Source organism: Phoenix dactylifera, chromosome 9, assembly GCF_051530095.1.
Source record: "Phoenix dactylifera cultivar Ajwa chromosome 9, Ajwa_hap1_PhDact_Kaust_v1.1, whole genome shotgun sequence".
NCBI classification, from domain to species: Eukaryota; Viridiplantae; Streptophyta; class Magnoliopsida; order Arecales; family Arecaceae; genus Phoenix; species Phoenix dactylifera.
In genome coordinates this window covers 2,752,556-2,881,418 of record NC_143198.1, presented here as the reverse complement: position 1 = coordinate 2,881,418, position 128,863 = coordinate 2,752,556, and the positions used below count along the sequence as shown (strand labels likewise).

Below are 128,863 nucleotides of genomic sequence, written 5' to 3'. Positions count from 1 at the left end.
TAGTTGCACTCTTATTTGACTAGCATGAGACGCCATTAAAACTATAACCAATAATAACAAGGAATTAGGCCTTATATTTTAATCCATGCTCAAAGAATGAGAGACTCTCGAAAAGAGTCATCTGTTTCTTCTCCCCTCCATCATTTTTTTTTATAATTCTATTTGTTGCACTCATATTCGAGTAGTATAAGTCACCATTAAAACTATAACTAATAATAACAAGGAATTAGGCCTTATTTTAATCCATACTCAAAGAATGAGACACTCTCAAGAAGAGTCATCTGTTTCTTCTCCTCTCCGTAACTTTTTTTCTAATTTTATTAGTTGCACTCATATTCGGCCATTTTGAGTCACCGTTAAAACAATAACTAATAATAACAAGGAATTAGGCCTTATATTCTAATCCAAACTCAAAGGACGCATGAGAGACTCTCTGAAAGAGCCATCCGTTTCTTCTCCTCTGCGTCATTTTCTTTTTCTAATTTTACTAGTTGCACTGATGCACGTCCAGTGCAAGTCTCCGTTATATTTAAAAAAAAAAACAGTGCACTAATCATAATGTAACAATTTATGTGAATTTTTTTTGTTTAAAAAAGAAAAACGAAGACCAGTTCTTGCGGTGATACACGGACCGGAGTTAAAATTTTTTTGAAAGATTCAATCGCTGGAGTACCCAAAAGTTCACTGCATCAATAAAATCTTATCTTATTCCCCTGGTATGCACACCAACCAAGACCAGGGGCGAAAAGAAAACTCCTCACGGTAAACTTTCGATTTAGCGTTGTAATTTTGACTAAGTTTTAGATATTCCAAAACCCTACTTTGTCCGTAGAAAAAAAACCAAGAAGGATAGAAAAAGGAAAGCCAAGTGCCACAAAAATCCGATCTTTAAGGCATAAAAAGGGAGAAAGGCCCCAGAAACCAAACCAAATCCCAGAAAACCCAACAGATAGCAGCGATTTCCATGCAAGTTAGGGTTTTTTTTTTGACAGGAAGATGAGATTTTTACCACGTCCGTTAGGGAAAGAGAGCGCTCGGGGAATTAAGAAATGAGAGGGCTTTGTGTGAGATCGAAGCGACAAACGGGGCGAGCTGTCGGAAAACCTAACGCCCAATAATAATTAAAGAAAAAGCGAATATAGGAGAGAAATTAAGCATGGGCGGCGTGGGGGATGGGAAAAAGCAACCAAATCGGCCCTTTTTTTGATCGAAACGGACACTGCAAGAAGAATACTAGAGAAGATCGAAGCAAAAGGGGAAAAGAGAGAGAAGAGGATGATACCCTTCGCTTTCAAACCTGTGATGGAGCTCAGATTAGGGTTAGGGTTAGGGTTCAGACCGTGTGAAAGGGAGTGGTGGAATAGCGGGTTCTGTTTTATCTCAACGGTAAAAAAGAATTAATGACGTTATGCTTTATTTGTGATTCTATGGGAAGGGATTAAAGGTGCATTTGGTTCTCAGCTAGACTGAAAGAGAAATCCAAATGCCTCCAACACATTTAATTTGTCATCGAAATTGAACTCTTGATCGAAATATGAATTAAATTTAGAGAATTGCAACATTTTAATTTCTTCCAGCATATCGAAATGGAAACAGCTATCAGAATATGAGCCATTCATTCTCATTTCTATTTCATAGTCCAATTCATTCGTACCAAATATATCTTAAATAATTTAAACATGTGCTAGATTTACTATGAGGGATGAGTTCTTCTGATCCCCTTTTGTGCACCCTGTATGTCAACCATTTAATCTAGCACAAGGAGGTGGTGAAGATGGACAATGCTGGTCTCCACCCAATCTCTCACAAAGACACTTGCAACCTTGAGAATTCCTGTGCTTAGGAGTGCACAAGGCTACGTGTTAATGTGGTAGGTTGTGATATCTCTAGAATGAGTCAATTATCACATGCAATTAATCAACAGCCTCATGAGCATATATTTGTATACAAAGTTGCACTACACAACATGGTATCTTTAGTTAATCAGCTCGGAGGTATTCTCGAGTAGACTATATCTGCTGGTAGACTTGGCCATTGGTCTAATTTCATATTGATTGAGATAAAACATTGAGTCGAGCTTACTTTAGTTTTTACTGCTTAGCTCGAAATCAATGGCGAAGAGAAATCTAAGATTTTAGAGTAACATGAATTAATATGTATAATTTTCTTTATCAAACTGCTTGATGATAGCCTGTGCGGTGTCGAATTAAAGTTTCTATATTGAGGGGTATTGTGAAAGTTGCATTAATAAGTAACGTTAATTTATTTGTGAGATTCATAGAAACCTCACCTAGCCATGCAAATGATATGAAACTCGACATTAATCATGTAACATTCTCATGAGAAATTTATGTCTATTCTTCATCATTTCATCAAGATGGTAGAATTGAAGTTAAGCACCATTTCACACTCACTTTTCCATATGTTTGTTTTGTTTAGCCACCTACCATTAATTGATGGAGCCCACTTGATCGAACAAGTGGATAATTTAACAAATAATTTAACAAACATTGGACCCAATCTAAATTTCAGGTCAGGTCTAGTTTTTGTGCTTTTCAATCCAATTTGACCTAATCTGACCTATGTATCATTTGGATTTATTTTGGATCAACCAAAATCGAACACAACCCGATCTGAACTGACTCCAAAACTCAAATCATATCAATCTCCTTTTCCTTCAAACTAGATATCTCTTCTAATTCATTGAATGAACTCTAATTTAAATTAATTTCTCTATTTCTTCTCAAGAACTACATCTTCTCTTCTCTATTTTCACTCAATCATAATTAAACATTTATATTTTATTATTTATTTTGGTGAATTATTATTTATAAATTATAATGCCCTCAAGTATATCAAGATATATTAAAATTTATATTCTGTAAACTTAAAAAGAATCAATTACTTGGATATAATTAAAGTTTTTGAATGGAAATTCGAGCTTCAGTTGATTTCTTTAGTTTTATTTAAAAATTTGTAATGATTTTATAATTCATTATTAATTATTATATTTTAGATATAAAATGTTATCTAGATACTTGACTCAAACTGCAAACTCAACCTGATCCTCCCAATCCGAATATTTTAGGTTGGGTCTGGGTCATTATTGACTTCAATCCAATCCAAATGTTTCACTGGATCTACAATTCATTCTATGGACTTGACCTGACCCAATTAGCTAATGGGTTAGGTTCAGTCCAAAATCATGACCTGAATATAAAATTTAGTTGGGTCAAGTTGGGATCATGTATATCCTGTTCCGACCCAACCCATTTACACTCCTGTATAGAACCACTTGTGTCTATTTTTTTCTACATGGTGGTTCCTTAGGTCATATTCAATTGTCAAGAATAGAGATTAGGTACGGGAAAAAAAAAACTTCCCTGGAAAATCCATTTTCGATTAGGAATAATTAGTTTGTTTCATATATTTGAATAAATTTAGGTAAATCAGAAATTGAAAACAGTGCCTGGAAGGTAAGAAAATAAGCTTTTGCTGAAACACCACTAAACCCCTTTCAATCCCAACCACCAATAATGCCATTGCTGTTTGCATGGATATTTCTTGAATTAGTCGTGAATAATTTTCTAAATAAAATATAAATCTGTAAATTTTTGAATAACTCCATACTAATTTAATTATTTTATTAAACCGTATATCCAAGAAAAAAAAAATCATAAATGATTCCAGAATCAACTAAACTTGCTAAGTGGGCAGGCCTCAGCTCCGCCAGCAGCTCGAGCAACGCTATGGTAGCTCAGAAAAAATATTCATGAAAGCCCTCAGCTGTCTTGCACCATTCAGTTGGCCTAATTATATGGCACAACTCCCAGCTACTCTCAAGACTTGGGAGCTTGGGGGCTATGAAACCTTCTGTCTGAAGGAAGGGTAAAGAAAAAAAATCCTTGGTGCCTCATAAAAAAATGGCGTGCCCACCTCTCTCAGACAATGAAAAAAGAGTGCTACACTTATCTGGACAGACTGCATCTAATTCCTTGTGGGGTGCCGATATATATAACCACAGCTTTATGCCCCAAGGTATCAGTTGCTGTTTGCATTTTGTCATCTTCAGAGCTAATGACCTCAAAACAATTCTGTGCTGATCCGAAATATGAACCCTTCCTGCTCCACCAACTGATGTCGTCTTTAATCTCGATGTTCTCGCAATGTTAACAGAGATGATTCAGCCTGCTGCCAGTGTCCTTTACATCATCACAACAATTTGGAGGCACCGATTAGCTGTAGTCACGTTACTCTTCATGTCAATTGTCAGGGTCATGAGAGGTCAGTGGGATCCTGGCAACACCAATTGGATTCTGTGAGATAAAATGATACCATTATCTTAGGAAATTAAAAATCATAAGGTCCATGATATCCATGGAAGAGTTATTGTTGTATCATAGAATCGACCACAGCATCCCCAAGGCACAATTAACACATTTCATTTGACATCACAGAAATCACATTCCTATTGACGAGATTGACAAGCAACCATACCATGCTGAAGCTATGATACTTGCAACGACAGCATAGATCGCATGTAACCAAAACCTGGTAGGTTATGGTGCATGAGAGGGCTAACCTAGCGATCCAAGATACAACAGCCGGTATACAGAAGAGAGAACAAAAAAAAGCACTCAGTCCTATTGAATGTTTGGCAAGCAGGCATTTGCTCCCTTTTACGGGTTCTAGAATATGAGACCATCATACTATTCAGCACACCTGATTTAATTTAGCAACAGAGCTGCAAACATACCATCAATATCCACAGACAGCACGAAAACACTGCAAAAAATTGATTTCCATTACTTTGAAGCTGGAGCACAAGCTGAATGGTCCTGCTACCACCATAGAAAAAAAAAAGAAGCTACGATAAAGGGGACAGCGACCAACAAGTGCCCCAGTTTAATGAGACCCTAACTACAACTAAACTTCCTTGTTACTGCTATGGATGCAATTGAACAATTTCTCACCCCAGCCCTCCCCTCTCCCTATAATCCTATAATGTACAGTAATGCTGCATCAGTTTTAATTACACCCGTAATCTGGTAACCCTGCCACCATTGCTCTTTTGGTTGCTAAAGTTAAGCCTTCGCGGCCCTCCTGTCCAGTCCTCGTCGTCATCATCATCGTCATCCTCACCATCTTCACCTTTACCGCGCGCAGCTTTTCCGCTTCTTGAACTTCTTGGAGTAGGGTGTTTCCTCTTGACATTAGCTGTGTAAGTTGCATAGTCTATAGTATCTTCCCTAAGCAACCTCTTGAATTCCTGCATTACAATATCATATTATGAATTAGTGCAATCTGGAACTTTGCATTGTGAAGGGCACGGGAAAATGCGGAACAGGGTAATAGGTTTAAACCTAACAAGCAGTTGATAACTGGGCTATGGTCAGAAAGTGGTCATGTGAATTACAACACAAACTGTTTTCAGCCAAGTGATACTCTATAGTTATATAACTAATAAGCCAATATAATGGAAGAAAGTTTACTTTAATGTGAGACTGATGACTGACCGAATTGTTGATAGATCTTTTTCCAATTAAATCAGGTTTTTAACATGAGATAAGAAAAACAACAATCAAATGTCCAGAAGTTCCAAGGACTTCACGTGTAAAATGTCAGATTTATATTAGTGCAGCAATACAGGATGTCATTTTAGAAATCTAAAATTTCAATAGCAAACCTGATATTTTTCAACCATATCTTGATAAGAAGCAGGCAAACTGATTGGAGCATCATGGATGCTGAAGGGAATATTTTGCTTAGATATTGTCTCTCCAGGCTTTGGATGTTCCTTCAGAGAAAATGCCTAATGCGGAAACGAATGGAGATTTTTCATTAATTGGTTTGAGATAATTGAATGGGCATGATCTACAGCAACAAAGGCAAGAAATGACTACTAAGTTAAGAAAAGAACAAACCTGGCACCGGGCATCATTTAAACCATACACAATTTTTAAATGTCTTTTCAGCTTTAGGAGGAGTTGCAGAGCTATTGCATCATGGCAATCAGCCTGAAAAGCAAACGGAATGTCAATAACCAGTAGAACTAATTTGTACATGAGACTAAGATGGCATTGTAGTAGCACCACTACATGATAAAAATAGAAACTCTATGACTTTGATAAGAAACAGAACAATATCAAATTGTATATGGAAAATATTAAAGCAACATAAGAACAAAAGATTCAACATAAATTGCCATTGACAGGAAAGACAGGATAGCAAAATGTACAGTGAATTCTCATCCTGCTTCAATGATAGAAAATTTACAAAAGAAAACAGAAATAATCTATTCATGATTATCCTGCTTCAGCATCCGCACAACTGTTATCTGACTGAAGAGAAAAAGAAAATTTTATTACCTGAAACTTTTGTAGGTCTTCTTTTGAAATACCACATGTATTGTTAGATATACTTTCAGGAGTCACTGTCATGATGTGCTTGGATAAATGATGCACTCCAGGTTCGGCTTCCACCTTTTGATTTTCACTAGGGAACTTCACAGAATCCCGCTGCTGTGAGAAGGAACTCCACGTTTTCATATTTGCCTCAAGAGACCCAGCTCGGACTTGTATTACTCGATTGATATCATAAATCAAATAAAGAGGCTCATCAGGGCAAGTAAATGGGAGAGATGCAAGAATTTCCGTGCAATATCTACAAAAAGCAGATAGCATTTTCAATTCAAATGCTTATTGAATTATAATCTAGCATAAGAATGATAATTTTTTGGATACTTACAGAAGAAAGCTAACTGATGAATAATTCCAACCAGCAGACTCAAATTTCCGCACTATTGAGTGCATAAATTTGTTCCTTGAAACACGATTTCCTCGAATAAGCCTGTATATTCGAGATATTCCTGGCCTGACAAATGCTATGGGATTTCCATCAGATTTTCCTCTTGCATTTCCTGATACTGTATTATGGTTGCTTGCAATTGATTGGACAAACTTATATGACATCTGGAGCCCATCTCCCAAACGGCTTTCAAAGAAAGAAGGATACCTGCAAAAATACAGATATTACTTAACCTATACCATCCCAACGTGTAAAAATATTAGAAAGGCAACACGTCTAATTAGATTTCCATACTTTTCATTCATGTTCATGAGCAAGAGATGGGCCAACTTTGAATTCACCTCCAGTGGATCAGTTTCTAGTGCTACAAGATATGGAACGCATGTAATTGGATGAACCAGACCTTGACGTAGTACAATTTCTACAATCTGCAAAATAGAACAAAAAAAAAATCAAATGGAAAAACAGTGCATAGCCAAAAAAAAAAAAAAGAAGACGACAACCTATGGGCAAGGCACAAAGCAAAAAAAAAACAGCACACAGCATACAATAGATTTCTTATGGGAAAAAAGCAGTAAGAGTAGAAAAACCAGTAAGAGTAGAAAAGTCAGGTTCTTGCCTTTAGTGCAGATTGACGAACTTGATCATTCACATCCAAGCATGTTTCCAAAATACTATTCCAATACAACTGAACTATTCCCCCACAAATGTTAGTGTCACCTGCACCCGCAGCCTCAGGCACTCTGTTTGCAGCGTCTTCTGAATATTTAGTTGCAGTCTTATTGACAGAGTTGGTAGTCAGCTGGCTTTCCGCATCCAGAAGATATTCATATAGGTTTTGCAAAGCTTGCATCTGCTAAAAATGATAGATTATAATGGACAGATAAAAGGGATACATAACTAAAAAAAACAAAATACAAGAACCTTTAGTCGAGAATCAGCGCCTGAAGATAATGAGGTCTCTAATATTTTCCCAATATCCTTTTCCAACATGTACTCAGGCCTAGCAATCAGAATGTAACCTAATGCCTACAAAAGATAATGTAGCATAAATCAAATGCTTGAGACTGTAACTACAACTTCATTAATAAAATCTGGGGGAAAATGCTCACCTGTAAAGCCCGGACCTTCAAGCCAAAATCCTCCGCAAGCAGATATTTTTTCACCAACGAGAGACTCTTAACAATATGAAGACATTGGTTATCAGATGTAACCATTAGTTCATTGCCATACCTAAGGAGAAGCCCAAGACAAAAAAGAGAACGCCCCAATAACTGAACATTAAAGAGAAATCACACTTTGTCAGGTAATAGAATCATTAACTAAATTGCAGATACATTGGCAATGATTAGAGAGAAAGAGAAAGAGATGTGAAGCAGAAACCAAGTTGATGTACTCCAACGGTAAAAGCCAAGGACAAATATTAACCAAGTTGTATGGGCAGAGTGCCAAGGCCAAAGTACAATAATTATTGTTACCCAATTATAATGCACAGTTAAAGGGTCAAAACAACAGGATGTGTTCGGATTTTTGAATGATTAAAGTTCTGATTAGCTTTAAAGAAAAACAAGAACTAAATATCTAATTATCTCTAAAAGTAAATATCAGAGAACACTTACCTAAATCACCCATGCTACTCATTTAAAAAATTAGGTATGCACAAAAAATGGTAAATGACACAACAATCTACTTCCATAAGCTGTGACATCATGCAAGCATTAAATATCTTAGCATCAACAACTGTAAAAAGTGAAAGCACTTAAATGACTTGCTGCTAGAATAATATTATCTGCAAGTTGATTTTAACATGTATGAGATATGATAGCTTTACGCATGACAAATAGCAATAATAACAAGAAACTGTGGTAATTATTTAATGTGGCTTCCACAGAGATGTGAGATACCAACCAACAAATTCTAGTAGTAGGCCTTGTGCATGACAAGGCCAGAAAACTTGTAATGTTGAGTGCATGCATTTTTAGTCAGCAGCAAATGGACCAAACATGAGTCACACAAGATGACAAAATAGATAAATACATATATAATAAAGAAAAGCTGGAAAATTTAGTAAATAAAATTACAAATTATCTGTTGAATGTATTAAACCAGTAACTAAGATGAACATATACTGACTAAAAAGGAGAGCAAAAAGACATAGATACGGATATTAACAAATGGCTTCTTGCTTAGATCTATAATGCAAGGGATGTTAGTTAGGATAATCTACCAGGATAGGGCACTGATATCAAACAAGTATTGGCATGGTAACACCAATATGGATAAAGATTCTTTTACAATTTCCCTGGATTCCTCCAACTAAGAGGTCCTAATTTTGTCGGAAAGAATCTAGAATCTAGAATACATTAACCATACCACAAATAACTAGAGACCTTGTATTCTTTTGCTGCTTCCAACCCCACAAAATAGGCAATGCACATTTAAAAAACAGTTATTAACATAAAACATTAGAAAACATAGTTACTGGACATAAAGGTCTCGACTCTAAATTCAAATTCACATCGATCAACTACCTCTAAAAGACATACTTCTTTTATGCGCTGTCATTTTGCAGCATAATCACTAATATATGTTACAAAATAATGTCTGAAATCTCACATGATCGCCACTATCTGTAAGTAAAATCACTAAATTCTTTCCTTTTAGAAGAAAGTGGGTGGGTGGGGGGGGCTCAAAAACTATGGCACATCATAATAGCATCTAAGAATAAAACCGATACACAATGTACAAGCGGTACAATGATTTTTCAAGGACATATTCCACCCCAAAAAAGCCTAAAAATACATCGAAATTAATGGTAAGATCATACATGCATGAATCTGTAGTAGATGCATGATGCATGCATTCCCTATTCCATAAACCAATGAAAAGAACTACTAGGATTAAGATCTTTGGTTATTGTTATCTTCAGTGCCATCGCATTTTACAATTTAAATGAACATTTTTCCTAAAAAAATTACACAACGATGTCTCTGGAACTGTCATGACCTACCAAACAAATTAGAGAGAGAGAAAGAGAGAGATCAAAACAAATGAAAAGATATAACGATCCAATCTTATTTAGAAGACAAGGTAAAACTTTAGATATGCAAGCAGATGTAGTACATGTATCATCAAAATCCCGACCAACAATATGATCATGTTACAGAGGAAAATTAGTTTTCTGTCCAGCAATGTTGCAAGACTGGCATTAAGAGGGTAAGACCCAAAGAGACAAGTAATAGAAATCCTATTTAACACGCAATGGGAAACATCCCTACTTCACAATATACAGGCAAAGTAAAGATGACTACCTGTTTATTATCAAAATTTGGACCATGCAGATGTTTGGAAAAAATCTGAATCAGATGCTCAACTAAACTTGTTCCTTTGCCAGCTATTTTACTAAGTGAACAAAGGCACCTGGATGAAAATAGAAATATCAGCTTTCAATAGTAATTAACAGCCCAGAGGCAGCATTTAGTGAGAAAAGAAGAAAGGGAAAAAGCATGCATACGGACTAAGAATTTAAAAACAAAAAAACAAAAAAAAATACTGATGTAATGATGCAACAACATAAATCACATGAGCAACTATCCATAGAGGACCACAGAAACCAAAATAGCAAAATTGTCGAGAAAGCGACGTGGGGAATGGGAAATGGACACATTTAGCTACCAAGAACAAAAAAGAAAAAAGGGAAGAAAAAACATATCAGCTTATTCTGATATTTGCATGCTTGGATCCTGATGAGCATAATTAAATCAAAATGCTGAGTCCGAATGTATAACTAATATATCTTCATCAAGTAAAACAAATTTGACACACTATTTCAAATTCAAGATCATACAATCTCAAAGGCTACTTTTTTATTATAAAAAGATGTGATTGATCCATCTCAATGACAAAATGGGTTTCATGCTGTACAGTCATCCAAATACAACTAACGTGCCCAACCTAACTTTCCTACAAACCCAAGCTTCCCAATTATCAACTCTTGCTCCTTCATCGAGTTTATGAAAAGATATGCCCGGATTAGAGTTGCCAGATTATAAACCACAGATGCTAACAGAAATTAAATGAAATCCACAAAACAACATGATTCAAGGGTTTTTAATAACTTAAACAAGTTTGGACATATATAAGGTTACCTATATAGTAGCCACATTTTCATACTCCTAAAAATAATGGTTTTCAGGCTCAAATAGGGTAGTGAAGTTAGTTTTCTTTTAAGATAAAGAAGTTCTGAAAATTAAAGAACTTCAAAGGCAAACCATTTAATAAGGATTTTCTTTCTCCAACATTTTGTTAAAAAAAAATTGGATGCAGTTTCAAGGGTACAATTCTTATACCTATCAAGAAATTTTGGTCTTATAGAGAAACTGTTTTAGGGACTACAGTCAGAATTCCTGATAGCTTGCAACTATAGATATTTATAAAGTTTTTCAGTCGAACTCCATCGTCTATTTTATCAGCTTATACTTCATAATGCATGCTTGACTCATAAGGTCTTACAAACCATAGTAGGATCGGACAGCTGGTGTATGTAAATTGAGCGATTCAAAAATTAATATCAATAAGCAGCATAAGATAAATAACCAGACAGATATAACATTTAAAACAGCAACGGTCAAGAAATCAATGCAAAGGACATATATTGATAACTGCAAAGTTGTCATACAGCATTAAGCCGTATACAATTGATAGCCCAGCACCACATACTTTGGACTCTTGAAGTTAGACAGGAAAACTGAACAACGAAAAATGCTGTACCATCATCGAACATGGAGAAAGAAAGAGCAACCAAAATGGGCTTAGAACTGATCAACAAAGTCAACAACGCAGAGAAAAAACTTTATGCATTATTGACATGGGGGAACCTTCAGCTTGTATAGTTTTCCATGACATAGCTACATCATGCTGAATAAAGTTGTGCAAATATATTGCTGCATGCATTAGCTCCTTTTTTAAGATGCCATAATCAAATCAATCCAAATGAACTTATTAGTTATCTAAACAACCAGTCAGTAAGACATAAATGTATATAACTATTAAGCGAATTGGTATTTGAAGGATAAACAGATGTCTCGATATATAACCATATATAATAATAAATGACTACAAAAGAGAAAATCAGACATAAGTTGTACCACTACTGAACTTGACCTAATCTGCAGTAAGTGAATATCATGGACAGGTTATGCACAAAGTTTTTGTATGAAAGCTTACAAAACCAAAGATAGTTTCCATGCCAATGGTGGTTTCGAATTTTGCAATAAACAACTTTCATATCCCAAGTATAAGAGAGAGAGAGAGAGAGAGAGAGGAAAAAATAGAAATATCTAGGTGAAAAGCAAAGTATTATTCACAAATTTGGAAATTCAAACAGAAGATAGTGAGGAAGATAAGATACTTGATACAAGCATGCACGACTGTCAGGAATGAATGACGAACAATCATGTGTTTCAGATCCTGTTCAAGTTCCTCGATAACACTTTGTGTCGGCTTTCGGAGCAATGGAAGTACAGCATCAATCACAAATATTATACTCTCAAGCAACTGAGCAATTGATTTATTATCCACCTACACATGAGAATGAGAGGTCAACTGAAATTTCAGTGCAGATAAAGTTAATCAGTATTCATTTTCTCCTCAAGTGATTGTAAACATTTGTATTACCAAAAGAATATCATGAGATTAAATATCCATTACCATAAAAGAAAATGCAGTTAAGAAAGTAAGCATGCATGTGCATTCAAATTATGCGTGATTATTGATACTTGTCTTTCTGTTGTATGACTATGGAACAATTGTGGAATCCAAAACAACTTAATAAAAATTCTTGAGTGCAATTTTATATCAAATATATAATGAACTACAAGAACATGGGTGCATTGTCACAATGTAAATCTCAGCCTCAGTTGTTGCAAGCTCCAAATCCAGAAAAAAAAGGCAAGGCTTTGTTGAGGCGGCACAACTTGAAATCCTGTTGGAGAACCTCTGCCTATTCTTCTGCTATCTTCCTTTCTGCACCTCTACATGCTAATCTCCTAAACCTACTTGTTTGTGCAGCACATTGCATTAATTCTGTCCTCTCATTCATCCTCCCTCTCAAATGGTTGAGAAAAGAAGCTAATTAAACTGCTTGGACATCCAATCCTCCTCCATAAGTTTTCTTCTTAGTCCTCTTCCAACTATCTCTTTACTTTTGTCTCACATTGTTTTCGTCCACCCTTCTAGACCCCCTGCTCTTATTTCTCCTAATCTGCCTCATCAATGCTTCAATGATAACCTCTCATTTCCCTTGCAGTTTTTACTTGAGAACATTATTCCCTCAACCTGAACAACTTGTATATCAGGTGCTTAGTTGATATAATCATTCTTGATTTCTAACTAATCATTCATGGCCTCTCTTAAAAAGCATTAGAAAATGCAGTGCTCTATTGCCAAACATGGGCAACAAGGGCAGCATAAATTTTGAGGTCAGAAAAAAGTGCTGCTGATATAAAGATGTGTCATTCAAATTGTAAATTCATATCAATTTTCAATGGACGCTTAACAAACATTCATGAGCATTTTCATTATATAATGTTGGTAATCACAATAAGTTGCTTTCAGGGCTCTCAAAGTCAATAAAATCTAAAACTGATTACCAATAAACCTCTGTGATAGTCACATTGATTGACCCTGAGAAGATCAACAAGTACAACTGTAATTACCTGGTTCTTTAGGTATGGTTGCAGAGTGACAACAAACTGAGATGGATCTGTAGCCGGTGCACAGAGGGTCGGATCTACAACACAAAATGCATGCAAAGCAAGCACATATGGAAGTGCACGGACCTCTGTTTCATCATTTGTTCCCTCTTCTACCTAAAAATATGCAAGATGTTAAAAATGAATAAAGTGATGCAGTCTATATAGGAGGAATTTGACTGCTGATCTGGCCAGGAACCTCTACCTGCAAGATTCTTTCTAATAAACGTTTGCATATTAATTCACAACGTTTACGTACAGACGCCAGAGAAAATGCATTAATCCCAGTAGCTTTAGCTGATTGTGGAAGAAAATCAAGTGCTAAGTTGCGCTTTATAATTGTGACAAGAAGATGATGATTAGGCATCTTCCTCAACATATCAACAATCTGCTCGGTCTTTTTTGCCACTTCCATAGGTACAGAGCTACCATCAGCTACTAAGTGTTTCTGACTTCCAGATGGTTCTTCAAACCAGAACTCGTAAAATGTCTTGCATACTAGGTCCTGTTAATAATCAATAGCAAGCACAAATACATAGTGAAATGAATTATCACGTACATGTAATGATAATAAAAACAAATTAAAAGGGGGTGGGGGACTATTGGCAAATGTGTGACAGTGTGAATGAATGCATCAGCAAGGCATAGTGCACCATCCATCGCTCAGTTAACTAGACCAACATTGTTACTCTATATAATTGATATGATGCCTGGCTTGTTTCGGACATGCTGGATCTAAACCAAACAGGCAGCCTAAGAGTCTAGCTCATCAAGCAGGCATAATGCCAACCAGATCTATTTACTTTCTCAAAATTGAACCAGACCTGCCCCATTAGTAAGTGGGAGTGATCTGGGCCCCAAGCCAAGGACATGCCCAATTAGACAAGTCTACGACCCTACATATGAAGATCATAGTGTATAAATTCTAAAACTAAACACAGAAAAGTAACCCAACATAAGTGAAAGTAATCAGACTTCGTTTGCATCCAGCATGATCTCAGACCCAACTCCCAAGCAAAACTATGTGCTTAAAAGCTTCATGTCAAGCCCAAACACAAGGGAGGCATAGAGCTCTAAACAGTATTGAGCAATTGGTAATTGCCTATTATTGGGTCCAAGTAACAGGTTTAAGCTCCATCAGAATTGCAAATCAGATTCAGATCTAAAACATCAAATCATACCTAGAGTCTATAAGCCTGAGACCTTAGTAGCCGTATATGGTACCTAGTATCCTAGAGTTTAAGCTCAATTCTGGTCGGATCCAAGCATGGAATAACCGTTTTCTTTACAAATGAATTCAAAATAAGTAGCTGTACATGGTACCTGGTATCCTAGAGTCTATAAGCCCAAGACGTTAGTAACAGGAATCTTATATATTTGAAGACTCAAGACCATAGAATTACCATCCTGTCTGTTAATCTTCCCAGGCAATCCTCCTCATCTTACAACACAGTTGGTGCATGAAACTTGGAAGAATATACTAGCATCTCAGGGTATAATCAGCATCACATTTGGGCACACTAAATGAGCATATCTACAACAATTTCTTTTTCATATTTTATTATATTTATATTCTTTTTTCTCCTTCACGTATACGATCAGGTTGACTGATTTCTCCACATAACTTCCAGGCTTCCTACAATTTTTAGCATGATTAAGTTCAGATCACTGGAGGATCTGAAACAAAACTTGTCTGTTTATATCCACATATAAGACATCATAGGTGAGAATAAGACAACTTAGTTCTAGCTAGAACAGATCAGTGCAATTTCTTTCTTCCTGCTTTCCTTGGGTGAACAAGTGACAAGAAAAATAAGAGATGCAGCATACAAGCTTCCGTGTGTGTGTGTGTGTGTGTGTGTGTGTGTGTGTGTGTGTGTGTGTGTTTCGAAAAAGAGAGGTGATTGCAGAAATCTTTCAGGCCTTACATTTAGTTTCATGTTCGAGTTTGAAAGAGAGGTAGCTCAGAATATGGAAGGACTCTACTCAACCCTTAACAAAAGCCATGACTGGCATGTTTATTTGCTATATAATGCATGTGATAAGATGACTAAAATACCCTTTAGTTGTTAGTTCCATATGAGATTAAATGGTACGTGCAAACTTCTCACAGGTTGCAAGTGAGAACCTTATAAAAGTGCAAGCGGTCTACTGAAATATTTAACTGAACTATAATTCATAAGTGGCACCCCACATTTTCATAGAAAATTAAAAGAGGATGAAGCAACTTCTTCCTTGCCCTGACACACAAGTTAAATTAACACACAAGTTAAATTAACGACTAAATCATAGCAGATTTTTATATGTTCCGAGCCATGATGCCTGAACTTCCAAAACCATTAACCTTAGCTAACTTAGCATGACACTCCTACAAATCCGCCATTTTAAACCAACAACTCACAATGGCAAAAACATAGATTTTCTTTTCCTCCTCTCCTCTCCACAAGTTCACAACATTTGCAACTTATTCAACTAAGAATAATACCTAAGCTGGATAAAAATAATATTTTATACAATTAAACTTTGACATGGAGCTCAACAAGCCAAATCTACCAATTTTTCGGGAAGGCAACATGAAACCTGCAACAGCCCATTTGTAATTCCAGTTCATTCGTCCCTAAAACATTAGGTATACATAGAGCTACTTATCCACAGTTGCTAAGTGCTCAATAACTTGCACTTGCTACCCTAAAACATTAGGTATACATATAGCTCCATATCCACAGTTGCTAAGTGCTCAATAACTTACACTTGCTTCCTATAATCACTCAACTCAGAAACATAGTTATCCTATTCAGAAGTAACAAATTTGCAGAATTTTCAACCACATCATTGTCAAGCCACTGATGAAGTTTAATTTGATATCATATGAGCGTGTCGGTACCGAGCACCGTACCGGTTCTCCTGCGGCACGAGTCGCTACGGGCCGTGCCGGGCTTGTACCGACAGAGGAAAGAGCATGGTACCGTAGGAAAGAAGAAAAGAGAGAGAAAAGGGGGAGAGAGGGAGGGTGGTAGATGCCGGCGGAGGGTCGGTGGAGGCCATTCGAAACAAAGGAACCGGCCACGGCTTCGCCTCCCGCGGCCTCTGCCGGCCATCCGCCCTCTCCCTCCCCCACTCACTCTCTCTTTCCTTCTCCTTCTCCAGCTCCGGCAACAGATTTCGTTTCCGTTGCCGGAACCGTACCAATGAACCACCAGTACAGCTCGGAACCACCCAGTTCGGGACGGTTCCGCCAACCCTAGTTAAAAGTAAAAAATTGGATCCGAGCTTACTTTTGATAGATCAGAGTCATCAGACCCTTGAATCCACAAGACAAGAAGAGCAACAGAGTAATTTCTCCTAACGCATTTTGACAACGCCAAATGACATAACAAGTTATTCAACATTGATGTCTCTCTCTCTTTCTCTCTCTTCCCTTTTCTGAAAATAAAGGTGCCAACACTTCCAATCATTTCAAAGAAATGATTAACACTTGAGGAAATGCTTCCTAAGATTCAAACAAAGAAACTCATACATTTGGGGGAGCACAACCACTAGGCTATAGCCCAGTTTACTATCACTCTTGTCTCTTAGACCTACCAAATGAAATTTCTAAGACTCCAAATAGAAAACTATTACCCTTACCTACCTTCACTTGTCACATTTGACTCTTCATATACTTAAGATTGCTGACTAGACTTGAACATCCACTAAGCTACCAGACTATACCTCAAGGATTTCAAGGGTTTCAAGCGTTTTTGGTCCCTTTTTCAGCCCATCACTGAATTAAGTGACCAAGAATATCAAGGTTGGGTCAAGCAGGTTAAATTGTGTCAATTAAAAGTAGGTCCATGCAGTTACCGATTAGACAGGCCAGGCTAGGTCAGGTCATGAGGTGGGCCATGTGTGGACAGGGGTTGAATGGTTCCAACACAATTTGGGTCAGGTCAGGTCAAGGTTTCACATGTTGCTATCCCAACACGACTGAACCAAAATCCAACCCAATCTCAACCCACTGCCACACTAGGAAAAACATCTGGTAGTTTTCATTAGAAATGAGGTCTTCAGTTTAGTTTCAGCAACATGTCAAAAACAACAAACAAATATTCACTTAACTACTTCAAGTTGATCTACATGATAGAAATCGTCTGATGATCATCAGATAGATCATTGCCCATAACCACAACATTGCACTCCTCGTGCATCCTTTTGAATATATGAAATTGGAAAAATGGATAGACAAAACAGTGGACTTCTTCACCAGGAATAGGGATCCTACATGTGGTGTCAACAACTAATACACATTTTTAACTTCTTTTCATTTATGCACTGATGTTCCTTGTGAGCCTCCAATCTTGGGCATCTCTTTATTTTCTAGTTGAGTTTATTTGTTGCACTCTTTGCTTTTGATAAAAATATCAACCATCAATCAGAAAAAAAGGCAAGAACCTAGTAAATCACTTGAACAGCCCTCCTATCATCAGAAACTCATAATTCTTTATACAACAGAAATAGCAGCTCCCTCATGCAAACCTCTCTACGTAAAGTCGAACAGGCCCTCAAGAAACCATAATTTGATATAATCCAGCATAGCTAGCATGGAGAACGAATAGTACCCAAACAAAACCAAATTATAACTTAACTACCACAAAGACTAGAAAGATAAATATAATATATAGTTGAAATAATAAAGTGAAAATATTTACTTTAGATAGGGAATTTTAGAAAAACCAAATTTGACTAATACAGACAATTCTTTGGATCAGCTCAACAAGGTGAACAAAACAGAGGATGTCAACAGACTTTCTCTTTATCAGATGTGAGGGAAAACAGGGACCATTAGCAAACCCCAAAATTCCAATTCTTCCATCAGGTTTTATTAAAAGGATCATGTAATCTATTATTGAACTACTATGCAAAATTCAATTTACGATGATAATCAACTTACCTGTATGCTAGATTCTTCATCACTAACACGAGAAATGATCTCAATAAAAGCGTGTGTTGCGTCTGAGAAGTTAGAGTTAGAAGTACATAGATCACGAATAATTTTAATGGAACGTTTGCGTACACTCACTCCCATATCCTTTATCCGTTCAGCAACCTTTTCAAAGTACTGTCAAACAGAAATAGCATTCAACTTTTAGAGAAAATATCTATAGAAGTACAAGAATGCATCAGCATAATTTAACCTACCTTCAAACCAACATCAGGATGAGAGGCAATATGCCTACCCACAAGTTCTAGAGCAGCTTCACGAACAGAGATTGCTGAGTCACAAAACCTTCCTTCAACAGCGCATTGGACACGTTTATCACAAAGAACCTCAGGATCAGCTTCAACTATGGCACTAACCTGAACATGGGGGCAGGAGGGGGAATGCAAAAATCAACAATGAATGATAGAGAAATTAGGATCAGAATTATATGCTCTATGAAGGCAACTGAATGCTCACTGCACGTAAGGCCTTTGCTCTCAATACTGGAGAGTTCTCCCTCAAGCTTGCCTGACAATGATAATTTCTTTTAACACTTGACGTAGATGTTACCTCCAGAAACAAAAGGACACAGAAAACAGCAAAATATTTACCAAAAGAAGAGAGAGAATTTTATCAAATCCTCTAGAAAAGGAATTGTTTTGACCCAATGCTAAGCAAATCTTTTTAGCCCAATCTCTTGACAACAATAAAGTATTCCCAGAATCCCGCAAAATCTCCTTCAATTTCAATCTAGCAAGATAGTAATTCATCCTTTCCTGAGCAAGAGGATCATCCTTGTACCACAAGCAAAGATAGAACCTGCACATGGTTCTCCAATTAAAGTCTCAGTAAATTTTAAAGAAATCGAAATAATAAGATTAAAGAAAAAATGTCGAGATAACAAACCAGCGAGCAAACAAATTTGCATCATCTTGTGGACCAGTTTCCTGAAGATAATTCAAAAGAATTTGTTGCACAACTTCCAGCCTGGTAGTCGATTCAGAATCTCCAGGAGCATTGCTTGCAGTACCTGTTTTTCTTTTACCATTATCTTTGCTCTGTAACTTGCAGTGTGATTGTAAAACAACAAGCTGCTTTTTGCAAAGACAGATATGGCAAGACCAATCCCGGAGTAAAATTTCTTGTCCAGTGACTCCCATGCAATCTGCATGAAAGCATCTCTGACAAACATGACAAACAATGTTCACACCTCTCCCATTTAGACAAACAGAACATACATCCTTCATATCATTGGGAACATCACTTTTTCCATCAACCAATTCTTTTAAGATCCAAAACCTATTGCCGCTGCAAATGACAGCATCATGTTTCAGTCTTGCTGCAATCATTCCCAAAAGGTCAATAGCCATGCACCGTGCCGCAATATCTTTCGATTTCAACCCAGCATTCTGGAGCAGCAATACACAAAGAACCTGCATACATCACACCATTAACAGAGTAATAATTGTGGACTCTGTTACATTGTGACCAAGAATCATCACCTCAAGTATTGGAGCAGAAGCAGGATATTCCGGTAAGTTCAAGGTTGTCAGCAGATCCATGACAAGGTTTTCTAAAATCGCCTTCGACTCGGAGACATCCTGCACTTTAGCATTAGTAAAACGCTGAAGAACACTAGTCCAGAAAAGGCAACATGCCTCTGTTGCAGTTTCATGACATTTTGTTGGGTAACTCGCATCAATTGAGGAATCTACAATGTTATTCCAATTTGATGTTGTCTTCAAGCTTTCAGGGAGGTTTGCACTGAATTGTACCAACTGAATCAACAAGGCTGTTATCATTTGAATCTGCTTCTGCTCCTCATCTGGTAGATGGTAGGCTCGAACGGCACGCTTGGAACATTGCAACTTCCGTAGAAGCTGAAGTGTTTCATCTATCAAGAAACTCCTATGTTGTGGGTATGAAGCAAACACCTGTACTCAGGAGCAAATATGGTAAGCAATAAAATCATAAAGATGCTAACAAAATAATGGCAGAATAGACATTACCCCACAAATCAAGTTTATAGACTTCAATTGCAGGAGCTGTATATTATCCACCAAGAAAGTTGAAAAGCTTGTTTTGACTAACTGTAGGATGCAACTATCTGATAGGCGTACTACCGAAAGAAGATCCTTAAGAAATGCTAAAATTGAGCAAAGTTTCTGAACCACTGAATAAACTGCTGCAGGAATCCTGACATGAAAAAGATATGCAACTGTGCGTGACATACCTGATTGTATATTTGATATAACCAAAACATGCACAGAAAGTAAAATTAAGTGACAAATAATCAGGAGGTGAAATTGTACTTGTTCCCCACAGACTTCTTCACATTAACACTCCGAATATTACGCCGTCTTTTGCCTACTGAACTGTTATCAATGTCATCATGTTCATTCTCATCACCTTAATTAAAATAAACTTACATTAGATACCAGCAAGGTAAAAGCAAAGTTTCCATATTTAAATACAAAAGAAAACTCTTTCAAACTAGTGCTAGCCTTGCTAGGCAAATGGAAATGCACAGGTCACTAGTATAATCCGGTCATATATGTTAGCTGCACTTTGCAAAGGAAGAGAAGCTTTCAAACAGGCCTCAAAGCGGCAATATGGCCGTTTAAATTAGAGCAGACAGCTTGATATAGAAACCATGAAGCAAAGTTAAGATCCCCTTATGATCAAGCATGGTTTCAAGTGCCAGCCAGCACGTACAATGTTGGCCAGTACTGCCACCTGGAACAGGTTGGCATGGCACCTATGAAATATTTTTCTAAAAAAAAAAACTAAAAGAGCTTTTTAATTCCTTTTCTTTTTGTTTTGGTACAGAATGGCACTTATGCTGACTTGCAAACCCTGTGCCACTGGCACTCAAATACTTGGGTTCAAGCTGTTTGCTTGAAACTCCATATAGCACCTCGCCTGTTTTGAAGCCCTAATGAAAATACACTTCTATTATCTGTGAGTAAATCATAACCATGCATCATCTATTAAAAAAAACAGTTAGCATCAAGAAAACAAACAAACATGTAAATATGACAATTCAATATCCTGGGAATTTACCACCAAGTGCACCATTTTCATTTGGTTTTTGAAGGCTACGGAATGATGGATTAAATGCAGCCATGCTGTCCATGATCTGATGCCTTGAGAAATCAATAATTCGTTCAATAACCTGATATGTTGAAACACAAATCAGAATTAGAATGCCTCCCAAACTACTTCAGTAATTTCATTGGGCCATCATCATCTAAATACATAAATGAATAGCAGGCATAAATACAGGAACATCGCACTCATCTAATAAACCAAAGAGCAGAGAAATCAAAGGGTAAGCACGAACTTCTTCTTTGTATAGCTGCTTTGGCATATCTTGATGAGTCATAATCGCTAGAGCCGCATAGGTGGACTCCAGTGCACATAGGACCAACTGTTCTGCATCTATATCTGGCTGGAACAGCACAGATGCATCAGAGAGAGAATAAGAACCATATATTCAGCTAAAATTATCGAGCACAAAGTCAGAGCCATAACATAGAGGAGGCTAGAACTGAAACAGTGGATTTCAACAACATAATCAATGGCGAAAGACAACACTAGAAGTGTCGAGAGCATCAACATCCCTCTTTCAACAAAAGGCAGTAACTGACACAATTTTGGAGAACTAAAGGACCTAACAAAACAGATGTTTGTTTCGATTGAACAAACAAAAAATTACAGCCACTCACTTCGAGTCAGCATGTGATATAAACTCCGACAATAAGACTTACAATGATTTCAATAAGAAAGCAAATTATTCCTTGCCAAGAATATCTTCTTGCATAATTCAATAACTCAAATGGCCAATTCCACTTTCATCAACAGTATGATATCATTAAAAAATGACATCATCTGCATGGCATCCTTTATTACAGACCAACCATACTATAACTGTGGCTGCAAGTGGCATTACATGGCCACAGATGGAATGATATACAAATACGAAGCATTGCAGCTTCAAATTCGCATGATAGTCTGACATGCATGACTACTGATCTCCAAATCCACATCTGGACCATATCCCAAGTGTTCCCTATCTCAATCAAGCACATGCAATAGACATACTCCATCCATCCATCAAGTGTTTCCATATTTAGCTATCCTTCATAGCAGAAAACTTCTACCCGATATGTCACACATGCTAAACTCTAAGGAAAATTGTTCCCACACTTTCTTTCTAAGAGCTTCCTATTTTGAAGTATTTCTGAAAGAATTGCTTCCCTACACCTGCATTTTACATCTCGGTACCTGGTCCCATACCATTACCTTACCAATATGGTATGCTCCCATACCCTTTTCAGCACATGGTAAAGGTGTTAAGTAAGAACAACGCCTATATAATATATTGGAACATTACCATATCAAGGCCCTATAGCGTACTGACTCCCCACAAGTGCAGTATGGTAAGCCTGATATGAAGTGATGCGGTCCAATATGCAAAACCTTGACCCAAACACACTCCACTTCAGGTAACTATAGACCAACCATGTGCATCACACATGCTTGTTTGTTCTCTAAGATACCTCATATCAACAACCGCAAGACAACATCATCTTGCAAGCTTCATCTTCTTACTCTTTTAATTATGATTTCAGGAAACTGACAAATTACATATATATATATATATATATATATATTCCCAATTGATGATGGGAAGTAAACAAAATAGTAGTTGCACATTATATGCTTTATGCGTCTTTACGGGAACATGCATTAAACTATACTAAAGGTCTAACTATATCTAGTTAGGTACATGCATGTATACATTCATGTGAATATAGACACACTCATTCCCTCTATAGGTGGCTGGGCATTAAGTGTGCTTAACAAACACTTCCTTCCAATGCTTCATCCTCCCATTTTTGCACAATCCTAGTTTTAGTCTTTATTAGTTCCTTTTCTCTCTTTCCCTATGTTTGGTTGGGGTCATGAGAGGGAGGATGGATGGGGTTGGAATGATGGATGGCCCCCATCCATCACTTGGTTCAAAAAGTCTTAGGAAGGATGGGCGAAAAGGAGGAATTGCCCATCCATCCCGGCCCACCAATTTGCATCCTCCCAAATTGAGAGGATGCAAGAAAGGATGGAGCATGTGAGGGTGTATTTCTATGTTGACAAAATTATCCCTTATTAATTTTTTTAACAAAACTCTAACACTTCTTCACTCTTTTTTAGCAAAGATTAGTACAAATGTCATACAAATATCATTCATCCTTCCTTTCATTCCTCATATACTAAACAGAGGAGGGAATCATTCCCACCCATCCTTCCACACTTCACCAAGCACACGGGAAGATGGATGGAAGATATATCCATCCTCTCCCTCATCCATCTTTCCTCTCTTATTTAGGTATTTGTTATAAATATAGTACTGATTGGGTGATGTATACTTTATGAGGCTTCTGGGAACCAAATTAAATGTATGCATATGACTGGTGCCCATGTGAATGAATGTGCATAGACATGACTAGTTATTTACTATATGGGGGTAGGCATCCAACAGCGAAGCATTGCTGCTTTCAAGAATTAGCCCAGACCCATAAAGGATAAAGCCAAAAGGCTAGATTTCACTCTTTCGAGATTTCGAGATCGAATCATAGCTTATAGTTTTGTATTAGGAAGAGATGACTGAAACAGGAATATAAAAAAGAATTAGGAAAGAAAGCTCATTAGGTCAAAACGTCGTGAGGGTATAGTTCCTCACTCGATCCACCTCCATCCACTTTGCTTTATGAAGATTTTGTCCCTTCAGGCCGAAGGGACCTTTCCTTACATTTTCGGCTCGAGTTCCAGTTTCAGAAAAATGGGATTCATTCTTCAAAGCCGGATAATCAGTAGTATTCCTCTCGCTAGCTATCCTGAGTAAGAGGGGGCCAGTCTGGCATGGAAATCTGGAAGGCAAGGACTTAGCATGTTTGGCTTTATTGAGGCATATGTGGTATGTCCGAAGACTATGAAGAAGCCCTTTCTACCCTATCGAGACAAGAATAACACTCTCATCTTTCCTACCGGGGAATTCATAGATACTACTACAACCAAAACACAAGCTGAAAAACCCTAATCAATGATCTTCTCACATCCAATGTGATTCTGCACAAAGCAGGGCCCCTCACCTAAACATGTGATTTACAATATGGATTTTCTAGAGCTAATGTGATTTCATCATAAAGATACCTCAAGTTGTTTTTATCTCATAAATTTATTGAAAATGTATAATAAAGAAACCTTACTGAAGCTGGACAGCATGTTCATAAAAATATGCAAGGGAAAATGAGATAAATTATATGTCAATCCCCATTTATTAATTTTATATTCCAATCCATGCAGCCGCAATAACAATTAAAAATTTATTATCCTATAACCTGATACAACAAGCTGGCTGCATAAACAGTCCTTTTAAAGTTGTTGCAAATCTGCTAGGTAAACATGAGGGGTCTATCAATAAAGAAAGTAATCATAAATTACCAAAAACTGAAAACCATAGAAATAGGAGGGATTTGCAGTTCTTGCAGTCATGATTTAAGATATAAATTTATAGCTTTATGACAGCGATGGCCCAAAACAACTCTAGGTGGTTATAGCATTATATTGGATCCCTATCTGGCCTACCCGAAAAATCGAGGAAAAATAAGTTTTACAAAAATAATTATTTATGTAGGAATAAAAAGAAATATAGATAAAGAAGAAACTTATGTATAAACAAATAAAGTAATGGGGAATCAACAAAGTAATATTTAATTGATTTATTTCCCATTAAGTTGGTATAGGCATATATAAGAAATATAAAAGGGGATTCCAGTAAGGATAGGTACTTACTTAAAGTTTTATTGAAGGATACATGAGAAGGAAGGTAAGATCTAGAGAACCGTAGAATACCTTAGAATAACATTAAAGACAGCCTAAATTTGAATACTTGGCAAATGAGGATCTATAAAGTGAACCTCGAATTGTTAAGACAAGCTTGATGGTTATGTCTATTATTTTGCATAAATAAATATGATAAGTGATCCAACAAAACGAGCATCAGAAAGTAGGTAAGTGGGAGGAAGGAAAACTAAGCAGGAACATAGGATTAGGAAGAGATTATTGTTATCCATGGGAAGATGTAGGTGGCATGGGGATGGTGTGAAAGGTGGAGAGAGAGGCGGTTGTCAAGATAGTTTGGGGGAAAAGAGAAAGACAAAAGGAGAGTGAAGTTACATATAGAGTTTGAAAGAGAGTTAAACGGAAAAAAAAAAAGATCTGGAAAAGAGTAAAAAAAACGAGACACTACCTGAAATACGATGGTGGACCCAGATCGGGCCATGCCCCCTCACTCACCCAAAAACAAAAAGAATCCAAATCTAAATTTTCTACCTCAGCACCCTCTCATACATACATACGCACATATATCTACATTGATGCACTTTCAAGTGTCTGTTACAATACATGCTGCTATTTGTTTCCATATCAATTTTTGTTTGATCCATTCTGTTTAAATATTTTTTGACCAACCTGGTCTCCAGTCCATTGCAAACATTCAATATTCATCCCTATAAGAAAAGATAAATATGATTTAAACAATTTGGACAAAATATACATTTAACAACTCATCTTTTGATAATCTGGAGAAATTTAGATAACATTTATTTTGTTTTATTTGGACAAGAAAACTAAGAGCTTCTTTACGAATATATTTTGACTCAATAAACTCATAATCCTGCCAACAACCTAATAGTTAATTGGATGGATGGCATATACAGACTTGAGCAAGAAGCCAGCAACTTCCTTAGGAAAGACATGATTTATAATATCCATCAAACCAACCTAAAGAATTTCAATAATATCATGAATTAAAACAGATTGAAAAATGGGACAAAAAAAGCAACAGAAATTTTCTTTGTCCACAAACAAATGCTGTTCTTCTTCCCATTTAGGGGTTCATAATTTTATATCAGTATTTTCTTTTAAAATGTTTTCTTATAATGATAAAAGGAATATTTATTTGTACTCTTTTTACTATTACTGTTGTTTGAGATGTGAATTATGAATAGTTGAAACTAGAGTCCATTCTCTTATCCATTTCATTCGTACTATTTGTTGATTTTTATGGGGTGAATTTTCAATTTGCATCCCCTTTTCAGAGCAAAAAGCTTCTTCAGGTTTTTAATAGCAGAATCTGCTTCATTACAATAAATATTTTAATCATTGATTTCACATAACTGAAGAATAACTCCAATAATAACTTTTAAGTTTTTCTAATTCTTTGTAACTACAACTCTTTACAACAAAAGAAAAATATTAAAATATATGTGAAAGATTTTAAATAAAATTTAAAAAAATAAAAGAAGTGAAGAAAGGAGGAAAATGACTTAAAAGGCTGTTGTTAACTAGAACAAGATTATACATGTAATATATGAACAAGATCTCAGACATATGAAGTATATGCATCTGCATTTTTTATATCAGCCGCAAGCAACAATCATTAAGCAACTGCTGAAAGCAAAAAGAGTTTTCCTTGGCAAAAATGACAAAAAAAATGCTCCACAAATAAAATGAGACTTGTATATTGCAAATAATACTTACATTTTCGTTCCCATCAATTGACAAACCTTGAGCACACTGAATCTGTCGATCTAGAACATCTATAAGTCTCACAAGAATATCAAGAGGAATCAAATGCAAGACTTTCTTAGAACAAAAAGACAACATTTCATTTACAAGCAGCTTAACATCAGCCAAAGGAAGAGATGATCCCTCTGCTCCTTCTATATCATCAGGAACTTCTACTCTCCCGCAGAAGTCTTCCACCATCTCACAGAAGCTTGAGATGATATCTAAATTTGAGGTTCACAAATGTTACACCAGCACAAGATTAGCAGATGGTAACAGCGGAAATCAAAGAAAACATAGCAAACCTTGAGGGTGAGGGAGATCTGGCCCTGATGATGAAGGAGCAGAATCACTTTCTTTCTTTTTAATTCTTGGTTTTCTTGAACCAGCAGGAGTTGGTATCTCCTGCAATTCCTATCATGGTGGAGATTAAAGCTAACGAAGTTACAAAATAAGATAACCAACATATAATATAAATAAACTCACATGAACCATATTCTTGGCGGAATGGTTGTTAATGGCACTACAATGGTCCCTTTGTACTTGAACAATATTGAGTACATTCTGTTCAAAAGGTTTATGTTCTAACACTTGATTATTACAAGTCTGCTCCTGAAGAGAACCTGAGAAACTTAAACAGCAGAATGTAACATAAGCAAGAGGTTCATTAAAGTTCAAGGTATTAAAATGTGATACTTTGTGCAGCTTAACAATAGAAATAGCTACTAGATATTATTAAGCAAGATAGACAACCAAAATCTGGAAGTATGAGGTTATAATAATCAACAAGTTATAAACTGTAAAATATCTAAACATTCTAGGGTAGAAAGAATTTACAAGGTCACCAACTATATAAAAGATACATAACTTGAGTTTCAACAACAATTAAAAATACCTTAAAGCTAAACACCACACAAACACAAAAAAAATGAAAAAAAACATTAACTTTCCATACGCTCACTTTTTGGTGAAGCAATGACAAGGTTTCAAGACATCGACCAAGACCAGTCACAAATGTATTTACATGCTAACAAGAAGTATATCCATGAGGCATAGTACAGAAATTTGGAGGATGCAGTGATGCTATGAAGCTTCCATTATTCAATCCTCCTAATAAAGAACCAAAGGTTCTACATTATTTCCAAAAGAATTCAGTCATGGATTATATTTGGGAAGTCAAACTTTTCTTAAAGTTGGCATTTTAATTATACTCTAAATAAAAAAATAACATTACATTAGTCATTAAGATACATCCATACCATTAGATACAATGGCAGATTAATTTCATAGCAACCTTCAAATTTTAGTTCACAACACTTATCATGGGTTGTAGGCAGCAAATTTGGGGAATTAAAATGGGCATAGTTTTCTAATGATGGATTCCACAACAATCCAAATATTCAAGGTGGATTCCTCAAGCCTAACATCCATATGTACATTCAATTTCACAGTCAATTGGGAAGGTGGCGTTGGAGAGAGAGCAAAAACGATAAGGAACTATAATATAAGCGTGCATTGACTGTTACAACCTCAGATATCAACAAACTGACAATGATTTACCTCGAACAGAGTGCTCGAATGCTTCCGGGTTGTACTTGAGGACTTCCCGGTAGAACCTCGAATACTCCCCCGGGTTGTGAGGAACAGTCCTAGCATTTGCTTTTAGATTTCTATAATAAAACTTCAGATTAGATATGGAAGTAAACACGGATACAAGTCTAGATTAGCATAAACTAAATAAAAAATTCATATTTTGCCCAAACGAGTCGTAACAACAAGACAATCTCAGCAGAAAGACTTACAGATAGCCAACATCACAGTTCCGGAGGACCTCCGCAATCGTACTGGCGTGGGAGAGAACCTCCGGCCGGTCAGCGGCCGGAGCACCAACGGGCTCGTCGAAGAGCCCGAGCTTCTGATCCGCGGAGCCGAAGCACACCGGGAGGGAGGGCAGGGACAGGGACGGGGCGATCTCGGAGTGAGTGGTATTCGAGAGTCGGCACGCCTTCTCGTACCCGAGCGCCTGGTGGAACTCCATGGATAGGGGCAGCCGGATAGGTCGAGTCGAAACTAGGTCGCGCCGGGGATCATCGGGTCGTAATTCGGCGCCTGATATCGAAAGTTTAGCATAGATTGGGGCGAAATTAGGGTTTGGGCGGGGATGATGCGCCCTAGGTTGGGAGGGGAGGAGGGGAATTCGATACGAACGGGGGAGTGGCGCGGCAAAGGATGTACTCGCCTTTCCGAAAAGAGGGCTCCGCCGGGCGGTGAGGCGGCTTTTATAGCAGCGGTGCGCCGAGGCCGATGGCCTTGTCCCAGATTGCCATCAACGTTCATGTTATTTACGGATTGAGGATTGCTGCTTTCGGGGCGGACGGCTTCGTCCTTCAGGCAAATAAAAAGCATGGAGGCCCAACCATTTTACCGAAACGGGTCACTCTCCACGTGGCACCACAGAATTAGTTCTTCATCGGCTTTCAACCAATTATAATGCGCCAGCTAGATAGAGATTTCGTGACAAGTTGGGAAGCCGAGCATTGCTCTTTGGGCAATGATGGCCAGCGACGTTACCTTGTCCGGGGGGCGGGATAAATGCTGTAAATTTGATTTTATTATCTCATTGCCCTTGACTTTTGATTTAACTACGATAATACCTTATGGGTATATCCACTAGGAATCACTTGACTGTTTTACCCCGAACTTTCAAAGCTGCGGGGTTTGTTACATGCGTTCGTCTCTGTGGCCTTCGGCGGTTGCCACGTGGCGTGTGGGCCTCGGTGGTGTGATCCGATATTTTTTTTTAATGCAAGGGCCCACATGGTGATGGCTGGGAGATGGATAAATTTTCTGCCCATGATTCATTTAAAGGCACCTCTGATTAGTATTTGGCAATGCATTACCATTCTCCTAATTAGTATATTAAATCTGAATTACTCCTAAAAACCAAATAATCCAGATTTTAATCATATTTATATAAATAATTAAAAATATCATCAACTATCTATCCCTATTCAACCAGGCCTTTTCTCACGCTCACTAGGCCTCATTTATCTTATCCCACGATGTTATACATTATGCATTAAGGTTGTGTTTGGCATCATTAATATTTTAAAAAAAAATAGGAACAAAAATTTTCTTCTTCAATTAGGTGAAAATCACATTAGGGAGTTGGGACAATAAGTAAAACAACAACTGCTTAGCAATGAATAAATATCGAATTAGGGAGTTGGGAGAGGTGGCGTAGAATAAGTATTATGGGTGGTCTTGCTAAAGGAATTGCTTTTGATCATATACTGCAGCTTGATCTCTTTAGGTTTTTGTAGATCTTTTGGATCTTTTCTCATTCCTGGCTTTAGATTTCTTTTACTTGTTTTAGTTAATTTGCTGATTTTTCTTTGTTATCACATTGGGGTTCTAATTGTTTAAATTCTATTTTAAATAGAAGATCAAGAAAAAGGTGCATCTTTTGTGTCTTTGTAAATAGTTTGGAGATTGGTCAACGGTCATGGTAATTATTCCTTTTACTTTCTTTCAAAAAAAATGATATTCTTCTTACCTATCTTTTTTGTAAATATCATTTGATTGATATTGATGTCTTTGCTTGGATTGCTTGGAATACTCTGTGAAAATATCACTTCCTTGAGAAATGTAATTGAATAAATTTTCAAAAAAGAGATTTTCCAAAAAGTGTGAGATGGTTGTTTGAGAGGAGCCATGCAGAAATAGTTATGGTGTTGAATCTTTTTTGTGTTCCATCTAAATATTTTTGATAATGTTGGTTTGTTTGCTTGGAGTTTGTTTAAAATAACTCTTTCTTTAGTTTCGAATCATTTTATAGCATGATTTGTTGGTCTAGAATTTTTTTTGTTGCAAAATTGGATAATAGGGTCTTTAGTGTATTTTATTTAAAAAGAAATATATTACATGCAAAGTAGATTAGAGCATTAAAACCTAGAAAACTAATGTAGGCATTAATTAACTAAATACTTTGGTCACAAATTAGTCAATTATTATAGAAAGAGAACTAACATGGGGAACACTAAGAAGATAGAGAAAGAAAATATGCTATTGATGATTTCTCATCAACTAGAAAGCTTTTCATTCATATGTCAGGCCTTGCCTACTCTACACTTAAATCTTATCATGGAGAAGTAGTTATTATCATGTGGCACTCGACCTTTTTATTGTAATTTCTAGTTTTAATTTATAGGATACTGACGAGTGTATGTTAAAATTGGTTGTAGTAGCGTATCTCTACCTCAACCTATTTGAATATCAGTGACTTGTGCATGCTAAGTGTAATGTCCGGGCCCACAACCTACTAGGCCCAATAAGAAATGGGCCCAGTTAAGGGTTTGGGCCCAAATTTCACTGTGGGCAGTGCTGTTATAATGTTTAAAAAAAAAAAAAAAAACGAAGGGATAAGACCGACAGGGAAGGGTGACCCTCACCCCTGCTGGCAGCCGATGCCTGCGCACCGGAGACAGGGGGGCGGCGGCCAGTCCCGGAGAGGGGAGGAATGGAGCGGATGGGACCTCTCAGAGGGGGGTCTCATCCTCTAAACAATTGTTTAAGCCTCTGCCGGCAACCCTAAGTCACAGACCCCCAAGAACACTGAACGAGAGAGAGAGCCGAAGCCCTGGAGCCGAAGGCGAAGGAGCCCTGAAGCTCCAAGAGGAAGGAGGGACTACCAGGGGGAAGAACTGCCCAACGGTAACCAGCAAAAAGCCAGGTAAGCCCCCTGCCTTCTCTCCCCCTGTTTTGTGCAAGACAACAAAGAAACAAAGAAAGAAGGGAGGAAGGGGACTGCTGGCAGACCAAGGGAGTGGCCGCGGGCATCCCGCAGTGCCGCCGGCTTCTCCCGGCATCTCTTCCCCGTGGGAGAAGAGAAGGCCGCCGCAGGCACGGCCGTGGGCTCAGCCGCAGGCGCGGCTGTGGACGCCGCGAGCTCGGCCGTGGCACCGCCGACTGTGGCTCGGCCCTCCCAAACCCCCCTTCTTCCTTCACAGGGGAAGAATGAAGAGAGGAAGAGAGAGGGTTTGGGAGTGAGAGAGAGAATATGGGGGGTTGGTGAAGGGAGGTTGAAGAAAAGACGAAGAATGAAAGAAAGAAAGGAAGAGGGAAAAGAAGAGAGGAAGAGGGGACTCATCCTCGTCGTCGTGTGCGGCGGCCGCCGGCTTCGGCCGCGAGCACCGTCGACGCAGGCGCGGCCGAGAGTGCCGCAGGCTCGGCCGGGGATGCCGCGGGGCTTGGCTGCGGACGCCGCCGGTCGTGGCCCGTCCCCCTCCGCTCGCCGTCCTCCCTTTCCGCTCGTCGTGCTCCCATCGTCGGAGAAGAGAGGAAGGGGGAGATCGGGATGAAAGAGAAGGGAGGAGAGGAAGCTTCGGGAAGGAGAAGAAAAGAAGAAGGAGAAGAGAAGAAAAAGAGAAGAAAAAGGGAAAGAAAAAGAAAAAAAAAAGAAAGAAAGAAAAAATATTAAAAAAAGGGGGTTTAGCCAAATTTGACTGACCTAAGCCCAATTAGACTGGGCAAGTCTAAATCCGAGCTCAATCAGATTGTGCTAAGTCTGGACGAGCCCAAACTGCAAATTGGGTCAAATCCGAACCAAATTAGGCCCAAATTGATTTGGGTCCGAACCCAGTTGAGTGGAGTTAATCCCAGCAGGCCCAATTAATACTAAATTAGGCCCAGTAAATTGACAGAGGACCCAATTGGCTAGAAAAGGTTGGACCCAATTATAAACGAGGCCCAATCTGGTGTTAAATCGAACTCCAAAGGCTTTAAATTGGACTTGGCTAGATCCTTGGATGGGATCCAAGCAAGTAAGTTCATAGTATGATGAACTAAGAGATTTTATAATAAATAAATGGGGAATAATGTAAACCCTATGATGTTGTTTTAGGTGATTAAGGATTTGTCACCTGGACTTGAGCAATTTGGAAAGCGAATTGAGGTAAGTAATCTACCTTAATCTTATCGTAGATCTTGTATTACGTTTTATAAGATGAACCAGTGTTTTTCATACAATTTGAATTGTATACATGATTTGTGAAGAAAGTAAGTAACTGGTTTTAATCTTGTTGTGAATCATGTATGTAAGTAGCCTGCCCTAATCTTTATGGATCATACATGAAATTTAACATGTTATGCATGTACTGTAGGCTAAGAACGATATGTGTATCTGACATGCTCTAGTTACACAAGATATGAGGATATATGCTTTATATTCCGTTATGCCTACAAAATACTGGGATTACATTACATGCTAAGATATGAGTTATGAAATATGAACATGGGTGGTACATGTCCGTCACATAATTCATAGTTGTGCACATATTATGTTTACATAGCTCTTGTGATACATGCAAAATGAATTGAATTCCATATTATGATTTTTATTAGCATGAGTGTAAAGAATGATAATGATTTGCTCTAGCGGCATATTGCTTGTAATGGGGTACCTAAGAACTCCTATTGCTACGCGCCGAATGCAACTGAGCCGGCCTTGCCAGTGGCCGATAATGACTGAGCCAGCCCCGCCAGTGGCCGACTAATAACTGAGCAGGCCCCGCCAGTGACCAATAATAAATTCGCCGTAGCATCTATGAGGTACTACCTATACGAAGCATTATTTACTCTTAAGAGCTACTGACCCAATGTAACTGAGCCGGCCTTGCCAGTGGCCGAGAATGACTGAGCCAGCCCCGCCAGTGGCCGCCTAATAACTGAGCCGGTCTCGCCAGTGGCCAAGAATGACTTCGCAGTAGCATTTAAGAGCACGACCCCGGCATGCCGGGGGCACGGTTTCATATGCATACTTTATGAAAATGATATTTGAAGCATGATCATGAGGCTCGTTTCAGAGCCTGGGTATATGAGGCGGGTGCTTCCAAATCCTGCAGATGTGTTTTTGGGGAGAAGCATAATCGGTGAGGGGTGAAGGACGCTTGCGTGAAGCCCCGGAACCGGCCAACATCTGGCAGGGGAGCCCCGTGTTTCCCCCCTCATGTGGGCCCGATAGTCACGTGCCCTGCGCAGGCGGGCCGTGACATTTATGAACGTGTCTGGCCAAAGCATACATTGTTTTACAACGGGTTTTTGAATATATCCTTATGAAATGTTGTATTTTGCTATAACCGCTATCTCCTTTAAATTGCATACATAATATGCCATGATGATGATCAGATAAATATGCATGTCAGCTTCTCAAACCCTGTATAAACATGGTTACCGTTATGTTCGATCCGGTAAGATTATGTATGATTACTTACTGAGCCGTGTAGCTCATATCCGTTCGTTTACTTTTTCTTTCAGATCCTTACCGCTGATAGCTGCCAGAGACACGTTAGTTTGGTATCAGGGCTTCTTTCTTTTGGGGTAAAGTAAGAATACTTTTGTGTACATAAACTACATAGAAGCTCTGTATTTGGGTACTGACCAGCATGATGTACTAAGATTTCTTTCATATGAAAAGATTCGGTTGGTTTGACTACCCTGTTACCCAGGTATGAGGCTGCGTGCTATTGTGGGCGATAGTCGGCAATAGCACGGCCGTGTCACGGATCCGGATCCGGGGCGTGACATTTTAGTGGTATCAGAGCAATAGGTTAACCATGAGTAAAAATTTTAAGCTTTAATAAGGAAATGGGTAGTTAAGTCTCATTTAGTGAGATTCCGCATAACCGGAAAGGAAGGAAAAGATTTTATTGGTCGTATCATCGGTCAGTCACGAAAATTGCTTGACACAAATATTTTGATAGGTGATATTGGAAGTTTAACCTGGTACTGGGTACTGTGGATGATACTTCTAGTTTGAAGTTAATTATTTTGATGGCAAGATAGGGTTTATTCATAAGTTGTTTAAGGCTTGGACAAGGAAAGATATTTTTTAATATTCTTCGAGGATAAAATCTGTATGACAATTATGCAGGCAACTATTATATAGAAAGAAAGTATATTTGAGAAATGAGATTTAAGAATTTCTCCTTTGTTTACTTGGAATGTGAAATATTAGATCTTTGCAAATTATAATGCAAGATTAATATTTCGATTGGAAGTCATTTAGTAAATTCTGAGAATAATTTTCAATGTTGAAGAATATTTTAGGCTCAAATGTTCTACTATGGATAAAGTGCAATAGTTTGTGATCCTGTGATAAATCAATTAAACGAATATTAGTTGATGTTTTGACAAAAAAAAAAAAAAAAAAGAAGAAGAGAGAATGATGATGATATGGGGTCATTAGGAAGTGCGAGTGGAATCAGCAATAGAGTTGATATGGGAACATGCCCAATAGCACATGATGTTTCAGGAGTTTGTATTTAGCAATCTCTGCTTCTAAGATTTGGAATAAAGTGTTTCATCTCTAATAGATGAGCAATTACTAAATGCCTTCGTTTATCATTGAGAAGCAAGTTTAAATTGTTTCATGAGGAAGGTGAAAGTAATGGATGATAATTTTACATATCATCGTCTAGTGGAAGGAGCACAAAAGAAGAAGATTTTTAAATAAAGATCTTACGACAAAAGTATGCATCTCTTTCTTTTAACGGATATGTGAGATCGAGAATCACCTTCTAGCAATACTAAAATAGGGCAGATTATTGTTCATGCAATTTAAGGATACCTAATATAAGAGATTGGGATACTAAGGAATAATTTTCAGAAGTTTACATAATTCCGAGCTTAAAATGTTCTAAGATGGCTTGAGGGCTAATCTCTTATTAGGAAAGAAGGCTTATTTTCAATAAATGAAGTTGTTGAAAATGTAAAATTCATTTAAAGCGTTGTCGCTTATTTAAGAGGATCTTATGTTGGGATACCCTTTCTTTACTCGCTCATGGAAAAGTAAAAAGAAGTTTTGGCTAAGTAACATTCGATCAAGATGGAGGAAAGATTTGAAATGCAAATACAGATGAGGAATTAAATAGTTTTGTTTGTAGGCAAATAGTATGTTGATCAAAAGTTATTTGTGAATTCAAAGGAATTTGATCAGAATGCGCAGCGAAAACATAGTGATCTGAATTATTTATCTAAGTTGGCCAGAAGTATTATTCTTTTGATTCGGAAAGTTTTAATAACAAAAGATTTGATCTGTTTTCTTGTGTAGTAAGATTTTTTCTGGATAAATAAAAGGAGAATGTTCTGATTTTTGGATAGCACTGTGCTATCCTAGATTCTCCAGTTTTACGTCATGCTAAGAAACTTCTTAGCATCTTTTGACATGAATTAATAGATCATCGATTTTGATCTTGGATCTAGAATACGTTGGTATGAACCTTCTCCCTCCTAAATTTGAAGCTTGAATTTTTTAATTAATATCCATCCTTTATTCGATTGAAAGAAATTGAGGTTGTCAATTGACTTTGATGAATATCTATCAAGGGTGGATTGAAGTTGTTTATGATCTAATCTTGTGATAGATCGGGTAATCGAGAGCAGTTGATACTTTGACAAAGAAACTCGAAGTTCTTATTCAGAATTGAGATGTAGATTTTTGTGTATAAGAGAAAAGTTTGATTTAGATCACCTACCAAAAGAATCAAATCTGAAAATGTTAGACCTTATTCTTTTGATAAGATCTAATGATGAAACTGTATTGATGAATAGAATTATTGAAAAATTTGAATTAGAATTCTAATGGAGAAAAGTGTTGTTGATTCTCTGAATAATCTGGAGATAGCTATATAATTTCACCAGTGAGTTTTTCTATTGTTGGCAACTCCTGGGAGATTTTGAGCATCTTAAATTTAGTATTAACGGATTGATGGTGCCTTGGATGGGCTCAGACCTGGAATGTTCCTTACTCCTAGCTATGACATTTTCGATCTACCTATTTGAAAGGGGTTTGAAGTTTTGCTAGCGTAAAGGTTGATCATTAAATTGTAGGCAAAATCAAGAGAAGAAAGAGGATTATAGATTATGAAAAGTGTTTGATGTTAATGCTCTCACCTATTTCTATTAACCCGATTACGACCGTTGTGTGGACTTAATCGAGAGCAATTAATTTCTTGGGCCAAGAATCATAGCATTTAAAATCTAAGGTTAGAAGATTAGTCTTCTTTTGGGAGAGATCAAAAGAACTCCTATATCATAAATAGAAGGGATCAAGTTTTGAGATGCCATGATTTTGCCAAAATCTTATCAGCAAGCATTTTAAGAGGGAGACTAACCGAGAACTAGAGGGTGACTCGATGGTTGAATACTTTTAAAGCTTGAACCTTAAGGTATGACTAATTTCGAGGACGAAATTTATTTTAAGGGGGGTAGGATGTAATGTCCGGGCCCACAACCTACTAGGCCCAATAAGAAATGGGCCCAGTTAAGGGTTTGGGCCCAAATTTCACTGTGGGCAGTGCTGTTATAATGTTTAAAAAAAAAAAATGAAGGGATAAGACCGACAGGGAAGGGTGACCCTCACCCCTGCTGGCAGCCGATGCCTGCGCACCGGAGACAGGGGGGCGGCGGCCAGTCCCGGAGAGGGGAGGAATGGAGCGGATGGGACCTCTCAGAGGGGGGTCTCATCCTCTAAACAATTGTTTAAGCCTCTGCCGGCAACCCTAAGTCACAGACCCCCAAGAACACTGAACGAGAGGGAGAGCCGAAGCCCTGGAGCCGAAGGCGAAGGAGCCCTGAAGCTCCAAGAGGAAGGAGGGACTACCAGGGGGAAGAACTGCCCAACGGTAACCAGCAAAAAGCCAGGTAAGCCCCCTGCCTTCTCTCCCCCTGTTTTGTGCAAGACAACAAAGAAACAAAGAAAGAAGGGAGGAAGGGGACTGCTGGCAGACCAAGGGAGCGGCCGCGGGCATCCCGCAGTGCCGCCGGCTTCTCCCGGCATCTCTTCCCCGTGGGAGAAGAGAAGGCCGCCGCAGGCGCGGCCGTGGGCTCAGCCGCAGGCGCGGCTGTGGACGCCGCGAGCTCGGCCGTGGCACCGCCGACTGTGGCTCGGCCCTCCCAAACCCCCCTTCTTCCTTCACAGGGGAAGAATGAAGAGAGGAAGAGAGAGGGTTTGGGAGTGAGAGAGAGAATATGGGGGGTTGGTGAAGGGAGGTTGAAGAAAAGACGAAGAATGAAAGAAAGAAAGGAAGAGGGAAAAGAAGAGAGGAAGAGGGGACTCATCCTCGTCGTCGTGTGCGGCGGCCGCCGGCTTCGGCCGCGAGCACCGTCGACGCAGGCGCGGCCGAGAGTGCCGCAGGCTCGGCCGGGGATGCCGCGGGGCTTGGCTGCGGACGCCGCCGGTCGTGGCCCGTCCCCCTCCGCTCGCCGTCCTCCCTTTTCGCTCGTCGTGCTCCCATCGTCGGAGAAGAGAGGAAGGGGGAGATCGGGATGAAAGAGAAGGGAGGAGAGGAAGCTTCGGGAAGGAGAAGAAAAGAAGAAGGAGAAGAGAAGAAAAAGAGAAGAAAAAGGGAAAGAAAAAGAAAAAAAAAAGAAAGAAAGAAAAAATATAAAAAAAAGGGGGTTTAGCCAAATTTGACTAACCTAAGCCCAATTAGACTGGGCAAGTCTAAATCCGAGCTCAATCAGATTGTGCTAAGTCTGGACGAGCCCAAACTGCAAATTGGGTCAAATCCGAACCAAATTAGGCCCAAATTGATTTGGGTCCGAACCCAGTTGAGTGGAGTTAATCCCAGCAGGCCCAATTAATACTAAATTAGGCCCAGTAAATTGACAGAGGACCCAATTGGCTAGAAAAGGTTGGACCCAATTATAAACGAGGCCCAATCTGGTGTTAAATCGAACTCCAAAGGCTTTAAATTGGACTTGGCTAGATCCTTGGATGGGATCCAAGCAAGTAAGTTCATAGTATGATGAACTAAGAGATTTTATAATAAATAAATGGGGAATAATGTAAACCCTATGATGTTGTTTTAGGTGATTAAGGATTTGTCACCTGGACTTGAGCAATTTGGAAAGCGAATTGAGGTAAGTAATCTACCTTAATCTTATCGTAGATCTTGTATTACGTTTTATAAGATGAACCAGTGTTTTTCATACAATTTGAATTGTATACATGATTTGTGAAGAAAGTAAGTAACTGGTTTTAATCTTGTTGTGAATCATGTATGTAAGTAGCCTGCCCTAATCTTTATGGATCATACATGAAATTTAACATGTTATGCATGTACTGTAGGCTGAGAACGATATGTGTATCTGACATGCTCTAGTTACACAAGATATGAGGATATATGCTTTATATTCCGTTATGCCTACAAAATACTGGGATTACATTACATGCTAAGATATGAGTTATGAAATATGAACATGGGTGGTACATGTCCGTCACATAATTCATAGTTGTGCACATATTATGTTTTCATAGCTCTTGTGATACATGCAAAATGAATTGAATTCCATATTATGATTTTTATTAGCATGAGTGTAAAGAATGATAATGATTTGCTCTAGCGGCATATTGCTTGTAATGGGGTACCTAAGAACTCCTATTGCTACGGGCCGAATGCAACTGAGCCGGCCTTGCCAGTGGCCGATAATGACTGAGCCAGCCCCGCCAGTGGCCGACTAATAACTGAGCAGGCCCCGCCAGTGACCAATAATGAATTCGCCGTAGCATCTATGAGGTACTACCTATACGAAGCATTATTTACTCTTAAGAGCTACTGACCCAATGTAACTGAGCCGGCCTTGCCAGTGGCCGAGAATGACTGAGCCAGCCCCGCCAGTGGCCGCCTAATAACTGAGCCGGTCTCGCGAGTGGCCAAGAATGACTTCGCAGTAGCATTTAAGAGCACGACCCCGGCATGCCGGGGGCACGGTTTCATATGCATACTTTATGAAAATGATATTTGAAGCATGATCATGAGGCTCGTTTCAGAGCCTGGGTATATGAGGCGGGTGCTTCCAAATCCTGCAGATGTGTTTTTGGGGAGAAGCATAATCGGTGAGGGGTGAAGGACGCTTGCGTGAAGCCCCGGAACCGGCCAACATCTGGCAGGGGAGCCCCGTGTTTCCCCCCTCATGTGGGCCCGATAGTCACGTGCCCTGCGCAGGCGGGCCGTGACATTTATGAACGTGTCTGGCCAAAGCATACATTGTTTTACAACGGGTTTTTGAATATATCCTTATGAAATGTTGTATTTTGCTATAACCGCTATCTCCTTTAAATTGCATACATAATATGCCATGATGATGATCAGATAAATATGCATGTCAGCTTCTCAAACCCTGTATAAACATGGTTACCGTTATGTTCGATCCGGTAAGATTATGTATGATTACTTACTGAGCCGTGTAGCTCATATCCGTTCGTTTACTTTTTCTTTCAGATCCTTACCACTGATAGCTGCCAGAGACACGTTAGTTTGGTATCAGGGCTTCTTTCTTTTGGGGTAAAGTAAGAATACTTTTGTGTACATAAACTACATAGAAGCTCTGTATTTGGGTACTGACCAGCATGATGTACTAAGATTTCTTTCATATGAAAAGATTCGGTTGGTTTGACTACCCTGTTACCCAGGTATGAGGCTGCGTGCTATTGTGGGCGATAGTCGGCAATAGCACAGCCGTGTCACGGATCCGGATCCGGGGCGTGACACTAAGAGTACAAATTTAGGGAAATTTAGGGTTTAAAACTTTTAATATGATTCCAAGACTTGAAGTTTTCGAGACTTCGAGAGTCTCTGATACTTGATAATTATTTGATTTTTCTTTTATGCTAATCTAAGCATTTGTTTCCAAATTCCAACTGCTAATATGTAAATTATTTATGGAAATCAAAGCCCTGAGGTTTTCATTAAAATCTCGTTGCTGTTCCTCTGAGGAGTCAGATGAGTTCTTTTCCCCAGGGTGGGGGTGGAGAGGGGTTTGATAGTTTACAATTGGTGAAGCTTCCATCCACAATCTATCACTTCTCTATACAATCCAAGCTATTCAGAGAATACAACTTATGATAACGCACGCATATTTTATCAGCTCTTCACTTTACCACCTTACCAATCTTTCCTCCAACTCAAGAGCCAATAAGGAAAAACTATACAAACTCCCTCTTCTAACCCTTTCAAACTTTTCCCTCATTTAATCCTAGTAATAGGATCCCTGATCTCTCCTTATAAGTACCTCCTCTTCTCTTCCAAATATAGAACAAGTGGTTATTTATAAAATTCCAAGGAAGAAATCCTTTCGAATTGGACTAGAATTTTGAAAAGCCTATGAAAGCTCTACCTCTCTTGAGTCTCACCAAAATTCTAGCCTTCTTCCTCCCATCAAGGAAGAAAAAAAAAGTATCAAAGAAGCATCAGGTGCCTACATCCCTTTCTCCTCTACCTCATTTCTTTCCCTCTCTTTTTTATTTTCTTTTATTTCGCCATTCAAGTACATAGTTCTTGGATTTGGGGAAATATGAAGGGATTTGCACCTGTGGCAGAGATTAAGGTGGAGCTACTTGGCAAGACAGGAGGAAATGTGGATACTAATACCAAAACTATGCAAAATTTAAAAGAATAAGAAAACAATGTAAGAGACCAAAACTGAAAACATCATTAGGAGTTGAGAGAGATTAGTAGTAAATTGCATGAAAGTAAAATAACCTGAGTTTTTCAATAAATACCCATAGATTTGTTTCTTGCGCTGGTTTTATTTTTTTTATGCTTTTTTTTTTTTTTTGCATGATGTCCAACACCAAGAATATCGGATTGTGTGTGCATGATTGCGTACGTCCAACCTTTAACGAACGTACGTACTACCATTAGAGCTAGAATACCTGTGTGGAGTGATAGGCCCCACTGCTTTTCAGATTTCGAGGCACTGCTCATAACTTGCAAATTCCATTAATGCATAACACACTCGTATTTATACTTCATTTAATTTACTTCTCTCAGAAGAATTACTATGTTCTGGGAAGGATCAAACACAAACCAATACATAGCATGATGACATTGATAAATATCAGATCTTAGATATTAGGAGAAATGGAAGCTGCCAGTTTATTCATTCAAAGTTTTTTTTTTTTTTTTCGCTTTTCCCCTGCAGGGAATGAATGAATGAAGCCCAGTCATCATTGTAATGTAACAAATGCATATAGCAGTTTTACTTAATCGTACACAATCAACCACCACCTCAGATCAATTCTTGTAAAATGGGGTAATAATATATATACCAGAATAACAAAAAAAAAATTCTTGTTTAACTTTCTGGATGATATTTAGATTTATTGATCATAACATGATGCACGGCTAAAATGTTATATCTATTCTCTCGAAAACAAAGAGCTAGCTCTTTCGAGTATGGGATGCCATGAAAACTGGATGGCCATTATTATGATTACTATTTGGCGGTAAACGATGCTAGAACCATCATTCATTCAATCAGACAATGAAATTAAATCACTACATGCATGCATGGGTGGCCATTATTGTTAATTACAGTACTCCCTCTATAATTCCTGGAATTGCTTCCCTTCAAAATTCTGACCAAACTGCCAGTTTTCCGGAACTACATTATCAGACTGCACCACCTTCTCATCGCTCGTCATCACTCGGAATGACAGGCTCTGCCCCAACAACTGCACCCCAGTTTGCCAGTTCTGGCCCCAGCTCCTTGACATGGCTATCCACCTAGTCTTTAAGCCCTTCACCGAGACGGCATGGACGTCTCCGGCGCCGGCTACGTTGTATACCAATACAAGGATCCAATAAGGGTTGCCCTTGATCTCAAACCTCATGCCACCCTTCTTGATGCAAGGGACCCTTCGAAATCGAATGGGGATTATCCCTGCATGGTAGTCCTTCACAAGGTCTGCAAACATGGGCATGGAGAGATCGAAGTGTTGGCGGGGTGGGTTGCACCAGCCACCATTGTTGTTGGGTTGGGAGGGGTCGGGAGGGCAGAAGTTGGTGGCAGTGATGGTGATAGTCCTCGGGACACACCACTGGGGATCATGGGAGCAACGGATCTCATAGCATGCACCGCAAGTGAGGCCATTATTGAAGAGAACAGTACTCAGAGCTGCTGTCTCAAAACCATAACCTTGCTTGAAGAGATCACCATAGCCACAAGCTCCTTCTGCATCAGCAAATAACGTAGGTTAGAGAAGATCATATCAACGTGAGGACTCTAATGAGCATTAGGACTCTTATATGAAAAGAAATGTAGCCACTACTCCACAAGAATAGACTTTTTTTAAAAAAACACACTCAACAGCATTGGCCAGTACTAATTTGCTACTATCTCTCTGTCTATGAACGCGGAATGAGAGAAAAGAATTCACAGGTGAAGACTGAAAGAGGAACTATAAATTATAGACAGGCTACGAATACCCACGCATTGTCTCCCCGCCGCCCATGTCTCCGTAGAAAGTGGCGGAGCCGGTGTCCCAACCAGCTCCGGCCATCTCACTAGAGGCCAAAAGGATCAAAACAGCTAAGTTTGCAACACGAACCACGGCCATGGCAATTTATCTCTAAACTCTCCCTTTCTCTTCTCTCTAATTATGTGGGAACGAACTTGGTGAGCTCGTATTTAAAAGCAAGAAGAGCAGAGAAATTAATGAGCAGAATCTGATCTCATTAATTCTAAGCATCTCAAATATCCAATAGGATTTCTCCATGTGTAATGATATGTAGGGAAAGGATTAATACAAATTCAATAGAAAGCACAGTAAGACAGTAGGTTAGTTATAATTTGCTAATATTAAGCCTCAGAGTCCTTTACGCGCGCTGACGCTTTCAATTTATAGCACGGTCTGTCAACTTGCAACCGCAGAGGACGTAGGTAATGCCACTTTTTTACAAAGTCTTTGCAAGTCGGCTGGCTTGTCAAGTATGGATCTTCTACAACCCTGGTTGCTAGAAGTTCCTACAACTACCGGAACATGTGGCAGCTTTGCATTGACCGGATAATTCTAGGGTAGGGGTGACAGTAGGGTTGAGTTGGACCAAATATAGGTTAGATCGGATATAGCATAGATCAAAAATCTACTAACTTGAATCTGATCTTTTTATTAAGTGGGTCAAACATACCAAACCCGAACACGATCATTTTTATTCCAGAGGTAACCTAACCCGATCAACAACGGATTGAATGAAAATAAACGGGTTAAATAGATTAGGCATTGCCACCCTACGCTAGAGCATCCTACTCTATTTATTTGTAGTTCTTGAATTCAACTGACGTCTAGATTTAATTTATTCGCATGACTTTGGTTTGGAGGATTTTTTCTTGGCTAGTCTCCAACTAGAAAGATGGCAATGGGACTTACCTTGTACTTGCCTAGGACTGAGGCTGGGTAGGTAGAGTGTTAGACGAAGCAGGTTAGATGGATCGGATTGCATAAAATTATAAAAATCTTTTTTTGTGTGTGCATGCAAATCTTTTTTTTTTTTTTTTGCTTTCGAGAGGGGATCTGTAAATAGTTAGATATATCCGGATGGGGTTTGAGGTGGATATTATCATTATTAATTTATATCTGCTTCAGATCCGAACAAAACCTATTCCATTAAGATTGGATCGAGCTAGGTATCCGATGGGGCACAGTAAATTACCACCTCTACCTACATCGCATAAGGTTCATTGGGTGGTGTTGTGCTGAAATCATAAAAACTGTGATGAAGATGGCCTTTACTCGCTATTAAAAGTGAGGAGGAGGTCACTCATTAGTCATTCCCCTGCAATATGCCAGACTATTTTGTATTAAAAATCATAATTACAATGACTAGCCCATATCCTGTATATCTGTACGCCATTTCATGTACTGCTCGACATTTTTCTTGCATCAATCCATATGTGCAGCTGGGTGTACTGCATCTTAAGGGAAGGATCCATATCTTGGTATCCCTCCATTAATGACTTTCATGCACTCTGTGAACAAAGGCATGCATCCATGAAATAATATGCACAAAACTTCCTCCAAGATTTCCTGCTACAATCGGGTAGCGATCTAGTTTACTATCTCCAGCCCCACTGGTCACTTCGGCCGGTTTGTGATCTAGGATCACGACTCTAGGTTCATTGCGGCAGGCGGGAAGCGCACCTATGACATGACCGTTATTAATTGGAGCAGAGCTCAGAGCAGCGTGGGAGGGAGTCAACTATGTGAGGAGAATCCTAGGGGCAGACTGCATCATCCTGGAAAGAGACTCGACTACGGTGACTGAGTGGATTCGTGACGTCAGACGACATGATGATGGCCACCCCCTACTCAGGGACATCCAGAGCTTGGTGGCTGGTTGTAGTTCGTTTCAGGTAGCCCGTGTATTTTGGAAAGCGAGCACGGCAGTAGACTAGGTCGCCTCCTTTTCTGCTCACCACTCCGAAGAGGTTTTATGGACAGAGACTAATTCTGCTCTCCTACCTTTATGTACTCTTATTTTTCTTGACGTTGATGGTAGAACTACTCACACCAGGCTGACGTGAGCTATCGTAGTACCAAAAAAAAAAGAAAGCCTCATAACAAGAGGCATGGATTATGGGAAGGTTTTAACTATCCTGGTTTTATATAAATCAGAGATCGAGGGCATTTTTGGAGATCCAAACATATAAAAAACCTAAATATGGAAATTCTATTGCGAACAAGTAATAAATCATTTGTATATAATATATATGTAACATCCAAAAAAAAAAAATCTTATATGATATGGCCTGCAAGATTCATCTGTTTAGGTTCTCGAGCATAAAGCCCAGTGGCGCATGCTCTTGCATAGTAGGCGGATTTGATTCTGAAAGTTGACATCCCTTAATTTTTGTTCCTGGTAAGAAAAGAAGAAAAGCTTTCATCCATTAATGAAGACCCCCTAGTTTGGTGCTAATATTTCTATGGAAAATATCAGAATCTAGACTGCACATGCAGATCTCAGTGGAAGCTCTGATCGAACTTGAAATTTTCAAGCATGATGCAACCAAGTCAATATCCAGCACCACTACATGCCATTCAATCTATGTGATGGATTCATATAGGGTGAGAATGATAGGTTGCTCCATAATGATTTGAAAAGGTTGCTTTATTAGTGTTCGAAATATGAAAATAGTCTTTATGTGCAGGAATAAGGCAACATATATCTGATTCTTCCCAGATATTCCACATGCGAGGCCTTTGTTGAAGAGGACTAATACACAATAACACAACGTATGCCACCTAAGTTGGTGAATGAAGCGACGACCATGCAAATCACAATCTAGGGTGGTGAGGAGCCATCATCTATCATCCATTTGTGGCTTTTGCTAGATATTTTTTTTTAATAAAAAAGATTGGCCTAGCCCGTCAAGTATTTCATTAATCTCATGAGATTTGCATACCAAGTTAAAAATATTATATATATATATATATATATATATATATATATATATATATATATATATATATATATATATATATATATGGCAAGATCTATATATATTGCAAAACTATTTTTTTATAGAAAAGTTCTTCATTCCATGAGATAATGAAAGGAGCAATAAGAAAACCTATGAGGATTTATGTGGATACATATTTTGTCCCATATCGTCTATGCACTGGATAGATCTTGGGTATGCAAAGCTTGTCTTTTACGTAAAGTCTTAGATTGTTACAAATAATATCAAAGAGAGCTCGATTTATGGTCCATGTAGACTATGCAACACCGCATCATAGATCCATTTGAACTCTTAACTTCATGAGGATATCAGGGCTTAAGCAAGTAGAAAGATGTAAGGACCCATGTAGGCATGTATTTAATCCTACATCGACTATGTATAGAATAATTCTTGGATACTTATATAGAGCCATAAAATTCAAATAATATCTTCTGGCTAACTTTTTTAGATGAGGTCCTAAATCATTACAAAATCGAAAGGGGCTTTTCAAGCCAAACACATCAAACAAGTCTTACTTTTAAAATAAGCATCTGATACACTACCATATCAAACTCTTCCGCTCATAAAAGGCACCTCCATGCATAAGGCTCCTACCACTACAAAAGAAGGAATAACTCCCGGCGCTTTTTTTTGTCTCTACCGACGCGATTTACAGCCTAGCAAGGACTACGCTGGCGAGTGACGATTGGCCGAGGGGAGTTCCATCATGTAGCTGGGCCAGTAAAGACGACAACTCTCATCTCAAATCATGTAGTGCGGCTAGGAAATAACCCCATTAGAGGAAAGCCAGTTCAAGAGTGAATGAGTGAAGGATGAATGTACAAAAGGAACTTCATTCTGTGAACCGGAGACTCAACATTGCTATCACAAGAATTGAAAAACCTTATGGACAACCTTGTACGAGTCCACAATCACTACACGAGATGAACCTGGGTTTGGTGAATGGAAACATTACGATCTGCAGCTCAAATGGTCCCTTATGAACTATAAGCGTCGGCGAAGTCCCAGCCCACGCGACCCAAAGCGTGGGTCAGACGTCGGGCAGGTGGGCGTGGGTCCGGTTTTTGCCGACGCTAAGAGAAAGCGTCGGCAAAAACAGGAATTTGCCGACGCTAATGAAAGCGTCGGCAAAAACGGCTTTCCCGACGCTTTAAAGCGTCGATAAAGCCCAATCCAGTTTGCGTTTTCGCCGACGCTTTAAAGCGTCGGGAAAAACAGGAGTCCCGACGCTTTAAAGCGTCGATAAAGACCAATCATAGTCAAAAGACGCCACGGGCTAAACAGGAGTGGTGATGCTGAGCGCAGAGAAGTATCAAAAGTTGCAAGTGGTTCAAGCTTAGCACATGAACCAATTAAAAAGACTTAAAGAGGAAAAGATACCACATGAAATTGATGTAATATATTTATATAACTAAAGAAGTTTTAAAAAAATGATGCACCGGTTCTCCATACAAACTCCTAGATCCTGAAGAACACAGCATGCCGAGATTCCTCAAGTCCAAGGACAAACATTTGACACGCCCATAATGATAAATAAATTTCTAGATTTAGACAGGCCACCAGCTATAAGCAAGGGTCATGAAAGACAAAGTACAAAAAAATTGACAGCTACGGAGCTTGAAGCAAGATTAGAAGCCGCCCCCCTCAAAATCAAGACCTTCCATAGCCATGAGCATGCCTGGCAGTGGCACTCGCCACAGCCAAGTTGTGGAAGCCCAAACGAAAGAAGCTGCGAGAGGAGACTAACTATCATCCTCATCATCGTCCTCTTCGTCATCATCTTGCTCACCATCCTCATCATCTTCAGATCCCTTCTGACAAAAAACAGCATAATTGGTCGGGCAGAGTTTATTAGCGTGTGCAAATAAAAATGCTGCACAGTACACAGCAGAGAAGAAACAGATTAAGCAAATAAAACTAATATCTTTTGGTAACTAAAGAAACTGCATCAAAAAAATAAAAATAAAGAATGAGAAAAGAATTCATGCATCCAAGTATCATGCAACCAATAATAATACTGAACACTATTCCCCGGATATAATCTACCATGATACAACACCATATTCGACAAAGAAGTTTATCAGAATTATCTTCAATCTTTCTATATGCACAGACTGATGCATGTGGTAGAAATGAGAATATTGAATAACATGTGTGGTAAAATATGGAAGGATAAGAAGTGGGCACATAGAAAATATTGAATATTGAACTTGCACCAATTAAGGATGAAGTGGCACGCAAGTGACAGAAATCAGTGGGCATGTGCAGGACTAGAGGAGGCCTTTGCAAAAATAAGATTCCTGGTCTTCTAAGAAGAACTAGGAGGGAAATGTGAACGGCGATCTACTTGGAAAGAATACGCATATGATATACATAAATATGAATAATCCTAATATTGAAAGCAACAACAGCAGAATTATCATAAATTATCAGATACTCAATGTGACAAAATCAGTTAGATATCCAGCTATTGCCTATAAAACAAGATTACATGGTACTAAAGCCAACCTTTCCTCAGTAAAAGGTCGCTTGCCTCCCTTCTTCTCATGACCATTACCATTGGCAATCTCCTACAGATATTATGAGAAACAAACATTAGAACTAATACCTGACTCAGAAAATTATCAATGATTACCGCATAAGATAATAACCTTACCATACCCTCCTTCCACTTGATAGTCGTACCAGTTATATTAGCCACTCCTTCCTCAGTGAAGGAATAAGTCTTCACAAGCTTTGTGTCTTCAAAATATGGGTTAGGAGAGAAGTTCTATACATTACAAACACCCAGTCAATTGATTAAAGATAATAAATCGCAAGAATATACTTATTCATAGCAACAGAATGGCTATTTCGTCAAAAATAAACAACAACTCACAAATATAATGGAGTAGCCTGACTTTAAATCCTGACAATCTTCAACATCTAGTGAAACCAAATACTTGAAAATCTGCATCAAAGGAACATTATTAACACAAGCACCTGGAAATCTATTATGGGTTCCAAGTAATACTAGACATCAGATAAATCCAGAAGAAGCTGACAAAGGTCTTAGAATGATATCTCTAATCCAGAAGAAGCTGACAAAGGTCCTAGATATCAGATAATATACCATTCTCTTCCACCAAACATGCCTAATTTTCATGTAAATGTTATTCCATCCGAAACTGCAAGCTCTTCTACAAATCTAATCAAGAATCCACCATACCACCTGGCACTTGCTGCATAATCTTTTTTACCATACAAACACCATCTTCTCTCAAATCTGGAAGTAAAAACAGTGATAATAAATGTAATGCAATTATAAATAAATAAATGATGGGATAATGCAGGGGAGGGCCTCGGCGGAGGATGGCTGGGGTGCGGGCGGCGGCGAGGGCGCGGAGGCAGGGGAGGGCCTCGGCGATGCCGCCAGAGCCGTGCTCCATGTCGACGACCACGTAGTCGTAGCCGGCGAGGCCGGCGATCTCGGCGAGGGTCGGGGAGGAGCGCAGGAGGAAGAGGCCGTAGAGGGTCTCGCCGGCGACGAGGCGGGACTTGAGGATCCGCGGTTCGGGGGAGAGAGGGGCGAAGTCGGGATCCAAGGAGGTGGCGAAGAGGCGGGCGAAGACATCATCGCCGGAGCCTCTGCTTCTTGAATCTGGAGGGGGTTAGGGAGGGGGGTTGATGATGATGAGAAGGCACCGTTGATGGGTTAGAGAGAGAGAGAAGACGAGGAGGGCGAGAGAGATGTGGGTAATACTACTAGTTAAATAGAGAGAGGAGGGCGGTGGCCGGGAAATCGGAAATCCGGAGAGAGGAGGGAGGAGGGAGGAGGGAGGAGGGATGGTCAGAAGAGGGTTGGGATGTAGGTGCGTTGGCTTCCGACGACGCTTTGTAGCGCCGTCTTAGGTCCAAGACTGCACCGACGCTTTTTAGCGTCGTCTTTTGCCGACGCTTTTTACAAGTGTCGGCAAATTTTGACAATAGACCGAAACTTGCCGACGCTTGTAAAAAGCGTCGGCAAAAATGCGTCGGTAAAACCGACTTTTCCTGTAGTGTACCATTGCTATCTCTAGGGAGGATCGAGATTGGCAGAATCTCATTTGAACATTGTAAGAGATAATTACTTGCCAATTTAAGCATCTTTTTAGTTGTAAAGAATTAAAAGGAATGAGATGATTACCACAAATTTGATATGACACACTACCGGATATGATTTCTTGCCCATGGATCCTTTGGCATGCACTTACTCACCCTTCTATCATTGGCTTGGGCTAGCAAGATTATTTCAAGGGAAGATGTGGTACAACCTTCTATTTATGTCATTCAAAGCATGCTACTTTTGGCCTGCAGTACCATGTACCTATTAAGTGCTGCAGAAGAGATTACACCAAAGATGATAATTTCTACCAACAATCAAAAAAAAAAGAGGAAAACAAAAAAAATCCAGGCATTTATGTGTGAAGTTAGATGTCAAGATATTGCATGATGAGCCAATGACATCTTAGCCCAGTTATGACGACCTACTGACACATGCATTGAACCAGCATAAGTCCAAAAAACAGAAGGTTTTGTGTGATAAATCTAGGAATAAATGAGGATCTTGAGCACCTACGCTCCACTGCATGATTAAAATAACTAAATAATATAACTGGAACAAACTTTCCTCACGTATCTCAAAAACCACTAGCAGCGCACCTCCAGTATGCCAGAGAAAGAAAATCAATAATAACAACATTAATTGATTAATTAATATCATTAAAAGACTCATTGCTTGTGATTATTCTTAGAGAAATCTAATTCAGCAAATTTACCCAAAAAAAAATCTAAACAAATACAATTAGGACTAAATAGAAATACGATATGATTAAGCAAAGAGAGCCTGAAATCATGATTATGATAGGCAATTAAATCATTTATACCGCAAAGTAGAAATGAAGCCATTCAATTTATATTGAATCATTCTTGCAATATGATGCTAAGAATATGGCACCTGTGAAGGTAGTGGGAACAACAATTGCATCGACATGAATTGTTTAGGAGATAGATTGTTTCAAAAACAATCTTAATTTTATTTTACTTATATAAGCCAAATAGGTTTCAACTTCAACTGCAAAGCATAGAGAAGCGAATCTAGCCTGCTTTCATAATGGAGATGGATTTATGGCAGTGATTAGATAGAGTGTCCACAAAAAAGTTTTCACTAGAAGTTGAGAGCATTTGATACTTTACACGGCTAATTAGATTATTCTTATAATTATATAAATTAAGAAGAGAAAATGACACAAAAAAACCTAATATAGATGATCAATAAATAGATCTATTACATTAAAAATATGCATCAGGCTTTCCAGCTCAGCTCGGTAACAAGAAGAAGTCTAAGGTGGGTGTCGTCTTGATATATCATTTAATTTTCTTGATTCCTCTCTTATTGGAGTACTTGATCAAAAGACATCAATTAATTTAGTCTCTTCCATAGTCTGAATTGGTTGTTGGATCATAATGCCTTTTCGTTTCATGATTTTTCTGTTTCTTAATTAGTTTTACCTTGGCTGCCTAGCTTTGGGAGGGGATTTCCAATGATTCCAAATGAATTCCTGAGAAGTTGGGAATCTGGATTTTGTAAGTATATGTCAGCTAATTCTTGTTCACCTATTCTAATTCTTTGAGTTGATGAAGGTTGCTTGGTACTGCTTGTTTTGATACATTTGCCACCTTATTCAGGTTGATAAGTCTTTAATAAATATTTTACTAACAAAGACAGTACAACTATGAATAGTACAAAGCAAGGACCTAACAATTTTTCTCGGTTTCCGAATAGCAAGGATTTGGGCCGATCAGAATAGCAGCCAAGGGAGATGATAAACAAATAATGTCAAAGCAGGTTTGTTCTTCGTTGGTTACACAATGGCACCACAGTTGAAAGAAGAGATATTTATCATTCCATTAACTCGGTATCTGATGCACCTCGGAACCGACCTCTGCTGACAAGGTAAACCAATCAATAAAATTTCGCCACCTAGATGCAGGTTGACCATTCAAAGCTTGCCATATGGCCAACACAAAAAGTATGTAGAGAGTCCTCTGCATTTAAAACTCTCCTTCCATTTGGCGACAACTCAACCGTGATAGCTAATTGTTTTCTAACAAATACAACACCCAAGCAAATCTCCGCAATCATGAAGCATGGGCATGATTCGCGGGTGAGATATATGGTTTGTTACCTTATCAACCAGCATATAGCCTTGGACTACTCAGCGAAGGGCTCTGGCCCTTGCTCATATATTGTGTTTCCTGGGGCCCTATAGGAAAGTTCTCTTTTGACTATCTTATGAGGCGGTCTTCTCCTATTCTTTGAGAGCTGTGTCTGATTTAGACATCAGAGGGTCTCCTGACGAATACGCCTCCGGGGGTGAACTTCTTTGTTTTTATTGTTTCAGATCAAAACCAATGTCGGACGCCGACCAAAGCCATTCCTCTGCCATCCAACACTAACTCGTGGGTGTTGGACGTCGGGGTCATCGCCGATTGAGTACAGCATCCACCAGACCACCATCGCAAAGGCATCCAACGATCTCATCCGATCTCTCCAATCTATATGGCGTACAAGCTGAGTCTCCAACAACCCTATTAACTCAATGCTTGGGTCGAGCCAGTTCCCACCAGCAACAATACCAACATACATTTTAAAAATCAACCACATTACTGGAACTAGATGAATCTTCAGGAATCAAGAGCAGTTACAAAAGAAGGTGGTTGGAGCCAATACTAGGTCGATGGGTTTAACAAATCCTATAACCAATCAACATGGTTATTGTAATAATTCAGGATTTTATCTACAAAGGTTAGTTGGAAAGTACTAAGTTTCTTGATCCTTTATAAACACTCAAGATTTATTTGGTGCACAACCGATATAGAACTAAACACATGCCAGTACGGGTCCTCTCCGTTAGTAGAAGAATAATTTAGAAAAGCTAGATGGTGTGATTGAGAAAGTTTGTAACAAGGTCAACTCCAGTGTGGTTTTGTCAGCCTGACAAAGTGATGCAGGGTGGTTGAGATTTATATATAAGCTAGACTATCCACTTCAGTCTACCTAGAGAACTACTGTCTGCACTCTGATTCTCACTTTGGTTAGGATCTATAGACAATTTTGCAAATTTAATTACAATAATATAACTAGATGGGGCCTTTTGTTTTGCTGGGGAAGCGATCTCATTAGCTCCACCAGACCTTCAGTATCTTTTGTGAAAAGACATGCATTTGTTGGCCTCTCCTTACTTCTGTAATTCTGGCTTATGCCCGTTATGTATTAAAAAATATATATATAACTAGATGGGAAGTTGGAGGAGATATAAGTTTCAGCTCATAATTATGGTACAAGTGAACTCATGGATCACAATGAATAGGAAAATCTTTATATGGAAACAGAAAGGAAAACTAAAGCAATGCTTCTGGTGCACTAATTTGATTCTGTATAAGGACAAGAATTTCTTCTATTTGACATTTTGCACAAGATGAGAAAGAGGCATCATCCAAAATCTAAGCGAACAGAAATAGATACAAATGGCATTAGAACTGTTCACATACAGAGACCTGCAATGTAGAAAACAAACAGAGCAATCAAAACATCACAGGTCTGAGACTGCACAGAATCAAAAAGATCTCCAAGACAGGAACAAAAGAGCTCTTTAAGATGACAGATAAGGGTCCTGTTTGATTCGTTGGTTTCTTCTCCTGGGTGTCCAAGAGAACTGCTTAAAACGTTGGTGATAAGTAAGAAACGCAGATTTGAGATAATGAGCCAACGTTCGAAAGGGACTGATTGAGATTGAATATCCTGAAATTAAGCATCAACCAATGTTCTGGTTATCTTCTTGATCTTGGCCCAAACTTTGGTGAATGCTGGGAGATGCTTGTGATGGCAAAGGTTTGACCAATGACTAGACTATCTTGTTTTAGATTTCCAGCACAGAGAGAGCTTAAGTCTTCCATGATAAATCTGATGCACTACCTCCATGGAAAGGGATGCAACCCAAGGACTTCGTAGAAGGTCACCCATCCTAGTAATACTCTGGCCCAAGCATGCTTAACTGCGGAGTTCCTATGAGATCCAAAGCAGAGTTATTTTTTAGATAGACTAAAATGGATTGATTCATGACCGAAAGGTCTTTGACCCAAAGCCGCCCACCTGTTTTTTTTTTGAACAGACTATTTTCCAATAAGCCTGGAAGAGATTCCTAATGATGATGTTGAGTTCTTCCAAAGTACGAGCCTGCCACCAAAAAAAAGGTGGACCGAGGTACTTTGTGGGCAGCAGGTAGTAATCGAAGCCTGAGACCGAAACTTTTTTGATAGTTAATTGAAAGACCTGAGATTAGTTCAAACTATGTAAGATGATCTTCCTAGCAGCAAAATGGTATTTTTTAGCATGAGTGAAGATGAAAGTGTCATTAGTCCACCAGAAGTCCAAGGAGAGCCAAATCCTTCAAAAATATTAGCTAAAGCTGCCTTGTTCACCATCTTGTACAGGGGTTCCACTGCAAGGATAAATAAAAATGGCGATAGTGGATCTCCTTACCTCAATCCATGCCTGCATGGAATCCTATCACCAAGGGAGTTATTTGGGAGAGAGAGAGAGAGAGAGAAGGGAGTTGTTTGAATGAAAACATGGCCATTTTTATGAGTCCAGTATATCTACATATGTATTTGTTGTTTCCTACATCATGCTGACGAACCAGTTCCCAAAGCGACATCGGTTAAGATTAGGTTTCTTGAAGCTGCATCAGCATCTAGTAAAATTAGAGGTGATAGAGGAGTAATTCAACCTCTGTGATCATGGCATGACTATTACTTAGAATGACAGTCATTAGTCTTCTAACAGAGGAATTATTTGAAAATTGAAAAGATGGAAAATTCCCATTACTTCATTTCACATGATTACAAGATGAACACTAGCAGATTAGAGAAGAATATTGAATGCTAGAACTAAGAACTGATTGATGGGTAACCAACCAACGAAGAACTTTATCATCACAACTGATTTAGTTTTTTTGATGTAAAGGGGAGGTAGAAAGGAGCCACCCGGCTTTTATTGAAGATTAATCATATTTACAATAAATATGAGTTACATTGTCAAGAGAGGAGAGGAACAAATACAAGAAAAAGAGGCTAAAGATCACAACTGATTCAGTACCATGATTTTTTATGCCAATTTAGCCATAGAGATAGTTGTCCTAAATAATGCTAAGTGATACTTGGCAAAAGGCGTTGATTTCTTAAAAACATTGCTCAGTTAGATAGATAGATAGTTGATTTAATGTAAAATTCTCAAGATGAATCCTGATGGAGGGTGAAATGGATCGTCATGCTCACAACATAGGACCACCCCATTCCGGTCAAGTAGACCTCGGTTCCGCTAAGAGCCAGTCCGACCTTGGACCTCGCCGAAGGCCAAGTCGATCTCAGCCAGATCTTCCCACTGCTACGGCCTACAACGGCCTCCTCTGGAGTCTACAACGACAACCCGCCCCGGCCAAGCTCGAGGCACCCTATACAACGACGCGCCCCGACCCGAGCTCGAGGCACTCTACTGAGCCGACCTCAACGCCTACTCAGCCGACCACACTGAATATAAATCGTGGCCCCCATGTCGGCCCGATCTCAGTGCCCCACCAAGCGGGCAAGGCCGACTTCAGCCCTCGCCAAAAGCTGAGCTAATTTTGCCCAGTACGCGCTGCGACCATGCCCTGCTATAATCTCACCGCACCATACTTTGCTTGATGGCCACGCCAAGATACGTCAACAAATGACTACGCCTTGTTGCCCCAGTCATGCCTGCTGAAAGGACCATACCCTGCGGCACGCGCCAGCGCCATACCGCGCGTAGGAACAACTCAAACCTCAAGCAAGCCATGGCCGCACGCCACCTGGCCAACGTTATCTCCTCCCATGATGAGGACAGACCATATCTCTACCACCTAGGCACCTCCGCGGGACTATATATAACCCCATCAGATAACGCCTAAGAAAACTTTTAGCCCACATAAACTCCACGCTAACTTAAGCATCGAGAGGCTCACACCAGAAATACCGGTGAGGCTTTGTGCAGGTACGCAGGTGCACGGAAGGTGGTGTTCTTTCTCTGTCTCGACCAGTAGCTCCCTCGACTCCTTCGGCGTGGTTACCTTCGGGCCAAATTTGAACCACAATAAATCCTACATAACAAAGAGGATAGGAATTATTTCTGGGCCATAGTGAGGCGGTCATCTTTTTGAAAAAATATCATATCTTATGGAGGTAGGTGAGAAAAGTCCCCAGACCTGTAAAGCGGAATTGTTTTTTGTGGAATATGGAGAAGTGCTCGAAGGCACATGTCATGGTGACATCTTCCATCTGATAATTTTTCTTTTTTGTCTTGAACAAAACAAGAATTCCTCGCGTCAGAGACACAGGATAAACCTAACCACTTTTATTAGGAAAATAAAAGGTACCAAAGATGCAAAAGAAGCTAAAGACAGTTCCACCCGATATTTAATTCCATTTTTGTTTAGAATTTTTATCCACTATCAGTTTGTGTAGCTCAGTCGGCTTGTTTGGTTCTGAACTTTTTTGATAGCGGCCGTTGGCCATATATATGTGGAGACTCACATGATTTGTTGGAGCCGTGGAGGATAAAGTTGATGGTTCGCCTGTTTTTTTCCTTGTTCTTTTTTTATCCCAAGTCAAGAGAAAGTTTTAGGTATATTTCGCTGTCAAAAATCTTCAGTACCATGAATTTTTATGCCAAATCAGCCACAGAGATGGTTGTCCTAAATAATGCTAAGTGATACTTGGCAAAAGGCAGTTGATTTCTTAAAAACACTGCTAAGTTAGATAGATAGATGAAAGCGTCAGCAAAGATCATGACGAGGCCCTAATGAAAATTATGAGTTTGTTACCTCAAGGCTGAGCTTTTGTCATCATGGAGGGCATGTTGAAAGAAGAATTAAATTTTGCCTGTTCAAATTAACGACCAGTGAAGGGCAGCAGTCACTGATGATGCTGATTTCCAAAACTGCAGACACTTGTAGGAACTCAGCATATTACTTAAATATCAGTAAGTACACTGACCATTTCATTGGCTGTATCCAAATGCTACATAGAACATTCATCTGACCTTAATTTGGAGTTGGATGAAGCAAATACAAAAGATTCATGTGTCTTAGCAAATGAACATGTCATTCTTTCATGGAATCTATGAAGGTCTTGAAATTCTTATAGGAAGACCCTCCTTCCTGGGTACACCTAGTAGCAATATCCTTCCACATCAAGGCCCTGGCCTTCATCTTCTCATTGCCAAATATTTGGTCCACCTTCTCTTTGATCTGCTCCCTTGGAACAAACCCTTGGTCATCACGTTCTATGCTCAAACCAATCTTCCAAACATCACAGATATAGGTCTGGTCGAGGAACTGATCGACGTAGTAAGGCCAGCAGAGGAAAGGAACTCCATTCATCACCCCTTCCAATGTTGAATTCCAACCACAGTGAGAAATGAAGCAGGCAATGGAAGGGTGAGCCAGTACCTGCTGTTGAGGAGACCATCCTACCAACTTTCCCTGGCCTTTAACTCGATCTCGAAACCCATCTAACCAGGCATCATCTATCCCATCTGTGAGATCGGGTCTTACGACCCACAGGAATGAATGGCCAGAGAGTTCAAGCCCAAGTGCAAGCTCCTGGAATTGGTGCTGGTTGAAGACTGCCAAGCTCCCAAATGCGACATAGATGACCGAGTTAGCAGGTTGCTCATCCAGCCAACTCATGCAGGTTGTATCCACTTGCCAGAAATGCCCAACTTCCTTTCCAAACTGTTGGCCTGTGAGTAATGGTCCAATAGGCAGTATGTTTGGAAAGAGGGTGCATGCTGGTGACTCAAGGTCGTAGAATGAGTTGCAAATGATTGTTTCAGCACGCTGCATTGCTTGACAAAAACTGACTATGAGCTTGAAGATGACTACTTGTGATTCGAAATCACCGACCGAATTCCATGTAAATTGGCTTGTGTTCACAGATGGCATGCCGGGGCTCAGCTGGAAAGTCTCACTCCTTTGTGGCATTCCTGCATGAAATGCAAATAGAAAAGATCGTTGATGATCATTTTGTTATCCTGGAACTTGTCCTCACATATGGAGATTTTTTTTTTTTATTTTAAACATGCTGGCTATGTGAAAGCAACCAGTTTCTCCAATTGAAGAAGCATCTAAATAACACCTAAAAAACTGAAGAAAACCAATGGTGGCTACCAATAATTACTACCAGTAGTTTGATGGAATTTTTTCCCATTTTCTTCTTCTTTCTTTCATCTTTATTAAAACTCAACCCTTTTTCTTCCATTAATTTGATTCCTGCTGATGTACGCTTTGTATGATTTTGTTTCCCTCTGGTTTTGTTCATGAATTTTCTGAATAAAAAGCTGTATGCCACACGAAAATTAACTGATCGAGAGAGAGAGAGAGAGAGAGAAAACATATTTGATCTTCAAAACTATTGCAATAAGAACACCATGACATATGATTAGTATGTGCTGTTGTTTCACCAGGATAATATACCAATTTATTATAACACTGGTCAGGAGTTCTCTAATTTGATTCCTGCTGGTGTTCGCCGAGTAACAACTGCACATCATGTTAACCATAATAGTAAACCTTGTTCTCTGCTTTTTGTTGGCAAAAATCATCCACATAAGGCTTTGTATGATTTTGCTTCCCTCTGGTTTTGCTCATGAATTTTCTGAATAAAAAGCTGTATACCGCACGAAAACTAACTGATCAGAAAAAAGAGAGAGAAAAAAAAACATATTTGATCTTCAAAACTATTGCAATAAGAACACAATTACATATGATTAGTGTGTGCTGATGTTTCACCAGGATAATATACCAATATTATAATACTGGTCAGGAATAAATTCATCCTTTGGGAACTTTTAATCACTTTCTCCTGTGCTATGCAAAATTTCAAGCTCTGAATTGTTTCACTTGTCAGAGAAAATAGGCAAAAACCATGTCTTACCGTTGGCATCAATGATTCCATCCTGGATCATCTTGGGAATGCTCAGAAATATTGCAAGCACTGCAGTAGATGCAGGCCAAAAGCCAGCCGACCGGATGCCCATCTTCTGCGCCACTTCGAGAGCCCACCCCATGTTCACGTCGGCGATAACGCATGCAACCCGGTCACCTCCTGATGTGTTCATCTGGTTTATGAGTTCCTCCAAACATCGAGGCATGACGCTCAAGAAGCCTTCAGTAATCTTTCGGAGATCATTGCGGTCTTCACCAGGTGCCAATCCATCCGGAAAGGAAACCATTTGTATCCCTTCCGCTCCATCACCATCTTTCTGGGACAAGGCAGCAACGACTCGGTCATGGTTGAACTCGGAATTGATGAATGTGATCTTGAAGCCATGGGCAACCATGGAGTGGGAGAGAGCTAGTAAGGGGTTGACATGGCCCTGCATTGGATAAGGTATCATGATGGCATGAGGTGAACCCATGGCTGCAAACAGTTTGCGTCTTGTTTCTTCTGCTACGGTTGTCTCTATACATATGCTGGATATGAGGATAGACAGGCCAAGGAACCGCAAAACTAGCATTAATGCATTGACCTTAGGTGGGGTGCAAATGGGTCGGGTCGAAGCGGATCGGATCCTGAATGATCCCGATCTGATTCGATTTTTTGTTAGGATTCTAATTTTAAATTCAGATCCGACCCCGTTAAAGATCGGGTTGGATTGGGTCGGATCTAAGTCGGGTCCGGGTTTGAGTCGGATTCGGGTCTGAGTTGGGTCTGAGTTCGAGTCCAATTTTTTTTGCGTTTGGGAAAGAATTTGGGCAAATCTAATTTGGTCATATCATAATTATGAGGTGTTGGATGACCTATGATTTAAAAGACTCGCAATTGACCTCAAGTCAGAACAGATGACTTATGTCTTACTAACTAAGGCTCTGTTTAGGAAAGCTTTTGGAGGGCCAAAAAGCACTTTCTGCCCCTCCAAATGTACTTTTAGATAAAAAATAGTGTTTGGTAAAATTTTCAGAAAACTGTTTCAGCTTTTTTAGGAAGCTGAAAATAGTTTTTGGATTCGGAGCTTCCTTTCAAAAGCTATTTTCAGCTTTATCGGAAAGCTATATTTTTAATAAAAATGCCCATATTAAAATATAATAATTACATAGCTTGTTCTTTTATAAACTTAAAAATCTGCTGGAGCCAAAAATTCTAGCCGTCAAACTTCCTTCCGCAAAAAAAAAGTATTTTTTTTTTCCTATTTTTGTATCCATCTTCTCCGCAAGCAAGTCGGTCTACAAGCCAAATTTCATATCACACTATTTTTTTATCTATATGACTGATTGGACGGAACTCGGCGTCTCCCAGCTCCCCTCTCACGAGGGCAAAAAAAATCCCAGACCTTCTTCCAAAATCCAATTCCGTTGCAGAAAACTGGCACATGACCCATATTCAGTTTAGTGTTCCCTCACTTTCTTCCTTCAAAAGTTAAAAGAAACAAAAACCAAAAAACAGAAGGGAAAAAAAAAAAAAAGCCAGCTACCGAGACACCAGAGGTATCAACAGTATAATAGATCGAGAGAGAATCCTGATGGGCCGAGGTTCCTTTGGATTTTGTGAACCTATGCTTGTTGCCTTCCTCCCGTACTTGAACCCTACTCCCCTTAGGGCTTTTACTGCTCTCTTTTTTTTTTTTTTTTTTTTTTTGGTACAAAGCTTTCCCTCCTGGTTGGGTGGCATTTTCCATCCCTTAGGGAGCAAGCTAACAAGCTCTCAAGAAACCCATATCTCCTTTCTGTCTGCCATAAATTCACTTTAAAACGACCAATGGTACCACAACCACCCCCCCCCCCCCCCCCAACACACACACACACACAAAAGAAAAGCTCTCTTTTGCTTTTTTTTCCTCTCTCTCTCTCTCTCTCTCTCTCTCTCGGTCCGTTCGGATCGGATTGGGTCCGTTCAGTAAACCCAAACTCGACCCCTAAAATGATTCGGGTCCAATTTTATGATCCGATCCGGACCCACGGATCCTAAAATTCGGATCGGATCGGATCTACGCGGATCGACCCGACCCATTTACAGCCTTATAGTTAAGCATGTTTCATCCCATATTAATTATGTACTCAATGGATCTTAAGTATATATAGAATTAAAAAAAATTTAATAATATTTTTCGACTAGCGGTATTATAAATGGTATCAGAGCAAATCCGACCCATGATATATATGGACAAAAAAACATTGCAGCACAGTCGATCGTGGTGCTTATGATTAAATTTGAACGCTTAGCTTGGTGAGAGTATCAAAGCTTAAACAGATCAAAAGTATGTGGGGATTCGTGCATGTATGTGTTTGGTCTCATATTAATGGTTATGCACTGGATAGATCTTGAATTAAAAAATTTAAATAATAATTTTTGGCTAGTTTTTTTAATGTAAAATCCTGGGTTGCGATGTAAAATCCTCAAGATGAATTAGGTATCCAACCTATCAAAGAGACTAAGAATTAGATATCCACGTATTTACTTTATGGAGGGAGGTGAGAAAAGTCCCCAGACTTGAGTTTGTGGAATATGGAGTCGTGGTCAAAGGCACATGTGATAGTGACATCTTCGATCTGATAACTTTTTTTTTTTGTCTCAAACAAAACAAGAATTAAACCTAACCACTTTTATTAGGAAAAAAAAAAGGTACCAAAGATGCAAAAGAAGCTGAAGACACTTCCACCCAATATTTAATTCAATTTTTGTTTGAATTTTTATCCACAATCAGTTTGTGTAGCTCAGTCGGCTTGCTCGGTTCTGAGCTTTTTTGATGGCAGTTGTTGGCCATATATATGTGGAGACCCACAAAATTTGAGGATAAAGTTGATGGTTTGCCTGTTACTTTTCTTTTCCTTTTAAATAATGTTGGGGTGCTTGCATTTTTTTCATCCTCACAATGAATCATATTGGACCAGCTCCAATCTAAGTCAAGAGAAAGTTTTAGGTATACTTCGTTGTCCAAATACTAGTAATTGGCCAATCTTTCAACTGATATCTTTCCAAATATCAGCGGTCCACAAAGGCAGCGGCAGACGAAACATTTTATATTAACTTTTGGATTCGAGTTGTGACCTTGTCCCTTTAGGTCCTGGGTTGTTACAAATGGTATCAGAGCGGACCTGACCCATAACCTATGTGGACTAGGGGACACTGCAGCACGGATCCATTGGGGCTAACCATGAGCCGATCGTGGTGTTTGTGATTATATTTGAATGGATTTGAACCCTTAGCTTGACGAGGACGTCAAGGGTTGAACGGGGGGAGTATGTGAGGATCCGTGCGGGCGTGTGTTTAGTCCCACATCGGTTATTCGCTGGGTAGATCTTGGGTACTTATACAGGATCAAGGAACCCAAATAATACCTTCCGGCTAGCCATTTTGGGTGAGGTCCTGGGTTGTTACATGGTCAAATGCCATGCACTCCCTCTTTTGATTTAGCGTTGCTCTAAATGAACCTTGGGCTCAGAAGAAATGCTTCAAGGCCTAACACATATTCTACACTCATCTAATAGAAATGTCTAATAGCCTAAGGATATGGTTTATTAAAACAAGCCAAGTACCTAACCCATTTGAATATGGTTGTAGATGCTCGGCCGGACTTCGAAGCATTTCTCTTTGGAAAGGTTTTGTTACTTGTTGGTCTCAAGCAAGGTTTGATACCTAATTGTGTTTCAGTCTAAAAACATGTAGATTTGCATATTTTGAACAAGATGGTGATATGCTACATTTGTGGCGGTTGTCTAGGTTTTTACATACTAAGACCGCCCCAAAACTAGTGTTGTTGAAGCTTTTTTGTTTAAAAGATGGTACCAATTACAAATAACATTTTCTTCTTTAATTTTTTGTAATTGATCGAATCTTCCATGAATTATATTCATTTGATTTAAAATTCTTTTTACGATAGTTTGCAACAAAAGGAATCGGAGAATCATAGAGGGGTATCATTTAGCATGCTGCTTGCCTTTTCTGATAGTCCAGTCTTGTGTATCTTGCAACTACAAGTTATCAATGACATTCTTTTGATAGGTTACTATCCTTCAAGCTCAGCAATAAAAAATAAATCGAACGAACAAAGAAAAAGTGGCATTATAACTTTATATATATATATATAAATATTTTATTGGCATAAAATATAATTTTAGTCTAAAAAATATTACTAGGAATCAATTTGTATACTTATCAAGAATTTGAATTTTGCAATCAAAGTCTCTATCATAACATCAGCAGATTATCCAAATAACAAATAACTCTGCCCCTATGCCAATTTTAATTGAAATTTCTCTAATCTTAATTTTCTAAAAAAATTGATACAAATCCAGTGGAACTTTTCTCTTTGGTCTTGTTAATATCTCGCAATGCATATCCATTTCTAGCTCAATTAATTTTGAAGGTTTAAATGTTTTCTTTTCATCCTTAATTATGACGATTCTCTTTAAATCATATATCAATTTATCAACTATTGCAACATTTAAATTAATTTTCAAGAGAGGAATTTTAATTAATAAGACAAAAATCTACCCAAAGCTGACTTGTGAACATCCATCATGCAAATAAATTTCAACAAACAAGCCAATACAACAAAGTTTAACAAATTAAGTCAGACTCAAATCTTAGTCAAAATCTATTCCCAATTATGAAATGGAGCTTCGATGTGACTAGCAATCATCTGATTTGATTATGTTCGATCAAATTTGTCTTTTTTGAAAACAAGATAATTGCGCCGGTAGACACTCTTTGCATTGCTACAAAAATATCTTAGTTTTCTCTCACCCTTATTTCAGCTGTTGACCAGCTTCAAACCATGCTATTTCTTTATTGTTTTTATAATTACAGGGAAAATATGTAAGATCCAATGCCCAATCTTACGTAAGCTTATCACGCATGAAACCCCCAAACTGACTAAGAGAAATAAACCGAACCGGCCATTTTCCGGTTCATGGACCGGTTCAGCGTCCAAGACGTAGGAAATGGAGGTGGGCCAGGAAATATTTATTGTATTATTTATTTAATTAATTAATTATGTTCCAATAAGGAGACAATTGCTCTCAGTAACTTAAGGTCACAACAAATTTTAGAGTAATCAAACAAAGTTGTGACCTTTCAACTTGTCAATTCCGCAGAGAAATAGAATTTACAGAAGACATGCCCTGAAGGAATCTCTTGATTTCCTTCAGTGGACTTGCAATCATACATGCATGAGGCAGTTGGCAAGGTGAACCCATGCATATGTACATGAATGGACATCCAACAAAATGTGGCTTCTGCTACTGAGCTTTGTGCAGATGAGGCTCAGAGAAAACTCGAGCTAGTGTTGTTAATAGATCTCAGCTCCTGTAATTCAAGGAAAATATGACGAAAGCATTGGCGAAGATCGTGATGAGGCCCTCATGAAAATTATGAGTTTGTTAACTCAAGGCTGAGCTTTTGCCATCATGGAGGGCTTGTTGAAAAAAGAATTAAATTTTAGATGTCGAATGCCTGTTCAAATTAATGACCAGTGAAGGGCAGCAGTCACTGATGATGCTGATTTCCAAAAATGCAAACACTTGTAGGAACTCAGCATATTACTTCAACAAGGCACAGTTGGTACTTTGGAAGGGGGTGGGTTATAGGATGCCTTTTCCTTTTCCATTTCTATTAAAGGTCCTGAAGGATGAATCTTTTCAGAGCTCCAAGATCAAGAAGTATGCGATGTTAGATACTGTGAACGACAGAAATAAGTTGGTTTAGAAAATTACATAGTATTTTAGATTCACATGATGTCATTAGGAGGGCAACAGTAGTATTTTTATTTTCTTTTTTGAGCAAAATTGTGGGTTCTGTCCACCTCTCATTTCATTGAAGAGGTGAAATAGAGAGAAGCAGGTGTGGCCTCAAAAACAATCCACAATATAAACTAGCTATCAATTACATTACTTATATCTCAAGAACACCAAAATCAAATCCCCAGAGCAGTTTACCAGATCAGAGTATTTCCCTCAAAGACCCTATCACAAACAAAATCTACTGCAATGGAAAAAGAAGGGTGATACTTAAATATCATTTAGTACATAGACCATTTCATTGGCTGTATCCAAATGCTACATAGAACATTCATCTGACCTTAATTTTGAGTTGGATGAAGCAAATACAAATGATTCATGTGCCTTAGCAAATGAACATGTCATTCTTTCATGGAATCTACGAAGGACTTGAAATTCTTATAGGAAGACCCTCCTTCCTGGGTACACCTATTGGCAATATCCTTCCACATCAAGGCCCTGGCCTTCATCTCCTCATTGCCAAATATTTGGTCCACCTTCTCTTTGATCTGCTCCCTTGGAACAAACCCTTTGTCATCACGATCTACGCTCAAACCAGTCTTCCAAACATCACAGATATAGGTCTGGTTGAGGAACTGATCGATGAAGTAGGGCCAGCAGAGGAAAGGAACTCCATTCTTCACCCCTTCCAATGTTGAATTCCAACCACAGTGAGAAATGAAGCAGGCAATGGAAGGGTGAGCCAGTACCTGCTGTTGAGGAGACCATCCTACCAACTTTCCCTGGCCTTTGACTCGATCTCGAAATCCATCTAACCAGGCATCATCTATCCCATCTGTGAGATCGGGTCTTACGACCCACAGGAATGAATGGCCAGAGAGTTCAAGCCCAAGTGCAAGCTCCTGGAATTGGTGCTGGTTAAAGACTGCCAAGCTCCCAAATGCGACATAGATGACCGAGTTAGCAGGTTGCTCATCCAGCCAACTCATGCAGGTTGTATCCACTTGCCAGAAATGCCCAACTTCCTTTCCAAACTGTTGGCCTGTGAGTAATGGTCCAATAGGCAGTATGTTTGGAAAGAGGGTGCATGCTGGTGACTCAAGGTCGTAGAATGAGTTGCAAATGATTGTTTCAGCAAGCTGCATTGCTTGACAAAAACTGACTATGAGCTTGAACATGACTCCTTGTGATTTGAAATCGCCGACAGAATTCCATGGAAGTTGGCTTGTGTTCACAGATGGCATGCCAGGGCTCAGCTGGAAAGTCTCAATCCTTTCCGGCATTCCTGCATGAAATGCAATAGAAAAGATGGTTGATGATCATTTTGTTATCCTGGAACTTGTCCTCACGTATGGAGATTTTTTTTTTTAATTTTATTGTGAAAGCAACCAGTTTCTCCAATTGAAGATGCATCTAAGTAACACCTAAAAAACAGAAGGAAACCAATGGTGGCTACCAATAATTACTACCAGTAGTTTGATGGATTTTTTTCCCCATTTTCTCCTTCTTTCTTTCATCTTTATTAAAACTCAACCATTTTTCTTCCATTAATTTGATTCCTGCTGCTGTTCACTAAGTAACAACTGCACATCATGTTAACCACAATAGTAAACCTTGTTCTCTGCTTTTTGTTGGCAAAAATCATCCACATAAGGCTTTGTCTGATTTTGCTTCGCTCTGATTTTGCTCATGAATTTTCTGAATAAAAAGCTGTATACAGCACGAAAACTAACTGATCAAAAGAGAGAGAGAGAGAAAAAAAACATATTTGAGCTTCAAAACTATTGCAATAAGAACACAATTACATAAGATTAGTATGTGCTGATGTTTCACCAGGATAATATACCAATTTATTATAATACTGGTCAGGAATAAATTCATACTTTCGGAACTTTTAATCACTTTCTCCTATACTATGCAAAATTTCAGGCTCTGAATTGTTTTACTTGTCAGAGAAAATGAGCAAAAACCATGTCATACCATTGGCATCAACGATTCCATCCTGGATCATCTTGGGAATGCTCAGAAATATTGCAAGCACTGCAGTAGACGCAGGCCAAAAGGCAGCCGACCGGATGCCCATCTTCTGCGCCACTTCGAGAGCCCACCCCATGTTCACATCGGCGATAACGCATGCAACCCGGTCGCCTCCTGATGTGTTCATCTGGTTTATGAGTTCCTCCAAACATCGAGGCATGACCCTCAAGAAGCCTTCAGTCACCTTTTGGAGATCATTGTGGTCTTCACCAGGGGCCAATCCATCCGGAAAGGAAACCATTTGTATCCCTTCCGCCCCATCACCATCTTTCTGGGACAAGGCAGCAACGACTCGGTCATGGCTGAACTCGGAATTGATGAATGTGATCTTGAAGCCATGGGCAACCATGGAGTGGGAGAGAGCTAATAAGGGAATGACATGGCCCTGCATTGGATAAGGTATCATGATGGCTTGAGGTGAACCCATGGCTGCAAACAATTGTGTCCTGTTTCTTCTGCTATGGTTGTCCCTGTACATATGCTGGATAATAGGATAAACAGGCCAAGGAACTGCATTGAAGTATGTTTCTTCCCACATCAATCATGTACTCGATAGCTCTTAAATATTTATATAGATTAAAAAAATTAAATAATATTTATAACAACCCAGGATCTCATCCAAAATGGCTAGCCTGAAGTTATTATTTGGGTTCCTTAATCCTGTATAAGTAACCAAGATCTACCCAGCAAATAACCGATGTGGGACTAAACACACGCCCGCACGGATCCTCACATACTCCCCCCGTTCAAGCCCTGACGTCCTCGTCAGGCTAAGGGTTCAAATCCATTCAAATCTAATCACAAACACCACGATCGGTCCGTGGTCAGCCCCAATGGATCCGTGCTGCAGTGTCCCCTAGTTCACATAAGTTATGGGTCGGGTTCGCTCTGATACCATTTATAACAACCCAGGATCTCACCCAAAATGGCTAGCCTGAAGTTATTATTTGGGTTTCTTGATCCTGTATAAGTAACCAAGATCTACCCAGCAAATAACCGATGTGGGACTAAATACACGCCCGCACAGATCCTCACAATATTTTTCTATTTGTGTTGTGATAAATAGTACCTGAGCAGATACGGCCCGTGTTCTATGTGGACAAAAAAACACTATAGCACGATCGATCATGGTGTTTATGATTAAATTTAAACTCTTAACTTGATGAGAGTACCATAGCTTAAACAGAGAAAGTATGTAAAGATCCACACAAATACGTGTTTGGTCCCATATTGATGGTAATGCACCGGATAGATTTTGAATATAACAAAATTAAATAATATTTTTTAACTAGCTTTTTTACGTAAGATCTTGGTTTGCGGCGTAAAATTCTCGAGATAAATCCTACATAACAAAGAGACTAGGAATTAGGTATCCATGTATTTACTTTAGCACATTAGTTTTATTTCTGGGCCAAGGTGAGTCGGTCATCTTTTTAAAATAATATCATATCTTATGGAGGTAGGTGAGAAAAGTCCCCAGACTTGCAAAGTGGAATTATTTTTTGTGGAATATGGAGAAGTGCTCAAAGGCACATGTAATGGTGACATCTTCTATCTGATAATTTTTTTTTTTTTTTGTCTCAAACAAAACAAGAATTCCTCGCGTCAAGGACCCAGGATAAACCTAACCAGTTTTATTAGGAAAATGAAAGGTACCAAAGATGCAAAAGAAGCTAAAGACACTTCCACCCGATATTTAATTCCATTTTTGTTTGAATTTTTATCCACGATCAGTTTTTGTACCTCAGTCGGCTTGTTTAGTTCTAAACTTTTTTGATGGCGATCGTTGGCCATATATATGTGGAGACCCACAAAATTTGAGGATAAAGTTGATGGTTCGCTTGTTTCCTTCTTCTTCTTTTTTTAATCTTTTCAAATAATGTTGAGGTGCTTGCATGTTTTTCTCCCTCATAATGAATCATATTGGACCAGCTCCAATCTAAGTCAAGAGAAAGTTTTAGGCATACTTCATTGTCCAAATATTAGTAATTGCCCAATCTTTCCACAAATATATTTCCGAATATCGGCGATCATTCAGTCTAACAAAAAAAAAGAGATAGAAGGAAAACCGAGCCATAAGCTCATATATTTTACATATTGGTTTGTAGTTGGACTGGTCCACAAAGCCAGTGATAGACAAAATATTTTATTAACTTTTGGATTTATGCTTGTACTTTTTTCACCTTCGCAATGAATCAGATTGGACCTGGTCCAATCTATCTCAAGAGAAAGCTTTAGGTATACTTCAATTTTCAAGTATTAGTAACTGGCCAATCTTGTGGTTCAACTTGTTTCCTATCGTATAATGATTTTTGGCAGGGAGTTGATGTAGCATGGTCCACATGGATGGACACCTTGACGACAACTACTCGCAAGCGGGGTTGGCTTCAAGATGTGGAATTCTCGATAGCTTTTCTTGGTGTCTTTTTTACTTTTTTACTTTTAGACGTAAAAAAATATAAGTGATAATGGTTTGAGAGCAAGCCTGGTAGTACAAATATATTACACAACCACCAAAAATGGAGCTCCATATAAAAGCAGCAAATTCACCGTTTCGAAGAAGATCAATTGTTCCTTAATCTCTATTGCCAAAAAAATTGGTTTCTCAAAGCAAGTCATATGAAGATTTTGATCTTATCAAGATTATCAAGATAGGCAGCCTTTAATATAATTTAATGCAGGAGCCAACTAGAAAATTCAGTCCAATCCTGCTATTTTTTTAAATAAACTTTTAATAAAAAAATTCGGCCATTGGTCTAAAACCATCTTCGTGCGTATATCTTCTGCACTCGACATTCAAAATATATTGAATCAGGAGTCGAGGTAAACCAAATTTATTTCAATCCATTTCTTAAAAATATGCCCTTCACTCAATTAACTATTTTTCTTCTCCTTGGAAATTAAGAAATATCAATAATCTATTCTTTCTTTTGAGAGGCTAATGAGAATTTTTGTAGTCAACGTAGGTCGATATTTTCAGTGGTCTAAGCCCTAATAATCACCACCTTCGTCCCATAACAACTAAATTGCTCCTAAAAAGCTGGTAAAGTCGCATATGGAGCACTGCCCCCTATCAAGCACAACAACTTTGCCTCCCTAGATGCCTCACCTGTACGTCCCAGCGGGAGTGTGATCATGGAGCACTGCCCCTTTTCAACCATGTCAACTTTGCCTCCCTAAACCCCTCCAAAACTAGAAATCATATCCTACACCACGTGCACCATATAGTAGTGCATCACACCAATCACGAGCACTCGTTCTATTTCTATATATATCGTATGGTGCACATAATGTCACAATTTGGGACCTCACTAAAAGAAACTAGTCGGAAGGTCTACCCATTCTAGTTAGGAGAGGGTGCACATAGTGTCACAACCCCGGACTTCACTAAAAGTAGCTAGTCAGAAGGTCTTACCCATTCTAGTTAGGAGAGGGTTAGAATGGGTAGAAGGTCTATCTAGTAAATAACCAATATTGGACTAGACACATGCTCACACGAATTCTCTCATACCCCCTCCATTTAAGCCCTATCATTCTTACCAGGCTAAGGATCCAAATCTATTCAGCCTTAATAAACACCCACCTATTTTAAGCTCTAGCATCTTTACCGGGCTAAGAATCCAAATCCATTCAAATCCAATTATAAACATGATAATTGGATTATGGTCAACTTCAATGAGCCCATGCTGCGGTGTCCCCTATTCCACATAGGCTATGAGTTGATCCGCTCTAACGTCATTTGTCATAACCTAGGACCCCTCCCAATAAGACTAATCGAAATGTATTATTTGGATTTCTTGATCCTATATAAATTTCCAAAATCTAGATACCTAGTGAGTAATTGATGTGGGACTAGATACAAACCTGCATGGGTTCTCACACATGGTGCAGGATATAATTTTTCCTCCAAAACCTTCTACCCATTCAAACCCTCGCCTAACTAGAAGCTCCTCCAATGCCCGGCTCAGAGCCCTTATTCACCATTTGATTGAACCATTTAGCACATCTCTTTCTAACGAAGCAGGTAGTAACTGCAATTGAACCATTTAGCACATCTCTTTCTAACGAAGCAGGTGGTAACTGCAATTGAACCATTTAGCACATCTCTTTCTAATGAAGCCTGAGACCGAAGCTTTTTTGATGGTTAATTGAAAGACCTGAGATTAGTTCAAACTATGTAAATGATCTTCCTAGCAGCAAAATGGTATTTTTTAGCATGAGCGAAGATGAGAGCGTCATTAGTATACTGCAAATTTTTATGCCACCAGAAGTCCAAGGAGAGCCAAATCCTTCAAAAATATTAGCTAAAGCTGCCTTGTTGACCATCTTGTACAGGGGTTCCACCGCAAGGATAAATAAAAATGGCCATAGAGGATCTCCTTACCTCAATCCATGCCTGCATGGAATCCTATCACCAAGGGAGTTGTTTGGGAGAGAGAGAGAGAGAGAGAGAGAGAGAAGGGAGTTGTTTGAATGAAAACATGGCCATTTTTATGACTCCTGTATATCTACATATTTAATTGTTGTTTCTTACATCATGCTGACGAACCAGTTCTCAAAGCGACGTCGGTTAATGTTAGGTTTCTTGAATCTGAATCAGTATCTAGTAAAATTACAGGTGATAGAGGACTAATTCAAACTCTGTAATGCAAAGATCATGGCATGACTATTACTTAGAATGACAGTCAATAGTCTTCTAACAGAGGAATTATTTGAAAATTGATGAGATGGAAAATTCCCATTACTTCATTTCACATGATTACAAGATGAGCACAAGCAGATTAGAGAAGAATATTGAATGCTAGAAGTAAGAACTGATGGATGGGTAACCAACCAAAGAAGAACTTTATCATCACAACTGATTCAGTACCATGATTTTTTATGCCAAATCAGCCATAGAGATAGTTGTCCTAAATAATGCTAAGTAATACTTGGCAAAAGGCAGTTGATTTCTTAAAAACACTGCTCAGTTAGATAGATAGATGAAAGCATCGGCGAAGATCATGACGAGGCCCTAATGAAAATTATCAGTTTGCTAGCTCAAGGCTGAGCTTTTGTCATCATGGAGTGCATGTTGAAAGAAGAATTAAATTTTAGATGTCGAATGCCTGTTCAAATTAATGACCAGTGAAGGGCAGCAGTCACTGATGATGCTGATTTCCAAAGCTGCAGACACTTGTAGGAACTCAGCATATTACTTCAACAAGGCACGATTGGTACCTTGGAAGGGGGTGGGTTTATAGGATGCCTTTTCCATTTCTATTAAAGGTCCTGAAGGATGAAGCTTTTGAGAGCTACAAGAGCAAGAAGTATGCGATGTTAGATACTGTGAGCGACAGAAATAAGTTGGTTTGGAAAATTACATAGTATTTTAGATTCACATGATGTCATTAGGAGGGCAACAGTAGTATTTTTATTTTCTTTTTTGAGCAAAATTGTGGGTTCTGTCCACCTCTCATTTCATTGAAGAGGTGAAATAGAGAGAAGCAGGTGCGGCCTCAAAAAAAATCCACAATATAAACTAGCTATCAATTACATTACTTATATCTCAAGAACACCAAAATCAAACACCAAAATCAAATCCCCAGAGCAGTTTACCAGATCAGAGTATTTCCCTCAAAGACCCTATCACAAACAAAATCTACTGCAATGAAAAAAGAAGGGTGATACTTAAATATCAATTAGTACATTGACCATTTCATTGGCTGTATCCAAATGCTACATAGAACATTCATCTGACCCTAATTTGGAGTTGGATGAAGATTCATGTGCCTTAGCAAATGAACATGTCATTCTTTCATGGAATCTACGAAGGACTTGAAATTCTTATAGGAAGACCCTCCTTCCTGGGTACACCTATTGGCAATATCCTTCCACATCAAGGCCCTGGCCTTCATCTCCTCATTGCCAAATATTTGGTCCACCTTCTCTTTGATCTGCTCCCTTGGAACAAACCCTTTGTCATCAGGATCTATGCTCAAACCAGTCTTCCAAACATCACAGATATAGGTCTGGTCGAGGAACTGATCGACGTAGAAAGGCCAGCAGAGGAAAGGAACTCCATTCTTCACCCCTTCCAATGTTGAATTCCAACCACAGTGAGAAATGAAGCAGGCAATGGAAGGGTGAGCCAGTACCTGCTGTTGAGGAGACCATCCTACCAACTTTCCCTGGCCTTTGACTCGATCTCGAAACCCATCTAACCAGGCATCATCTATCCCAACTGTGAGATCGGGTCTTACGACCCACAGGAATGAATGGCCAGAGAGTTCAAGCCCAAGTGCAAGCTCCTGGAATTGGTGCTGGTCGAAGGCTGCAAAGCTCCCAAATGCGACATAGATGACCGAGTTAGCAGGTTGCTCATCCAGCCAACTCATGCAGGTTACATCCACTTGCCAGAAATGCCCAACTTCCTTTCCAAACTGTTGGCCTGTGAGTAATGGTCCAATAGGCAGTATGTTTGGAAAGAGGGTGCATGCTGGTGACTCAAGGTCGTAGAATGTGTTGCAAATGATTGTTTCAGCAGGCTGCATTGCTTGATTTAAACCAACTATGATCTTGAAGAAGTCTCCTTTTTGTGATTCGGGATCGCCGAGAGAATTCCATGGAAGTTGGCTTGTGTTCACAGATGGCATGCCAGGGCTCAGCTGGAAAGTCTCAATCCTTTGTGGCATTCCTGCATGAAATGCAAATAGAAAAGATGGTTGATGATTAGGATGTGCTGATGTTTCACCAGTATAATATACCAATTTATCATAACACTGGTCGGGAGTAAATTCATACTTTCGGAACTTTTAATCACTTTTAAGCACTTTCTCCTATACTATGCAAAATTTCATGCTCTGAATTGTTTTACTTGTCAGAGAAAATGAGCAAAAACCATGTCTTACCATTGGCATCAATGATTCCGTCCTGGATCATCTTGGGAATGCTCAGAAACATTGCGAGCACTGCAGCAGACGCAGGCCAAAAGGCAGCCGACCGGATGCCCATCTTCTGCGCCACTTCGAGAGCCCACCCCATGTTCGGATCGGCGATAACGCATGCAACCCGGTCACCTCCTGATGTGTTCATCTGGTTTATGAGTTCCTCCAAACATCGAGGCATGACCCTCAAGAAGCCTTCGGTCACCTTTCGGAGATCATTGCGGGCTTCACCAGGTGCCAATCCATCCGGAAAGGAAACCATTTGTATCCCTTCCGCTCCATCACCATCTTTCTGGGACAAGCCAGCAACGACTCGGTCATGGTTGGACTCGGAATTGATGAATGTGATCTTGAAGCCATGGGCAACCATGGAGTGGGAGAGAGCTAGTAAGGGAATGACATGGCCCTGCATTGGATAAGGTATCATGATGGCTTGAGGTGAACCCATGGCTGCAAACAATTGTGTCCAGTTTCTTCTGCTATGGTTGTCCCTATACATATGCTGGATATGAGGATAAACAGGCCAAGGAACTGCATTGAAGTATGTTTCATCCCATATTAATTACGTACTCGGTAGATATTAAGCATTTATATAGAATTAAAAAATTTAAATCATATTTTTTGACTAGTGTTATGATAAATAGTATCAGAGCAGATCCGACCGGTGATCTACGTGGATAAAAAAATACTGCACCACAGCCGATCGTGGTGCTTATGATTAAATCTGAACTCTTAGCTTAATAAAAGTATCAGAGCTTAAACAGAGAAAGAATGTAAGGATCCACATAAATATGTATTTGGTCCCATATTGATGGTTTTGCACTAGATAGATCTTAAATATAAAAAAATTAAATAATATTTTTTAGTTAGTCATTTTATGTAAGATCTTCAATTGCGACGTAAAATCCTCTAGATGAATCTTACGTGGACCCAGGAATTAGGTATCCACGTACTTACTTGAGCACATTAGTTTTATTTCTGGGTCATAGTAAGTCTGTCATCTTTTTTTCATCCTCACAATGAATCATATTAGACCAGCACCAATCTAAGTCAAGAGAAAGTTTTAGGTATACTTCGTTGTCCAAATATTAGTAACTGGCCAATCTTTCCACTGATATCTTTCCAAATACCGGCGGTCATTCAGTCCGATAAGAAAAATAGATAAGAGGGAAAACAGAGCCATAAGCTCGTATATTTTGCATGTTGGTTTGTAGTTGGGCTGGTCCACGAAATCAGCTACAGACGAAACATTTTATAACTTTTGGATTTATGCTCATGTTTTTTTCACCCTCGCAATGAATCAGTCTGTCTCAAGAGAAAGCTTTAGGTATACTTCAATTTTCAAGTATTAATAACCGGCCAATCTTGTGGTTCAACTTGTTTCCTATCGTATAATGATTTTTGGTAGATAGCTAATGTCACGCCCCCGCCTACGCGGGGCACGTGAGGCACCCAGTGCCCACATGGAGGCCACATGAGGAGGGACCGCAGGGCTCCCCTGCCAGATATTGTCCGGTTCTGGGGCTTCACGCAAGCGTCCTTCACCCCTCCCCGATTTTGCTTTCCACCCAAAATGCATCTGCAGGATTTGGAGACACCCGCCTCATATGCCTAGGCTCTGGAACGAGTCTTTTCGATGTGTGAAGCCCAATAGTCCCACATCGTAGCAGCCCCCACTGAGCCTCCCTTCTACCAAAAAATGTTCAATGCTGGTCGCAAGTTTCCACATGCCCTTCCCAACCCGTGGGAAACCCCACTAGGCCATCCATGTGTGAGTACGTCACCCCAGCACTACCTCAATACTGATAGAAGGAAAGCATATCCACACAGAGCCATCCAAGCATAAGACATCCAGTCCCCTAATTTAATCGACACCCGCGCATTTCGAACCCGGACAACTCAGATGGAGTCCAAGCCCCCATACCACCAAGCTACCACCTTAGTGGCATGACCTTGTCCCACAACACATTTCAGAGTAATCTCAAACAAAGTTGTGAGCTTTCAACTGGTCAATTCTGCAGAGAAATAGAATTTACAGAAGACATGCCCCGAAGGAATCTCTCAAATTCCTTCAGTGGACTTGCAATTTGTCACGCCCTGAGCCCGAGGTGCGGCAGACGCCGCACGCCCGCACGGCGGGCCGCACAGGCGTGCTAGGCATCAAAACATATCGGAACAATCACAGATGTTCAAAACTGACATAATTATTTAAATTTATTCAAAAGCAGTCTTACAAAATTTCAAATAACATATGCTGACGTAAGTCAAATACTCTAATCAATCTAACTAAAGGACCAATAACTGAAAAATCATCGGAAAATCTAACGCACTCCCCAATCCCGTGCGATCAAGCCTCTGGATCTGAAAAGTGGAGAAAACAGAATAATGAGCTACACTAGCCCAGTAAGCAACAAAATACCCCAGAGTGGGGTCAGAGCATATCAGATCAAAAATACAAGATAATGTCTGAAATAAATCACAAATAATATCATTTTTCTCTTTTCAAAACTTATTATCATTTTTTCAAAAATCTGATACCAGAATCTCAACATAATAGGCTACGGCCACGTAACCCAGTGGCATGGGTTGCACAAAGTGCCAGAAACCACTATTGTTAGTCACCGGTGGAAACGGTGTCCAGAAACCACTATTCTAATCACCGGTGGCGCGGTGTCGAAACCGGTTCCTCACAGATTACAAGTCGACAGGTCCAACGGATAATCCCCATTGGCGGGGCCAGAACAGAACAGAACAGATCATAGCCATGCTGAGAATACATATATATAAAAATGGATTTCATAAACTGTACAGTCATATTTCACGGATTTCAGAGCATATAATATGATTTTCAAATAAAACTTAACATGCCAGACCCATTTTACTAAATACAAAACATATTTCAAAATTTAATCCAGCAATAATTATTTTACCAAATAATTTAGAAAAATGCACTTTGAAGCATTAAGTTACTTACTTCTTTTCGCTTAATCCCTACTTCAGATAGGCGGATCAGGTTCACTTGTTTAAATTTAATTAATTCCTTGTTAATATCAGAACTTTGCAAAATCCAAAAAAATAATACTATTGGACACGGCCCAACAGGGCATAGAGTTGGCCCATAATGGGCATGGCCCCATAGGCCCATATTGGGCACGGCCCAATGGGCCCGCATAGACCCAGCTAAGTAGGGCCCCCAAGGTTGGCTTCTAATTAGTTTATTTATACAATAAAATTTATTGCAGGGACTAATACTTAATTTACAGGGTACTATTTTATAAAGCTCGAGTGGGCTAAATAAATATTGTTGGGGACCTTTACGTAATAAGTCTTTCCTATAGGGATCAAATACAAAATACAGAAGATCCTTTTTGTGAAATAATATATTGTCAAGGGCTTATCTGCAAAATTTCATTTAGTGGCCAAATGGGTTCGGGTTTCGGGTTTCGGGTTTGGGTTCGGATTCGGGTTCCGGGCTCAGATCTGAACTGGGTTTCAGTTTCGGATTTTTTTTTTTTAACCGGGCCCATGTTGGGCCCACAGTGAACCGGGCCCACAGTGAACAGGCCCATATGTTGGGCCCTGTTCGGCCCGTAGGGCCATCTTCCTCCCCCAATCCCCCCCCACGGCAGGGGAAGACCGAGAGGGAGAGCGGAAGAGGAAGGGGGCGGCGGGGTGGCCAGAGGCCACCCCTCGGTCGAAGGCCAGCCGGCCGCAGTGGCAGCTGGCGGCCGTTGCGGTGGCCGGGGTCAAGATTCAACCGAGATGGTCTCGGTTCATGAGGCCAAAACAAAGGAAGGGAAGCTTTCTATTTGGCATGGAATCAAGGGCAAAAGAGGAGGGCTTACCGGCGGTGGCAGAGGCAGTGGGATCTCGGTCGAGGCTGCTCAATCCGGCGATCAAGCGGTGGCGATGGCGACGGCGACGCTTTCCGAAAGGGAAGTGGATCCCAAAACAGGGGAGGGCACGGGTGGTGATGGTGGTGGATCCGGCGGCCCGCCAGCCACTTGGGAGGCAAGAGCAGAGGAAGAAAATCTTCAGTACCATGAATTTTTATGCCAAATCAGCCACAGAGATAGTTGTCCTAAATAATGCTAAGTGATACATGGCAAAAGGCAGTTGATTTCTTAAAAACACTGCTAAGTTAGATAGATAGATGCAAGCGTCGGCGAAGATCATGATGAGGCCCTAATGAAAATTATGAGTTTGTTAACTCAAGGCTGAGCTTTTGTCATCATGGAGGGCATGTTGAAAGGAGAATTAAATTTTGCCTGTTGAAATTAATGACCAGTGAAGGGCAGCAGTCACTGATGATGCTGATTTCCAAAACTGCAGACACTTGTAGGAACTCAGCATATTACTTAAATATCAGTAAGTACACTGACCATTTCATTGGCTGTATCCAAATGCTACATAGAACATTCATCTGACCTTAATTTGGAGTTGGATGAAGCAAATACAAAAGATTCATGTGTCTTAGCAAATGAACATGTCATTCTTTCATGGAATCTATGAAGGTCTTGAAATTCTTATAGGAAGACCCTCCTTCCTGGGTACACCTATTGGCAATATCCTTCCACATCAAGGCCCTGGCCTTCATCTCCTCATTGCCAAATATTTGGTCCACCTTCTCTTTGATCTGCTCCCTTGGAACAAACCCTTTGTCATCACGTTCTATGCTCAAACCAATCTTCCAAACATCACAGATATAGGTCTGGTCGAGGAACTGATCGACGTAGTAAGGCCAGCAGAGGAAAGGAACTCCATTCATCACCCCTTCCAATGTTGAATTCCAACCACAGTGAGAAATGAAGCAGGCAATGGAAGGGTGAGCCAGTACCTGCTGTTGAGGACACCATCCTACCAACTTTCCCTGGCCTTTGACTCGATCTCGAAACCCATCTAACCAGGCATCATCTATCCCATCTGTGAGATCGGGTCTTACGACCCACAGGAATGAATGGCCAGAGAGTTCAAGCCCAAGTGCAAGCTCCTGGAATTGGTGCTGGTTAAAGACTGCCAAGCTCCCAAATGCGACATAGATGACCGAGTTAGCAGGTTGCTCATCCAGCCAACTCATGCAGGTTGTATCCACTTGCCAGAAATGCCCAACTTCCTTTCCAAACTGTTGGCCTGTGAGTAATGGTCCAATAGGCAGTATGTTTGGAAAGAGGGTGCATGCTGGTGACTCAAGGTCGTAGAATGTGTTGCAAATGATTGTTTCAGCACGCTGCATTGCTTGATTTAAACCAGCTATGATCTTAAAGAAGACTCCTTTTTGTGATTCGGGATCGCCGGGAGAATTCCATGGAAGTTGGCTTGTGTTCACAGATGGCATGCCAGGGCTCAGCTGGAAAGTCTCAATCCTTTCTGGCATTCCTGCATGAAATGCAAGTAGAAAAGATGGTTGATGATCATTTTGTTATCCTGGAACTTGTCCTCACAATTGGAGTTTTTTTTATTTATTTTAAACATTCTGGCTATGTGAAAGCAACCAGTTTCTCCAATTGAAGATGCATCTAAATAACACATAAAAAACTGAAGGAAACCAATGGTGGCTACCAATAATTACTACCGGTACTTTGATGGAATTTTTTCCCATTTTCTTCTTCTTTCTTTCATCTTTATTAAAACTCAACCCTTTTTCTTCCATTAATTTGATTCCTGATGATGTATGCTTTGTATGATTTTGTTTCCCTCTGGTTTTGCTCATGAATTTTCTGAATAAAAAGCTGTATACCACACGAAAATTAACTGATCGAAACAGGGAGAGGGAGAGAAAAAAAAACATATTTGATCTTCAAAACTATTGCAATAAGAACACCATGACATATGATTAGTATGTGCTGATGTTTCACCAGGATAATATACCAATTTATTATAACACTGGTCAGGGGTAAATTCATACTTTCGGAACTTTTAATCACTTTCTCCTATACTATGCAAAATTTCATGCTCTGAATTGTTTTACTTGCCAGAGAAAATGAGCAAAAACCATGTCTTACCATTGGCATCAATGATTCCATCCTGGATCATCTTGGGAATGCTCAGAAACATTGCAAGCACTGCAGCAGACGCTGGCCATAAGGCAGCCGACCGGATGCCCATCTTCTGCGCCACTTCGAGAGCCCACCCCATGTTCGGATCGGCGATAACGCATGCAACCCGGTCACCTCCTGATGTGTTCATCTGGTTTATGAGTTCCTCCAAACATCGAGGCATGACTCTCAAGAAGCCTTCGGTCTTCTTTCGGAGATCATTGCGGTCTTCACCAGGTGCCAATCCATCCGGAAAGGAAACCATTTGTATCCCTTCCGCTCCATCACCATCTTTCTGGGACAAGGCAGCAACGACTCGGTCATGGTTGAACTCGGAATTGATGAATGTGATCTTGAAGCCATGGGCAACCATGGAGTGGGAGAGAGCTAGTAAGGGAATGACATGTCCCTGCTCTGGATAAGGTATCATGATGGCTTGAGGCGTACCCATGGCTGCAAACAACTGTGTCCTATTTCTTCTGCTATGGTTGCCCCTATGTGTATGCTGGATGTGAGGATAAGCTGGCCAAGGAACTGCATTGATGTATGTTTCCATCTCATATTAATCACTCGGTAGATCTTAAATATTTATATATAATTAAAAAATTTAAATAATATTTTTTGATTCGTGTTACGATAAATAGTATCAGAGTAGGTGCAACCTGTGATCTATGTGGACAAAAAAATACTGTAACTTGGCTGATGATGGTGCTTATGATTAAATTTAAATTCTTAACTTAGTGAGAGCACCAGAACTTAAATAGAAAAAATATGTAAAAATTCGTACAAATATATGTTTAGTCCCATATTGATGATTATACATTGGATAGAATCCTTCGTAACAAAGAGACTAGGAATTAAGTATCCACGTATTTACTTTAGCACATTAGTTTTATTTCTGGGTCACAATGAGTTGGTCATCTTTTTTTAAAAATATCATAACTCATGGAGGTAGGTGAGAAAAGTCCCCAGACCTGTGAAGTGAAATTGTTTTTTTGTGGAATACGTAGAAGTGCTCAAAGGCACATGTGATGGTGACATCTTCTATCTGATAACTTCTTTTTTTTTTGTCCCAAACAAAACAAGAATAAAAGGTACCAAAGATAAACCTAACCACTTTTATTAGGTTTATCCTCGCGTCAGAGACAGGATAAACCTAACCACCTTTATTAGGAAAATAAAAGGTACCAAAGATGCAAATAAAACTAAAGACACTTCCACCCGATATTTAATTCCATTTTTGTTTGAATTTTTATCCACGATCAGTTTGTGTAGCTCACTTGGCTTGTTTGGTTCTGAACTTTTTTGACGATGGTCGTTGGCCATATATATGTGGAGGCTCGCATGATTTGTTGGAGCCATGAAGGATAAAGTTGATGGTTCGCATGTTTTTTTTATTTTCTTTTTTTATCCTTTTAAATAATGCTGGATGCTTGCATTTTTTTCATTCTCACAATGAATCATATTAGACAAGTTCCAATCTAAATCAAGAGAAAGTTTTAGGTAAACTTCATGGTCCAAATATTAGTAACCGGCCAATCTTTCCGCTGATATCTTTCCAAATATCGGCAGTCATTCAGTCCGATAAAAAAAAAGAGATAGGAGGGAAAACAGAGCCATAAGCTCTCGTATATTTTGCATGTTGGTTTGTCGTTGGGCTGGTCCACGAAATTAGCTACAGACGAAACATTTTATAACTTTTGGATTTATGTTCGTGTTTTTTTCACCCTCGCAATGAATCATATTGGACCTGGTCCAATCTATCTCAAGAGAAAGCTTTAGGTATACTTCATTTTTCAAGTATTAATAACTGGCCAAATCTTGTGGTTTAACTTGTTTCCTATCTTATAATGATTTTTGGTAGAGAGTTGATGTACCATAGTCCATTTGGATGGCTATTAATGCAAGGAGAAATAGGACTAGTGAAAGACAAAAGATGGATGGACACCTTGACTACAACTCGCTAGCGGGGATGGCTTTTCTTGGTGTCTTTTTTACTTTTTTACTTTTAGACGTTAAAAAAAATGTAAGTAATGATAGTTTGAGAGCAAGCCTGGTAGTAAAAAATATATTACACAACCACCAAAAATGGAGCTCCATATAAAAGCAGCAAGTTCACCGGTTAGAAGAAGATCAACTGTTCCTAAATCTCCATTGCCAAAAAAATTGGTTTCTCAAAACAAGTCGTACGAAGACTTTGATCTTATCAAGATTATCAAAATAGGTGGCCTTTAATATGTGACCTAGTGCATGGTTTTCGAAAGGAATATGTAATATCACTTAGCATGCTGCTTCCCTTTTCTGATAGTCCAGTCTTGTATCTTGCAACTACAAGTTATCAATGATATTCTTTTGATAGGTTACTATCCTTCAGGGTCCACAATAAAAAATAAATTGAATGATCAAAGAAAAAAAGTCGCATTATAACTTCATATATATATAAATAAATATTTTGTTGGCATAAAATATAATTTTAGTCTACAAAATATTACTAGAAATCAATTTGTATACTTATTAAGTATTTGAATTTTGCAATCAAAGTCTCTATTATAACCCCAGCAAATGATCCAAATAACAAATAACTCTGCCCTCATGCCAATTTTAACCGAAATTTCTCTAATCCTAATTTTCCAAAAAAATTGATCATCATTTTTAACAAATCTAGAGGAACTTTTCTCTTGGGTCTTGTTAATGTCTTGCAAAGCATACCATTTCTAGCCCAATTAATTTTTAATGTTTAAATGTTTTCTTTTCATCTTTAATTATGACGATTCTCTTTAAATTATGTATCAGTTACAATGTTTAAATTAATTTTCAAGAAAAGAATCTTAATGAACCTGTGGCGGGTAACACAAAGATCTGCCCAAAGCTGACTTGTGACATCCATCATGCAAATAAATTTCAACAAACAAGCCAATACAACGAAGTTTAACAAATTAAGTCAGACTCAAATCTTAGTCAAAATCTATTCCCAATTATGAAATAGAGCTTCATTTAGGCATAATTAGAGATGAGAGTAGCATTCATCTGATTTGATTATATTCGATCAGATTTGTTTTTTTTTGAAGATAAGATAATTGTGTCGGTAGACACTCTTTACATTGCTACGAAAATATCTTAGTTTCCTCTCATCCTTATTTCAGCTCCATTTCCAATGCCCAATCTTACTTAAGCTTATCACACATGAAACCCCCAAATCGAGGAAGAGAAACAAGCCGAACCGGCCATTTTTCGATTCATGGACCGGTTCAGCGTCCAAGATGTGGGAAATGGAGGTAGGGGTGCAAATGGGTCGGGTCGGGTCGGTTCCTGGGTGATCCCGATCCGACCCGGTTTGTTGTTCGGGTCCTAATTTTGGACCCAGGCCCGACCCGGTTGAAGATCAGGTCGGATCCGGTCCGGTCCGAGTTGAGTCTGGGTCCTAGTCGGATCGGGTTCGGATCCGAATCGGGTCCATTTTTTTGTATTTTTGAAAAAGAATTTGGGCAAATCTAATTTGGTCATATCATAATTATGAGGTGCTGGGTGACCCATAAGTCCATAACTTGAAAGACTTGCAATTGATCTCCAGTCAGAACAGATGACCCCGACTTACTAACTAAGTCGGTCTTCAAGCCAAATGTCATATCACACTATTTTTTGTCCATATGACTGATTGGACGGAAATTGGTGTCTCCCAGCTCCCCTCTCACGAGGACAAAAATAAATCCCAGTCCTTCTTCCAAAATCCAATTCCATTGCAGAAAACTGGCCCATGACCCATGTTCAGTTCGGTGTTCCCTCACTTCCTCCCTGTAAAAGTTAAAAAAAATAGAAACCAAAAAACCGAAGGAAAAAAAAAAAAAGAAAAGCCAGCTACCGAGACATGACCCATAGGTATCAACAGTGTAATAGACCGAGAGAAAGGATTCTGACGGATCAATAGTACCATGACCCACACAAAAAAAAAAGAAAAAAAAACCCCTCTTTTGCTTTTTCCCCTCTCTCTTTCTCTCTTCGGGTCCATTCGGATCGGATCGGATCCGTTCGGTAAATCCAGATCCGATCCAGAAAATGATTCGGGTACAATTTTGGATCCGACCCAGACCCGCGGGTCCTAAAATTCGGAGTCTGGTCGGGTCTACGCGGGTCGGGCCGGATCGGGTCTCGGGTCAACCCGACCCATTTGCAGCCTTAAATGGAGGTGGGCCAGGAAATATTTATTTAATTAATTAATTTTTTTTTTGTTCACATTTTCGAGAGAAACAAACAAAAGGGCATTCGTCACCCCTAATCGCGGTAAAAGGCCACCGCCCGATCACCCAAGCAACGGACGGTCCAGATCGGCCCAGCGAAGCCCTCGACGGGTTCCGCTCATCACGATTCGCGCGGGGTCGTTCAAACCGGAGTAACGGGCGGGTGGATCCTCGCCCTCCCACCCATAAAGTGCTCGACCTTTAACGCCATCCCCCTCTTTTCATTTCTCTCTGCTTTTTTTTTTTCTTCCGTCTCGCTCTGAAGCGTTTTCTAGGGTTCGAACGATTTCGCCAATGTCGACGGAGAAGGAGAGGGAGAGCCATGTCTACATGGCGAAGCTCGCGGAGCAAGCCGAGCGCTACGATGGTGAGCTTCAGATCCGTGCTTATCCTTGTCTCGCCTTGAAGCCCTGTGTTTTTTCCGCGCTTTTTGACCTAGATTTTATTTGCTATAGTTTGTTTTTCATCGATTTATGTTTTCTCCGTATTCAGAATCGACTAGGCCTTGGATCGGCTTCTTGGTGCATTTCCCCTGTGCTTTTCTTTACATTTCTTTCGATTTTTTGGGGAAATGTATGCGTTATTTTAGTATAAGAGTTATCTATTTCATTGGGTTGCTATTTTGATTCTTGTTTGCTCCATTTTTTTAGCTAGATCTGTTTTTGCTTGTTTGATGTCCATTTGGATTATTGTTACTGTTATTGGGATGAGTTTCTTTGTTCGCGAGATAGAATACTGAAATAGCATGTTTTGGTCTGTTATTTGAATTCCTTGGACGATCTTGGAGGTTTATTTGTTTGCTTATGATCTTTTTCGGCGATGTAAATGGTCATAAGGTCAGTGGGTTGTATAGTTTTGTGTCTGTCATCCTTTTCTAATTGCGAGAGAGAGGTGTTGGCAATGAAAATATCATTTGTTATTTGATATGGATAGCGTGAGATTCTTTTTGGATGTTTTCATAGAAGTTGCTAATATTCGTCAAATTTTCAGGAAAACGATAATATCCAAGATATTAATTATTTTCAAGCATAAACAGAAAGAAATCTGAAGGAGCAAATGTTGGATAAATATGATTTTGCATTATTGTAATGTCCGTTAATAATTTTTCGTGGAGGAATATGCCATCTGAGTACAGATGTAATACTAAATCAAATTTATTTCATGGATATATATCGACATAAAGATGATGCTTTGGTGTGCATTGCTATGAATGGATGGTTATATGTTTTAGTTTCAAATAATGTGCTGTTTTGGGTTCAGCATCTCATAGGTGTTGCAACATTACTTGTCATCCCCTCTTCCATTTGTAAGAGATTCCAGGCTTGAAATTTGGGAGGTGGTTCTCCAAGTATTTAAATCTGGGCAATTCTACTAGGCAGACCTTCCCTCTCCTTTGATAAAAAATAATGAATTGTTAATTTATCTATTTTTCTTGCGTAGTTTTTTATTTGCTACTCATGGTATGAATCACTTCTAACAATGCAAGAAAAAACCTTGGCATCTGTTATGGCCATAATAGTCTGATAGTTGTTACTCTCCTGATCCAGAAATGGTCGAAATTATGAAGAATGTTGCCAAGCTTGATGTGGAGCTGACAGTTGAGGAGAGAAACCTTCTCTCAGTGGGTTATAAAAATGTTATTGGGGCTCGCCGAGCATCATGGCGCATCATGTCATCAATTGAGCAGAAAGAGGAGTCAAAAGGGAATGAGCAAAATGCTAAGTTAATTAAAGGTTATTGTCAAAAGGTGGAAGAAGAACTCACTAGGATATGCAATGATATATTGACTATCATAGACCAGCACCTGATTCCATCGTCCAGCTCCGTGGAGGCGACTGTTTTCTACTACAAGATGTAAGCAATGTGTCTGCTTGATTGTATATCTTATTCTGTAGTATTTGTTTTAGGTTTACATTGATAAGAAATGTTTGGAAGTTACTTGATACTACTAAGCTAACCTATTTAGATAATAGCTTCTTGCAGAGAGGCTTCATTTCCAGATTCTCCATAGCATTTTTTTTTCAAAAAAAAAAAATCATGGAATCATGGTTAATAGTTGGTTGTCCTCATGTATAAACAATAGACTTGCTCAAAATCTGGGTGGCCTGCCCGAGCCCGGCGTGTTTTGGATGGACCTGGCCTGGTTTTTCAGCTCGACAAGCTAGACTGGGCTAGAAATTTGAGCTTATTCTTTAAACAGGTCGAGCTCAGGATTGCATTGACCCAGTCTGAGCTCAGCCCGACCTAGTTATTTAAATTAATATATATATATATATATATATATGATAACCCTTAAATACCCTTAAAAGTTTTACAAAATTACATCCCTAACCTAACCCTTAAATCCCTAATCATGTTGCCTCCTTGCCTTGCCGCGTCGTCCGCTCTCCCTCTCACCGCTGCCACATTGTCCGCTCCCCTCCTTGCCGCTGCTGTGATCCAAGAAGCCTGAGGCCCAACGTCTAAAGCTACTGGGCTCGGGCCTGGGAAATAAGCTCGAAGCCCGAGCTAGGCCGGGCTCAGGCCTAGCTAATTTTGGTTATGTACAGAACCCAGCCTGGCCCGAACCCAGCCTGGCCTGCCCGATAGGCAGGTCTAATCAATGAAATGGTACAGAAGACATTTCTATCTGTGTTTCATCAGACATGGCAGTCCAAATCCAGATATTAGTAAGAGCTTCAATAATCTAAAGAAATATATTTGCCATAATTAACCGATATTACTTTCTTTTTTTGGTCATCACTGTCAAGTATGGTAGTAACACTGGAAAGTAACACATGGCGAAATGTGCCTACAGCTAATCCATTAGTAAATTGTTTGTCGTGATTCTCACTGATATGATCTTGTGGTTGTATTGATATACCACAATTTTAATCTGCTAATAAAGGTTTACTTTAATCATCATTTTTTTGGTTCTGTTTAGTGGTGACTAGACATCTATATGCTTGCATTATGTATGTCACTGTCCCCATCTTGCCAAGGATGGAAATTTAGATGATTGGTCCCCATTTCTCAAGAGATCAGCTAGGCCTATCCTTTTCTATCTATTGATGACACTTATTACTCCATCCGATTGTGTACAATGCAGGAAGGGTGATTATTACCGCTATCTTGCAGAGTTTAAGACTGACCAAGAAAGGAAAGAAGCAGCTGATCAGTCTCTGAAGGGCTATCAGGCACGTTCAATATTTGTACTTTATTTTATGCCAGTACTCTCTCTTACATTGTTTCATTTCTTTAGGCTGCCTCTAACACAGCCAACTCAGATCTGCCCCCGACCCATCCAATTCGTCTTGGTCTTGCACTGAACTTCTCAGTTTTCTATTATGAAATTATGAATTCCCCTGAAAGGTATAACCATTTCTTTCTAATATTTCGTTTGAGGTGTTACTTCCTCAATTTCCTAGAATAATATTTGGACATTTTTTCAGGGCATGTCATTTGGCAAAACAAGCCTTTGATGAGGCAATCGCAGAACTGGATAGTTTAAGCGAAGAGTCATACAAGGATAGCACATTAATTATGCAGTTGTTGAGGGACAATCTTACCCTTTGGACTTCTGATTTACCTGAGGATGGAGGTATTGTACTATAAATATTATTTGATATATAGCATTCTACCATGTTACATGTGCATGTATTCTGATCCAATTAAAAGAAAAATTAGAGAAATATAATAGCATTGGAAACTCAAACAAAGTCCCACAGTTATTTTCTTTTTTAGCGCAACCCTAATTCATAATAAGTCAATATACTCAACGTCCTTTTTGCATTACTTATGATGTTGTTCCTTATTTCTAAGCCCAGTTTTTGGAAGTGATTTATAGTGACTGAATTTTGCTTGCTTGAACCAGTTGTTTGTACGTGTATATGCCCTGAAATTGCTGCTGATCATTTGGATTTGCTGCATGTATGAAGTAATGTTAGCTAGATGGATTCTCAACTCCCAGCTTCCTTTGGGGTGGGAGTCACACTGAGTACTGGTACCAGTAACCTGGGTATAATCCCACCCTTCAATTTTGACCCAACTTCCTCCCCTCTGCCTAGGTCATGGATTTTTTCAAAAAGTAAAAGGAAACCCAAATGATGCAAGCCTTGTCTTTGAATAATTATGCTTGATTAAGAAAGCCAATTCAATTAGTCTCAAATCCGACATGCATTGCAGGTGATGATGGTTTCAAGGGTGATGAGGCTAAATCGGCTGCTGAGCCTGAGGTATGACAGACCAGAATCGTGGTCTTTTCCCATGAAACAGTTTGTTAGGAGTTTTGATTTTTTTTCCCGTAAAGTAACTTTTGTTTTTCAGTCTCAGAACTAATGGTGATGCTCATGTTCTGCAATATTGTGTCTTATACTTGGCAGCCATAAGGTATAAGTATTCACAAGGGGGTTCTTTGGTTGAATGGGAGTTGCTCCATTATATGTCAAACTGTGGATCTCTTCCTTAAAAGGGGTTTTTATATTTTCTGTTCTATATCATGATAGGAGAAGGCTTGGCCAATCTGCTGTCTTCCTGATCTTTCTTCTTCCCTTTTTGCCCCCCCTGTTTTTATGATGATGAAGCATCGTGTGGTGGTCTGTATTAGGTTTGAACTGATGCAGTTGGTGGTGGACCAGCAGTGGTGGTGTTGCTTTGTGTTCTTTCCTTCTTTTTTTTAAATTTATTTTCGTAAATGTTTCCGAACTGTACGCTGAATCATCCTGTGTTTTTTTCTACAGAACTGTATAATTTTCTAAATTGTCGTTTTACGGCATGGTTAATCCAAATTTTACATTGCAAGGTTTGTAAGCTTATGTTATTTGCTATGTTAAAAATTGAAATGTGGCAACCCCTCTCTTTTGCAACAATCGTTTACTTGCAGAGATTTATCCTGGGAAAATTGCGGTATACGTTGTACCTGATCATATTAAGGCAGCCTTTCAGGATTACGTTTGAGATGATTGTTCTGGCCTATTTTTATTGCAGTCCTATCAGCGAGTCGATCAAGTTGCTGAGGACCGCTAGGGGGGGGGGGGGGGGGGGGGGAGAGAGGAATAAAAGACAAGGGGATTTTTTTTTCCAGCATCAAGGTCCGTAAATACTTTTTGAGATATTGCTGGAATATTTGTTGGTTTTCGTATCCAAATGGTGAATCCCAGGTTCATTGCATTGCAATCTGCTGTGAAAATGTTTGGTTGGTATGATTCTTACCAATTTTTATTCATGAGAATGCTCAGTTAGAGTAGGATGGGCACCTGAAACCTGCTCCACTGTCCTGAATGCATAAAGATCTCAACGGTCAGCATTTCTAGGGCCTCCAAATCAGCAGTTGGAATCTTCTAGGTGGAACTCCGAGTTTGCTAGTACCCTGAGATTTATCAACTGCGATCTATATTAGAAGTAAAGGTTCTCTTCACTTATCCAGAAACATATTTCCCTAAAAGCCCGAAACAAGTGAGATACATGGAGAAAAAAAAATGTCCATATTGATGTTCCAATAAGGAGACAAGTACTCTCAGCAACTCAAGTCACAACGCATTTTAGAGTAATCTTAAACAAAGTTGTGAGCTTTCAACTGGTCGATTCCGCAGAGAAATAGAATTTACAGAAGACATGCCCTGAAGGAACCTCTCGATTTCCTCCAGTGGACTAGCAATCAAACATGCATGAGGCAGTCGGCAAGGCTTCGCCATCTATCAGTTTTTGAAAAGGAAAGGTGAACCTATGCATATGTACATGAATGGACATCCAACAAAATGTGGCTTCTGGTACTGAGCTTTCTGCAGATGAGGCTCAGCCAACACTCGAGCTACTGTTGTTAATAGATCTCAGCTCCTGTAATTCAAGGAAAATTTTAGACATAACAAAGAATGACAGCAAGATAAACCTAAACTTTAAAGTAAAGATAATTGGAACTTGAGTGGTCTATCTCTGCCATGTCCTATGGTAATCTGCAAATCATTTACCTCTACTAAGGCATGCTATTGCTCGTCCTTGACAAAAAAATGCTGTGGCAAGGAAAAATCTTCCTCCTGATTTAGAGTCACTGTCTCTTCATCATCCGGTTTCTGAATTTACAAGGAAAATGCATTTAACTGTTTTAGTTTATGCTTTATCACCCAGACAGCTAAATGTAAAAACCATTCAACATATGACAAAACTTTCATCTGAACAAACTAATTAGAAGTCAAGACCAGGATTCCACCAATTTACAACATTACAATAGCTAATATATGTAAACTCGACTTTGAAGCCACATGTTTGATGTGGCTTGCAAACATCCAAAACCTACCAGAAAAGAGAAAATTTAATGTTTAAAACAATGCTAGAGTACAACAAGGATCTGAAAAATATTCTTGAAAAAGCGAAAAAAAAGTTGTAACTTTTGAGAGAGGGGTTTATTAGGCTTTGGTTAAAATAAATAGCCAACAAAGGCTTTGTAACTTCTTGACTTTAAAAGTCTCCAAGAAAAAAATTTTAAAAGTAAAGGTGAATGAGAAAACAGGCAAGAACACTTCAACAGAATATACTGGGTGGATGACATCAAAGGTGTTCTTAGAGTTTTGTGTGGTTGGTCATGTATCATGAGATTAAAAAATAAATAAGTAAATCACTCACATAAAAAGTAAATGCCTATGTGAAATGTATTGATAAAAGATTATATAGATAGATGAATAAATTTAACTGCAATATATATAAATGACAAGAAGATGCATTGGAAGCATCCATTAAAGAGTCAAAAAATAAGTGCTTTAGGAGATCAACGGTTGCACCAAGACAAGTGAAGGGGAAAACTGACATAATATTGGTATGTGTAACAGAAAATGACTGGTTTCCTTCCTATTAACAAATGGGGAAAGAAAATTTACAATCTGGAATAAAGGTGCTAGGGTTTCATTCGAGTTAGGAGCCTGTACAGAAGTTGATTCAGCTGCATAAAAGGATTCAGGTGTGATACTCTAAAATGAAACACCATGAAAGGTATTGTGTACAAATAAATAGTACTGTGCTGGTCAGCTTTATGCAGTAAAAAATGCATGCATAAAAGAATCCCCGCCTCAAATGATTAACAACAACAGCAACAATTAAAGTATGTTTACATAAAACCTTAAAGTGAATGAATTTTATGAAAACATGGTTAGGAAAAACTGGCAGGCCGTCAAACCAAAAAATAAGTTGTGATAAAACAGGTTCCCCTTCTTTTTTATAAACATGTTTCAAAGAAAATCAGGTTTGATGATTGTCTGTTTTAATACAAATCATTGAGAGAGAGGACAAAAACTCACACCATGGAGAAAGCACGAGCAATACCATGCAACGATCAAAACAACCTAGCCTCAACAAAGAATGCACTTATTGGTGTGATTTGCATGATTATCTAGGGGTTATCTAATCTTTAAATGTATGCAGTTATTATATAAGGAAGTATCATTCATACAATCAATAGTTTTCCACTGACAAAAGAAGAGCAATCATCATTTTCAAAAACCAACAATTAGGAATCTGACAATGAAGTATAATTGTCTTGTTTTGATGGATGAGGCTCTATAAGGTTAAGGACCACTTTGTAGACATAAAAGCACCTTATTTAAAGCCTCTAAAGTTGAATGCAATAACTTCTTCACGCTTCACAGAGCATCAATAATATCCTCGGCCTTTCATATTCAATGCAGAACATAAGTCAAGTACGAGGACCTATCAGTGGTCCAATTTCCACCCTCAGTGTCTTCTGCTTCCTTACTAAAATCACAAAGGGGTTCTCGATACCTTTTCCTATTTAAAAATCCTTTTGTATGGCTGATTGATATATAAGAGTTAACCAAGACATAACAGAGTATGTAAGCTTCATATAAGGGAATCTTCATTGTTCAAGCAGCACATAGGTTCTTCTCTCTAAGATGAGAATATAAATAAAATCTGCAACATCTATTGCATATTTGCATAAGATTACCCTTGTTGACCTGCTTCAGAGTGATGTGAAGCCCCTCTAAGTCAATACCTTCAAGTCAAACTGCAGGTTTGCTATTTCATCTGATTTTGCATCTTATCCCCAGAAAAAACAATAAGATACGTAACAATCACAGTCTTATTTTTTGCAGCTATCTTCAAATGAAGGTTTACAGCATTGATGTAATTACTGAGCTTGATGTTAATGTTGCCTTTGCTTAATCCTTTTGTCGCATAGAAGTTTCTCTTCCCACCAACTACCATCATATAGCAAAGGTCATCGAGTGAATGGGACTGTCCATCAGAAAATATTCATCATCAGGCCATGACCATGACGATTCACCTGGTTACATGTATTCTAGTGGGCTTCAGAATGATACTTCACAATAAAAACCTACTAAAGCTCATTGAAGACTAACATATCTATACTATAAAGTATAACAAATACCATGGCACTGGAAAGTTCAAATGACATGGTTGTGTGTACCATGAGTCTGTCGCATCAGTTGGATCAGTCTGTCACAACATACTGGTGCAACAAACTATGCTACAACTGGTACATAATGGCAGGCTAACTTTGTACAGTTTGTTCATCATCATATCAATCGCGCAGGTATATTACTCCCTCACTGCGCAGGTATATTACTCACCCAACAACAACAACTAACCATTGCAATATCTGCACCCTCATTTACTCACCACCAACAACAAGAACCAACCATTGCAACTATCTCCATTGATTATCCTTTAGAACTAGCATTTAACAGAGCACAACATTCTACAAACTACCTCTGTCTCTACATTTTCTTTTTGTTAGGTGTTGTTGAAATCTGTATGGTCATCAGCCTTCTCATTCACCTCCAGCTCCAAAAGATACACAAGACAATGTAATTCCTTTCTTTTGAACCTCAGAAAATTGCTAGTCTTGACCCATTTTTGTGTACTGTTTAGCATCGTCTAGAAACTTTGCAATTTCTTTGGTGATTGAAAGGTTCTTAGACATTTTCTTGTTTACCTTCAGAAATTAATCACTCCTCTTTGAAGTATCATCTTAACATATGAATTGGACCTTCTATGTTTAATACAATTTTTCTCAGCTTAAAATAATTAGTACTTGATTTTCCTTGATAACAAGAACCAAAACCAGTTGGCATTCTGTTGCAACATCATAAATGTTCAAATTATTAGAAACCATCTTCCATCATGAACTAATAGAGATCTACTAAACTTGAGAGAGGTGACAGTTTATTATCGCAATTGAGTGAAGGCAAAAGATGAGAAATTTTTGTTTCCTTTTTCTACTAAGTTCTTTATTTGCTCATAGCTCACTTCCGCTTTCTTTTTATGCATTACAAATGACTTCATGACTTCAAGAAATGAAATGATGAATCCTTAGCATTATAATTTGATTGTTTTACTGGTTACAAGGATCGGATCCCTTCGCTTATAAGGTGCTCCACCTCCAAAAGCCAGTCAACAGTTTCATCTAAAGACATGTAGAATACCATTTCCTTTTTTTGCATGGAATTAAGATTAAAACCTCTAACAAACCCATGCTTCGAATCATCTTAGCCATCAACAGTCATCAGGGTTCCATCTCAAACCAAGTATGAGGCATATCTTTTTATCGCAGAAGCCTATGACAGTGGATAGACTCAAAATTAAACAATGCATGATAAACATGCCCTGCATGAACCAACGATTGCAAATGGTCGCCAATGTTAACTGCATGAACCCATCTAATCTCCAGATTTCAAATGTAGGACGATTAAATATGAGGTAGTATATGACATAAATTCTGCTTAGACCTCATTAAATACTTACATGCAGTCTCTCTCTCTCTCTCAGCACATGCAAACACATGTATATGTCATACAACTACAGTCTATGCAGCCATTATCTCCAACGCCACAGAATTAGATCAGCTTTTACATGTTAAAAATTCCCTTGTATTCCTTTTATCCTTTAAATAGCTAGTGAAAAAAAGTTAGCAGTGATACTTGCTAGCTACATGTAATTGTGAGAATAAAGACAGACAGCATAGCAATAGAATCATAAATATTAAGTACAATTTTCACTTCACCAGCATTTCTAAATTGAAGAAGCGGTCTAGCAGCTGCAAAACCTCATCTGCTGAAAAGTGTCTGTCAAAGCTGCAATTACAAGCCATAGAATAACAAGCATGATGCACGTATAATGAATTTGCTGTACCAGTCACGCATATATTGTGATATATTCCTTGAAAATAAATAAAAATGCCACAAAACTAACCTCCTCTGCAAATACTCCATCAGCCCATAAAGAACAAAGTGGCGGTGGATACCTGTATGGAAAATGGTTGTACAACATGACAATATAGATAAACATATTCAGAACTAGAAAGGATGAAATTAAAAGATCATCAACAATAATATGCAGAACCAAGTTAGTCTCGCTTTCAAATCATGGCATGCCAAGCTTGATTACAATTTGATCTGAGCTTTTGGCTCAAAACTGACCTGTTTTTAACCTTTAGGTTGGGTTACGTAAAAGATGGAATCCTCAAGTCCATCAGGTTGGTTGTTAACTTCAAGGACATGGATCTCGACAAGTGGACTTTATGTCCATCCATTCTTTCACGGAAAATTAAATGAACTGTACAGCACTCGAATATAAAATTTTGTGAATCCCGCATATATAGTGAGCATGATCTTGAATTAATCCTTCAAATATTGTTGATTTTTCAAATACAGCTATTAAAAGATAAGTCTCGAGTCAAATCATTGTTGTCCAAGTCAAAATTTAATCAACCGATTTTAACCTACTTTGACCTTGGATTGTCAGGGTATAAATTAGGTCAGCTTTCCGCTGATCCACAAAATACTTGGACATGCATGCAAAAGCAGAAGTTACAGCTAAGATACTGATAACAGCATTTAAAGAGAGAATATTTTGACTTATAAAAGAATAGTGCTCCTTCTCAATTCCCCACTCCAGTGAAACTTCGACCTGCAACGAGCCCACCACCGGTCACATTGCCCTTCATTCCTAATGTGGGTTATGAAGGCACAAATGTGTTTTGGTGTCAGAATTTTGGACCTTTATGTTGTCATCACATTAGTAGATCACTTATCAGAACTGATGGGCTCCCCATGCATAGACAACCTTAACTCTTTTGTCTCTAAATGTACGGTTCTACTAGGATGGATAGCACATCACATAGCTATAAAAAAACCGCTTTTGAAAGAAATGAAGGAAACATGAAATAAATAATCAATCATAAGTTGTTATTGATGAATGTGGGTACATGGCAACCACTCTAATACATTCTTAATCGTGAACCGATAACCTACAACCAGAAAGCGTTATTTCCTTGTATCGAGTATCGACTATATACATACTTTGACATCAAGTTTAAGCAGGGCTAAATTTTTTAAACAAAAGCTAGACATTTCCCTAAATCCTTTCATGTCCCCATTATATCTAAGCGACTATGAAAGAGATCATAAAAGACAAATATTTTTTTTTTAATTTCGACAAATGCAAGCAAAGAATTTTAACCACAAACAAACATGCAACAGCTTTTCAAACATACCAGAGACTAATCAATTCAAAAAGTCCGTTGAGATTAACAAGTAAAGAACCAAGTAGTTATTATAAGCTAAATAAAGACAAAATTACCTTGTAATCTAGAAGGGGGATAGATCTCCAGAGCTTCGAGCACCCTCAATTCCAGTTCCACATGCGAGTGCTCCTAATTAAGCGAGATTTTTTTTTTTCAAAAAAGAGATTGCATATTTAAAAAAACAAAGTTAATTCAATTAATCGGACACAAAGATATCCCATCGTTGGAATCGAAAAGAGACCGACCAAGATTTCGAACCTTGTGCAAAGAAGAGGCCGAGGAAGGGGGAGCCTGGCCCGGGGAATGGACTGAGAGCCCGTATTGCTCCTCCTCGCCTGCCGCTTCCATTCTCTCTCGACCTTGATCTCGAAAAAATAGAAAACCCTAGCACAGGTTTTAGTCCAAGAAACCGCAGAAGATTTTTTTTTCTCCGCTGCGGCCTCCCGCGAGCCTCGGCATTAACCGGCGGCTTTCCGGATGCGCCGCCAGAGGCGTGGAGGGTGTTAACGATCTTGGACCGACCAGGGTTAGACCATGTAGTCATCGGCTAAGCTTTATAAGATCAGGTCTGGTCCGGCCTGGTTCCTGTCCCGACCTTATTGTATCAAAATTGGGTGAAATTCGGTTTTTCTATTTCTCTCTCTAATTCTGACCAAATGCTTATTGGATTATTCATGTAATGGTTTTATGTTTTAATACCATGCAACATGCTTTTTTTTTTTTTTTTATCATTATAGAGCACACTTGATCAATGTTATGCTAATATAAATAAACAGAAGACACATCGATAAAACATAAGATGGAGGTGGATCACCTCCTGTTTCGAGACATTTGGGTGATGGTAAAAGATGGGATGACCTTCTAAGCCAAGCATGTATTTAGAGAGGCAAACAGAGTGCCTATCTATGTAGCCAGCCATTCCGAAAGCATCATGTGGACCAAGGACGGAGAGTTGCTTCGGATACTTTGTGATCTTTAGTTTTATGATTTTATTGGATGTATTCGTACTCGTAATGTATGAAATACAAAAAAAAAATGTAAGATGGAGAAGGATTATATTGATTAAAACATTCTGGAGCTACAGTAACTTTGCAGCCGCAAAGAGTCCTTTAACCTTTAACTTCTTCCTCCCATTGTCACTGCACCTACCAACCTGATTGGATTTCCAAGTACAATTTTGGTTGAGCTTGAATCTAGTGTATCAAGTTATAAAAGAGGCTAAGATATTTATTTATAGATGTTATTTAAGGATCCTTCAGGATTCATCATATGCTACCATTTAACCTATTCTATGCATGCAAATTCAAGATGCATAAAATAAAGTTTTAGTGCATGCATTGCGCTTGACCCTAAAATATTAATATGTGCCTAGCTAGGAAAAAATCCTTGAGAATCCAGGTTCCAATCCTTTCCTCTCTCTCTCTCTCTCTTTGTCTCTATCTAGAGAGAGAGAGAGAAAGAGAGATGATGATTAGAAAGAAAAAATTAAATAGTCTCTGGAAGCTTGTCTACAATGACTGCATTGGTTAATGAATTCATAATTATCTTATTGACAATGAACTCATAATTAGTTTGATATGTTAATAAAAAACCAAAGAAAGCCGGTCTAGCTCCAACTCTTCACATTTTATTATCGTATCCAGTGCAATTAACAGAAACCACATCAAACCAGTCCATATCCAAACATCAATACCCCCCTTAATTACATCTTGTCCACTAATGATCACTTAATATACTAATCAATTTCTGACATTAAAAGCAACAGCATATTGGCAATTTAGAAAAAAACCCGAACAGTCACTTTCCGGGTCCACAGGCCGGTCGGGCTCTATGATTTTTTTTTTTTTTTTTCAGTTACACGGCTACTCCTACTATTCTAGTTTAAATACAACTAACAAAATTAAGAGATAATAAATGACAAAACAAAATAGGAGAAACTCTCTAGTGTGTCCAAAGAACCTCGTCGGAATGCTATGCAGTAAAGGAGGCGATCCAATCCGTAGTCCTGTTCGCCTCACGGTATATATGCCTTTTCATGCTGTCCTTAGTTCCACTCCGATGGCTGTCAGTCCAACTAAGTGTCGCCCTCGCAGCAATCAGTCCCAAGTCAAGGCTCCGGATCACAAATTCCGCACTTATATTGTCTCCGACTTTGAATACAGTGTCTTCAAAATTCACCTACAGATGACCGGGAGCACCCACCAGTGATTACTCTTGCGTTGAACGTGACAGAGTTGGTCCGGTGCCGAACCGCATCCGGCCCATCACGAGCCCCCAACGTAACGTCTGTCACAAACTCCGCCCCGCGAAATCTCTCTCGGGCGCATATCAGACGGTCCTGATTCGCGCTCAAATGTGTAAACCACCAACGGACCCGAACCGGGGTTCTTCCCTACATCCCTTTTCGTTGAAATATTCGTTCACTTTATGTTTGCTCCGCAGCCCCCATTCTCGCCGAGGAAGGGAGCTCGAAAGGCCTCCATAGCCCCGCCTTCGTCTCCCAGCCCTAACCCTAGCTCGGAATCCAGAGATTTAAACGCTAACCCTGGTTTCAGGGGGGTATCGGTTTCGATCTCCATTTGTGGAACTCGTAGGCAATCCAAGTAAGCTAGCTGGAACCTCTCCATCTCCCTCCCTGAATCGGCAGTCCCGGTTTCAGAGCGGTTCTTGGCTAGGGTTCCGGTTCTTTGTTCACTGGATGGGCGTTGGGTTTCGATTTTTTTCTTCCCGTGGTAATAATCGTCTGCGGAGTTTGGGAATTCCATGTTTGGGCAGCTGTTCTTGCGTGAATTGTGCGGAGGCATGTCGGCGCTGGCGTTCAGTGGCAAGATGTGGTTTTCGGAAGTGAGTTAGGTGGGGAGGCGCAGTTCTAGGGTTTGGTGCTTCTTTTTGGCGTGCGTGCTGTGTAGAATTTCTCAGTCTATAGAGAAATGCACACCTTTCGCTTCTCTGATGCTTGAAGGAAGTGTAGTGTTTGGTTGTTAGGCCGTGGTTTTATGAGATTCGAGTTTCTTTTTTAGTTCGAGCATTTTGAACTAAATTTGTAGCAGTTAGGAATCGTTCACGTGGCTTTTTCTTTTGCTAGATTTTCTAATGTATGGATGTATCGTTGCCATAAAGTTTGAACTTTATTTACCATATACTGCATCTATTTTTTTTTTTTCTCCCGAAGAACGATGGTTCATAGTTTTTAACAAGTGATATCGATTTGTTTCCGTGGAGCATGATTCTTTTCGAGGTAAGTATTGTTATTGTTTATAAAACCAGTTAAAATTGTTGAAGAACGAACTCTTAACAGATCAGTTGTGGTACATAGTTCTTTGCTGTGGCATTGTCTATTAGACAGAATCTCTTCTATCATCTTTCGCAGTCTATGCAGAGTTCTTACTCTTATGTCATGAATCTATGCAAGCTAACACTAGTTTTGGCTGAATGTTATCTGAGTGCATGTTTCTACATGCAGGCCTAGCATGAGTTCTTGATTGAAAATATCTGCACGACTGGAACCAGGTGCTTCTCAAAGGTAAATTTTCGTTACTATTTTTTTTTCTTGCCATATTTCACATTGAGCAATCGGTTATTGATAGCCTCATTATGTTCAAGCTGTGATGCTCTTTTTTTGACTTTTTTTGTTTTATTCACTGGTTCCTTCACCAAGATATAGCATACTTTATGATGGCGATATTTTGAATATATTAGGTTAGCTAGAAGGTATGAATGAGAGAAAATAGGCTTTCAAATAAGAAGCCAAAAATTAATGCATTATAAGAACAAATGTTCGGTGTTGTAAAGACTTGTTAAAGGATGTATAGCTGGTTTTGTTGGACTGTGCAATCTTTTCTGGTTGTTTTCTTCATGTTGCTTCGGAGAAGTTGTTCTTACTGCTGTCCTGATGATTGAGGGAAGTGTAGAGCTAGCATGACTTCAGCTGCCATGAATAGTCACATAACATTGTTCTGGAGGGAGTTTGAATTATGTAATTGTACTTGCTTATCGACCATCCTTTTGTTGCTCTCCAGGACTGAGAGGCTATTGAAGTTTGCACATTTCTTTCCATTTGGGTAGATTGCCCTTACTGTTCCCGGACAATGTGAAAGCACTAGTACTGGTTACTGCAAGCCACCTCATCTATGCCAGAGAATGAAGTCGCTGAGAGGATCCATAACTTTTTTGAGCAAGATAGCTTCTCGCAAATTCTTCATTCTTAAGTGCAAGGCCAAAGTTGGCCAGTTTTAACCAACAATCCATGGATTGGTACCCAAAGGCAGAATGGAGTTCTTCATAATTTTGATTCAAAGAACTACATTGCTCATTCTTCAGGTATGAACTTATGTTTATCCAGTGAATTGCCCCCACTTTTGCCTGGATTAGGAACCTCAGTATCTCCAAAAGATTGCTAAATGTGCAGTGTACTTGCAACATGTGATTATTTGTTAATTGCTTCATCTGTATTCTGTACTTCTTTCTCTGCAATTTTGGCAGACTGACTTGCAAGGTGAAATGGAAAAATCAAATTATTTTGATATCTTCTCGTTGATTTGATTGAATGAAATGGAGGCTTCTTTTTGCGATTTCATGTATAGCTATTTGTGATTGCTTTGCTTTTGAAAGAGTCTGAGCAAGGCAATGGCAGACAGTCTTCGCAAGTGCCTTCTGGCATAAATTTGACGCAGTCAACCCTAAACCGAGAATTTGCTAGAAATCAATCTAGAGGCCAAGAATTCAACTCAAATGGATTTATGCATGGTTCTCATGGTCTTCACCGAAGTTCCAATCAAGTGGGGTTTCTAAGGGATGGAACAACTTCTGATAGTCATAGTCTACCACTTAGAGGCTTATGGACTTTTGAGTTGCAGCAGGGAAGGCCCCTGAAAATGGCTCCGGTCTTAAAAGAAGTTCAGAGAGGTCTGATGTAGTTGAAGCTCCTGCAAATTTTGGCTTTTTTGGTGCTCAACAACAGCTCAGTATGAGCCAACACCCAGGACTATCACAGCCTCACTCTAGGCAGCAGCAAGGGTTTAATGATATGCAGTTATGGCAACAACACTTGGTGTACAAACATCTACAAGAGATTCAGAGGCAGCAGCAACTTCAGCAATTGGACCTGGGGGGAAGGCCACAAAGTTTAAATACTCAGCTAGCTGGAGTTGCAAGACAACCAGCTGTTGATCGGTTTCCAGGCGTGCTGAATGGCATGCCTGTTAGTGATTCATCTAATTACATGTGGTCAAATGAGCATATAGAAGGTGAATTGAAGACTCCGAGCAGCTCTCATATGCTTCTTGCTGGGAGTATGAGCATGGCACAGTGTAGTGGGTCTCCCATGCATGGAATTTCAAATGGGCTTATATTTTCACATGAACAGGACCAATTAATGCGACCTTTGGGGTTTATTCCACAACTTGATCAATCTTTGAATGAGACTCCTGTTCCCCACATGAGAGGCTCTTCAATTTATTTCTCCCAGTTCCAAGGAATGTCTCGTGATTACACTGATGCGTTGATCAAGGAAGGTGGGAACCAGGCAGAGAAGTCATCAATTCAGTCACCTGCACTAACTTGTTTTCAAAGTGGTCATCTTATGGTTCCTGAGCAGGGCTGCTTACAGGACAGTGTTTTGATTGCTAAGCAGGCCTTTCAAGGAAAGAGTTCTCCGGAGCAAGGTTCGAATATTGGTGCCACATCAGGTAACTATTGGCAAGCAGATCATGTCTCACATAATTTGCAGGCTCATGAATTTCAAGGTAGGAAGGAAGAAAGTGATTGGTCAGGAAACCTGGAGGAAGAGGCAGCGATGCAGATAAAACCTTCTCGTGGTGGAACTAGTCTAGATCCGGCGGAAGAGAAACTCTTGTTCAGCACAGATGATGATGGCAATTGCGCTTCTTCTTTTGGAAGTAGTATCATAAACTCAACAGGTTTTCTGCATGATAAACCTTTGGAAAGTAATGACCATTTTGGTACATTTCCTTCCGTTCAAAGTGGGAGCTGGAGTGCTCTTACGCAAGAGGCTGTGGAAGCTTCAAGCAGCAATGCTGGACTACATGAAGAGTGGAGTGGCTTGAGTTTCCAGAAAACAGAACTATTGAGTGGGATGAGGTCTGCTGCATTAAGTGATAATGGAAAGCAACAAATGATGTGGGATGATAGCAATCAGCAGAGTGCATCATCTATGACCTCAAGATCTTTTCCTTTGTTTAATGATGCTCATGCCAGCTCAAACTGTCGTACAGCCTGTAGTTTTCCGCCCCCTGCTAGATTTGCATATGAACTGAATGAGAGAGTATCAACTGATGCTTCCCACGAGTCCATTCAACAACCATCAGAAGAAGCTAGTAATGAGCATCTAGATCAGAGTCACCAGCAAAAGCAATTTATAGGGACCACCTTTCAGGCTCAAATGCACTTGGATAATGTTTCTAATGATGTTCGGGAAGGACAGATGTATGAACAGTCAGTAAACTTTGCAAAATCTACAGGCATAGAGCTGAACTTGCAGAACATGCAGGTTTTGGTTCACCAACAGAAGATGCCTTTGCCTAATATAAATAGCCAGCTTAGTAACAAGCCAAATGGATGGAACATCAATGGGTCACTGTCTCCTGATAAATTGAAAGCCCATGATAATAATGACACAAGTCAAGATGCTACCTTGCATGTGGAAAAGAACTATGACAGCAATATTTGGAAGGTTGGTAGAAATCAAGCAGCTGTATCCTTGCCTAACTTTTCTGGTGGGTTGCAGCCAATTAGATCTGACCGGGGCAGTCCTAGAGTGAGCAATGATGATGCCTGTATGGGTGACTTTGCTGCTATTACAACTTCAAGTACCTTGACATTTAATCGGGAAATAAATCATGAGGTTCTTAACAGGCATCAGGGTGATTATGGAAAACATGTTGCTGTTGATTCTACTGTGAAATATAAAGGAGATGAAAATTTTACAAAATACCAGAATCAGTTAAGCAGGGGTCAACATGCTTGGGACTCATCCTTAAATAACACTGACCAAGGATCAAGTGAACCATATAACGGCAAACAAGAAAATAGCCTCCCAGAAGAGGTTTCTAATGAAGGCTATGATTTCAGACAATCACATCCCACCTTGCATGCTGATCCAAGAGGTTGTGCAAGAGAGAATTTGGCTGGAAAAGAACACCATCTTTTGGTGATCAAAGGCCAAAAATTGTCTGGTCAATCTAGTTGGAAAACTTTGGGGCCTCACAGGTTTCAGTATCACCCAAAGGGAAATTTGGGGATGGATATGGAAACTGATTCCCAAAGTGACAGATCATATTCTCGGAGCACTTCCCATTTGGTAGTTCAAGGTTCGAAGAATCGAGAGCAAGCTGGACATTTTGTTGGATACAATGCTGTTGATATGGGAAAGGTAAATGGTGAACTTATTGCGGATAATTTTTAGTAAAATGAGTTTCACTTATTTTTCCTTCTATCCTTTTTGTTGGCTGGAAGTATTATGTTTTTTGTCCATTATAGGGGCACTTAATTGGTACACAAAGGAGTGCAAAAGGAACCAAAGAAATACAATATAAAGGCTCCATTCCTGGCCGTGACTCTGCTTTGTCTTCATTTGATGGATCAGCTGCTCGTTTTGCTCAGAATAGAAGTGCTGGCTGGTCAAGGTTAGTAATGGGCTTTTAATATTTGCTTCTATACCTTATATTATATTGTTATAAGCACTTGAATATCAATTCTTGGAAAAAATGTCCCTCCATGATGATTTTTTCTGGAGTAACATTACAGGCTTGTAGAATAGAACCTTACATTCTTTTTCTTTTGTAAGCATGCAACTCATGAGAAATCAACCAGTACAACAAAACTATACTGAGATTTCTGGTTATCAAATTTTGTAATAACAATTGTTGATAAAAGTTCATATTTCTTCTTTTAATCCCTGTTTACTCTTCTTGCCATCCTGCTACTTTTAGCTGTAGTGTTTATCAGGGCATTAGCTTCCCCATATATGCCTTTTTCTAACACAACAGTAAATACAACTGTTGTAGTCAATGTATGCTCGACCTTCTTCACAAGGTGGACCAATCAAGGGAAAGAAACACTGTTTCATGTTTCAGTTATTCTGATCATAGTGCACCATCTGAGATGCCTGAGTCAGCTGCTTCTGATGGTTCTGCTCATCTTCAGCATAGCCAGTCTTCTGCCTTGAAAGGGTTTGGTTTAACATTGGCTCCACCATCTCAAAGACAACCACTTTCAAATCATTCCTTGCCCTCACAGACTTCCTTACAAGCATTAAATGATTGTGATTCAAAGGATCTGGACTCAGGGGCAGGAGACAAGGATCAGATGTGGTTGACATCGACCACTAAAATTCCATCTATCCCTCCACATGAAACATCTGAGGGAGAAAATTTGGATGATGAATCAAGTATATCTGGACAGGCTAGCATGTCAAGTATTTATGAAAACTCCATGGCTCCCTCCTCACTTCCTTATGCATGGAACAAGGATATCTTTAATGCAAACGTACTAGCAACAATGGACCATTCAGCAAGACCTTTTGGAAGCGAAGCCGATGTAGGTGGTCATAGCAGATACACTTCTCATCCTAATGTGACAGATGACTCTAGTGGTGGAGCTTTAGCTGATCAATCTGCTCAGGTCTCACTACCTAGTGTGGATGACAGAGTTTCCTCTTTCAGACTTGTGCCATCTGCTGATACTTGTGCACCAATTGCTTCGCAGTTTTATTCACTAGATTCAGGGCATTCTCAGCTGATAAATGCAAATACTCATGTAATAAATTCAGGTCAACAACACTCTCTTGTGGAACCAAAATCAGTTGACCAGCATTCTGCTACAACAGGCTTTTCTCAACAAGGTGGCTTTTCAACAATGTTACATAATGTATGGCCAAGTACATCATCTCATCAATGCCTATCTGGAGCCCAGCCTCAAAAGACGGTGCCCATTGTAAGTCAGTCTACAAGTCCATTACCTAGCATGAGGGCTACAAATTCTTGTACCATGCAGATGACCGTTGATGACAGCAGCAGGAGAGGAGGAAGTGCTCCATGTGAGATCGGTTCATCTTCTATTGATTCCTATCAACAACAGCCGCCTGATAAGGTGGATGTTGCTCCTATGAAAGGCAATACATCGCAAGGGCAAGAACTAGTGCGAAAACATCTCTCTGATGGAAACTCTGCTGTCTCCATTCCATCACTGGTCTGTCTACACCAGCAAGATCTCAGTCGAGCAAAACATGGACAGGACTCGAATATTGCCTCTTTATATCATGGTAAGGGTGCCTCTGAACTAACTCTAAAATCATTAGATGCTCATACACGAAACTACTCCCTGCTTCAGCAGATGCAGGTGAAGGGTGTAGAGCCTGATCCTACTAAACAGATTGGAAAGAGGCTCAAAGGAGCAGGTTTGGATTCTGATGCTGTGCAGATCGGGTGGACAGGAGGTCAGAGGTTTATTTTTGGACAGAATCCAGTTTTGAAAGAACTGGATGCAAGCATCCAGCATAGTTCATTTCCTTCTGATGTCAAAATGCTGAGCTTTTCTTCAAAGGAAAATGAAGATAAAAGCACAAGCACGTGTTTTCAGATCACTGGTAGAGATTTACCTTCTCAAGATCTACTTGCCTCAATACAGCATGATATGCAGAATCATGCAAATTCTCCTATTAAAAGTTCCAAGTCAACAGGGAATGAACGGCTGCAGATTAGTCCTCAAATGGCTTCTTCCTGGTTTGGGCTGCATGAGGCCTATAAAAATGGTCAAATTCTAGCATTGTATGATGGACTCAATAATTCTCAAAGGACTGCAAAAGGTGCGACCTGCTTCTTTGCAAAAGTTTCTGAGGGCATGCATAACAGTACTCTGGTGGAGGAAAGATTTAATGCCAGTAAGGTTGGTAACCTCCAGCAGAATACATCATCCGCCGTCATAGCTACCATTGAGGCACCTTCTCATTCTCTACCTCCGGATGCCATTGATAGTAATATGATTCTAATGCCAAAGAAGCGTAAGAGTGCAACCCTGGAGCTGTTACCTTGGCACAAGGAGGTGATGGAAGGTTCTAGAAGGTTGCAAACTATCAGGTGGTATTCAAAAAATAGCAATTTGCTTAGTGATTCCTTTTTTGATATATTTTTTATTGGGCTCATTGTGGTCATGCATACATGCTTGTGTTGGGGCATCGAGTATGTGTTTGCATGTCACCACATAAGCTTGAGTGTGTGCATGTTGTGTCTATCTCTCCTAGTTAATAATTGTAGTTCTTTCTTATTTTCTACAGCATGGCGGAGTTATATTGGGCTCAGGCCGCCAATAGGCTAATTGAGAAGGTTCATTTCTTATCAATTTCACATTTTATGATTCTTTATCTTTCTCCGTAGCATTTTGGTACTGGAGTATATTGACCACTTATGCCTACAGATTGGAGATGAATTCGAGATAACGGAAGATTTCCCATCAATTACTCGATTGCGAAGAAGGCTTGTCTTGACAACTCGGCTAATGCAACAACTCATTCCCTCTGTACCAGCTAGATTTCTTAATGCAGATGCAACTTCTTATGAAAATATCGCATACTTCAGTGCTAAATTAGCACTAGGAGATGCATGCAGCCTTGTCTCTTGCTCAGGAAATGATTCTCACATGCTTTTGAACAATAGAAAAATGTAAGCTTTATAGCATTACACATTTCGAAATGAGCAAGCTGCTTGCTTTTAAAATTCTAAAAGCATCTGATTTGTGCGATCTTTAATTCTTTGCTAACATAGATTCTGGATATCTTGGACTCACATGGTCAGCTAGATGCCTCTCATTTTGAACATGATTAATTTTTTCTTTAAACTTTGTTCAGGAGACCTGAAGAGCTTAAGTCCTCTGAGAAAGCAGGAGACTCTTTTTTCTCAGAAGTCATGGGAAGTTTTATTGGAAGGTTAGAGGAACTTGAAAGCAATCTCTTGAGGTAAGCTTGAGCTTTATATTGTAACTTTTTGCTTCAGTCAAGTTATTTCTGCTATTGCTGCTGCTCATGATATTCATATTTAAAGTCAGAAATCCAAATATGATGCCATTGTTTATGTACGTCTCAAGCATGCTGATAAATATAGGTCACTCATCTCATTAATGACAGGGCTCTGCCCATATATTTCACCTATCTGAATTATCCTTGGAATTCAATCAGTGACCAATTCCTGTTGAATTCTTTCTTGACAACATATTGATACAGGCTGTTAGCCATAGCAGTATCAAATTGGTCAATCGGCTCATGTACGTTCGTACAGAGTGATAAACTAATAGATGGATAACTGATATGACTTGGTCATCTTTTTTCTTTTTATTTTTCGTAAGTGAAAATGTCATGACCATCTGGAATGAAGATTAGGAGATTCATGCAGAAGCGTTGGAGAATAATGCATAAGAAACATGAAAATTTAAGGCGACAGTGGGGTTGTAGCCTTAGATGGGAATGCAGTCAGTTCTACATTATCAAAGCCTAATTGGATAGACACTGCTTGGCACATGATCACTTTTTTTAGAAATAGAAAACCTTGCTGGATGGTTAGGAATAACCACCTAATGTCCTTACTCCTTTGTGTTACTGGAAAGACCTTTAAAGTTAGAGAATTAGTTGAGCTTTTACTTTTGTATTTGATATTCTAGAAAAATGGTGGTTGTGCATTTAGCAAGTTATTCAATGAAGGGCCGAAGGAATTTAAATCATAATGCCATAACCATTGATGCCCGTTTTGTTTTCACTTATGACTGAAATAGATGTAGCAAAGAGTGTGTTGTCTCTTTTTCATTGGAAAAAGAGCTTATGAATTTTTTTTTCCTTGATAGATTACACGCTTATGACCATGGAAGAAATGTGTACTTGTATTGTCATCATAAATATATTGAAAGCCAACTTGGTTCTATATCTCATTATATCCCCGCCTTCTTGAGTTTCATCTGATAAATTTGTCTGTTTCAGATTGGAGAAGAGGTCTTCTATATTAGATTTAAGAGTGGAATGCCGGGATTTGGAGAGGTGTTCCATCATCAATCGTTTTGCAAAGTTCCATGGTCGGGCTCAGACAGACAGCGTCAGGAGCTCATTGACCTCCGAAAATGCACCTCACAGAGAATTTCACCAGAGAAAGGTGACGGCTTTTGCCATGCCTGGAAATTTTCCTGAGGGGGGGCTATGTCTCTCTCTCTAGATCATTCACTTGTCGATCGGTTTTTCCTTCACCATTGTTGTTATCATCAATCATCCTGGGTGCTTTATGCACATCGTTCACACACAAGTACACAAACAGAAGTGGGGAAGTAGTTGCATCCACTAAATATTTTGAAGAAGCTGATGCAACAATGTAGGGGTGTCTATTTTTTCAAATTGATTGCTTTGGGTGGTCTTTTCTTTGCTGTGCCCCGGGTATAGGTTTTTGTATATTCATGAAAGAGGAGGTTGGGCTTATCCATTGTCATTTTTCAAATGGAGGGGGCTTATTATTTGCTTACATGAGAAATGACTATGATACTTAGGTCACTTATAATCATCCTATTCATCCTCGACCAGATCCTGCTATTTTGCAGTCATATCAGAATGCAAGGTACTGCATTACATACTCAAAGAAAGAACAAATGGTAATGCTGCCAATCTTTGGCATTGTTTTTTGGCTTGTAACTTTTTGGTTTGGATAGGGTTGGCAGTTGGTCTCTGCACTTCTGGGCAGAGGTTTAAATTAGCAGACTCAAACGGCTATAGTTCTTATGGAGGTGCTGTGAATGGGCTCCACTTGGACTGTAGGACTTCTGGTGGATAATCCTTTTGGAATGGCCGTTCTCTCTCTCTCTCCTTTTCAACGCCCACCAGTATCTTGGTTTTTATTGATAAACTTTAAAAGAAGGTACGGAGTAATAATATATGTATGCCGGAGAACGCCCGAACACTGAGATAGTGAGAGACTTCTAGTTGAATGTTATCCACTTCTGCATGCGTCCGCCAAAAATAAAAAAGACAGGCATGGGTTCTTGGTAAGAAGGACGTCAGTTCAGAATCTTTTGGGATTGTAAATTCTTTCTTTTAATTTGGACATTGGACAGGCAAATCCAACGGTGGCCCCACGCTTTCTGGACCACAAAGTGACTCTAGCTGTCATGAAAAGGGTTCGATCTTTGTTGTTGTGTTAATATTTTTCTGATAGTTGACCCTTTTGCAGACTGCTAAATCCATCAGAGGACAACTATTAACTTCCAGCTTGGAAGCTGTGCTGTTGCCGCAAATTGCGTTCTCCTACAAGGCTGTTATGAGGTTGATAGCCTGATTATATTTTAAATGGTCTTTGAGTACCTTGTTGATTAGATAACAATTCGCACTATCCTGTTATATATATATATATATATATATAGCATTTGTTTCTTTGGCCTACAAAAAGAATTGAGAGGGCTGGCGAGCTAAAGTAGTTCTCAAGATTTACAGGAGTGCGTGGAAGGAAGAATTACCAAGATGGCATATTTGTGTGTTATTAGTATTTGGTGTTTAATTTGAAATTTCCAATCAAATTATATACAAGATATTAGTTTCTAAAATAGGTGATTAACGATGTTTCAAAGAGATTGCATGGCCAACAATGGGTCTGATTTTGTTTCTCCAATGCACCATATGAATGACTCCTTGATTGATGTTGTTATGTGAGAAAATTTTGTGAAATGCCGACAGGAGGCGATGAAGTTGCACTGAGAGCAAATAGCAAAGAATTTTATAAAATCCCAAGCAAAAAGAATTGCAAATGCCATATTTTTACTTTCCATCAACTTCTCAATATCCTATTTTGTTGTCACAAGAGAAACTTCCCCATTCTGGTAGTATTAATTGCTGCTAAATTTCCCTTTACTTGAGTCAAGACGAAGATTGACCACCAATTGTCAGCACCTTGAATGCATGATATCTACTGAAGAATCTGCTGGCAGGAAAGGAAACAGATATCTGATTCCATTTTATGAGAGGGATGGGATGGTCCAACGAATCCGTTCATTATTAATTAACGCTTCACTTGGAGTGGAATGCATGATATTCCCCTGGAATGTTTTATCCCATCATGTTTTATTTTGGCCCGTAATGTTTTTTTTCCGTCACATTGGAGGAGAGATACGGATGGAGACGTAGTTAACAATGGTGATGCGAGGGGGCGTCCATTTCGTGCATGCAAAGAGTTCTCATGCTCAGAACAAGAGGACTGGTGTAAGAAATGGTGGGATATATGTGTATCTGTACATTGGGAAAGGGGAGGGGTGTAAATGGTGTCCGAACCTTTGAGTTGCTGGGCCAGTGATTTTTTTTTTCTCTTCCGAAGTGGTTGGCCATATATGAGGCAACCCAGTTCATAGCCTCGTTGCCCTCTCTAGAGACATGTTTGCAATACACCGAGTATGGCTCAGTCCGGCCCATGCCGCCCTCAACTCAACTCAAATCTTATATGAGCTTAAGAAACCCTATATATATATATATATATATATATATATATATATATATATATATATGCACTCACTTGTAGATGCCTCAAATTAGGTTTTAGTTAGCTATAGGTGTCGTGGACGTGGAGTATATGTTATACAAGGAGTCCTTGGGTTATAAGGGCCAAGGGATGTCCTTTGGATTAATGGTACCTCGCCTTAGAATAGAACATAACGAGATGCCTCGCACCATCAGCCCGTCTAGCTCAGTCGGTAGAGCGCAAGGCTCTTAACCTTGTGGTCGTGGGTTCGAGCCCCACGGTGGGCGTCTAAATCTTCCACGGAGGATTCATATTTATGTGTATAAACTTACTTTTTCCTATTTATTTCCTGAATAACTTTAGTTTTATTCAGGATCTTTTAAAACTTTATTCATTGTAGGTACTTTTCTATCATTAAACAAATAAAACTATTCCACCTCTCTTCACCCCCTCCAACTTATGTTTTAACCTTGTTAAAGCCAATTAAATATTTTTAAAAACAATTTTTTTTTAGATTTTTGAAACCTGTAACAGTATACTTGGTTGCAAAGAAAATTGCTTGAAAAATTTTTTTTTTTTACTTAAAATATCTAGTCTTTTGTTTGTTGGTTTTATTAAAAAATGAACAAGTTCAGACAGCACATAGCTAGTATTTCAAAATTTCTCCCTTTTCCCAGAAAGTCCTTCTTCCCCTTGAATTTCCATCTAAGCAAACATTCCCTAAAGTTGTTCTCATTACTGTGACATTATTTATGTGCTCAAAAAATTATTTAATTTAATAAACCCAAATAAATCTGTTTACATTTTTTTCAGATTTATTAAGGAACAAAACAGGAGTAAATAATACTAGCAATGTGCCAAATTGAAAGCATTCCAACAGGCAAATTTAAATCATACAACAAATTGAAAGAATAATTGATGTCACTCAAACACTGTGAGTTTCAATCAAATGATATACTACGAAATTTTGCATGAATGAAGCTTACGAAATGTTGTAAATGGGTGTAAAACTTTGTGACAATGGATAGTCACCGTGTTCGCTTTTAGATACATCAATTTGTCTACTACAAAATGTTGCGTATGAATGCTTTACAGACTAGGGCTGAAAATGGATCAGATACAAATCGGATATTGATATATCTATATTTGTATTCATATTTTTTAATGAACACGGATAAAAATATTAAACGGATAAACAGATACGCATACGAATCGGATATTGAATATATCCTTATTTGTTATAAATGAATACAGATATGAATCAAATATTAAATATATCTATATTTTCTTATCCGAATACGGATATAAATTAGATACTTTTTTGGATATTAATCAAATTTAAGCAAAATTCAAGGATGAAAACTAGTACTAAAAACATAATCATAAAAAAAAAGATTCAATTAAAAAATATAATTTTAACAAGCATTTATTAATAATAAAAACTAACAATTTTATAAAAGATATACCGCTCAAGGTTGCTCGTCCCCGAAGTAGAGAGGATCTATGGTGCCTCCAACGTATCTCATGATTGTCGCTAGTTGTAATCGTAGGATGGAAACTAAGAAATGGATGGACGAATGAGATATTTGAGCCTTTTAGACATGCGGGGTGATTCGAAAGTTCTCACTTGAATCGGGTATTCTATATTCAGGTTACTATCTTAAGTGATGGTCATTCGATATTTGAGTTCCTTTTAATTTAGGTTTGGTTAATCACTTAATTAATTTTCTGATTTAACTTAATTTAAACTTCTTCTTTTCACTTATCCTTATTCGGATATTCGAATCTGAAAAAATTAGGTTCATCCGCATCCATATCTGTATCCGGAAGATTTTTGAACTGACTATTCGAATCTGTATCCAGATTCAATCGGATAAAAAAAAGTATCCAAATCCGATCCAAATCGGATACGGAAATGGATACGATTGGATGTAATCCGATCCACTTTTAGCCCCTATTATGGACCCATTTGATTCGCCGGAAGAGGAGGAAAAAAAGTGTGATCAATGGAAAAAAAAAGAAATAATACCTCATATTTAGTTGAGTTTTTAAAGAAGAAAGATAGAAAATAGCTTTTTCATGAAAATAAGATTTGGGAAAGAAAAACTCATATTGGATGTGGAAAATTTCAATTCCCACTAGTTGAGAATTGAAGTATTTTTTTTTCAAAAATATTCATAAATTTTTAGATAGAATGGGATCAAATCTTTCACTTTATTAAGGGCATAGCAAGCATTTTATATAATTTTTCCAAAAAGGTAGATGCCCAACTCAATATAAGTCATTACGGAATGTGTCGCTTTTTCCTGATCGATTAAACATGCAAAAACTACTTTTTGAGGCATTAGCTTTCTAGAAAAAATATTCTAAAAAAAAAATTCTTTGTACGAACCAAAACAACAAGTCCTGTACATCATGAATGCATGTTGTTGCCACATTTTCTATATTTAGGCATCAAGAAAAGGATAAGAGCCAATGCAAACAAATATGATGACAATTTGATCTTTAGTAAATTAGGCACAAAAGGTGAGAAGATTACTGACAAGCTGGCTGGGTTGAGAAAGGCGAAGATTACTGATAAAAGTTCGACGAATTTGATCCAGTAATCCGTTCGACGAATTTGATCCATTGGGTCCAACAATTCTACGGATCATCTGGGCCGTTCGATCAACGAGTAATGTGCGTTAAGATACGCGAAATCGGATCCCGGCGGAAGGTCGGAGACTCCGGGCCTCGTTCTCATCTCGACTTCGAAGGCGCGCTCTTCTTCTTCCTCCATACCACCTAGGGTTAGGGTTTCTGAGAACTTCTCCTTCCGATCTCCAGCGTTTGACGATTGCTCCGTTTTCTAACCCTGGATCGACGTTATTGATTCGATCGGCTTCGAAGTCGAGGGTTTCTCGTGATGCGCTCCTGCGAAGAGCCGCGGAGATGAGAGGACTTGTGAAAATCTCGGGGCTCCCTCTCGCAATCTCGCCGGACCGGACTCATCCGGCGGACGGAGAGGGGAGCGGGCAGGCGTTTTCGTCATGGGTCTCGGAGTGTCACGGGATCTGGTACAACCTCGCCCTGATCGTTCCGTCGGCCCTTTTCGTCGTGTACCTGGCTTCCCATGCGCGTAGGAGCTTCGCAAAGGTCACCTATGGCCGGTCTTACATCATGATCGCGTACTACGCCCTCCTATGGCTCGTTAGCATTTTGAATCTCTTGTGGTGCGCTCTCCAGGTATGCTAATCTTTTTGGCTTCTCGCTAGAAGATGCTAAGATTTTAGTTTCGGTGTTTCTGTTGCTCTTCGATTAAGTTTTCAGAATTGATTTCAAAAGTGGAACTGAGGGTTCACCTCGATCGACAATTCTCTCAAAACCTTGATATTTTAGTAGTAGAATATTGGCTTTTTCTTGCCTCCTGCTGTGTTAGCGTCTAAAAAACACGATATTTGGAGTAAATATTTGCAATGTAATTTTTTGAACCTGAATCCAACTGATGCCATGGTCTCTTTTTAAAAGAATGGATTAAAGTGATTAAACTCTTTTGCTATCTAGCCCTTTCTGGACCACCTCTTTTGGCTGAAAGAGATTGAGTGTTTGTATGATCGGCTAAGTGTTTGTTGTTGCTTAATTTTGTAATTTTACTCGGTAGAATGTTTTGGGAGAAAGTTTCATTAAGTTTTGTTGGTGATGAGTGACATTGCACAAGAACAGAACGTTAGGTCAAATCGAGTAAGGAATAAAGGAGGTATTCTAAAAATTTTGAAAATGAGGGAAGTGTTAGCTTTATTTGTTTTAAATCAGAATCGCACCTGCAATTCATCCAAATAAACCACACAATGCAATTTCTTCCATTCCCTGTGATCCATGAAACTTATCACCTTATAATGGTTATTCTGAACAGATTAAAGATTACTGTATCATATAATTTGCCTATGGTTTAAAACAAAAATTTATCAAAACTCTGTAATAGCACATGCCGAGACATACTACTTTAGTTTGACTATGTTTACAATCAATGACTTCTTTTCTGCAGGCTCAGTTTGTATTTAATTCACTAATTGTTGAAAAAAGATATGGTCTTAAGATAGTCCTCAGTGTAGACAAACCATTACTTACACATTTTTTTACACTTCTTATCACTGGGAAAATGCCTCTTTTCAGTTTATTTTTCTATTTGAAGCACTTGCTGCCATGTCTTCCAGTGCATGGTTACCTGCCACAACTCCCTCCTTGTGTCCCTAATTTCATAGATATCTCCTTTCAGATGCCATGGAATGTACACACAAGGGATTTTTGGGGAGCATGAAAACTTTTATACTGTAAATGACAGGGTTACCTCATGATTTATTTCAACTTCTTCTGGTCGCCATTGCCTTTTTCATGACATGTAGTAAATGGAGAATAGCCACTAAAAGGAGGGCTTACTATCTATTTCTCATCAATATAAATTGTCACATGCATATGAGCATAAAACAAGCTATTATTTCGCTATTTATATGATTGAGATTGGCTAATATGTGCAGAAATTTTGGAATCCTTGTATCTGGGCTCTGTCTGTCTTGTAGAAAATCAACTGACTTGAAAATAGGGCTTTAGGGAACAAAAATACTAGTTATCAGTTGCCTTTTCAGGTTAAGGTTCGATATGTTGTTTTTGTAGTCTTGTAAGCCAAATCTATGTATTTTGTTAGGATCTTGATGTATATGATGACCATCATACACAGCAATGCAGAAATCACTCTAGTTATGCTTCTTTCTTCAGTATTAACTACAACAGTTTGTGGGCATCTTAGCTTGGCATGTTGTAGAAGTCTGCCAATGTATTAGGGTTGTAATCAGTTTAAGCAATAGGAATTAACTTTTAGAAGGAAAATGGAGCAATCTTATTCCAGATCTTCTTGAATAATGATTCACTGCTGTTCCGTTATGAATTCTATTGCTTTTAATCTTTGCAGAGAAAAATATTCTTTTAATATATATATGCAATTCAATTCATAACTTTATAATATGTTACATGGACACTCCATTTTAAGTTTTCTGAGAATATCAACACTTTTGGATACTTGGGCATGGTTGGACATTCTAATTTGAAGTGACATATTGACATTGGCAGAAACTGTCTAATACTTAGTACTTTTTTTTGGGAGTGTCGTGTAGGGTACTCTTAAAGGGACCCCTTAAGGTTTTAAACATTTCAAGAGAAGTGTCCTTATATTTCAATATAAACTTATTAAGATTAATGGATACTTAAAAAAAGTGTTATTAAGTTTTTAATATAAAATTATCACAAGTATAAAAATTGGTGAATACTTTAAACAAAATATCATTATGTTTTAATGGAAATATATCATGGTTAGTCATCAGTTTGAATATTAATTTAAATATATATCCTGTCCCTGTGCCTAGATTTTTGGAGGATGTTGTGTTCGACACCCGAATGCCAAATAATGCTGATCCTATTGCTTGCAGACAAATGGTCCTGTTTCAACCCAAACTTAGTGCAGATTTTTCTAGAGTTTGTCACTGGTTAAATTTGTCTTTCAATTGGACTTCCAACAATGGATCTGCTTTTAAACTATTATTCTATATGCTTAACTAGTTATCCCATTATCTAATCGTCATCTTCAATTTGGAACAGGCATGGCAGTGTACTCCTGGAAAGGAATTCTCATGGAATATGTTATCATTGTTTACAAAATCAGGAATGTTGTTCTTGGAAGTTAGCTTGGTGGCCTTTTTACTTCATGGAAATCATGCAAGTGGGCTGGAAGCTTTAACACGTACATTTGTTATCTCAGGAGTCATAGTTTCTGCTGATATATTACTCAAGGTGAGCATTGCTCTGTATTATTGTTAAAATTCTATATAGTGCTTCAGAACATGCTTATCTGATTTCATTCTTATGTTAGATATCAAATTTACGATGTCCTTCGTTCTCACTTCTGCACCAACAGCTAGCCCTTCGTGTTGGCTTTGCCTAGGACAACTTTAGATATTCTTATTTCTAGTCCTATATAACAGAAAAGAATTTGGGCAATGCAATGTGTCAAGTGTTAATTATGAGACGTATGACTTGAACAACTGGAAGAGAGATATGAGCAGAGACACAGAATGTATTGCTCTATCACCATCTGTAGCATTGCAGATGATGATTTCACTACTCATGACTACTATGGGCAATTATATGATACATGATGATGAGAACTGATAGAGCACCAGTGAGAAAATGATGTTGAATTGTTAAGCAAACCTGGTTTGCTTTTAAGTAGATCAAAATATAGATAAAGATGATCTTGATGAGCAGTGTGTAGGAGTGTTAAACTAGCCGTACCAAATCCCTGTGGAATAAAAAGACTATCAATTGTCAGAGTATGTCACTTGGGATCTTTTGCCTTTTATTTCTTTGTTGGGTGGGGCCCACAACTGTTGAATGAAGGAAGTTGTCAAAAGAAGTTGCATTCTTCTTGTACCTAAACAAGATAACCTGCTCCTACAAAAATGAGAAGTTTGTATCACTCTGCAGAAAAAAAAGGGGAAAAATTCTGATATGTCTTTGAATTTAGCAAAGTTTGTTACCTGACTCTTCTGCTAGCAGAAGGGATTGTATTTGAGAAATACATATGCTGACCTCTTCATTCTATAACTCTTTATGCAGTTTGTGCCCTACTGGTGACCACCACAATCCCCATAAATTGATGCATAAGGAATGCACCGAATGATTCGTAAGCATGCAAGAAGGAAGGATAATTCATGGCCAAAAAATTGAGAAAGTGGGTGTTCAAGTCCCAAAAGAATGTGATCTAAAAGACTGAAACAGAGAATCCATATGGAAAAGGGAAAAGGGAAAAGAAATCCACCTCAAGTTTAGAGAAGTGGAGAGGGAATAACCTCTTTGCTCCCTTTATTTCTACTTTTGTTGTTTGGAGGAGGATAGAAATGGATGAATTTTCAAATAAAAACTGTCATGCTGCATAAAGCCCTACATATAGGCATCATCACCAATAAAATACATTTGCATTGACTTTGGCTGACTTCCACTCCCCAACCTTCAATAAATATGACCGGCTAACACAAGTCCTCCAAAATGAATAGGGTCCAGAAGGCATGACCTTCCCTTTCACAAAAAGGAAATTGACTAGCTTAAGATAAGAATTTAATATGAGTAGTTCTACACCAATTATGACTTCAAAACATCCTAAATTCATTGGTTTAATAACTTAAAATACATGAAATATGAAACTGACTTATTATATGACCTATTAGATTACATCAGCTTGGGTACGAGGTAAACAGTTTGCAGTAGACTGACAGCTTTTTTCCCCCCAATATGCGTTTGCTACTGCTGATTTTGGATCATTTCTGCTTGGTTATTTCTGAACTGAATTGACTTGTGTTTGAATATGTGCATCAGTGGAGACCAAAATTTACTGTTAATCTTGATCAAGAGTTTCCCTGGTTGTTGGTTATGTTTACAATAGCATGTACATGATATGGTTCTGAAAGTTTTTCCTTCTTCAGGCTCTCTATGCATTTGGTTTTGGAGTTCCATTATTCATCGATAATAGTGAATCAGCCAATCGTGTGAAATGGGGTTTGTGGATTGTACACAAGCTGTTGCTTACTGCAGTTTATGGCTTAATTTTCTTCATGCACCACTCAAAGTGGAGAGAAAGGTTACCAGGTATCCTTATCTTTAGCTTATTCCACATGTCTTTATAAGTCTTCTGTTCTCTTCTGGTCAGCTCAATAATTCTTTTGACCTTCTACAGCAAGACCGGCATTCTACAACTACATCTGTGCAATGTTCTTACTGAATCTGTTATCGCTGTTTGCCTGCGTGCTAATGGGAAATGGAACTGGATTTGGGCTTTGGTAATATTTTATACAGCTTTTCCAACGATGAGGTATCATTTTCAAAATAATTGCTGTCAAATATTTAATGTTGTTTCTATACAGGTTGTTCAATCTAACAACTATATGCTACCACTCTCTTTATCTTCCACTTCTGTATGTAACATTCCTGGCAGATTTTTTCCAGGTTGGCTTCCATTTTCCCCATATTATGAAATTCATATTTTTGGATAATTCAAGAATTACCACAATTGATACAATGTCCTTGTTTTATTTTCTTTTTTTCTGGTTGGTTACAGGAGGAAGATTTGCGGTTGGAGAATGTCTACTACTCTGAGATGAAAGATGCTGGTTTCTTTGATTCTGACTGGGATTAATACCTCAGCACCTTTTCAACATGCGATTGTAAAGCTGTCTAAGATGATCAATCACTTATCATGACTTTGTAAATAAGTGCAGTACTGGATCCTGTTGGATTAAAAAAAAAAATTGTATGAATCAACTGACTACATGATTCTCATGTGTCAGATTGAATGCACCAGAAATGTTTATAGTGATATACTCTTAACAATGAGCTATTTTTTGTTATTGGATGCAAGATGTTCTTCAAGACATTTAGGTAGAGACAGTACATATTTTCATGACGTGGATAAATAAGCGACTGAAGTTTGAATATGAAGAAAGCTGATAGCATGGTATTACAAAGCATATGAATAATATCATGAAAGCATGGTAAAATGAGTCGAAATAATGTCTACTTTAAGAGCTCTATTGTCTAATGTACTACTAAAAGAATGTGAATGAAAATGAGAGGATAATGAATTACGAGCTAAAGAGGCTGCTGATGTATGGTGACTCGTAGGAAGAAAGAGAAATAATAACTCTGGAGGCAGGTTGGTCGGTTGTTCTTCCATGATTTTTTTGTCTCCAAGGGAACCTGGTTGGGGATGGCGATTGGTCAGGTTCACATTGGGTCATTAAAATCTTTAGCCCATAAACTTATTTATGATGGATGGCGTTAAAAGTATAGATCCATATCTAACATATTCATTGGATACTGACTCATATCTACCCACAAATCTAACTAATGTTTCATTTGTCAACTCATACCTTAGTAGATAAAAAAAGGAAACATGATCGAAGACAGGTGACTTAAGTTTTACATCCAAATAAAGTGAGAAATCGACAAGCAAAAATTTAAATAGAGAAAAAAACATGATAAATCTTAAGGATGTTGTTCGGTAATCGATTCGGTCATGAGGGCTAAATCCATATACCTTAATTGTCTTGACTAACATATCAAACTGTAAACCGCCTCGACCAAAATAAATTGCCACCCCTCGTCATACCATAGTTCAGGTCTGATCCATCTGGCATCTGCAAGATATGAGCCGCCCAAGAGGCCTAAAACAAGAAGAATTTGAGAAGGAGGTCGCCAAGAGATTTAAAGATTTTCAGGCCACCTAAAGCCCTTCAAAGAGACAGCACATAAATCCCTTCAAAGAAATCTCTAAAATTCTGAAAAATCACAGAAAATTTTAAAAATTCCAACAGCTTGCTGGATGGGATGACATAATTTATGAAGCTCATTTGATCCTGTCGACTTTCTTTGCAATCAATCATTGATATGACCTTCTTACTAGAATAATACAAGCCGTGAAATGGACTTTGTTGGATGTGTCCTTAATTTCTTTTGAACATTGATTCAATGACAGATGGTTGGATGCTTCAAGGTCAAACAAGCCCCATCAGCTCTTGTTTCAAGCAGTCAATCAATTCTAAAGGCCGAGCAGACCACCTAAGTTTTTAAGGCTGAGCAGTTAGCATGGACGGGAGCAACATGCCATCTGGTCATTTAAAGCTCAATAAATTCAACTGGCATTATAGAGGATCTGCTGTAGATAAAATCATATCCTCATAACAAACTTATCAAGGTTAGTCAGTGATGTTTTCAAAATTATTGGACTACCGATCTAGGGTGCAGTCCAATGAACTCTCTCTCTCTCTCTCTCTCTCTCTCTCTCTCTCTCTCTCTCGGGTAGAGAAAATTATTTTCATCAGTATTATCAGAAATACTAGACTACAGTTAGGGGCCAAAGATATATTTCACAGGTGTCGCCTTCTATGTCAAGCATGTCTACAAAAAAACCAACAAAGCTGCAAATTGAATGGCTTTGTATATAGCTGACCACGCTGGAGGAGCTCTATGTATTGGTAAGAGAAAGCTGCCTAGAGTGCTTCGAGAACCGAGACTTATTATTTTTTGACTTTTTTAAATATATTCATACTAGAACTATATAAGCCATCCGGTATACATACATACATACATACATACATACATATATACATACACACACACACACACATATATATCACGTATAAATTTATGAATTTAGTTCTTATTTGATTTGTTTTTAACCTTATATGTTCAAAATTTCATCACCGCCGCACGACATTCCACTAAATTCATCACCACCACCAATATGGCAATATCAGTATATTTCACCAGCAACCAAGTAAATATCGGTTGTTCATGATGCCTTCTTGTAAATTCTATGTCAAGAACTGTAACATATACTGAGCTATTCTCATCCTTTTTAGAACTGTTCTTTTCCAGATTTTGAGAATTACATGTTACGAGTCCCCACTCTTATATTACAACCAGACTCAATGATCAGTCTCTGGGTAAAGCGAACCTTCCAGGCTTTGCAGTCTCTCTTTTGTTTTTTCTTTTAACCCATACTGAGTTCTTTTTGTCATCTACTGCTTTGAACGTGGGAAAAGGTTGGGGTTGTCATTTGAAAAAGAAAAGTCATAAACAGCTAATAGAAATTTGATCATCTGAAAACAGTTTCAAAAACTGATTGACAAATAAATTAAGACTACATTTCAAGAATACAAAACGAATTACAATTCAACATAATTTTTTTTCCCGCAAAGAATTGATGTTGCTTCGATGTTCAAAACAATTCTTTTGCATCATGACACTGGGGCTTTAGCCTCATTGGCTGAACCACCCTTAGGTCTTAGAACGTAGTGGTGAATGAGGGGCAATATACTCGGACTCTAAGCATGTGTCTGGCTCTTTTTGTGGGTCTCATCGGGTACAAACAAGGCACATGACATCTTATGTTATACTGACTACATCCAACATTTATCATGGACTCAACAATCATTTCTAATGTCAGAAATCTTGATAAACACATTAAGTTTTTTCTTTAGGATCCATTTGATTTGAGAAAAGAATTTTTTTTTTTAATGAAATATTTTGAATGGCTTATATTTAGTTGAGCATTTACTTTTATGAGAAAGTTGTATAAAATATCTATTACACCCTTAATAAAAAGAAAGATCTTACCCATAGATACTTTTGGAGAAAAAAAACCTAATTCTCAACGTGGGAAAGTAGCTTTCCCATGTCCCCGATGATTTTTCATTCTAATGAAACATGAAAATCCATTCTTATAGAAATGCTAATCAAAATATTACATTCTCATCTTTCTCCTTTAAAAACTCCAACCAAACAAGAGGTATTCTTTTATTTTCTCGTTGACCACACTTTTCCTCATCTTTGTCTCGCGAATCAAACGAGTCCTTAATTTTTTTTCTTTTTTCTTTTGTTCATCTCTAAGACCTAACTGTACTAGATATTTTTTTTTTTAACATCTAAAATGAGCTAAGACACATTGCTGTGATCCTTAACAAATAGTTCGTGCACCAAAGAACTAGGATAATACTGAGCATAATTAAAAAGACTCAATAAACCAGCATTCTGGATAATGCTGTGTCTATATCTCCTCCTTTTATTATTAGATGCAAAGAAAGAATTCAAAGTGGATGGCACCAAATTATGGCAGACATATTCCCTTTTCTTTGATTCCATTTGGAAATTAGCACATATCTCTCTCCCATTTATTCCAAGACAGAGAAGTTGATCCCACCCTCCACAAGCTGTTCTTCAAAACAATATTCTTGATCCTAGGACTCTTTCACACGCACAACATGCAAGTTTCCAGGGCAATCAGTTCAAATTCAAATATTCCAGTAGTGGAAGCTCTATTTGGATCCCAGTGGAGCATAATTAAAGAGGTGGTGCAACTTCGTAGTCGCCACTCTATTGTAAATCACCAATGCCATCGATTCCGTTGATATGCTTACAATTGGGAACTACTTAGATGATTCACCTAACTCATATATTTATTAAACAATATGTGGCAATATTATAACACAGTAATTGTACTGATTGTACAAATTTTCAAATATTCTCCTGAACTTTTCTAGAAAGCAGATGCTTTAAAGTTTTGGTGGGCCAGTGGGTGACCTTCACAATTGATGTGCCACACCAAGGCTGAATCAAGCTGATCAGGATGGTGTAGTCCCTTCACTCTCTAAACTTTATTTAAAGTGTTGGAGACCATTCAAGCATTAACTTAAGATGGTTCCTTATCCAGCCTACCCTTCAGGTTGCGAAGCAACAATAGCTACATGCCAAGCCTTCATCATTTTCACACTCTGTTCTTCAAAAGGATGCTGAGATACTAAGAGAGGCCGCAATCAGCAGCCTTGTTACCAAAGCACAATATTTATATATCAAAAAAAAAAACTAATCAAAAGGTATTATTTAAATTTTTTGGTTCTGTATAAATACTCAATACCTACCTAGTGTGTAGCTAATATGAAATTAAACACACGTCTACATGGATCCTCTCATACTTTCTCTATTTAAGCTCTGACATCATCGTTAGGCTAAAGGTTCAAATCAATTCAAATATAATCATAAGCACCACAATCGGTCCACGGTTAACCTCAATGGGCTCGTGCTACAGTGTTCTCTAGTCTATATAAGCCATGGGTTGAGTTGGCTTTGATACTATTTATAATAATTAATGACCACATCCAAAAAGACTAATCGAAAAATATTATTTGAATTTCTTAGCCGTCTTAGATAGCTCCAGATGATGACACTGAATTGGCTTCCAATCCTGTGTCACAAGGGTATAAAGATGGTCCTTTGATGGGATGGCTTTATTAGATTCCTTGTTAGGCTAGTCTCCATCATCTGCAACGGTATTATGTCCTTCCAACCTACTTTAGCGACAACTACAGGCAGCAGTGCTTTTATTCACCTAAACAAAGTTGTTTTCGTGAATCACTGAACATGAACCAATCAAGGGCTTTTTTTTCATATCACCAATTATAATAAATGATGCATATAATTTGTTATAAATGCTTGTATTTATGTATATTTATATATATTTCAACATGATGTATATAATTTGTTATACATGCTTGTTTTTATGTATGCACGGGACAATGCATCCATTTTGTCTACCCCTGGCATCATCACCTTAGAGAATTAATGCTACAGCATGATGCCATTCATAATTGGATGGCTTATGGCTTAGAGAAAAACATGGAATGGTAGTTGCTAAACCCAGAAACTTAAGAAACATTGATCATAAGGTTATTGGTGGACCAACTTGAGCCCAAAGGGAAAGAAGGAAAAGGGGTCAAAGTAGAAGATAGAAATGATGTTGTTTGAGTAAAATTCTATGTAGATATTATATCTCCTACGGCATGTACCATATGGCTGTGCATACCATCAATTATAGCCTCTTATTTTTATAGACCTCATTCATCAAATGCTCTTCTTGATACATCGCTATAAAAATGAGCGATTGTAATTGATGGCATGCATAGCCACGTGATGCATATGGTGTAAAATATAATTTTTTCTATACAGCATCAAGTTGTACAAAATGCTGATGCCATTGCCCAACCACATCAGACCAAATGAGCCAGCAGGGACACAGGACCAGCTAATGTTGTTTCACGGCGAGAGCACCTCAACGGGCAAAAAAGGGACAGGGCCAAATGGGCCCCAAAAGCAACAACCATAGTGGTTGGTGGGTTTAACTCTACATCCCCCCTAAACCCCACACATGGGGTATACAACTATACATGGGTTTGTGACCGTTTATAAAGGCACAACCAAAGGGCGAGGATAGCTCGCTTCCCAAAGGACACCTCCACAGAGAAGCAGATAAACAATACAGTGGGTAAAAAATGAAGGCCTGCGCACATACAGACAGATAAAACCAGCACCCCCCCACACCCTTCTGCCACATCCCTCACATCTAGCTTCACTCATCTCTCTCTCTCTCTCTCTGTGAGCACTTCACTCACCTCTTTCACATATCTCTCTCTCTTTGGGAGCACTTCACTCATCTCTTTCAGTCATGGCAACTACACTGGTAATGGTGCTCATGTTGGCCATGATAGGTGGATCAGGTAAGCTTATGTTTTTAAGAGATTGATTTGTTTAATTAATTATTATTAATGTTCTCTTTTTTTATTGCATTTTTCTCTCTTTCTTGAGTGTATAGTGTCTTAAAATAACCAAGATGGCTGCTTCTAATCATTCCCAAGCACAGGATCAGTAACCTTCTTTCACTTCCCTAAGACATCTTCTATCTGTTGTTTATGTCCTGGTATTTCTTTTGCTTTACTTGAATTTTCAGTTATTGAGGGAAGATGTACAACTCGAACTTACATCAGCTCCAATATTGAAACTCACCTATAGTTTTACCTTTTCTTTCTTTTTTCCTCCTTTTTCCTTGCTTCTCTGTGTATTTTGAGGACAGGGAGGGGGCTGACTGCTGAGGGACTCCATGTCGGTTAAATCGATGTATCTGCATTTTTTCCTTGTCTGCTTGGACAAATAATGGATTTCCAGAGAGCATATTTGTAGAAATGAATGGTTCCTTTTCTTAAGTAGCTTTACATATTATGTGAATTTTCCCATGCAGCAGGCAATATCTTCTTCCCCTCTACCTTATGCTCTTGTTTTGGTAAATGAGCTAAAAGTGTTCTTTTGTGTGGTGGTAGATGCTGCTTGGTGTGTTTGCAAGTCTGATCAGGGTAGCGCTGCTCTACAGAAGGCATTGGACTATGCTTGTGGAGCTGGGGCTGACTGCAGACCCATTCAACAAAATGGGATTTGCTACAATCCCAATACAGTGGTTGCCCATTGCTCTTATGCTGTCAACAGCTACTACCAGAAAAAAGGGCAGGCTCAACAGGCTTGTGACTTTTCAGGCACTGCCACCATCACTTCAACAGACCCAAGTAAGTCTCCAGGCCTCCCACCACTTTGACACCTACAAATACAAGCAAAAATACCCTATTTTACCAATTAACCTTTGTCCTGTGGCTTCCAGGTTCCACTGGTTGCACATACCCTAAAGGCAACAGGTAAATTTTCTTTGCCCTTTGATAAAATCATTGACACCATCTTTGATTCAATATCTGCTCTCCTTTCAAATGAAAGCCAGCTTTTGCCCTATGACTTGGTTTTCTTTATTAAATATTTAATCTTTTGCTTTCTTAGGGCTCTTTGGGTTCTCAGCCTCCTATATATCTTTCCTCCATCTATATTTTGTTGGGTTGCTGCATTGATCATGTTTTTAATCTTATAAAAGGAAATAAAAGTCTTCATTTTGATCTCTATTCTAGTAGGCCTGGAGAGAAATCTCATCTCCCTGAGTTCTTTTATCCTCCAAGTGGCTCTTTCTGCCATCTTATTTTAATCATACGGATTCTTTCTTCTTTTTCTCCATTGCTTGGGTACAAGAAAATATTCTAAAATCCTTAAAAAAAGACTTGCTTCCTAGTTCCTTGCAATACTTATTTTGCTTGTATTAGTTATGTACCAAATTTGCTCGCAATACTAAATTTCTTTCCCCCCTTCTTTTCTTTCCTCAGTTCTGCAGGCACAAGCACTACACCAAGCACCCCAACCACCCCCAGCACAGGAACCACCTCAGGCACAACACCCAGCACCTTCAGCCCACCCTCCAGCACTGGGACAGGAGGAGTTTTGGGAGGACTGGGCCCCTCAGGAAATACCATTTCTACTGAGGGCAGTGATGGTGGCTTCCCCTCGAAGGCCGGGATGGGCCCTCTCCTCCTTACCATCATGTTCTCAGGCATGGTTTTGTTGAAGAGTTGATTACAAGCTAGAGGCCAGATCTTGAGTGATCCTACAGTAGGAAATTGGAGGACCAAATCATCTAGAGACATTCCAACTCTAGGGTTTGTTTCTTTTCCTTAGTGGACAACAGAGAGTTTTGATTCCATATGTTGGGCGTTGGCATGGAATGGTGGGCTTGGCTGTCCTCTACAGACACTAGTTCTTTTCTTTCTAAATCCAGAGAAGCAGAAATTAATTAATTGACTTAGTATATGGGTTTCCTTCTCTGCTAGGGCTCCATGTGCTGTCACCAATGAGTATATGTTATTATCTCCTGCTGTTTTCGTATGTTGTGACTTGTCTTATTATATATATATTAATGCTATTATGCATCTGGACAGTAGTCTAATTCTCTCTTTTAGTGTATAAAAGAAGGTGCTGGAAATCAAACTAAACAAAGCAAAGCTTTGCTAAAGAAACATAAAGTTGGTTTAAGGAAGAAGAAAAGTTGATTCATACAGGTTGCAAGAAAAGGAATATGGGGTATATTTATATGTTAGTGTGCCTGCAACTATATTTTAACATGGGGAGATATTTAACTACCAGAAAAGAAAATAAAAAAGAGAAATATTTATATCTCAGAGTTTTAAAAGTTTTAATATGTTATCAACTTAGGTTTGTTTAGAATTTTCTTGCACCCGCTCCATTTATTTGGATCCTTGTGCATTCTGGCTTTTACTTGTGCGATGGTGAAATAAGGTATATTATGGGGTGATTAAAATTAGAATCTGATAATATGCTGCATCTTTGGACATACATACTTGATAGAAAGCAGTAAGAGGTCTCCCTTTCCTTTCTTAAAGTTAGGAGGGTCAAAAAGGTGAAACAAAGAAAAAGGAGCTAGGCTTGGAATAAATTCACTAAATGTTGCTCTACGAACCTCAGAATCTCAGACCTTGAGGCTTGAGCTAAGCCTTCCTTCCATTCATAAGAAGAGCTAAGGCTTGGTATCTCCATGACTACATGTTCTTATCCGTCTAGGATGCACATGACATTGTCAAGCCTCTAGTCATTTACCATTCACAAAATACAGTATTTGGAAATCTTCATGTATCTATCTTTCATGTAATTTTAAGTTTACAGAGGAGAGTTATAATTTGGTCATAGATAAGAGGGGTCAGAGAAATGGGACTAGGTGGTTCAGAGTAACCCAATATGATTTAAAGCTTTTAGCTGGTCAAAATACATTAGGTCTTTGTGGTTATGAGCAGCAACCTTAGGAACCATGAGCTATTTATTGATTGGCTAGCATAAGGTCCCCACCCATGGGATCTTCCATTCTCAAATACTGTCTCAGGTTTCCATCATCCTGGAAACTTCCCACTGGATTTGATCACAAATCACGTGAAATTGCTTCCCCTTGCATAGGAACCAATGGTGAAATTAGATCACTACATAATTTTTACCAAGGAAATACAAGCAAGAGGGCTCCTCTTTGACTGTTGAACAAGAATGGGTAATTTAAAGTTAGGAACTTCAGTGTTTAAGTTAATTATGAGTTCTTCTACAGACAAGAGTGTGCATAATAAATCAGTGAGCCACAAGTAGAGTGGGACATGGCAACATTTCTATCATGTAACAAAATATATGAGGCCAGAGTACGCCTAAACATCAGTAGCAAAATAGTAGATATGGTAATGTGAAAGATTGTTAAAGAAATTAAATGACAGTTAAGCTGAAGAGCACAATATGACAAGATTTTTTTGAGCAAAAACATGGTACAATAAAATAGGACAGATTACCAACTCTCATGTTTAACTCCAACAGGCTTGAATCTGGAAAGGATAATGCAGTTGTAGCTGTAAAGATAAATTACCCATTAAAGAGCAACTTTGAGGTTATGCAGTCAAAAATAACAAGTGAATTCAGGAGCAATCAAGCTCAAGTAGTTTTCATAAAATAGGCAAGACTTATCCATACTTACAGTCCTGTTAAGAATAACTACAGCTACAAAGAAGATGGCTTTGGGAAATGAGAAATAGGACTTCTTAGAAAAAAAATCATTAAAACAAATGAGCCTGCATATGAGAAAATATATTTCTCATTTACTTACATTGCTCCTGTCAAAGTAGGATCAGAAAGACACCCTAGTGAAGGCTAAAGCATCAATCAAGACACTTGGAACAGCAGAACATGTAGTCAACCAAAGAAATATAAAATAAAATGATTTAAAAATGTTCCAAAACAGTCATTTAAAGAAATAAAGATCTAAACCAATCAAAAAAAATGATTATCAATATTCCCACACACTTAAGTGTTTAATAAGAGTATCAATCAACAGGTGTACCATTCCCAAATTACTTGGATTAGATAATCTCACCCCAATGACAGATCGTCTTAGATGTCCAATCAAAGCAAATATGTTAGCAGGGATACTTCCCAAAAAAACGGTGTATGAAATAAGAGCCAGATAATAGTGTGATATGGTGACAGTCAGCAGTTACAGCAGATAT

At 38.9% G+C, this 128,863-nt stretch overlaps 12 protein-coding genes and 1 non-coding gene across 26 annotated transcripts; 5 read left to right on the top strand and 8 right to left on the bottom strand.

Moving 5' to 3' along the window:
• Positions 1-4,786: 4,786 nt before the first annotated feature.
• Positions 4,787-29,461, bottom strand: EMB2773 (PHD finger family protein). Of its 3 annotated transcripts, none has more exons than XM_008787744.5 (28): positions 28,953-29,461; positions 28,711-28,820; positions 27,637-27,773; positions 27,456-27,564; positions 27,124-27,374; positions 21,863-21,970; positions 21,583-21,694; positions 20,832-20,928; positions 20,529-20,715; positions 20,022-20,453; positions 19,426-19,952; positions 19,131-19,338; positions 18,997-19,047; positions 18,738-18,896; positions 18,490-18,657; positions 13,765-14,064; positions 13,524-13,676; positions 12,218-12,387; positions 10,119-10,227; positions 7,920-8,081; positions 7,732-7,836; positions 7,427-7,660; positions 7,102-7,235; positions 6,748-7,014; positions 6,369-6,663; positions 5,925-6,017; positions 5,687-5,812; positions 4,787-5,269 (listed from the first exon to the last, which is right to left on the bottom strand). In XM_008787744.5, exons 1-28 carry the CDS (start codon positions 29,186-29,188, stop codon positions 5,033-5,035), a joined length of 5,277 nt encoding a protein of 1,758 aa, XP_008785966.3. In that variant the 5' UTR covers positions 29,189-29,461; the 3' UTR covers positions 4,787-5,032. The 3 variants fall into 3 exon arrangements, with proteins under 3 accessions (XP_008785966.3, XP_008785967.3, XP_088560083.1); XM_008787745.5 differs by having other exon boundaries at positions 27,456-27,555; positions 28,953-29,395; XM_088703957.1 differs by lacking the exons at positions 27,456-27,564; positions 27,637-27,773; positions 28,711-28,820; positions 28,953-29,461 and having other exon boundaries at positions 21,863-21,966; positions 27,124-27,264.
• A 12,936-nt stretch (positions 29,462-42,397) lies between these two features.
• On the bottom strand, positions 42,398-43,444 carry LOC103704577 (expansin-A8-like). The gene is made up of 2 exons (XM_088703956.1): positions 43,426-43,444; positions 42,398-43,167 (listed from the first exon to the last, which is right to left on the bottom strand). The coding sequence occupies exons 1-2, from the start codon at positions 43,427-43,429 to the stop codon at positions 42,539-42,541; spliced, it is 633 nt and encodes a 210-aa protein (XP_088560082.1). The 5' UTR covers positions 43,430-43,444; the 3' UTR covers positions 42,398-42,538.
• A 4,397-nt stretch (positions 43,445-47,841) lies between these two features.
• LOC120108999 (NAP1-related protein 2-like) lies at positions 47,842-50,262 on the bottom strand. Of its 3 annotated transcripts, none has more exons than XM_088703955.2 (5): positions 49,565-50,262; positions 49,331-49,402; positions 49,104-49,222; positions 48,961-49,022; positions 47,842-48,266 (listed from the first exon to the last, which is right to left on the bottom strand). In XM_088703955.2, the coding sequence occupies exons 1-5, from the start codon at positions 49,595-49,597 to the stop codon at positions 48,256-48,258; spliced, it is 297 nt and encodes a 98-aa protein (XP_088560081.1). In that variant the 5' UTR covers positions 49,598-50,262; the 3' UTR covers positions 47,842-48,255. The 3 variants fall into 3 exon arrangements, 2 of the variants coding, with proteins under 2 accessions (XP_088560081.1, XP_088560080.1); XM_088703954.2 differs by having other exon boundaries at positions 49,109-49,222; positions 49,565-50,259; XR_015968605.2 differs by lacking the exon at positions 47,842-48,266 and having other exon boundaries at positions 48,682-49,022; positions 49,109-49,222; positions 49,587-50,254.
• Positions 50,263-57,500: 7,238 nt separating this feature from the next.
• LOC113462155 (UDP-glycosyltransferase 83A1-like) lies at positions 57,501-60,026 on the bottom strand. Its single transcript, XM_039115764.2, has 2 exons — positions 59,488-60,026; positions 57,501-58,537 (listed from the first exon to the last, which is right to left on the bottom strand). Exons 1-2 carry the CDS (start codon positions 59,969-59,971, stop codon positions 57,654-57,656), a joined length of 1,368 nt encoding a protein of 455 aa, XP_038971692.2. The 5' UTR covers positions 59,972-60,026; the 3' UTR covers positions 57,501-57,653.
• Positions 60,027-65,415: 5,389 nt separating this feature from the next.
• Positions 65,416-67,865, bottom strand: LOC103704571 (UDP-glycosyltransferase 83A1-like). Its single transcript, XM_039115765.2, has 2 exons — positions 67,269-67,865; positions 65,416-66,573 (listed from the first exon to the last, which is right to left on the bottom strand). The coding sequence occupies exons 1-2, from the start codon at positions 67,861-67,863 to the stop codon at positions 65,690-65,692; spliced, it is 1,479 nt and encodes a 492-aa protein (XP_038971693.2). The 5' UTR covers positions 67,864-67,865; the 3' UTR covers positions 65,416-65,689.
• A 4,979-nt stretch (positions 67,866-72,844) lies between these two features.
• Positions 72,845-74,795, bottom strand: LOC103699043 (UDP-glycosyltransferase 83A1-like). Its single transcript, XM_008781085.5, has 2 exons — positions 74,216-74,795; positions 72,845-74,001 (listed from the first exon to the last, which is right to left on the bottom strand). Exons 1-2 carry the CDS (start codon positions 74,748-74,750, stop codon positions 73,115-73,117), a joined length of 1,422 nt encoding a protein of 473 aa, XP_008779307.5. The 5' UTR covers positions 74,751-74,795; the 3' UTR covers positions 72,845-73,114.
• A 3,792-nt stretch (positions 74,796-78,587) lies between these two features.
• Positions 78,588-80,867, bottom strand: LOC103704578 (UDP-glycosyltransferase 83A1-like). Its single transcript, XM_039115766.3, has 2 exons — positions 80,254-80,867; positions 78,588-79,627 (listed from the first exon to the last, which is right to left on the bottom strand). The coding sequence occupies exons 1-2, from the start codon at positions 80,840-80,842 to the stop codon at positions 78,741-78,743; spliced, it is 1,476 nt and encodes a 491-aa protein (XP_038971694.2). The 5' UTR covers positions 80,843-80,867; the 3' UTR covers positions 78,588-78,740.
• A 3,855-nt stretch (positions 80,868-84,722) lies between these two features.
• Positions 84,723-89,319, top strand: LOC103704463 (14-3-3-like protein GF14 iota). 2 transcript variants are annotated; one of them, XM_008787748.5, is made up of 8 exons: positions 84,723-84,888; positions 86,069-86,375; positions 87,610-87,697; positions 87,763-87,872; positions 87,953-88,101; positions 88,686-88,735; positions 88,827-88,889; positions 89,006-89,319. In XM_008787748.5, the coding sequence occupies exons 1-7, from the start codon at positions 84,816-84,818 to the stop codon at positions 88,836-88,838; spliced, it is 789 nt and encodes a 262-aa protein (XP_008785970.1). In that variant the 5' UTR covers positions 84,723-84,815; the 3' UTR covers positions 88,839-88,889; positions 89,006-89,319. The 2 variants fall into 2 exon arrangements, with proteins under 2 accessions (XP_008785970.1, XP_008785971.1); XM_008787749.4 differs by having other exon boundaries at positions 84,726-84,888; positions 88,833-88,889.
• A 555-nt stretch (positions 89,320-89,874) lies between these two features.
• Positions 89,875-96,603, bottom strand: LOC103704464 (uncharacterized). 4 transcript variants are annotated; one of them, XR_015968603.2, is made up of 7 exons: positions 96,310-96,603; positions 96,108-96,180; positions 94,719-94,770; positions 94,531-94,600; positions 92,452-92,741; positions 90,467-90,568; positions 89,875-90,335 (listed from the first exon to the last, which is right to left on the bottom strand). XR_015968603.2 is itself a non-coding variant. In XM_008787752.5 (6 exons), exons 1-5 carry the CDS (start codon positions 96,397-96,399, stop codon positions 90,482-90,484), a joined length of 372 nt encoding a protein of 123 aa, XP_008785974.1. In that variant the 5' UTR covers positions 96,400-96,598; the 3' UTR covers positions 89,875-90,335; positions 90,467-90,481. The 4 variants fall into 4 exon arrangements, 3 of the variants coding, with proteins under 3 accessions (XP_008785974.1, XP_088560078.1, XP_088560079.1); XM_008787752.5 differs by lacking the exon at positions 92,452-92,741 and having other exon boundaries at positions 96,310-96,598; XM_088703952.2 differs by lacking the exon at positions 89,875-90,335 and having other exon boundaries at positions 90,469-90,568; positions 92,500-92,741.
• Positions 96,604-98,447: 1,844 nt separating this feature from the next.
• Positions 98,448-108,639, top strand: LOC103704465 (uncharacterized). 6 transcript variants are annotated; one of them, XM_088703949.1, is made up of 10 exons: positions 98,448-98,654; positions 99,515-99,574; positions 100,071-100,371; positions 100,534-103,441; positions 103,549-103,694; positions 104,076-106,145; positions 106,343-106,391; positions 106,483-106,727; positions 106,913-107,020; positions 108,032-108,639. In XM_088703949.1, exons 4-10 carry the CDS (start codon positions 101,018-101,020, stop codon positions 108,258-108,260), a joined length of 5,271 nt encoding a protein of 1,756 aa, XP_088560075.1. In that variant the 5' UTR covers positions 98,448-98,654; positions 99,515-99,574; positions 100,071-100,371; positions 100,534-101,017; the 3' UTR covers positions 108,261-108,639. The 6 variants fall into 6 exon arrangements, with proteins under 6 accessions (XP_088560075.1, XP_088560074.1, XP_088560076.1 ...); XM_088703948.1 differs by having other exon boundaries at positions 98,470-99,289; XM_088703946.1 differs by having other exon boundaries at positions 98,492-98,904.
• Positions 108,640-110,751: 2,112 nt separating this feature from the next.
• On the top strand, positions 110,752-110,824 carry TRNAK-CUU (transfer RNA lysine (anticodon CUU)). The gene has a single exon. It is a non-coding gene; the product is annotated as a tRNA-Lys (tRNA).
• Positions 110,825-113,103: 2,279 nt separating this feature from the next.
• LOC103704466 (protein CANDIDATE G PROTEIN-COUPLED RECEPTOR 2-like) lies at positions 113,104-118,966 on the top strand. The gene is made up of 6 exons (XM_008787758.5): positions 113,104-113,762; positions 116,166-116,357; positions 118,046-118,208; positions 118,297-118,399; positions 118,484-118,565; positions 118,678-118,966. Exons 1-6 carry the CDS (start codon positions 113,469-113,471, stop codon positions 118,753-118,755), a joined length of 912 nt encoding a protein of 303 aa, XP_008785980.3. The 5' UTR covers positions 113,104-113,468; the 3' UTR covers positions 118,756-118,966.
• Positions 118,967-124,358: 5,392 nt separating this feature from the next.
• LOC103704468 (PLASMODESMATA CALLOSE-BINDING PROTEIN 2) lies at positions 124,359-126,742 on the top strand. The gene is made up of 4 exons (XM_008787759.6): positions 124,359-124,669; positions 125,267-125,506; positions 125,599-125,632; positions 126,143-126,742. The coding sequence occupies exons 1-4, from the start codon at positions 124,618-124,620 to the stop codon at positions 126,387-126,389; spliced, it is 573 nt and encodes a 190-aa protein (XP_008785981.1). The 5' UTR covers positions 124,359-124,617; the 3' UTR covers positions 126,390-126,742.
• The last annotated feature ends 2,121 nt before the right edge of the window (positions 126,743-128,863 follow it).

Coding starts and splice junctions, on each gene's coding strand:
- LOC103704463 (XM_008787748.5), top strand. CDS start 84,816: ATGTCGACGGAGAAGGAGAGGGAGAGCCATGTCTACATGGCGAAGCTC. Junction 87,698..87,762: donor AGTCTCTGAAGGGCTATCAG/GCACGTTCAATA, acceptor TCATTTCTTTAG/GCTGCCTCTAACACAGCCAA. Junction 87,873..87,952: donor ATTATGAATTCCCCTGAAAG/GTATAACCATTT, acceptor ACATTTTTTCAG/GGCATGTCATTTGGCAAAAC.
- LOC103704578 (XM_039115766.3), bottom strand. CDS start 80,842: ATGGAAACATACATCAATGCAGTTCCTTGGCCAGCTTATCCTCACATC. Junction 79,628..80,253: donor TGGAATCATTGATGCCAATG/GTAAGACATGGT, acceptor CATTTCATGCAG/GAATGCCAGAAAGGATTGAG.
- EMB2773 (XM_008787744.5), bottom strand. CDS start 29,188: ATGGAGTTCCACCAGGCGCTCGGGTACGAGAAGGCGTGCCGACTCTCG. Junction 28,821..28,952: donor AACTGTGATGTTGGCTATCT/GTAAGTCTTTCT, acceptor GTTTTATTATAG/AAATCTAAAAGCAAATGCTA. Junction 10,228..12,217: donor GTCGTGCATGCTTGTATCAA/GTATCTTATCTT, acceptor ATTTTCATCCAG/GTGCCTTTGTTCACTTAGTA.
- LOC103704466 (XM_008787758.5), top strand. CDS start 113,469: ATGAGAGGACTTGTGAAAATCTCGGGGCTCCCTCTCGCAATCTCGCCG. Junction 116,358..118,045: donor CTGCTGATATATTACTCAAG/GTGAGCATTGCT, acceptor TTCCTTCTTCAG/GCTCTCTATGCATTTGGTTT. Junction 118,209..118,296: donor GTGGAGAGAAAGGTTACCAG/GTATCCTTATCT, acceptor GACCTTCTACAG/CAAGACCGGCATTCTACAAC.
- LOC113462155 (XM_039115764.2), bottom strand. CDS start 59,971: ATGGGTTCACCTCATGCCATCATGATACCTTATCCAATGCAGGGCCAT. Junction 58,538..59,487: donor TGGAATCATTGATGCCAACG/GTAAGACATGGT, acceptor CATTTCATGCAG/GAATGCCACAAAGGAGTGAG.
- LOC103704465 (XM_088703949.1), top strand. CDS start 101,018: ATGAGCCAACACCCAGGACTATCACAGCCTCACTCTAGGCAGCAGCAA. Junction 103,442..103,548: donor ATGCTGTTGATATGGGAAAG/GTAAATGGTGAA, acceptor TGTCCATTATAG/GGGCACTTAATTGGTACACA. Junction 106,728..106,912: donor CTTTTGAACAATAGAAAAAT/GTAAGCTTTATA, acceptor AACTTTGTTCAG/GAGACCTGAAGAGCTTAAGT.
- LOC103704571 (XM_039115765.2), bottom strand. CDS start 67,863: ATGTGGGAAGAAACATACTTCAATGCAGTTCCTTGGCCTGTTTATCCT. Junction 66,574..67,268: donor TGGAATCGTTGATGCCAATG/GTATGACATGGT, acceptor CATTTCATGCAG/GAATGCCGGAAAGGATTGAG.
- LOC103699043 (XM_008781085.5), bottom strand. CDS start 74,750: ATGTATAGGGACAACCATAGCAGAAGAAACTGGACACAATTGTTTGCA. Junction 74,002..74,215: donor CGGAATCATTGATGCCAATG/GTAAGACATGGT, acceptor CATTTCATGCAG/GAATGCCACAAAGGATTGAG.
- LOC103704464 (XM_088703952.2), bottom strand. CDS start 96,399: ATGGAAGCGGCAGGCGAGGAGGAGCAATACGGGCTCTCAGTCCATTCC. Junction 94,771..96,107: donor TCCCCCTTCTAGATTACAAG/GTAATTTTGTCT, acceptor TTTTCCATACAG/GTATCCACCGCCACTTTGTT. Junction 94,601..94,718: donor ATGGAGTATTTGCAGAGGAG/GTTAGTTTTGTG, acceptor TTGTAATTGCAG/CTTTGACAGACACTTTTCAG.
- LOC120108999 (XM_088703954.2), bottom strand. CDS start 49,597: ATGAAAATTAGGCATGTTTGGTGGAAGAGAATG. Junction 49,403..49,564: donor ATGTTTGGTGGAAGAGAATG/GTATATTATCTG, acceptor CCTTTGATGCAG/ATTTTCAAGTATTTGGTTTC. Junction 49,023..49,108: donor TCAAGTGGAAGGAGGGTATG/GTAAGGTTATTA, acceptor TAATATCTGTAG/GAGATTGCCAATGGTAATGG.
- LOC103704468 (XM_008787759.6), top strand. CDS start 124,618: ATGGCAACTACACTGGTAATGGTGCTCATGTTGGCCATGATAGGTGGA. Junction 124,670..125,266: donor GGCCATGATAGGTGGATCAG/GTAAGCTTATGT, acceptor GTGTGGTGGTAG/ATGCTGCTTGGTGTGTTTGC. Junction 125,633..126,142: donor ACATACCCTAAAGGCAACAG/GTAAATTTTCTT, acceptor TTCTTTCCTCAG/TTCTGCAGGCACAAGCACTA.